This window comes from Triplophysa rosa, linkage group LG4, assembly GCF_024868665.1.
Source record: "Triplophysa rosa linkage group LG4, Trosa_1v2, whole genome shotgun sequence".
Taxonomy (NCBI): domain Eukaryota; kingdom Metazoa; phylum Chordata; class Actinopteri; order Cypriniformes; family Nemacheilidae; genus Triplophysa; species Triplophysa rosa.
The window spans coordinates 5,361,434-5,500,930 of NC_079893.1; the positions used below are offsets into that span (position 1 = coordinate 5,361,434).

The window sequence follows — 139,497 nt, forward strand, 5'->3', positions numbered from 1 at the left end:
AGTGCTTGTGAACGCTTCAATAAAAGCCTCACAAGCGCATGGTTTTCGAATCTGTATAAAACTGTTTACTCTGGGCCAAATAACATGTAGGCTACTCCACCCTAATCTATAAATACTTCCGACTGGTGCAACATGAAATTGGTTACTTACGTCGATCCATTTACGTCTTTGCAACACCTGTAGCGTATCAAGCACTAATGTTCGCATATAAATATACATAGTAAGATAACAAAACAAACACCCATACTCGGCATACAGGAACTACACAGCATTTACTAGCGCGTTTTGAGTGAAAGTAAGCGTACGTTTTTAAGTTATTTCGTTGGAGCGCCACGCTCGTGGTGGATTGTGGGTAGTGGCGAAGCGCGAGCAGGAGTGATGTGATGTTTGACACCGAGGCTTCGAAGGTGTCAAACGTAGTAAATAATAAAGAAATATCCTTGCACTGTTGAACACGTCCTGTTTCTTAACATAAATCTTTAGATTTTTCTATTACCCACAAACACAATGTAAAGTCCCCACTTCACAATCACGTCACAGTTATACACATTTTTGTCTTGTATGTCTACATGAGCCTCGCCTATATGAACCTACAGGACTAAGACAAAACTGTAAATAACTGCATATATTTTGATCGAAGCACATTCATAAAAATGTTGTTTTGTTCCATTTACTGATTCTTTTTAAATTCAGCCATAGACACAATTAATATCAGACAGTATAGCCTAGGCCTAAGTGCTACATTAACACTAACACGTGAAAAACTGTTTTTTTATTGACGTGAAGTGGCGTATTACATGAAACATTAAAAATATAAATTGACAAAAAGGCAGCTTGTCCACTCTTTGATCAAAAGATGGCGCTAGTGTGCACCGCTTTGAAAAGCTTCGAGTAACGAACCATTTTATGACACACTTGAGGAGAAAGCCTCAAAGCTTCGAAAAGCTTCATTTCACCCTCACTACCGAGCAGCGTCAAGCAATTACATTTGACGCAAAACAAAACTACAATCCGCAGAAATACGCGCTTTTTAGTTGACCTTTTAAAGTAGCATTCCGCCAAACCAGACATCCGTCTGGACATATCTGTATACGATTCGATCATTTATCTTGATGGGTCGATTAAACGTCCTGATCATTCACACGTATCGTTCTTGACGTAAAGTTAAATTGCGGATGCTTGGTTTTGAGCGATATTTGAGATGTGTGCAATGTTCTTTAATGTATGATACATAGGCCTTCTTAAACTATTTTACATTTGCGAATTATTAATGACATGGATGCCTGATGTCTGTGCCATTGCTAATAACTGGAACCACTTATTTTTCATATAATTATATATTTAATTTTCATATAATTTTATATATTTAGTTGTCGACTTAGGCAGAACTCATTGAAGTCATGCTGTTAATAGTTTTCTTTTTATTTTCATACCGTTTTGTGCTCTTGGTGTTGGCTAATATAGGCTACAATCACTTTCATGTAGTGATATGTAGATTAGCCTACTGATTCCATTTTAGTATGAAACATACTGCAATACATTTAAGTGACCCTGGCACATTGTTTGTTTTTCACTTTTTGTATTATCCTCTTTTCAAGAGGGTGATGTTGAAGTTAGGCCTACTTGGTGCAGAACAGTCAAGAGTTTGTTTTCCTTGTCTGACACATCTGTATTATACATGCTTTGTTAAAAATATGGAATCAAACGATGTTAATTGAGTACGATTTTAATTGTTTAGAATTTTTATTAAAAAGTATTTAATCTGAAACCAGTAAATCTTGACTATATTGCTTAATAGTCAGCCTGAAGATTCACAAATTGAATTCCTTGTTATGAACCTTTCAAGACTTTATGAGAACCATTATGTTTGCACAGAACGTGAATGAATGAATGGCATAAGAAAAATACAATCTGGCTGAATAGTTCATGTAAAAAAAAATTTAAAAGTTTTTTCACACTGCAAATGTAAAAACATCAAATATAATAACATACAGCACACAAATATACAATAATCAGAAAGTACACTTGGAACACATCAGAAAAATCAGACATGCTTTTTTATCAATTTGATCTACATGGGACCATCCTTCGATCACCAAGACTAAATAAAACAACAGACCTTGATAGATGTGTTTTAGTGCATTGATGTTTTAGTGGCTTTCAATAAAAAAGTTACAATAGCTTTAAATGTTTTGTCTGCTGATTATTGTTATTTTCTTAATTCGTGGATGGGCTGACTGATACCCTTCCATAGTTTCAGGTACTTCCACTAGATGAGGCTATTTCTTTGAATCAAGTACCTTTGTAGTATTCCTAGTTGGGTCAGATTACAATCAACGCTTTAGTGGTTAATGCTAAGTGAAAGAAAAACAGAGATAGAGATTACAGTAAATTAAATCGACCGCAACTGTAAATCGTTAAATCAATGTAATAAATAAAGTTTATTGTACAACCGCAAAATATCACCAATGTACACCAAACTAGTGAAATGCCTTAAATGTCTGCATGGCAGACACTGCCATAAAATACAAAATACAGATTACACAAACTACCTCATGTAAATGTACCAAAAGTTCCATACTGATATTTGATACTCCCAGTCTTGTGTGTTAAATAGTTTTACATTCACTTATAAAGACATACAACACTTTGTAAAAGTAACAAATTTAGCAATGAACCATTAACTGCCAATTTGGAGGTTTTCGCATGCCGCATTTCAAATAAAACTGTTTTGTACTGCATGTAGTCCAAACTATCTTCACACACATAAATACACTATGTTCATATAGCCAAACTTCAGAATCCAATGAAATGACAAAAACACGTTTTCTTAAAGACAATGTCAACATCCGTAACATGTCAACAGCACATAGCCTACTCATATACTAAAAGGGTACAACCATAGAAATTCTTTATGATTCCTGCTTAAAGGAAGCTGTTGAATGTGTTCTTTCCCACAGCTACGCATTACAGCCCTTCTTGCCAGTTCTTGCAGTCTCTGTGGCGCATCTCCGCGATAAGGCCTACTCAAACTCTTTTTGGGGGACGCAATGTAGTAGGCTAAAAGGGCAAAAAGGCACAGGAACGCGTGTTTACTTCCTGCTAAACTGAATGCCCCATCCTTAAGGAGCACTCGCACGCTAGTCGGGCCTTCTGGGGCCTGATAGCTCAGAGTGAAAAACACATTCGTCTGCATGCTGTCCCGGAGCAGAAATGTCCCGAGGGGGAGTTTAGCCAGTTGTGCGTGTGCCTCATCCACTTCCAGAGGACCCCAGTAAAATCCACTTTGGGTCAAGTAATGCATGGTCTCGGTGATGAGGTCACAGTCCTGCTGGTGGCGAAAGGGGCGAAAGTGTGTTGGTACCACTGGGCCGGGCGCGGAGAGCTCGGCTGCATTGGATGGACCCTGTGGCTCAGCTGTGAGGTCAGTGTCATTGTGCTGGACCATTCTGGACTGGCTCCCACTCATCACATTCCTCCATTGTCTGGATGCATAAACGATTGATTCTGTGCAGCCTGTTGAAGAAAAACCAAAGTCATGCTTGAGCACATTTGAGAAAGACAAGGGGTGATAAAAACAAAAAAACGTGACCTTTTATATAAGGATGATGCTCAAGTCCCTACAAGCAAATGCGCAAAAGAAAGTGTTATTTTATTACAGTGCTTGTTATCTTAGATTTGTTTGTTTTACGGCAATAAAGCTTTCCTTAACTGCAGGAGGGAAATTAAACAAAACTGTTCTCCAAACGCCTAACCTGAACGACGAAACAAAAGACTTTATACGAGACGTAAAAAAAGTTACAAAGTTCACCGTTTATACATTATTTTAGTTGCACATTTACACAGACCACGGAACGATTGTAGGTAGTTCGATATCATTTTAGACAAAAACCCACTTGGAAAACACTCTAGAAAAACGTTCCTCAAAAAACTCTCGTAAAAATCTATACAATTGCATAGAGTATTTGCAGATGTAAAAAAACGTTTGTAACTTTAAATTCAAATGTTGTTTTTATATTATCATCGTGTCGCCAGTTAACCGAGAAAAAAAACAGGCTTTTATGGATCTTTGCAAACCAGAAGGTAGAAAAATCTTTCATTACATGTTCTCGTTTGGTAAGCTTGAAAACAAACAAACAAAAAAAAAACATTTTAACTTTTTATTATCAACTGACAAGACTTTTCTCAGACCGGACTGTCACCTTAACATTTTAAGAAAACCATTACGGCCATACTGGATTTCTCACAAAAACGATGGCTATAAATACAAAGCGTACCCCTCAAATGAAGAGTGGACAAAGCGCATTGACTCCAGCTAACAAAAACCACCAGTAACTTACCGCAATAATATTGTAGTGTGATGTTGACTAACCCAACTTCTCCACAACTGTGTGAAATCCTTCTGCGATTCTCAATTGTCACTGCATTCTTACAAAAGGCAGAGCAAAGAATAACCGAAACCGAAAGATTTGCAGCAAAATACGTCGCGCCTCTGACACATCAGTTACTAGAATATTTTCTTCGTGCGTATCTCGTATCTCTATACATCCCGTATATAACCAGGATGAAAAAAGCAATGTTATGTGCTAAACTGAATCCGAGATTTAAGAATTTTTGGAAATACTGAGTATTGTATGACCCCCCTCTCTCTCTCCCCTTTTATGCCTCCTAAAATGGCCAAGATATTGGGGATACGGGAGAATAAATGAATGTTGCATACAAAGACGCCTGTTTTAAGTCTAAAGTTTACGTTGACAATTCCTTAAACGAGTGTGTATGCAAATTTATTTTAAATTAGATCTTTAGCCCTTATATATAGTGCGCGCTTTGCTTTCACTTTCACTTTGGTCGATTTATTTTAAATCACGTGATCATTGACTGATCTCCGCTTACAATTGGTTAATGATTGACGGGTTTAGGTTAGACATATATTTGTTTTCATTGTTTGGTGCTGTAAAACATGCCATGTGAAGTGAATTTAACAGCTATCCACACGTTTGAGTTATATACAAAAGCTACAAAAACAACATATATTGATATAGATATATTCCATCAAAGTTGGTGTTTTATAGGCTACCATTTATTTTATGGTATTGTTAATAGCCAAGGATGCAATTAATTTAGTCTAATACAATTTTTTAACCAGACACTAAGCAAAGTCATGAATGGTTGCATTCACTTGGAACTAAGTACATTTTGCCATATCTAAGATCTCCTCTGACTCATCTGGTTTTAATTCAAGACATTTGCTAAACATTGCTGACAGTAAAGAAAGCAGGTATGCCTTTTGTAAAATAACTCATAGTATGCTTTTTCATGTCTTGGCACACACTCTCAAATTCAATCCCTGATATAAAATTACAATTAATTTTGCTTGTTTGTATTGTTTATATTTGCTTGTTTTTATATTAATATTTATATTATTATCATTTTTTATTTTTTATCTGTTTTTGCATTAGACTGTTTAGTTTGCAGATTTCAGGTGATAAAAATACCTTGCACTGTACTCCAGATAAATCCAAAGACTGACACCATGAGTGGATTCCTCTTCCCCAAAAATACAAGAAAAAAAATGTGCAAACTTCAAGTAGATCAGCTTCTATGCCAATGTTATCAACCTTCCCGGCATATCTCACTACCGTCACATTTACCTGACAGAGATTTGTTTCTACAGATGGGTGTAATGCCCTGTCTTTTAGAGGCAAATGCTCACCACATCCCATCAAAGACTTGAATAAAGGTGCTCTTCCATTTCAGTTTCACTTTGGCATAATTGTATGGAGACTGTAGCTCTTTCACAACAAGCCAATATTCCAAAGACTATGCGTAAACTGTATTATTTAAGTTAGAGAGAAATAACGTCTAAATGAGGAAAACAATGAAATAATCGCAACAGTCCAACCTCTTAAAATATCGAGGAAGTTTTTAATCACACGCTGAATCATAAATGATAACTATAAAATGCAATGGAACTTGAAGGACACTTCACTTTCAGAATGACTCTAAATCAAGATTCAAACAATTAATCATTCTGAAACAAAAAATGAGAAATTAATATTACGTCAGCGATGCTATTTCTAAATCCTAAACTTTACAGAACACTTTATCAAAAAGGAAAAAGGTGTGTTTAAGTCTAGGTATGAAACAAAAATACACCATCGCACATGATAGAAGTTTTTCATTTAGTCTATCTATACCCCTCTGCATCAGCAGTTTCACTTATCTACAAGCAACAGCTGTAAAACAAAAATCCAGTTTGTCTTTATCAGAAATTACAAAGGAAAGCGCCTCTAAAACCAGCACTTTACAAGCTTACACTGCACTCTGCTGGCAAATCGCGAAAACATTGAAAACGGCAGAGATTACGACACTCAAATAAGAAAGATTAAATTAGTGTGTATGATAAAGAAATGAAACTGTTACCAGTGACAAAACATTACTCATGGTTCCCTCATTTGGCAATCATAAATAATTTATTGTAGTTTTTAACCCCCCCAAAACCCCAAACTTTCCATTGTTGTTCATGTGGCTGCAGATGTTGTTTCATGTTCCTCCTTCTTGTGTCGCCTCAGCGTGTAGACACCAGCTGCGAGTGCAAGAACGCTATATGTGGCTAGAACAAACTAGAACAGAAAATAAACAAATTAAATACAACATCATGTGTATGGTCTCTGAGCAAGGACAATAAGGTCAGCTAGCACCCTGTTTTTATTGTATTCATTTGTATTAAATTACAGTCTCTTGACATTCTTACAAAATTCTAAAAATGCTGTTGTTGTCTCTTTAACAATAGCACATTGTGACATACTTGAGCCATATATCTGTTCTGTAAGTTAAAAAAAACACCGAGCTTACATTTCTGCGTCCTTTTAATGTGTAGCTGTTGAAATATGTTCTCCATCCTGTCAGTTCAGTTGGGGGTGTCGCATCATTCTTAAAGAGCTGTCTCTGTTAAGACACATACAGTACACACAAGAAACACACAATTTAATGTTAGAAACCAAACCACATGTGACATATGAACACATGCCAAAATATTTACAGAAAAGCACTATGAAGGGATCGTGATACAATGGATGTGCACACACACGTTATAGAATGCCATATTCATATGCTTATTTGCATGGCCCTTTAAAAAAATATCTTTCAAGTACCACTTTATTAAGTATCTTCGTCAATTATGATGATAGAAAATAAATTTTACTACATGCAAATGTACAATTTAAAGATATTAGGGTTTATGACATCCAGTGTTGTAATGTATCGAAGTAAAAATACTTAAGGAACTATCCTTTTATAAAGTTATAATTTATAAAGTAAAGTTATAAAGATGTGGTTTCTGAACTTGTATTTAGTTCATTTAGTTTCTATGTAAGCACCATTTTTGATCTTTATTAACGTTTGCTTCAACTTTACTTTAAATATTTAAGTAGATTTAATATAAAAAGTACTTTTGATACTTAAGTACAATATTTATCTGCTACTTTTACTTAAGTATTGCTTTTAGGTACTTTATACATCACTGATGTGATGACATCTAACTTACCTTGACCTCGGTTATGAGATGACCAAAGCTTGTCAGCGGAATGCGCGTCTTCACGGGGGAGGTCGGCATGTTTCAGCCTAAAACATTAAAACACGTAAACTGCAGCAAATTAAATTCATACAATGAGATCAAAAATATGAGAGGCTGTAAAATGACATACAACAGACATACGTTGTCGTTCAGGACTTAAGTTACTGTATTACATAAACATCCCTGTGTACAACGACACGCTTCAGGTGTTTACTTCCGGAAGTTTTTAACATGACAGGACAGCATCCAATTAAAACTTAGTGACGTAAATACTGATCCAATAGTATGTGACCTAGAGGCGGGACTTAAATTTAGTTAACGCCAGTGTCTGGTGCGTCTAAACAGTATATATCGCCCTCCGAAGGGTACTTCGGGAAGGGGACACCACATGAAACATCGCTCCAAATAAAGAAAACGACGTTGTTTTTATTGTTGCTTTGGCCAAGTGAATTTTAAACGGACACATTACGAGATACAATTGCGTTTTTCCCTCTAGAGTTTACACATCAACCAGTTTTATTCTTCGAAGTGAGTAGGGCATAGGGACGGTCACTTCGGAATGGTACGCAAACGTGACGGTCAGCAGTGTAGAAGTTTAGAGGAAGCTATAAAGGCTTAATACAATTTTGATTCGCTTCGTCCTAAGTGGCTTTAGCGAAGCAGCTAGTAGAATAAATCATATTATAATTGCTTAAAGCAGTTAAATGCAAACAATTTCTCTGTTGATTTCCTTGGTGGAAATTCAGCTTGTAGTGTTTGTGAAAATTTAAAGATAAAATAGCAAAACATACTGAAATGGTTAGTCAGGTTTAAAATTATGTTTCTGTTTTTTTCTGCTTTAGCTAAATTGGATTTTATGTATGCAGACATGCAACCTAACGTTTAATCTCGTTTACAGTTATTCCTGCTGTGTCTGTTACCTTAGAGACACTGTGGACAAAATAAATACAAAATTAAAAACAACTTATACTTTCTCTTATTTAATTTGTCTACTAACAGTCCAACAGTGGCCAAGCATGCATGAAAAATATTTCTATCATTGTTTTCCCAGTAATTCAATTTTACAACAATTTCAGCACATCTGAAATGATGTACATGTAGTATAATACAGACATAATAAGCGCTATTTAAAAAAAGATAAATTATTTCCACACAATTTTTTTCTGTTAATTTAGCTAATTATAGTTTGTAGTGTAATTATACATATTTGATAAAAATACATATTCAAATATAAATAAATAAAAATATTCTAACATTTAAATGACATAAACACGTTTCACATTCAAGAGTGAAGGTCTGGGGCAAACAAGTAAAAAGGCTATGAGCATTTGAAAAAGCGTTAAAAATAAATAATGAAGGCATGACAAGACAGTTTTATGTGACCTTCATAATACAAAAGGAAAATAATATACATGTTCTATTTTTATTTTATTACAAGGATATTAATGTTTACTGAAAATCTGCATTATGTATAATGTACAGTATTTAGATTTAAAAATGAAACAACGGGAGAACACACAACAGAGTCAGAATTAAATTTGGGTTTAGGCAACAAATGGCCCTGGAAATCAATATAGCCTATCTACAGTATATCTCTTTATGACCTCTATAAATAAAACAAGCCTATTGTTTTTAATCTTATCAGTACTTTGCATGTTATGAATTGAAGGAGAGTGCAACCACAGAAGAGCTGAAGTGCTGCTTTGGTTTGGCAGAGTTGCTTTCTTGTGTGACATGCCGCCTAGTTCCTCTTTTCAAATCTCTAATTCTGAAGCAGAGCTTAGTGAAGCAGAAGAAAAAAGATGTCTAAAATAGATTTACAAAAATGTATTTGCATAAATCTTATGCAACACCTTTAAGGCATCTCCAAACTACATGTACAGTGCAGAACATATACGGAAAACGTATTCATCGTTAATCTTTCGTGATGGTTCCCTAAAATCTAGGAAGCAAATAAAAGACATGATTTAGTGAGTTTCTATCAGGCTTTGCAGTTCCTCTTACAACTCACACTATATTTGCGTGTTTATTCTGTTGTCTACCATAACTGCCAAACTGTTTGTGTACTGAAGGGAGAAGTACGATAACGCCTGCCAGGTAACCCAGTTTTAGTCATTCTGTCCTGGAATAAGCAGGAGTGATAATACTGTAGCATTTTACATGTTTAAATAAATTTGGTTTATTTATATTACATTTAAACAATAGTGAACATTAATAATTAGACAAACACAAATTTATCAAAAGTATTATTAAATTAAAAGTATTTTTCTGATTTAAAAGTAATTTTTATTAATGACTAATAAATATTTTATCATCTGTAGATTTGTCAGTAAGACTGTTTATTATTCAAACAAATGTGAAGTTGTTTTTCTCTCTTTGCAGGATGAGACTCTTGAGAGAAAAAGAGCCCATAATTCTACTATTTGTATTTATGGTTCACGGTTTTGAATACTCCAAGACGAAATGTAACAACTGTGATGAGCAACTTTTTTGCAACTGTTCCTTCAAACATCTACAACACGTCCCAGATGTTCCATTGAATGCTCGGGGTCTCGACCTGTCTTTCAATCAAATCGAGTCGATCCGCATGACAGACCTCAGGCTATATACCGAGCTAAAAACCCTCAACTTACACAAGAACAAGCTCACGTTTATTCACAAGGAGGCATTCAAGTCTCAAGCGAAGTTAGAAGTCCTCGATCTGTCTTTAAACAAGCTGGAAAATCTATCTTCATGTTGGTTCCAAGAGCTAAAATCTCTTCAACAACTAAACCTTTTAGGAAACCCATACACCACTCTGGGACCTTCCCCTCTCTTTCGGTTTCTGGTAAACCTGAGGACATTGCAAATTGGAAGTCATTCACTGAAGGAGGTATACAAGAATGGCTTGGATGAGCTCGCTCATCTAGATGAGATGACAGTCGTTGGCAGTAGCCTGAAGTCATATGAGAACGGAAGCTTCCAAGCGGCCCGACCCATCGGTTTAGTCTCCTTGAGCCTTCAAAGTCTATTCGAGAAGGACCCAGAACTTGTCTCTAAAATCCTTCAAGACGTCTCTCATTCTGAAACTGTGCTGATTATTAGAGATAGCATTATTCGATCCAATACTTCGACGGAACCCTTCAAAGCATCGAAAGAAGGGGGGATTAGAAGTCTGACGTTTTTAAACACCACCACGACAGATGAAGCCATCACCACTTTATTGTTGAATTTGGACGGCTCCCCTCTGTCTTACATTGGTCTTGAAGATGTACATCTTGTTGGTCAAGGGTGGTGGCAGAAAGCTGAGTTCACGCATTATGAAAACTTGCATACGGTCTACATACGTAATCTTGACATACAAGGGTTTATTAAATTTAGCAGCATGATTCAATTGGCATTTCTTCTCAAGAATTTTCACAAGGTCTCTGTAATAAACAGCATGCTTTTTGTGATTCCTCGACAAACTACTTTCTTCTTGCTGCATATCGAATATCTTGACTTTAGCCAAAATCTTCTGACAGATTTGACAATTCAGGAGACCTTGTTTACTGGATTTGGTCAACTTCAAAACCTCAACACACTCAACGTGAGCCAAAACTCTTTAAAATCTTTCGAGGTGTTGTCCAGTCTCGCGGCTAATCTTAAGAAACTTATTCATTTAGATGTAAGTCACAATCGTTTCGTTTCCATGCCAGAGAAATGCCATTGGCCAGTGACTCTCAGGTTTTTAAACCTTTCGAATACAAAGCTTCTTCGGTTGACCCCTTGCCTGCCTTCGAGCTTAACTGTACTGGATCTGAGTGAAAATGATCTTAAATCGTTCCACCAAAGGTTACCTAAACTCACCACGCTTATACTGACGGGCAACAGATTTTTGAATCTACCACAGGGGGGATTATTTCCAAATTTAGGGACGTTGCTCATTCAAAGGAATGCCTTGAGGATGTTTACCCGGAAGGATTTGAGTAGGTTCAAAAACTTGCGATTCTTAGAGGCGGGCACAAACAACTTTTTGTGCTCCTGCGAGTTTGTGTCTTTCTTCAGAAATCACGTTGACGATCTTGTCACTCTAAGGGACGGTCGTCGTAACTATGCGTGCGACACCCCGTTCTCTCTCAGGGGTGATGCTATTGACAGTGTAAGATTGTCAGTGTTCGAATGTTATATGATTCCGGCTGTTTCGACCCTTTGTGCTGCGATTATTTTGGTCCTTATAGGTATGGTTGTCACCTGTCATAAACTTCACATCATCTGGTACCTGCAGATGACTAAAGCATGGATACAAGCGAAACGAAAGCCAGCCGTTAGCCGGTCCCCTGACGAACTTCGCTATGATGCTTTTGTGTCGTACAGTCAACATGATGCTGAGTGGGTCGAGGAGATCCTAGTTCCAAATCTAGAGAACGCTCAGCCACCTGTTGCTCTATGTCTGCACCAACGGGACTTCCGGCCGGGTCGTTGGATCGTGGATAACATCATTGACTCGATTGAGAAGAGCCATCGGACTCTGTTTGTTCTGTCCGAGCACTTTGTGACCAGTGAATGGTGCCGCTACGAACTGGACTTCTCACATTTTCGCATAGTTGACGAACACAACGATTCTGCCGTCCTGATACTGCTGGAGCCAATCGAGAAAGAGACGATACCCAAGCGTTTCTGCAAACTGAGGAAGATTATGAACTCAAGAACATATCTGGAGTGGCCTGAGGATGAAGATAATAGATCGGAGTTCTGGAGCAATCTGAAAGCTGCGCTGAGTAGAGAGCAATGTTAAAGTTTTGGTTTCGGGCTGGGTTTTAGAAACGCCATATTATTCTTAAAGTGATAGTTCAGGCAACATCGAAAATTCTGTCATTATTTACTCACCCTCGTGTCATTTCAAACCTGTTTGATTTTCTTTCTTCGCAAAGCATAGAAGAAGATATTTTGTTGCAAATGTTGTTAACTGGCACCCGTTCTTCTCAACTTGCATTGGTTTTGTGTCCATACAATAGAACTGAATGGGTGCAGTGCTGTTCGGTTACCAGCTTTCTTCGAAATATCTTCTTTAGTGTTCTTTGGAAGAAAGAAAGTCATACAGGTTTGAAATGACAAGAGGGTGAATAAATGATAACAGAATTCTCATTTTTGGGTGAACTAACACTTTAACGTTCGAAAGAGAATGATAAAAAGTGACATTTTACATTTTTACATTACATTTTGAGTGTTTACTGTGTAAATTAGGCTATGTGATTTTTTTAACCCCTAGTATTCTGTGACTAATATTTGGCATACATCTCTGTGTTTTGTGATTAAGGTATCAACAGCACAACAAATATTGACATTCAGGTCGCGTGTTATTGTCAGATTGTGCGTGATTGCAAGACCTAACAATAGGCCATTCTACTATCAAGAATATTAGTATTACTCAATGTTTAAAAGCTTTTTTGAGTAATAAATGACAAGAATTGTATCATAATATAGAACTAAACGTTAAATAAAATCATGTAGGCTTTGTGGAACAAAAGCATTAAACGAGTGTTTTAATGATTTTACACATATTTACTGCGTTTTAAAAACAATATGTGTTTAGATAGTGACTGCTTTTGACTTGCAACACCGTGAGGGAGAACTTTTAAGGTGAACAATATTTTATGCACTTGGCGCCATCTATTGGATATTTTATAACTTCTTAAATTGTATTTTTCTTACCGTGAAACTATTAGAAATCCTTCTTTGTAAGTCTCATTGGCTAAAAGCTGCTCAATGCATAAATGCAATTTTTTAATTTCTGATTTATTGTGACTGAATTTATGAATTGCCATATGCCATTGGTGAAGGTACAGTTCGTACAGAACGTACAGTTTATATATAATCACATCTGAGGGCTCTTATGTTAATTTGTTTCCTTATTGTATAAATGTTTTTAAAGATTTAATGTACCCTTTGACTGCTGCAAAATATATAAATCAGACTACTCCAGTGAATATATTTCAGTGTATAGTTTTTTTCGAAATTCATTTTCTGTGAAGGCACATTCACATTCAAGTTTTGCACACAGTTAAACACATGTCATCTGCCAACCTGCCCCAACCTGAAATGTATGAAAGATATCCTTGTCTTTAGAGCACAGTCTCTAATATCTGCCTCTAGTTGATCCTTGCCTTAACATGTGTGGTTTCATTAAATTCATGCTGTTTAACCAACCAACCAATATTTTTGATACTTTAAAGGAGGAGTTATCAATCCTGAAGGACCCTAATGCGCATTTTGTATCTCTCCCTCATCTCATACACCTGACCCAACTCACCAGCTCCTTTGTAGAGACTGCAAGTCTTGAATTTGAAGTGTCAGATAATGGGGGCATACAAAATATGCAGTACTAGGGGTTTTCAGGACAGGTTTGAAAACCCCTGCTTTGGAGAACAGAATTCACCCAAGTGTATCAAATGTAATACCCCCAGTTTTGAACTGGTGGTCTAAAACTAGGATTGCAAAACCACTGCTAGAATACAAACATTTATACAGTTGGCATCAAAAATGTATACTGTAGATACTGGTATAAAACTGTGGAAAGATCCCTGGTCTCCCTAGGTATTTGCTGATTTAGGTCCATGTGTGCTGCTGGGTCCTTCTGACATTCTTTGTTTCAGACTTGTCTCTATTGGATTAGTCACTTATGTTGTTGCATGCCTTTGGCAGAGGCTTCAAATATAAACGTCTGCTAAATAAGTAAATGAATGTCACTCAGTAAGAGGAGGAATTGCCATATGGGAAGAACCATTTGTTAAGGTCATAAATGTTTCTCATACGGCCATTCTTTAGAGTCTGTGTGGAACAAAACACTGCAAATTTGTGGCACGCTAATATTTTTGGCACATGCTGCTACCAAATGCACAACACTACTTACTGACTATTTTGTATCTATTTTGATGAATGTGCCATTTCCTTTATAATTCACTTTTAAACACTTCGTAATCATTTCGTTAAAAGCCAAATTAATCTTTTTTTTGTACTTATACTTATGTTATTAGTTGGTCTTAAAGGGAACCATCTTCCATGAAAAGAGAGGATGTAACACTCTCTTTTTGATTTGCATATAATGGCACACACAGTTTAGGGCTATTTGAATTACTGCAAACAGATATTACTGGTTTCAAGCCAAGGTTACGCTAAACAATTTATCAACACAACAATAAGAAGATATCTGAGGTACTTACAGTGGCAGAACAAACGGATCTTTCCAAAAAGAAAAGTGCTTCGAATAACTTAATACCAGAGCTGTAAAGCTGAAACGAAGTGATAAAAGACACCCATGAGACTGTCAACAGTTTCTTCAGTAACCTATAATTTAGGTCAAGGCAAAAGATATTTTGGCTGGCATATATTTGTTAAAAACTAATATAAAACATTGTTAAGAACATGAGCTGTAATAAAATGCATTGAATGTCAAATGTGAAAGTGGCACCATTTTACCTAAAAGTTGGTTTCCCATGTTATCTACCACGCAAAGGTAAAAGTAGCCGCCACACATAATTGCATTTTCTTTGTAAATGAAGTTTATTTTATATAGAATAATACATACACATTACCTTTTAATAAATGCATAATTTTGATTTCTGTTTTTACAAGCTACGTCATCTGTCACTAATGCGTTTATTAGTTCAGCTATTTGTAAACATGCGTTTAGACAAGTTTCATAATAAAGACATTGAATCAAAATATGCCTCTCACCACAATACTTACAAGCATACAGTTATGCAAATCGCCCGTATGACAGGGGGCGTGGCCACAGTGTCGCTGGAAGCGCCACTGCTGCGCGTCAGCTGTGGAGAGGCAGGCGTGTGCTCGCGCGTGCCGACCAACCGGGAAGCGAAGTGCAAACCGAGCAAGACCCTGTACAAGCAAGCTAGGAGTCGACAACGGAAAGCGATTTTTTTTCCTCAGAACCATTCGACGCACGGATTTCTAACACTTCCGTCCTCACCATGGCCGACCCAGCGAGCAACGCTGCGGATGGCGAGGGGGTAGCGCGAGGTTTCGCCAGGCAGGGCGCGTTGAGGCAGAAAAACGTGCACGAAGTGAAGAACCACAAGTTCACCGCGCGCTTCTTCAAGCAACCGACCTTCTGCAGCCACTGCACCGACTTCATCTGGTGAGTCAGCGGGCGTTCGCGTTGTCGGGCATTAATGTGGCGCTTCGTTTCGTATATAAGACACAGGTTACACACTTGACGTTCGTGACAGGAAAAGCCCCCCTGTCACAAACACACCGAAGCGTTTGAACGCACTCAAACATCCGCAGTGGTGTCAAACGCTAAACAAAGACGCGGAGCGTTGACGGAAACAGAAAGAGGCTCGCGCGACCAACTGCTGCCCTGCAGTTCGTATCTTTAAGCAAAACACACATTCTTGCACTACTGTCCTTTGGGTAAACTCTCCCTATTTTTTTTGTAAGCGTAAACATAAGGTGTCTATTATGAGAAATTAGACTAAACCATCATCCCCTCAGGAAAAGATTTGGCGATTTTTGCAGAATATGTCGCGCGTGCGCGTGTCTCAGTACTGTGCGCAGAGGAATGCGTCTAGATTTGGTGTCTGCCCTGTTGTTTTATCTCTGTCATCTTACACACTTTGCCTCTTTTGCAGGGGTTTCGGCAAACAAGGCTTTCAGTGTCAAGGTAAGACTGCGCTCTGTTTCCACACGGAAAAATTCAAGCTGCGCCTTTTCATTGGGCGAAACTGCTTGTATTTGGTTACGTTGCGACTGTGTCTGTTGCTCTCGTTCTGACCGTAGACAGTCTTGCACAACGAGGGGTTTTTTTTTAGCGGAAAAGAGAAAGGAGACTTTGGTTTTCGGGTGGTGGGTTGAAAAAAATGCCTGCTGACAGTTCTTCTTCTGTGGCTGCACAAAGACCCGGTCCTCTTTCACTTTAGTGCATGTTAAAAAGTGCACTGGAGTTATCAGATGAATGAAATTGATCAGTCCTGCATTATAGCACTGTGTTATATTAAAATATCTTTTTTGATGGCTTTTGCCAATTGTGTTACACCCGGTTAAGGGACCATGCAACACCTCTGTAACTCTTGCTCAGTGAAGTTACAGTACAGTTGAACTCTTAAAGCATGCTCTTTATATATAAGAACACATCAAAGTGATGTTTGCAATTTGAAAGTCAGTTACAATATCTGCCATTGCCGTTACATAATGACTCAAACACAAATTCACAAGTATTGTTGTCATAAAGCTGTCAGAGCCTGAACTGTCATCATACAAGTGGTTTGGCTACATGATTGTGGATGCATTACCTACCACCCACTCAGACCCTTAATGGGCATTTAAAAGCAAATCATCATATGCGATGATTACATCACAGTTCCAATCACTAACACGGTACAAACCTGTGTGTAACTTCCGATAAAAAAAATCTGCGCTGCAGTCTCATAAAACATGCAGTTGCTGTAGGATTTTATCAGGCAATCATGGTTATATGATGGTTGCTCCCCCATTCACCACCCTTTTATCTATGAACAACTGCTTCTTAAGTACAGCTTTTAAAAAATTGAGAATGTATACGTTATTTTGTAATACAATAAGTGATGAATGATATGTCAATATGGACGTCAAAAGGAATAACTACCATAAAATGAAAGTTCAGCTAAAATGTACTCGCTGTCATGTTGTTGCAAACCCATGTTGCTTTCTTCCAAGAGCTCAAAAGTGATTTTAGGTTCCCATTTTCGTGATATAATGAAAGTGAACTGGGACCGCCATGCTCCAAAATGACCACTTACGTATAATGAAAGTGAGCCAGATGACTTGTACGTTACATTTGAAGTCCTGTGACCCATGTTGCTTTCTTCCAAGAGCTCAAAAGTGATTTTAGGTTCCCATTTTCGTGATTAATGAAAGTGAATGTGAACTGGGACCGCCATGCTCCAAAATGACCATTAACGTATAATGAAAGTGGGCCAGATGGCTTGTACGTTACATTTGAAGTCATATGACAGCTTTTTGTGAGGGTCTCTTTAATTGAAAGGGTCCCGAACCAGTCTTCATTTATGAATCAAACATCATAGACTCTTTCTTTAACTCTCATGAAGGCATCATGAGAGCTGGGGAGGACGTTAACGTTTTTAACAAATTACATTTCGGTCCGTTCCAAATAACAAAACTGTCGTATGGCTTCAAATCACTCAGAATTGTACTTAAACAAATTGACACCCAAAGTCTTAATTACTTTAAGCCATTCGAGTTGGAAACAGCATGAACATTTTCATTTTTGGCTTTGTGTTTTTTTGTATCTTTTTTGGATCACACAACAATCATCAGATTGAAGTATTCATCTGTGATGAAAGATGTACACGATGCGTTCTGGACAAATAGACCTGCTTGGTTTGTGTGCGGAAACTGTATTTACTACCTTAACATAGTCTCCCACAAATCCTAAATTTATGGAATCGATTAGTATATTTTATCACTGTTATAAAAGCATCTCTCTCTAATATTGTGCAAGGGATCACAAACTGGCTTCCTTTATTATAACAGTTTTAAGGTCTGATAATTCATCAATCTGACATCATGCATATTTACATTTATGCATTTGGCAGACGTTTGTATCCAAAGCGACTTACATTGCATTGTACTATACATTTGTTTCTGAGTATGTGCAATCCCTGGGATCGAACCCATGACCTTTGCATTGCTAGCACCACGCTCTAACCACTGAGCTAGCAGCAAAGCTATGACATTTTCCCAGTGCTAATCCTGAATTTTTGATTTCTAATTTATTTTAAGCAATGAATCACAACATATTTACAGGGTTTAAATTAAAGTATAGAAGAAGGGGGACATACTTACTGTGTTTACAGTATGTTGAAAAGGCCAGTCAAAACAATTGAAAATGCTGCAGTGTTAGCATTCAGTGTTAATCATTTACTCTGTGAGCAAACACACACACCCAATTGTTAGCTTACAAGATAAATAGATAAATAAAACAAAGTGTAAATGTAGACCTCAGTCTTGTTAATATTTGTTCTTTTCTTTTCTCAAATACATATTATTGTTATCCACCACGTGTCGCTTAGAACATGTCTGTTGACGTCTCCTTTATCCTGTATCCTTTATCCTTAAAAGTTTACAAAAATAACAAATATACATCAAGAAGGTCCTCTCGCTAATCGGTCTTGCATTAGCAAGTAGCAAATATTTGTTCATGGTTGTAAATAAAACTAAGGTTAGTGGCTATTTAATAAAAGGGAGGAGCCCTTCCATATGTGCCTCATAGGCATGTAACTATATCAAAATCTCACTGTACGATAATACCTCGGTATAAAGTCCATGCCTGGTCGATATTTTTTGCAATATTTAGAATGACAAATGATGACTTGGAAACGTGCCATAAGCATCCACTTTTCTTCATGCTCTAATCATAACTTTTGTTTAAAGGTATGAGTTATAGAACGAGATCGGCCAAATGACTTAAAAATTTGCACCAGATGGACCTTTGCCAAAGGTAACATCTATTATTTTTTCTAACATTCTCTATGTTAGGCCGGGAAGACCTATTGTTTCCTACAGTCATGTGACCACGATAATATTGAGACAATTTTGCTATTGCGATAACACGATATCGATAATATTGTTACATCCCTAGTGCCTCATTAAAAAAACGCATCAGCAATGTAAAGCAATTGAATAGTGTCTATAAATCAACTTGATAAGACTCACAATGAAGATCAATAAATCTAATTTGTCCTACATATAGCTAGAGTCTTCATTTTGTCCATCTTTAACTGTTGCTTGTTTGTTTTGTGAAAGGGTTAAAGTGGAAAAATAGAGGAAGAATAGAGGAGGTCAGAGCCCCGGCCTGGTTCAGGTAACAAAGGGATGTGTTTTATAAAGGCACAATAGCTATTTTTACCATTTCATTTTACTGTCAAATACTCGTAGGCCGAGACAGAGGTGGTGGTGAAATGGAGAGGGCAAGATGCAAACAAGAGGTTGAGGTAGAAGCCACTGTTTACTTAGAACATACTAGAGAACATACTACACACAGAGAACAATTTTTGTGATTGACACAAAACAATGTACTATGACAGACAGCCAATCATAAGGCTTTTTCATTATGCCAGATCATTTAAGTTCATCGAGTCATATACATGTCAAAACATGAAGCATGTTCATATGAAAACCAAAAGCATGTTTGTATCAAATGACAGAGACCTAACGGTGCCAAAAAGCGTTGTTCATTCAGAATTTCAGTAGAATTCTAAGCTTTCTATGTAAATGTATGGTTGAAAAAAGCATGTGCCTAACTGACTGCTATTTAAATAAATGAACGATGAGCAAAAATGAGTCGAATCCGAGCTGAATCTGTGGTCAGCTATAGCTATATATTTTATTTACACTCAGGCACTTAACTTGAATAGAACATTTTCCCTTTAAATGTGGTAATAAAGCAAATAGTAATAAATAACTATAATAAATAAAGTGCTGCTTGGCTGTGCAGAACTCAGCGCCAAGATGCTAGTGTGCTGTGAGTGGTTGCCAAGGCATTGCTATGTGGTTACCAGGGTGCTCTGAGTATGTTCAGTGTATTTCTTTCTAGCTGCTTACTGGCCCAAATGTAGAAAGCCCCTCTTTGCTTGTCCTTAAATGTGGCTTGGGTCCCTTTTTAAGTCTACGGGGTTTTAAAAAAAAAACAAGTGTTTAAAAAAACAGTCATTTATTATATAACTGCATATGTAACTTAAGAGGAATAGTTCACCCAAAAATGAAAATTCTATCTTCATTTACTCGCCGTCAAATTTCTTTGTTCTGATGAACACAAAAGAAGATGTTGTGAAGAATGTAGGAAAGTAAACAGTTCTGGGGCACTTTTGACTACCACTGCAATTTTTCCTACTACGATAGTCAATGGTGGCCAAGAACTGTTTGGATACAAGTATTCGTCCAAATATCTTACTGTGTGTTTAACCAAACAACGAAATTTATACAGATTTGGAACAACTCGATGGTGAATAAATTATGACAGAATTGTCTGTCTCTTTAAGCGTTTATTTCGTTTACAGTAAAAGTAAATGGCTCTGGCAGTTAAATGGGTTAGACGAAGTATTTGGTAATGTTATGAGGTGTTTATAGCTTGAATGAGGTAACACGGTCATGGGTTCAAAACCCATCAGCATGCATTTCCAATTTGCTTAAACTGGTTGCCAAAAGCGTAAATAAAAAAAATTGAGGCTGTTTTTAGAGTTTTAACAGGGCAAAGTTAAACATCAGGCATGAACCAGTCCACTGCAAGAACTTTATAGTCACACATCTGTAAAATCCGGAGGGCTATAATTAAATGGAAAGATGTAATTTATGAGAAACTTGACTCTAATTAAGATGCATGTAGTCGAGGGATCTCAGACATTTCATAATGAATGCGAATACAGGCTTATTTTCGCATACATTGTAATTGCTTTTATTAGCCGTGCTTTCAAAGACAAGCATTACAATAATTGCTCATGGGTGGGCTCTGCATAGGTTTTTGAATGGGCCATAAATAAGGTACCATGTATAAAAAGTCTGTTGGGGAAGGTCTTAAATATTAAAATCCTTATTTGTGTAAGTTTGTCGCTTTATGTTAAATATCAAAACAACATTTATGTAAAAACTGCCAAAAACTAGTCCCATTTGTTGTTTATGAACTATAAGGACAGGTTCGGTCATGTTCCTCGAAATCCTGAAAATTGGCAGCTGGTTCCAGCAGTTTTAAGTAGTGTAGTTTATGATGTTCTAGATAAGTCTCACGCCCACCGCAGCTTTTCAATCTACAATGTAAAAAACAACCATAGGATTTATTTCGTTTTTTTGTGTTAATTTGCGCAAATTTTGTGTACAGATTTTTTAAGTCAATTTTACTTATTTTTACTTAATTTGCTTGCACAAAAAGACACAAAAAATTAAATCTCACTAATTGTTTTTTACAGTGTATACTGGATCATATTTTATACGCGAGAAGTTGAACTTGGAATCAAACAGGTTCACACTTGCTAAAGGACGGAAGATGATCTCCTATCAAAACAATAAACATACGTGCATGTTATCTGTGATGTTGTCGAGAGTTAATCTGAGGCCGACTAGTAAATTGACATTTAGCGTAGAGAACCGTTCCACTCTCTTTAACCCATAGGTCTTGTTGCTAGGCAACAACCGACAGATTACGGAGGGAATGTCCTGGAATGTTTCTTTGGAAAAGGGGCAGGGTGAGCCGAATGGAAAAGACTGTTTACACAGAAAGGGAGATCCTTTTGCCTCAACGTGTCTCCTGTAACTCGACCGTCTGCCTCCTTTCTGTGCATTCTTGTGGCTGGAATGTATTGCAATGTTTGGCTGTGTACTTTACTGTATGGGTTTGTGTGTGGTTACTCCCTAACCTCTGCTCTTGTCTTTGTGTTTACCTTGCCTGTCAGGTCCAACAAGCTATTCAGAAAAGCAGAAGTTAAATATGTATGTGTGAGATTGATCAATAGAAACCGATAGATAATTGGAGTAGAATCTGATTGCTCAAAGGTCGCTCTCATATCTTAGAAGACGCAGTTGAGTTCTTGGCTCTGCTTTATTAGAATCAATATTGTCTGAAATGTTTCTCCTAAACCTTCCTAAAAAAGAATCTAATAGGATTAGTATTAACATGCAGTAAGAAAACTATGCAACCAAAATATTATGAATTGTGTTTCGCAGATAATCTCGGAAGAATCAAATTGGAAATGTTTGCTCATGAAAATCATTAACTTTTGATCGTAGACTTGGCAAATCTGAGCACAATGTGAGACACTGTTGTATAGGATATTCTCATTTGCGATTTTTCTCCTTTTTGGATAGATACAGAGAGAGCGCGTTCGAGTTGACATTAAACAGGCGTGCAGTAAAATCACAGATCGCACCAGTTGCCATCGAGTTGTCAACCTCATCAATAATTTGTTAAACAATGCATATTTAATAGTCTGGTTAATATTGAATGCTCGAGAGCTCCTGTGATTAAAGTCCAAAGGTCTGTCATGTCTTGCACTGTATTGTGTGGATGTGTTTGGATTAGGGATGTGCACTACGACTAATTTGACAGTCGTTTAAATGAAAGTTTTGTAACCGTGTCGTCGTTTAGTCTTAAAATAATAATGGCCCAGAAGGCGGTCCAAAAACTTTGCGTAGGGCCTATGTAATACATTTTAAAGACTAAAGAATGTAGGCTATCAATCAAACTGTTCATATCCAATATCTAATGTAGCTAAAACAGGCATATGTGTTCCACTTTCCTTATGTTATGATCATTAATATTTCTGCATTTGCTGACACGCTAACCCTGACTGGATCGTTTTAGCGGCTGCAAGTTACACGATGAGCATTTGTTTGCTTTGGCTGTTCTGTGCCTGGGCTTAAAATATGTAGCCTATACAAAATCCATTTTATTTGATTATTTTTAAGTCTGTTTTTTCGGATTCTAAAAGTTCAATTAAATGTTAGTAATCAAATTAAATTAAATTTTAAAAGTACATAACAAGCTACAGAACGCAATTGTATCTCGCGCCGTTAATAAAGCATACTGCCCATATTTGCTCATTTGTAGAACATACATGATAGGCTAAACACTCAAGTCCACATGTGATTAGTGAAATTATTATGCCACTTTGTTATGACGGGTAAAACCTACCCGTTTTCCTCCTTCAAAACACCCCAACAACTTGTCTTTCAAGGGGTCATTTCTGAGCCTGCTGCAATTGGCACAATGGAAACCCATGCTAGATCTGACCTAAAATTAAAACATTTCGTTCCTGTTACACTTTTATTTTTTCAAACATATTGTTTTAGTATGTCATTTAAAAGGTTTTTAAATGAAACATTAAAATGAAAGTCATTTCAATTATAACATTTCGTGTTATAATCGACTGTTCTTTTCAATGTCGACTACGACTAGTAGGAGCTTACCGTTTAAACGACTAGTCGATTAGTCTGGTACATTTTGGACACACTCTGTCATCGAGGAGAATTCAAGTGGGACTTAAATATGCCTTGGAGTGATATATAAACGATTATAACACTATATAATCATCAAATAAATATGGTGGATAACAAATTTAATTTGGAAGCGAGGGTTTACAGATCACAATGCAAGCAGGAGAAGCCTCATGTTATGGTCCTCACGATCGCCGATGACAACATCTAGGATCAACTGTTCATGTGCCGCAGGGTAAGATTAAATTAATTTACATTTAACCAGTTTAATATGAAACGTAGACCTTCGTTTATGACCTACAATGCACATGCTGTGAGAACAGTTAGCTATTTAGGTTTGTACGTTAGCATGGACTTACTAACTTGAAGAGATACTTTACTACCAAATCAAAATTTCCCCATGTTTTACTCTCCCTCAAGGCATCCTAACTGAATATGGTTTTCTAAATGAAGAATAATGCAGTCTGAGTTATAATACCATGTCATTTAACCTCCAAGCGGTAGAATGGGTGTTGACTTTTTGAAGCTCCAAAAAGTGCATCCATGGATTAAAGAACTGCTCAACACGGCTCCGTGGTCTTAACAAAGGTCTTCTGAAGCAAATCGATGCATATGTTTAAGAGAAATATCCATATTGACAGCGCTATTAACGTTGACGTCTGTGTGTGTGTGTGTGTGAACCAGAGAAAAAAGTCTCTGGTTCACACGCATTCGAGAGATGACGGAAGCTAGACATCAACGTTAATAGCGCTTTGTTAAGACCTCCTTTTTCTCTCTGGTGCTGAAACCTAAAGTTGTCCGAGTTCTGGTCCCCGTGCTCATATTCAAATTGCATTAAGGGGAAAAATGAAAATTCTTTCATCATTTACTCATCCTCTTGTCATTTCCAACCTATATGACTTTTTTTCCTCTGCAGAACACAAAAGAAGATGTTTTGAAAAATTTTGGTAAACGGACAATGGCAGTACCCATTTACTTACTTTGGTTTTGTGTCTGTACAGTAGAATTGAATGGATCACGAAATCAGGAAGTGTCAAGAGACAAAGTACACAGAAACAATGTCGTTGTCACATTCAGTGCTGAAATAATCTGTTAAATGTGTTTAAGATCATTTTTTGATCAACCTACAGTGAGGGAAATAATTATTAGATCCCCTGGTGATTTTGTAAGTTTTCCTGCTTACAAAGAAATGAAGGGTCTATAATTTTTATGGTAGGTTTATTTTAACTGATAAGGGACATATCTTATCAAAATCAGCAGGGGATCAAAAAATCTATTTTTGGCACTGGTAAACCACACTATAAACCGTACGTGCAATGATTTTAAAGTTTACATCTGAGTATTTATGACAGTATAGAGATTTTTATGATCTGCAAAGCTTTTTGCAACTGTTTGCTTGAGCTACACTTCAAAATGTCATGTTTGTAGTTTCTCATGTTTTTTTATTTCTGCCTAATCAAACATAGTTGATTAAACTCATTAGTAAAATACTAAATGTGTGAGATAAGGGACATATCTTAATTGCAGCTAAAGGTCCATATTTGAACCCTAAAAATACATTTAATGGCATAGAAACAAAATTTGAAACCAAGTGTCACCTGTAAACAAATGATGCGCAAGCTTTATTCAGAATTAACTTCACTTTTCCTAGCCATTTATTGAAATGACTTATTTTTAACCACCTGGCCCAGGGTGATATCTAGTGGATGTATGATGTCAGTTCCTCTCCAGTTCACGCAGGTGTTACAGCAGCAGGGTTGCCAGAAATAAGTAATAAAACTAGCCCAATGACCCAAATACCAACATTCTTAATGTCACTCCCATACCTCAAATACATATTTCAATCAATCATTGAAATATGTTTGTTAATCATTAGAGGTGCACCGATTGACCGGCCAGAGATCGGAATCGGTCGGTTTTTCGTATGATCGGCCCGTCCGGTGACCGGCCGGTCAGTCTCCTGTCTCGCCGATTCCAAGCCGATCTTCTGTTGCCCGTGATGCGGGCAAGAACATCACAGCCGTCAGTACACTCAAAGCCGCAAGTAAACATGTAAACGTGCGCGCGCACAGCCTGTCTTTAACGGCTCGTTTATACTCGCATGTGGGTCCACCGGACCGCGAGTCTCTGCTGACTGACGCGCATATCTCATATCCGCTTACTGCACGCGCATCATGTACTTTACAGACAAAAGAGTGCACTGTAGTCATCTCTCGCTGCTCCATCTACATGGGGTATATATGCTAACAGTGATGCTAAACTCTGACACATGCTAAATGTGTCAGACACAAGATAAAGACAATTTATTTTACATTTCAGAAAAAATGAAATAAAGCAATGTTAGTTTCATAAACGGCAACAGACGAGAATAAAGTTGAAGTATTTTATTGTTATCTTAGACTTTTGTGAGATGAGTACAAAAATGATAAAGGTAAATTAAGTGACATGTTTAGTTATATTTTATTATTTGCACTTCTTTTCAGTCACAGAGTTCTTCAATTTAAGAGTTGTTTGGGAAAGAGAAGATTCTGTAATTTAATGCAGCTTGGAGAACTGCATTTATGGAAATTGTAATGTTCAATCATTTATTCAATGACAATAAAAAAAATGTGTATTGAAGAAAAGTTAATATGGTTTTATATACAGTATACTGTCAATTATAGTTTGTGGATAGAAAATCGGAATCGGCAGGTTTCACTTGTAATAAAATCGGAATCGGCAAAGAAAATTGCAATTGGTGCATCTCTATTAATCATAAACACGCTCACCTTTCATAAATAACTTCCCTTAAGAACGCTCTTAATTTTTTTTTTATATTTACACACTGTTATGCTATTTAACACATTATGGCCCGGTTTCATAGACAAGGCTTAAGACTTTAAATGAATGTTTCAACTGTCTTAACTGAAAATAACTTGCCCTGACATATTTTAAAATAGATCAGTGCCATTGTTTTGACTAAAAAAACTCACAGCAACCGTTTAAAGTAAACAGTTCCATGGAAAAAAACACAGATCTGGCAACCCTGTACAGCAGAGAAACCACACACAGTATTTATTTATGTTTTATTTATAATTTATTATCTCTTTAATGTTTTTGAAAAGTGCTTGAAAATTGCTGCATTTCTTTAAAATAAGCCATCTATTTTCTTCATGAATGTAGTACATTTTGTGTTGAAAGTGGTGAAATGGCGTCTTGTCTCTAATAATTCTCTTAATGTCTCTCGCTTTCTCACCTAGTGTGCGCTTTTGTGGTCCACAAACGCTGCCATGAGTTTGTTACATTCTCCTGCCCGGGGGCGGACAAAGGCCCTGCATCAGATGTAAGTAGACAATGCGAACTCTGCCCCACCCCTGTCTCTCCCCACCTCTCTTCTGCACTCTTGCGCCATCTTTTCCTATAGTGAAACACACTTCCTTTTGAGTTGAAAAAATCTTCCTGTGACTAAGCAATACACACACTCGTGCAAAATTGTGCTTGGCGAGCAGTTTACATATTTATTCTGTGGTAACCTATTGAGTAGCCTTTTAATAAAGCTTAACATTAATCTTGTTTATGCCCTCGGCGTACATTCACATGTCGTCCACCCAACATGCATGCAGTGATGTCGATTTTCTATTCGCTAATGTCGATTTTTATAAGCGCGCTTCCTCCTAATATGTGTAAGAGCAGGCGCACACATGCACTTCCTGTGTGGCGCTTTATCTCTGCATTGCAGACAATTATATTTCGCTTTAGTAAATTATTCACCAAGGGATCGGTTTAAAAGGTCGATCGGTTCAGATGAAAAGATCCCTTGCATATTATTGTAAAACCAAAGTAGCTTTAACAGTAGTAATAACTGTTAATATTCATGTAGGATACTGTAATGCTGAGGTAACAAGTTCTGACTCGACCCTTACGTTGGGTCAATTGCATGAGGAAATAATTTTAAACAGTACTTGCTGACATCAGTTGGAAAAAAACAATAAGGGAAGTGCAAAGGAAAAGCAATTATTCTGCTTTTTCATGACAGCTATACTGTTATTTTACAATTTGGCTATTGCTTAAGTCTCTGAAGTAACGCCCCCTAGTGTCAGAAATGAAGATAGTGTTTCTGGCATTCCTTTATATTACATCACATTACCAATGTCTTATTGTAGTTAAAGGCGGGATGTCCGATTTTTCTTAGCCGTTGTTGATGTTCAAATCACCAAAACAAACACAACCCTACCCCCATCTTTCGTCAGCGCTCGGCTCGGCTAATGTCCGTCCTGTGCACTGTGCACCTTACTGCTGATTGGCTACAAGGTTGTTTTGGTACTCGGCCCGACTCGGTTGTCTAAAGCGTAATTCGGAAATCGGTTACCCCGCTTTACTTTAAGCCATGGTTCCTGTAGTGAGGCCATGATACATTTGCGGTTACTTTGGTTTTACTAACAATAACAAAAACTACAGTTCAACCATAGGTAAGTTTCATAAGGGAAGCTCCAGTAATTGGATAAAATGAATTTAGATCTTTTCAGAATCAATATTATCACTAAAATCTATCACTATATACTCTAAAATGTCGTGAGGAACTCCAGCAGTAAATGTTTTGGATGTCTGCCTAGTAAAACACACTTGATGAATAAACTCTTTATAGAAGTTTTCAACACCTATAGGCGTGTCAGATAAGAAGAGCTACAGTATGTTTCAGCTATAGTGTGCTTGCATTATATTTGCTTTTGCTTTGTCGTTCTTAGGGCAACTGTGGTAATAGTTTCATAATATTACTTTAGTAATAGTAGCATACTCAATATCATGTCCTTCCTGTAACTGACATACAGTATCTGAAGGTGCCCTGGTAAGAAAGTGTTGTGTTTTGTGTCACAGGACCCCCGTAGTAAACATAAGTTTAAGGTACACACGTATTCCAGCCCCACGTTCTGTGACCACTGTGGATCTCTGCTGTACGGACTCATGCACCAAGGGATGAAATGTGACAGTAAGTATATAAACGGTCATGTTTATCCAGCATACCCCAGAGCTCTTGCCTCGTTTTTTCACTTACCTTTGAGGTCCGATGTATGAAATTTAGCGGCTTCTAGCTGTAAGGTTGCGAATTGCAACCAACGGCTAACTCCCCCCTCCTTTTCAAAGCACTACGGCGGCTGACACAGGACTAGGATGTCGTCACATTTTCAGGGCTGCCAACCCTCACACATTCGCCGTGAGACTCACGCAATTGACTGTTTTCTCACGCTCTCACGCCACACATCCATTTTCTCACGCAGGATCGCACCCGCCATTTTGTCTGTGGTGTGTAATACATTTTTTTTATAGAAATTCCTAAAAGCCTATCTGTAGTTTTTGGTGCTGCAAGCTTTTTTCTTCAGTGGTCTAGCAGTGGACCTCAATGTTAAAATAAGGTGGCCATTGGCCAATCAAATGTAAGAAGGCGGGAGTTACTGTTTACAGAGCCGGTGTGGTGACCAATCAAATCAAAGAAGGCAGCTAAAGTTCGAGTGCAACGACGTTAGAGTCTAAACATTCAATATTTTAATATTTTTTAACAATAGAAATGTTTAGCGGTTGTATCCACTGATGCAAACTACAAATCGCCATTTTAAATGGAAAATATGTAATTTACGTGATTCATGTAATGTACACATACGTCATGTAGGCAACCGTTATATTTCAAGGTAAGAATAAAATTACAATGATTACATCTTAAGATAAATAAATGTTAATTTTATAATGTTTTAACTAAAATTAGACAACCTCGATGACGGATGCTGTAGACAAATGTGACCTCCAGAGGGCGCAGCTCTTGTGTGGTCCGTGCTCAAAATTTAAAGTGACAGTTCACGTTAAATTAATGAAAGTGATGAAATTGTTATCACAAGACTTCTAATGCAACTTTCCGCCATCCCATGCCCTCTGCAGTTCCTCCACAACATAACCCATAAAGTAACACAACATAATGTATTACACACCGAAGGGATGACCCAAAAAATAAAAGCTGTCATCATTTATTCACCCCCACATTGTTCAAAACCTGTACATGACTCTTTCTTATGTGGAACACAAAAGATATTTTGAGTTCATACAATGGAAGTTGATAGTATCGAATGTTGTCTGGTTACCAGAACGAACGTCATGCAGGTTGAAAATTACACGAGGGTGAATAAATGATGAAAGAGTTTTTGGTCAACTATCCCTTTAAGGATGTCTTCATATTTTATATAATAAACTTTTTTTTTTCAATAGGTTTTTATCAGATTTAGCGCATTTGTAGGCACAATTTTGGCACCAAAGTGAAGTATAGCGGAGTAAACCCACTCACACAGATCCAAAAGTGTGACTGCACAAGGCAAGCCCTCCTGCCATGCCCTCTACTGGTCATGCTGATGCATTACACAGTCTAACCCATGAAAAAAGATACATTTTCATTTCAAAATGATTTAATTGCAGCTTAAACACCGAGTTATGAAACAATACCTGTTTATATTTTTTCTAATAGCTAGTTAGAAAAACATATATAGGTCATGCTTGTACAGATATTCTATAGTGAAATAAATACCAGTTTGTGTGTGTTATTAAATCATTCGATTGCATAAAATGCAATGCAAAAAATATGTCTTATACATAAAGCTACTATAACCACATCTATTTATTGTTCCAAGTGTGTTGTACATGGTTTGGCAAGTGTGGATGTGGGTGTGTTTGTGTGTGTTTTTCATGGGTGTGTGTACATTTATGTGTCTGTGGTGTTTGCGTGGGTGTGTCCTTGTACGACACCAGAGAGCGTGAAGCAAACGCCGCATGTATGATGCTGTCAATCTAACGCCGTGTGGTTTTTCTGCAGACTGCATGATGAATATTCATAAGCGATGTGTGGAGAATGTTCCCAGTCTGTGTGGAACGGACCATACAGAGAGGAGAGGCCGTCTGCATCTCACTGCCACTATCAAAGATCTCGTACTTACCGTGACCAGTGAGTTCACACACAAACACCTACACACATTTATTTTATATAACGGAGGGGAGGTCCCATTAACTGCCGGGGTTGCCAGATTGAACTATTTAGGGGATTGTTGCTAGATTTTCAAACAATCGATGAAATGAGCAGAAAATCCTATAAAAAGTGATAAACATGGCCTTGCCAAAGATATTTTGAAGAATGTTGGTAACCAGACAACACTGGTCACTGTTGACTTCCATTGTATGGACACAAACCACCGAGACATTTCTCATAATATCTTCTTTTGTGTTCCACAGCGATAAGAGGCATATACAGGTTTTGAATGACACGAGGGAGAATAAGTGATGACAGAATTTTTTTTCCGGGTGAACTATCCCCTAATTTACCTAAAGTGAGTTTGTTGAAAACAGAAACTAGCAACACCGAGCACAGCGTTCGATTCCCAGGGTACTGATAGCCTGAACGCACTGTTAAGACGCTTTGTATAAAAGCCTCACCCAAATGTAAACATAACCTGCAAATGAAGTTAAATCGTCTTCACGGTAGCGCTTTTAGTAGTGTGATTAAAAAACAAACCGTTCTAAACGGGTCTGCTTTTCTCAGCTCTGTTTTGCCTCGGGCTGAAACAGCATCCTCTGGAAAGATGAGATCAATCCGCCAACGATCGCCCCACATCCCGTTCGCGCACACGCTCGCCCATCAATCAGCTGTGCAGAGCCACGTGTGGAGGCGCTGTGTGTAATGATAGTGGAAATGTTGTACACGTTACAGTTCATTTATAACATGACGGATTCTTTAGTGTGAAAATGAGCGCTGTAGATATCCATCAGCTTTTAACCAAAGCGCATTTAATGTATACATTTCATCAGTGTGTGTGAGTACCTTTAAACCAATTTCCTTTGTGCTGCTGTACCAAGTGAGCTACAGGAACAAAATGATGTAAGATCACCTAGCAACCACCCAAATTAGCTTAGCAGAGACTTAGCAACCACAAAGAAGGTCAGAAAAACACCAACAAAACCTTAGAAATGGCTACTAGCACCCTTGACAACCCGGCTAACAATGCAGAACACCTTGGCAATGGCCTCGCAATACCCTAACAACCATCCAGATCATCCTGCAGTACACTTAGCAACAAGCTAGCAACATCCTAGCAACTACCCAGAATGCTTTGCATAACTCGCGTTCAAACACGAAATATAAATATAAACATTACAAATTTTGTAAAGTTTCGAAATAATGCACAATGTACCACGTACAAATACAGCAAAGTTTTTATATGTGTCACGTTTATGATTCTGTTTCCATTTACAGTCACGGAGGCTCGTAACTTGGTCCCGATGGATCCCAACGGCCTGTCAGATCCATACGTGAAGCTCAAATTAATTCCAGACCCAAAGAATGAAAGTAAACAAAAGACCAAAACCATCAAGTGCTCCCTAAATCCCACCTGGAACGAGACTTTTAGCTTGTAAGTATTCAAATCAAATGAATACGTTGTATTTATGAGGTGGTGTAATAAATGCTGTTTTCGTTGTCACAGTAACCTTAAAGAGACTGACGTAGACAGGCGTCTGTCAGTGGAAATCTGGGATTGGGATTTGACCAGCAGGAATGACTTCATGGGTTCCATGTCTTTTGGCATCTCTGAGCTGCAAAAGCAAGGTGTCATCGGATGGTAAGAGCTACTGTGAAGATGTAGCGCTTTAGACAAAACGCATGCACATCTTGAGCTCTGTGCACGGGTTTGGATTGTAGGTTTAAGATGCTGGGTCAAGAGGAAGGGGAATATTTTAATGTCCCAGTTCCACCGGAGGGAGAAGAAGGCAATGAAGAACTGAGGCAGAAGTTTGAGGTGCCATCTCATTCACCCTTTCTTACATCTACATGTTAGCATTTTATGACTGAAACGCGAGTATTTGTCACCTTAGAGAGCCAAGATCGGCCCGGGCACTAAGAACACCGACGGATCGTCGAAGAACGACATCTCGAAATATGATGCCAATGGCAACCAGGACCGCATGAAACTCTGCGACTTCAACTTCATCATGGTCCTGGGGAAAGGCAGCTTCGGCAAGGTAGCCCACACCATCTGTTCACTTTCTGAAACACATGCTCAGTTGTGTTTATTTGTATATTTATTTACTCCTCTTTTTCTGTTCAGGTCATGCTGGCTGAGCGTAAAGGCTCAGATGAGCTATACGCTGTGAAGATCTTAAAGAAGGATGTGGTGATTCAGGATGATGATGTTGAGTGCACTATGGTGGAGAAGAGAGTCCTGGCTCTCTCCGGCAAACCGCTCTTCCTCACTCAACTGCACTCCTGCTTTCAAACCATGGTACGAATCACTTTCACACTCCGTAAAACGGATTCAAGAAACACTGAAAACCACCAGCTCTTATGTTGTGATGGTGCTTGTCTTTTGTAGGACCGTCTTTACTTCGTGATGGAGTATATCAATGGTGGAGATTTGATGTATCAAATACAACAAGTTGGAAAATTCAAAGAGCCCCATGCAGTGTATGTAATGAATCGCTTAAATCTAAAAACTGATGTTTGCAATCTTATATCTAGTTTTAAAGTATCGGTTTGTATAATAAAGTTAGCGACCGTACCAGTGTTTTAACTCTTGTGTTTATCATCAGGTTTTATGCGGCGGAGATCGCCATTGGTCTGTTCTTCCTCCATTCAAAAGGCATTATTTACAGGTGAGCTGTTGCTGTTGCAGTGCTAATATCAGAATGTTGTCTTTCATTCATAAAATGATGTTGTTAAAGAAATCTCTGGTTTCTACATTAATTTGGAAATTAAATGTAAATGTATATTTAAAAACATTCATGTTATGCGCGATTAATCGTGATTAATCACAGAAAAAATGTGCGTTTAATCCGATTCATTTTTTATTGATTGACAGCACTAATTTTAATATAAATTTATTTTAGATTAAAATGCTGTTTTGTATATAAAGAATGTAAAACCTGGTTATGGTTCATTTTAGGGCTGTTCAACGATTCATCGCGATGTTTTCATAATATATGTGCATACTTTATGCACTGTGCGTATTTATTTTGTATTTATAAACACACACGTACACATACAGGAAATATTTTCATACAGATATTTTTATATTTAACTTAAATTATTTATACATTATTTATTTAATTTATTCGGTTTTGTATTTTTCTTAAATATATGTATGTATGTGTATGTTTATGAATACAAAATTAATATGCACAGTCCACAGACATACAGTATATTATGTAAATACAAACTTTTATTCTGGATTCGATTAATTGCGTTTAATCGTTGAACAGCTCTAGTGTATTTATTATCAAGATTCAATAACAGTGAAAATTGTTCCTCATTTTGTGTTTTAGCATATACATTTTTTAGCATATTAAACATTTTAAAATAATTATAAAGCATACAATAAATAATCTGTATTAAATCAAATGATGATGTTTCGATTAAGTTGATATAATGTTTAGATTTGTACTGTATCATTAAATATGCCTTTATTAACTAACTTCATTACATGAACTTTTCCAACAATTACATGAAATGATCAGTGCTCGATATGGTCTTCTTACCTTATCTGGTTTGCCACGATAGGCTTATAATAATGATTTAAAAATTGAGCTGGGTTTGACTTCAACCCACATTAAGTAACCTGTCATTTTGGTGAGGCAAAAGTTACAGATTGCAGCTTTAAATAAAGAACCGTCATTGAACCAGATGGTTATCTTAGCAAATGTTTGCTAAGATAATTTACATACATAACATGTAAAACATATTTTATATTTCTGCAGAGATCTGAAGCTAGATAATGTGATGTTGGATGCTGAGGGCCACATAAAAATCGCAGATTTCGGCATGTGCAAAGAGAACATGTTTGATGGTTCCACAACTAAAACCTTCTGTGGCACTCCAGACTACATTGCGCCTGAGGTTGGTTTGCGTGTTGTGTGGATTCGTTTTTACTGTATGTGATAGGTGGACAACTCACACACGTCAAAAACTTTGGTCCCCAGATCATTGCTTATCAACCGTATGGGAAGTCTGTGGATTGGTGGGCTTATGGAGTTCTCCTGTATGAAATGCTCGCAGGACAGGTAAGCTATAGAGCTACATTATACATTTGTTAATAAATAATATTAAATAAAGACAATAGTTTATTTAGTTTTAAGCAGGAAGCAACTCGCATGAGTGCCTCTATTTTTAACCTTTGTTGATGTAAGAACCTAACTTAAAACGACTGTAATGGTTATTACTTTTTAACACATAATTGAACATGTGACCAGTTCAGGTTGATTGTAGTGTACTGATTTTAATGTAAGTGTGATTAGATACAGTAGTGTCGACACATTTGCTTCTGTATCTTTAGCCCCCTTTTGACGGTGAGGACGAAGATGAGCTTTTCCAGTCCATCATGGAGCATCACGTGTCTTACCCGAAATCCATGTCCAAAGAAGCAGTGGCCATATGCAAAGGGGTAGGTACCTGTACACACAAACACCCCATACGTCCTATGTCTGTATACACTAACCGGCCCTGTTATGCATTTCTAGCTGATGACCAAACATCCTGGGAAACGCCTGGGCTGCGGACCAGAGGGAGAGAGAGATATCAAGGAGCACGCGTTCTTCCGCTACATGGATTGGGAAAAGTTGCAAAACAAGGAAGTTCAACCCCCCTTCAAACCCAAAGCAGTAAGTACTGTGTATTTTTTAACAGATGGGCGTATGAAAGCACGACGGTTTTCTTTCGTACGCTTCCTTTCTCCTGGGACGCTGTGTCTTTAATTCCAAATGCTGAGAGTTGCCGTGTTAGAGAACTGAATGAGCTCGTGAGTGGAGCATTAGAGCTTAATCTCCATTTATTTAAGTGCCTTGGGGTGATTTTCTGAGAACACGGCTGGTTTTGTGCATGCGGTTGATTTACTGAGGCTCAAGTGTGTTCTACACAGGAAGTAATGCGTCTCTTTATTTTCTGCTGTAAAGCCACAAGGTTGGTGAAAAAAACATGTGAGGTGAGGCAGTGAGGGTTTGGTTTTAAATGTGTTACTGAAATGGCAATACGGAGTTGCGGTGGAGAAATAGAATGGCGATTTCGAGCACTTTTACTATGTAGATTTTGCAAATTGCAGTTTTTTGATGTGATTGGATTTATATCTCTCTTAAACAGGGTTAAAATGACTGAACCTCAATATAAAACGCATACATAATTTTATTTTTTTCATAATTTTAATATCATGTTTCACATCATTGTTTAAACCAATTTTTTTACTTTTATGACCAAAATGCCAAAGTGGCTGACGTTTAGTTCAGATTTGTTTTGTATACATGTGTTCATGTCAACAAGGAGTTTAAAACGGTTAGATTGACAGAAGATGAGTTTTATAATATATTTTTATATATATTTATGTTTTCATATTTTTCCTAAGCTCTCGCTGTTTTGTTTTGCATTAAAACAGCAAAGCAAAAAACTGACTTGGAAAGAAGGATTGCATTTTCACATGTCTATTTGTATTGACAGTATTATGTAATTTATAGCTTGTTTTGTATTCACACAACAGTACAGGAAGCTTAACAGCTAGGGTTTTGAATTCTGTGTGATGTTGCTTCATGCGTATAGATGCCATTGACCGTAAAATAGTCCTACCTGAGTCAAGTTACGGTTAGATTGTCCTTTTGTTGTCGCTTGTTGGCCTAATTGGCCAGGGTCAGTAAGCCCCGCCCCCTGTATGATGTGTCAATAACACTGTAATCTTAAATTGTTATGATTTCACCCATTTCCAGGTTGTTTGGATGTATATGATCCCTCTTATTTTCTCACAATCGCTCCATTTCATTTCTGCTTTCTCAATGCTGCACTTGCCTGATGTCCAAATGCTTCCCTAACATTTTGTGATTTTTATTCTTTTATGTAAAAATGTTTTATTTTAGCATCAAATGCAGCATTGAAAAAATGTGCACGAAATGCATCACTCAAACCCTCAGATGGAAGCAGGATGTTTGTTATAATTTGCTTACATAGTACACCTTGTTTATTGGCCTAATGTAGTTTCATATATTCTAGATTATGCAATGAAGATATGTTTATTGTTTTCTGTCGTTACACAATCATAATGTTTCGTTACTGTACATCAATTGTTCGCAATTAAGTTGCTATAAAAGAAGCAGATAATTCATTTTGATTAGTGGTTTGTAGGCTATTTGATTAACCTGAAAAATATTAAAGGAATGTTTTAGGTTCAATATACTTGGTTTCTCGAAAACTTTTGTGATATTTCGCAGATAATTTGGATCGAAAACTAGTCAAAATTGCATTTATAGTAATGAATGTGCCTTGGAGATATGAAAAGCACCTTTTCAAGACCTATAGAAAAACCTGTGAAATAAATGTAACGTGCTGGATGTATTGCAACAAAATCTACCCACACATTTTTAATGAAAAAATTTTTTTAAAGCACTTTAACATGCCTTTTTCCAAAGGTTTTGATAATAATGCAAGTGCATATTTTGTTCTGTTAAGACTGACTTAATTTGACATGTAATTCATTAAGATCTTTGGAGAATACCAACAAAAATTAACCTTAAAATTGTTTTTCTGCCCAGAGGTTTTTCCTTTCACCTCAGAAACAGTTTGACAGATATTAAAACATCAATTGAATCTGGAACATTTCTTTAATTTCTTTGAGATGATCCTTTAATTGATCTTTTATTATTTGTATTTATTTTGTATAGTTGTTTTTTCACATTTAATTCAGTTTTCTTTGTTTGCTCATTCCACATCACCATCTTCCCATCCCACACCTCTCTTCTCTCGTCTTCTCCACAGTGCGGTCGAGACGCAGAGAACTTTGATCGTTTTTTCACCCGCCATCCTCCTGTCCTGACCCCACCTGACCAGGAAGTGATTCAAAACCTGGACCAAGAAGAGTTTCAAGGGTTCTCTTACATTAATACTCGATTCTCATCTGTAAGATCCAAGTAGCCCAATTTAGCCAAGCACGTTGTAGGGACCAATCAGATTGCAGATACACAGAGGTCGGTTAAGCCAATGAGAGTAGTCAGCCAGTTTAGTGGAATGGAGGTCTTTCTATACACATTGTTCTTTATACTTTCAATTCATTATGCCTAAACCTTATTATCTCGGGAAGTATGGAGGGAAATTATTGACTTAACTTTTTAAATTAGTTCATTAAAAGGAGATTCTCTAATGCTTGTATATCTTAACGTACTGTAATCTTACACAATTTAATAACTTAAAAGTATCATGGTGGATTTCACAAAATTTGAACAAGTCCAAGTCACATTTCACCCCAAAAGTAAAAGAAAGAAAATAAATTGCGTAGAAAATAAAACCTAATTCCATAAACAATCCTTCTGCATGAAATGAAAAGAAAAACACAGTATCATAGAATTTACACTTTGAAGTATTTATGCATTACATTAAGTATTTGTTTTACTGTTATTTTTGTTGACTTAAAAAACTATTGTATGACAATATTTTACTGTATCACAGTAATTATAATAGAATGAAATTCACTTTTGAGGATAATGGAAATGACAAAAAAAAAACTAAAAAGTGAGAATATATAAATTCACAATGCCAAACAATTATTTTGCAAAGCATGCACATATTTTCAAAATTTTGGAGTGAAATATGAATTGAATACGTTCGTCAAGGTTTTGTGAGCCTCGCCCATTTAAAAAGCATATCCCTAAAATATAGCTGCCAAACCTGTTAGTGTCCCCGAATACATAAACACAAACCACACAGTTCAGCCAAAGCATTTAGCGCACATTGATCGGGACGTTTTAGTGGGTCACCCCATTTTTAGTGCTTTTCAGATGGGTGTTTGTACACGTGTTTGTGTAAAACTGTGCCAAGTCCGAGATTCAAGTTTAGCAACTGATTATACGGTACATCATGTTGTTTTCCAACCAGTGCTGCTTGGATACTCATAACTCACATTATTAAATACAACTTGATAGATGAAACAACTGGAAATATGATATATACAGCAACAACTTTGCGACTTCATTACAGACATTTTATTGTTGTAACTACTTACTGAAGATAAAACATATCTTGTTGTCATCTTTTGTCATTATTCTGCCAAATTTGTGATGTATGATTCTTTTTGACTTGTTACCTGTGCCTGGCAGTGTTTGGATAAAATTACTGTGAAACTGTGGACAGACTGTTTCTATAGAGGAAAATTATATAAATATGTATTTGGAATATATTAATGGTCTCTGTCTGTATATTTTCTTAAATATTTTCCTGGCAAAGCGCCTTGAATTAGCAGTGGTATTTTGCACAAGGCTAAAAACAAAAAATAAGGATTTTTCCCAAACCATGTGCATGCTGGCTTGTTATACTGAAGAGAATGATTATACTGTATATTTGGAAAGTAATTTGTGCATTTACAAAAAAATACCATTTAAAAAAAACTATAAATTAAATAACAATCAAACCTACAATCTGAAATATGCAAAAATAGTGTACTTGGACATCTTGGTTTGGTGTAGACATGATGATGCAGTTGATGAGTAGGTAACAGAGACCAGGCCCTCAAGAGGTTCTGTACTTCTCTCCAAGGGCCCTTAGAGTTGGGCTGGGGCCCCGGCAGAAGGTGAGAACTTGTCTTGATCGTCCTCTGAAGGACATTTGGTAGCCATTTGTGTCTCTCCGTTCCTGGTTTTTGTGTTTATCAGAACTTCTTAAACTGTTTTGTCCTTGTTGTTGGAGGCTGGACTTGAATGTCCAAATGTGTGTCTCATGGTTGAGTTTCTGGTCCAGTCTACTTTCTTATCTACTGTCCTTGAGTTCTTGATTCTGATGTTTCTTCCAGCTGTGGGTCTTCATCCATTCTTTTCTGCTCTCTTTTTTGTGCTTCGTCTGACTTCTAGCATCTGTATTTGTGTCGAAACGTTCTGACGTTCTCTATGATGTTTTATTTGTTGTGTTGTCATCTCGATATGCGCATATAATGTATGAATATTACATTTAAAGTCAACGTGAAATATTCTTGAAATAAAGTGCTCGACTTTAGGACATTATTTCAGGAGAAGTAGTTTTCCATCAAAATGTAAAAACTTGGAAAATGTCCAAAACAATTGTACGTTTCTGCTAATGTCACCCAAGCTAAAATAGCTATTGAGGCGTTTATTTAGAGAATGTGCACTTTCAAAAATAATGATGATAAATTAAATAATTAATTACGAATAAATTAAAAGACGCATTGTAAATTTTGTTTTCTTGGTTGAAAACCATGTTTTTCTGCCAAGTGTCATTTCATGTTGACTTTAAAACCAGATTTAAATTGTATTTATGTTAGAATAATTTATGGTGTTTTTTGTATGGAAATTTGAATTAATCCTGGATTTTTATTGCCATGAATCATTTGCGTTGTCCTCTCCTACTTTGTTGCAAAAGTTTTATCTCTATCTACATTACGATAAGAATAATTGAAATATATTTTTAGTCATTTAATCTGTAAAACATTTGCATTTCTATCACTTTATTTGATGAGGACGTTGAAGTAGATTGCAGGATATTTTTAACCGAAAGTTATGCACATTATGAATAAAACCCTCAACTTCTCTCTCTCCTTGTAGAAAAATCGTCGCGACACTGGGAATTTCGACAAGGAATTCACCAAGATGGTGGTTGAGCTGACCCCAACAGATAAACTCTTCATAATGAATTTGGACCAAAACGAATTCCAAGGCTTCTCCTACACCAACCCCGAGTTTGTCATTCAAGTTTAATCCCAAACTCTGATTGACTGCTCCGAGCGATTATACGTGTGAGAGAAGACCTTTTTACCCAGAATGCATTGTTTTGTCCTTGTGCATCTTGATTGTCCTCTCTCTTCATTTTACAAAGGCCCAGACCCTGCAGGATCATACAGAACCAAACCAGGACTACTCGGTCCAAACCAAGAGCTCAGAAACTCAGAATCCAATTGAGCCGAGGGAGCGGTCATGAAAGAGTGTATTCATAGTCTCCATGAGAATACCACGTGTTTTCATCTCCATGAGAATTAACCTACCTCTTTTCTTTATACATTCTCCTTGTCCCTATAATTCGGCTTTTCCGCAAGCCTCAAACAAGTTGGCCTGCAATAGACATCATGGCTAAATCCGTCTTTTGGTTTAAAATGACAACGTTTTAGTATAACTTAAAAGCCCAAAGATTCAGTGCTTTATCAAAATTGTATTAACAACTGATCATTAACTTGAACCACGCATATACAAACTTTGTTTATACAATCACTGGAAATGTCATTCCGGTCTGTCTGAGATTTCCGGCATAAGCACATTAATGAAGTCAAATAATGGCATTTACATGGTCTTTAGTTTCCCACAGGCGTAACTGCTATTGTTCATAAGATGATCATAAAATTTAAATATTTATGTGATGATATCTTGTGGAATTCCAGCCTGTAAAGATTTACATAAAATGCAAAAGTACATAAATGAAGCTTTAAAAAAGTGAACACTTGTTGACAGTAATTTTACAAACATTTGTGTCAAGGTCTGTCACTCACCAGAACACTGATATTAAAATAGTCGCACATCCATTAATAAGCTAATTATTTGTTTTGAGGCAAAGTACAATCCCCAATTTAATGTCATATTCTCTGGAAAAATGTATAATTTTATATTTATGTCAAATAAGAATATATTTATTAAAAATAATATTTACTTAATGCCCATTTCAAATCTGCATTAGGACAAACAAAAATGATTAAATTTACACTACATGTAGAGAAACAGCCGCAGAAAAAAATGAAGAATGCATTCACAAATTTTTATTTCAAATCAGCATTTCTAGATGTATTGTTTCCAATCCAGTTCAGTGTTTGTTGAATTTCAACAAAATCAAACCTCAGGAGTGACAAAGTCATCCAACAGCAATGTGGAAAAACTGACAGCATGACAAGACACATGAAAACTGATAGAAATTCAGGTTATTACATAAAAAATGCATTTTGAGCTTTTCCTAAATACATATACAAGTATTACTGTTGGATTGCTTAAAGGTGAATACGAACTTGTTTTCTTTGCAGTATTTGAGGTCTGAAAAAATACAGAACATCTTTTCTGTTATTTTGACCTGTTTCTCCAGTTTTCGTTTATTAGAAACCGTTTTCGCAATTAGAAACAATATTATTATTTGAAATTTGGGAGAATTATTGTTAGTCGTTCACATGACGAAACAGAAAGGATCATTTTACCTAAACGCATACCTACACAGCAAAATCGCCAGTGTTAAAAAAAGGTCAAATTAACTAACACTGGAAATTTTGCTGTGTATAAATAGTCAATTCAGAAAAACTGAAAATGATCTCTTAATTTTTCGTGGCTGTATGTAACATTATTGCGTAGACGATACATTTTCAATCACTAAACCCCACAGAACTGAAAAGCTGCGCATTTAACCTTCATTGTGTTTTAGAAAATACTTCAACATAAGATACATGCATATGATGAGAGAATGTGATTCATACGAGCTAAACAAAACTATGTCCTGACTGAAACCCTAATGTGCCATATCTGTGTGTGGGTGTCTGTGCCGTTTCCGGGGAACTCGTTGTGTCGTGTCTGTGTTAAACAGACTCCATAAGGAGTTTTAGTCTACCCTATGCATGCCTGGTAAAGCCCTTGCTCTTTAACTCTGTGTTTACATATTAACCATGTGTGTCGGTAATGGGTGGATCTGTAGTAGTATAGATCCTTGTAAGGGTCATGGTGTGTGACATTTCTGTTTGTTTTCTTTTGTAATTAGATATGAATTAGAAATGTAAGTATTCTAGTCTTCCAAATGATTATGTGTACACTGATTGTATAGGGACATTCTGCTTTTCTTGGTGTCGTGACCGGAAAAGTGTGGATATGTTCTATAATATTTGTTGTATAGAATAAACGGAAGGATGGACATTTGGGAACCAACGAACAATGGGTGATATTTAGCCTGAAATGTAATAACTGTGTGAAAGGGTTGAAGTTATAATCTTATCTGAATTTATCATGAGTAAAGAATCAAAAAGTACAACACGAGTAGCTGACAGCCTTGCTATCGTTTTTGTCCAGAACTATTAAACCTCTCCAGCATGCGCACAACTATAAATGGATAATCTGGACTTTACAATCACTGAAAACAACATGCACATTTTAACATTTGTATCTTGTGGCCCTGTGTTAGTTTGGAGCTGATATTTTCGTTTTTTGATCATGTTTTAATGATGAAAGCTTCAAAGGGCTTCCTGTTCAAGAATCAACCACCCCAAACCAGATTTTATACTATGCAAGACAGGTGCATGTCAACAATAACACATTGACATTAACAGACAGCAGCTGTGTTTGGCTATACAGTGGAATGTTATTGCTGGTATTTGTGGAGATGTTTTGCATGTTATTTACTCATGTTATGTGGCCATTAAAACTGAAAAATTTAAATGGCAATCTGTGTGTCCGTATTGCGCGTCCACAGTGAAATGGGTCTTAGTTAGCAGATGTGGAAATCATTACTTGACCAGTAAATTGTGCGTGAAAATATTAAGATGACAATTTGAAGAGTTTGTTTCCAAAATGAGATAACTATTCTTTGTTATTATGGCTTAAATCCAATCAAACCAACTGCAGTTTGATTGATATCGATTTAAATGCACAATAAAAAACTGAATTTTTGAACATTTTTAAAAATGGAGTTATCTCATTTTGGAACCAAACTCTTCATTTATATATTTTTTTCTTCTAAAAAATACTTAAAAGTGTGATGGGGACATGGGGATACTGTTGTAAAGTAATGGAAATACACAGGGCACTTGTCTTCAAATGAGAATGTTATAAAAACCAGCCACTGCAGAACATGTGGCCACAGTTGGCATTCATGATCACGTTTCAATTTTCCTGCAGAACACAAAAGAAGAGTTGAAAAGCACGTTGGTAACCAAACATCATTGTGCCCCATTGACTTCCATTGTACGGACACAAACCCACTGAGACATTTCCCAAAATATCTTCTTTTGTGTTGCACAGAAGGAAGAGTCATAAACAGGTTTTAAATAGAATGAGGGTGAAAAATGATGACATCATTTTTACTTTTAGGTGAACTATCCCCTTATGTCACTTTGGAAAAGAGCGTTGACCAAATGTATAAATGTAAAAAGTTATTTATTATTAAAATGTTTACTTTTTTTAACTATTGGTATAGCTCTTTACTATTGTTTTTTTTCCACATGTTTTCATCAAATAAAATGTATAAAATAAAAGTACAAATACCAAAAATACCATTAGTTGCTATAATTGATTGTCAGGTAGTCCACTTTAACGCTAAAGTGTTGCTCTAAAAACTTTTTTAAGGTTTTTGACGACGAAACAAAAAATGTCAAAAAGCTCTCCTTGTTATTTTATGTATATATATATTTATAGCTATTCTGTTGCATTGCGTAACTTGGTAACATGGACATTCTGTGTCCTGTCTACTATCGAGCGCAAAAAAAGAGGCGGTGCTTTATAGCCACAGATGTCAGAGGTCTAACAAAAGACACAACCAAAAGAGGTCTGGACGTGCCACTGGGTGCACAGCGACCAGTCATGGACGAACTGGTTTTAACTAAAGAACCACGGAGAGGAACTTTTATCATCACAATGACTTTTGAAGGAAGGTTTTCTTGGACCTGGACAAAGCAAGACAAGTTTTGATGTGTCAGGTAAGTTATTGAAGAACTGGAGCATTTGAATAAGGATTGATTTGAATGCAGCTTGAATAGATGGAATTAACCCCAGTTATCTATCTTGAGGAAACTCGTTCAACTTTGCGCGTAAAAGTCTGGAGCGCACGGCACGAGGGACCCGTGCCAAAACCTCACGGGAAAAATCTATTGATTTTATGGTCATTTTTAGGTGAAAGCTGAAAAAACATCAATGAATCTTCATGTGGATAAACTTCTTTTCGTTACTGGTGTTCACGAATGACACACACCCTGCTCTCGAGCGAAGGATGAAGGTGTGTAACCGTGGAGCGCAAATGCTCGTCACCACGGCCGGGGCTTTCGCAGCCTTCAGTCTGATGACCATCGCCGTGGGTACGGACTACTGGTTATACTCGCGTGGGGTTTGCAGGACTAAGAGCGCGAGTGACAATGACACGAACCGAAAGAATGAAGAGGTGCTCACGCATTCAGGACTTTGGCGACAGTGCTGCATGGAAGGTAACGAATGTGTGTATGAAATGACTAAAGTAGTCAAATATCCGTGGCAAATAATAAGTATTTATGGATTTATTTATTTTTACTTGTGAAATAGTTCTGTAGTTTCGACCCACCTCTCATACTCTCTGACCTATAGTTCAACGTCGATAAATTGAATGGAACGTGTCGCGTTCACGTTACGCGTTGAAATGTACAAGAACAACAAAGATTTTAGGTTATTAGAAGACAAACAGACATGATAGAGGGTTTTCACAAACACTCTCCCGACTATGTACTCTAAGGAAACACATCCACAGATAGAACAGGTACGTTTACTTTACGCGGCAACTTTGCGCACATATGACAGCATAGAACAGATACGTTTACTTTACGCGGCAACTTTACGCACACATATGAGCATGCAGCAATGTAATCTGCATCATAATAAAAATAAAGAGATCCTTGTGTTTTGTTTTGAGACCTTTAGGTTAGATTCAACTTTATTGTCATTGTGCAGAGTACAAGCACACAGCCAATTAAATGAAATTTCCAGAAGTGGAAATAGAAATGCGTACAGAATAAAAATAACGTGTTTATATACACAATAAAGATTTTTACAGAGTAAAAGGTTATACAGCTCAAGTCAAATTACAACGAATAAAAATAGATGCGAATATACAGAAATTGTGCATATGGCCTGTAATAACTACTGAATCACTTAATGCCATGCAGAGAGAAACAAATAGTCATATCTTAAAGATATAACCCAGCTTCAATCCAAATTGAAAAGTAGTCCGTGTGTATTGAGAATGCGTAATTAAATGGGAGTATATTGATATTGTTAATTATGATTTGATAGCATTAGTCCAACCATGTGGAAAATGGCATTGGTCATTAACTGACCGTGTGTGTGACTGGGGACGTTTCTGGATGTCTGTGTGTGTCCTACAGGCGTATTCAAAGGGGGTTGTAAGAACATTGATCATTTCCCAGAGGATGCCGATTATGAACAAGATGCTGCTGAATATCTATTGCGTAAGTATCTATAGATATCTAACATTATACCAAGGCATACACAAACATTCACATTGCCATCATAGCACACACTTTACTACACACTATACTTGTCCAAATTGTGGGAAAATATATATTTTAAAGACATATACTGGAGGAACACGCCTATGTAATCTGTATTTGTAAAAACACTATAAAAACAGGTTAAAGTAAATGCAGAAAGTTTTCTTTTAGGGTTGGGTTAGTGTATACAAGAAGCTGTTTGAATTCTGTGGAATGTCCTCATTTAGATAGATTTGTAAACCTGAGTGTGGGTGCGTTTAACAGGTGCTGTGCGCGCCTCTAGTCTTTTCCCTATCTTGAGTGTTGGACTGCTGTTCATTGGTGGAGTTTGTGTAGCTGCTAGTGAATTCTACAAGGGCCGACACAACGTCATCCTGAGCGCGGGCATCTTTTTCGTCTCAGCTGGTTCGTACACACACTTACACGCGTTTTTAACACCATATATAAATCAAATGTATTCTTTCAGTGAATCCTGCACAGCCTTGAGCGAGCTCGTGCTCACACGCGTTGTCAGTGGTTTGACCCACATTAGGGGTAGTCGAATCGAAAGTGAAAAAAGGATTTTACTATTAAAAACTAGGCGTATTATTAAATTATAAATCACAGCCAATGCTTTGTTTTGATGTCTTACGGGAAAATTTAGATTTTTTAAATGGAAGTCCCCCCCAAAAAATCGCAACCTGCTGTTATTTATAAAATAAAATGTTACTCAGATTGGCTTTATCTAACCACTCCCAGGTACGATTTAAAAAATCGGGAAAATTAGTGTTTTCAGTTTTATACTTTTAACCAGTAGGTGGCGTTGTAACCAAATATATGTAGCCTACTATTCTTATGCCAACGCAATGAGCGAGGTGATGCGAGTTGTGTTTCTGTTGCCGTTTGTGTCACAAACACGCATTAACTACATTTATTTGCATTCATAGAACAATATATGTGTTTTTGTTTCTAGGTCTAAGTAACATAATTGTCATTATCGTGTACATTTCGTCCAACGCTGGCGACCCCAACCAGAGCGATTCCAAGCGCAGTCACTGGTACGGCTGGAGCTTCTACTGCGGCGCGCTTTCCTTCATCATAGCGGAGACAGTTGGCGTCCTCACCGTGCACCTGTTCATCGATACGCACCGCGTGCTGAGAGCGCGTTCACGTCGCTCTCTCCATCCCAGCACACACCCCTTGCAGCCTCGGCGCAGTACCAGCTACAGGTCTCGTTACCGCTGGAGACAGGGTCAAAATCGCTCATCTGACTCCCGATCGCGCGAGCCTTCTCCTGCTCGCCACGGGAACGACCTCGGACTGTACGCGCTGGGACGCGGGCTACCACCAACAGTGACCCAAGCGCTAGACCACAGCTTAATTAATAGCAGTCGCGGGTTTGCGCATTTCCATAACTCTGTCATCGCCAACAATACTTTTGTGAAGCCTCATATTTTTTCCGCGCAAAGCTCTGCGAAATCAGAAGCAGGAATTCCAATACAAAACTCTTTGAGTTCCGAAAAGGGGTTTGGGTTTTCAAATGCACACGGACCAAATTCAGCCAAGTCAGAAAACGGAGTAACACTGTCACAGAATTATAAACAAGGCTCGGCAAATCACAGTAAAACCGCGGTCCGCGCACAGATGGTCGGGAATAATATCGCGCACACACTGTCAGGATATGGCAGAAGAACCCAATAGCAGGCAGGCAGTGAAGGGGTTAACAGATATATTTATTAAATAATACGACAAAACAGAAACAAAACACCCACAATGGGGAAAACGGAACTCAGAAATATATATATAAAACAAAAGACTTCCCACGAGGGGGCAAAACGAAAACAAGACAAATAACTAAACTCAAAGACACGACCAAACGTCTTAAATCATAAAAGGCACAAAACTCACAAAACACGAACAGAAACAGGAACAGGAACACGGGCAAGACCACGATACAGAAACACACAGTACAGGCACCAAACACATACAATGCACGAGCACAAGACAAAGAAACAAGAGGGTATTTATAGGAAACACAAACGAGGGATAACGACATGGGGCAGGTGTGAGACATTAAACACTCAGGGAAAGATTACGAGGAAACGAGATGGCGGGAACAGAGACGAGACACTGGAAAAACACATGAGAGGCATAAACATCTCATGGTCTTCCCACATAAAACCCAAGAACTCTGTCCCGATCCCACCACACGACTAGAATTTCATAAACGAGATCGGATGGGGCCGGGTGGACAAGAGGCCCCCCGCCGGTTAAAATGATGGAAGGGGGCTCCGGGTGTTGCAGACAGGAGGGGGCAAAGGGGTGACTAACAAGACCTGACAGACTGGACCAAAGACAAAAACCAGACAAACATGGTGAACAAGACAAGGGGCAGACAGACAACAAGACTAAGGATTGGGGTGACTAAAAAAATAACAAACATGGAGGGGGGGGTGGGGCAAAACAAGAGTTCAAGGGGGCAAACCAAAAGGTTGGGGGAAGAAAGTCATCCCCGGCTGCGCTCGAGGGCGCGGAGTCCTGGGGGACTTAGGAAAGTCCTGGGGGGAACAGTCTTTGACCCTGGGAGTTTCCCAGGGCCGGCTGGCGGGACTGACCGGCTGGAAGGCCGGCTGGACAGGGCTTGACGCCGGCTGGAAGGCCGGCTGGACAGGGCTTGACGCCGGCTGGAAGGCCGGCTGGACAGGCTTGACGCCGGCTGGAAGGCCGGCTGGACAGGCTTGACGCCGGCTGGAAGGCCGGCTGGACAGGCTTGACGCCGGCTGGAAGGCCGGCTGGACATGGCTTGACGCCGGCTGGAAGGCCGGCTGGACAGGGCTTGACGCCGGCTGGAAGGCCGGCTGGACATGGCTTGACGCCGGCTGGAAGGCCGGCTGGACATGGCTTGACGCCGGCTGGAAGGCCGGCTGGACATGGCTTGACGCCGGCTGGAAGGCCGGCTGGACATGGCTGGTAGCCGGATGGACCACTGGACGATCTGGCGGCACTGGATCACGGCTGGACGCCGGCTGGACGCCGGCTGGATGACGCTGAACCGACGTGACCCGGCTGGAGACTGGACACAGACACGGACATGCGACACAAGACGCTAGACCAGGACTGGACACAAGCACGGTGGCAACACAAGTGGACGCCCTATTGCCGCTGCGCCGCTGCGCTCTCCCTCCTTCTCCGCACCACCGGATCCATAGCCGATCTTGGCGAATCCGTGGGGACCGGAGGGAGTTCCGCATCGGAGGAGACCGCAGACGTCATCCCCGGGTCACACCTCCCCCACTCGCCACAGGCGCCGCCAGGAGAACCGGGGACCGTGGAGCTCCAGCCGAAGGGTACTGAGTCCCCCCGGGCAGCGGCAGCCAGGACGAGGCCCTCCGGAGTAGTCGACCGTGGGGCGAGGGCTCCGAGTGGAACCTCACCCTCGGGACCGTCCCGGTTGGCCACGAACCTCACCATGTCCGCGAACCCAAGGGGAGCCAGCAGCCTCTTCTCCGACGGGGCGAGGCGCTGAGTGAGGCAGCAGTTGAAGATCGCCTTCAACTCTGCCTCGCCAAACTCAGACGCCCTCGCCACCGTCGAGAATGCCCCGGCGAACTCCCGGTTCCCGTAACTCCCCTGACGGAACCCCAGCAGCAAGTGGGCTTGGGCGGCCCGCGAGGACGACGCCGTGCCGTCCATATTCCTGCCCGCTGGGTTCTGTGAGGGCTCGTGCATTCTGTCAGGATATGGCAGAAGAACCCAATAGCAGGCAGGCAGTGAAGGGGTTAACAGATATATTTATTAAATAATACGACAAAACAGAAACAAAACACCCACAATGGGGAAAACGGAACTCAGAAATATATATATAAAACAAAAGACTTCCCACGAGGGGGCAAAACGAAAACAAGACAAATAACTAAACTCAAAGACACGACCAAACGTCTTAAATCATAAAAGGCACAAAACTCACAAAACTCACAAAACACGAACAGAAACAGGAACAGGAACACGGGCAAGACCACGATACAGAAACACACAGTACAGGCACCAAACACATACAATGCACGAGCACAAGACAAAGAAACAAGAGGGTATTTATAGGAAACACAAACGAGGGATAACGACATGGGGCAGGTGTGAGACATTAAACACTCAGGGAAAGATTACGAGGAAACGAGATGGCGGGAACAGAGACGAGACACTGGAAAAACACATGAGAGGCATAAACATCTCATGGTCTTCCCACATAAAACCCAAGAACTCTGTCCCGATCCCACCACACGACTAGAATTTCATAAACAAGACGGTGGGACCGTGACACACACAAAGCGCTGTGAAGGAGGCCTCGTATGGCACTGCAACAAGGAGAACTACTCCAGTATAAAAACAAAAAAATGCTTAAAGTCTCTGCTGCTATATGAATATGCAACATAATGCAATTTTTTCATTTATTAAATATTATTAATGGACTAAATGAAGTGGATTGACACTGGTGCTGTTTACTGTGCCTTCTGCTATTATCTAGATGCAGAAGTGAATGCTTATAAGTTCTTAGTCAATAGATAACACACGAGGACCACAAAAAAAGAAAACTGTATTCATCTTTCATTTAAAAATCCATATGGATAATAAAATCAGGAATTTATATTTTGATATTTCATCAGTATGCCAGAAAACCAAATGTACGATGCACACATTAATAAATGTGTATTACCTTTTTGTGGTTGACAGTATACAGTCTATCTTGATGTAATGGTGTGATTTAAAAATGAACAGTATATTCCTGACTTATTGTCGTTCTTATTGTGTAACAACTGAAGTAATAAATTGAGTATAGCCATTTAAATTCACACTTAATAAGCACTGATATGTTTTTATAATTTACCATTTAGCAGGCAATTTTACTCAGAGCTGATGCGTTCATTGATAAAACTGACTTCCCGGGAGCAAGCCTGGGGTTAAGTGGATTGATTTTGGACACAATGAGAACAGAACATGATAGTGACATTAGTGACTCTCCAGTGTCTGGGTCACTATTTCCTATACAGATCATGAAGCTTTGTGTTGGCAGTCTCGTTCATTGAAAGCATGCCATAAAATGAAGAGTTTGTCCAAATGTTTTTATTTTTCAAAAATCATGTTTTTTTATTGTGCATTCCAATTAATATCAATTAAACTGCAGTTGGTTTGTTTTGATTTAAGACATAATAACTCACAGTAAAAACATGTTAACATAATAAAAACATGATTTTTGAATTTTTTTAAAAACAGAGGTATCTCATTTTGGAACCAAACTCTTCAAATATCCTGATTACCTGACAGATAATACAGAACCGTGTTTGTTCTAAAATCACACTTTGTCCAGCAAAAAAAGGTTTAGATTTAGGTCTTTTATTATGAAAAACAAAGTATTATCTCTTTTAGAACAATCACCATATTTTATTTGTGACTGCTCTAAGCAAATGGCAACAGTAATCAAGCATGAATTATTTTAAAATCATGGGACTCTTACTTTTTTTTGCCTTACAGCTGCCCACGATGTCCTTTTGTTGTTAGTGTGTGTGGTATTACCAACAACCAGCAGAAAAAATACAGTTATGATGACTGACCATTACGCAGATATTCCAGTTATCCAACTCCATGAGCATTGTGCAGCATTGTCCTAGGACGCTGAGAGCAGATCCCAATAAAAGTATTTTATCATTAAATGAGATTTTTTGACAGTGTCTCTTCATGAATTGTCAATATGGCAAATCCACCCCAAAATCCCCCAAACACATGATGATTGGCAAGAGCGTATTGCAGGGCCATTTTTAGAGTCTCCATTAGGATGTCCAACTCCTCTCCAAATCCACCAGCTCCATGCCTTCACAGTAAGAGCGAGGACGAGATACTTTCCCCTGGACATAAACAACAGTTCTTTGTCGTTACCTGCAATTACATCAATATATATGTATGTGTGTGTTTGTGTTCCACTTACAGCTGTGGTATTTCTATCGAGCTGCTGTAATAATGGAAACGGTGTCCACTGAATCGGCTCAATCGGCCAGCTACAGACTGACAGGTCGCTAGCCTTCCCGGAATCCACCACACCGTCTGCTAAACTGCAGTTGCTGAGATCCCAGCCATACTGAGAACTGTACAACCAGATATACAGAAAGATAAGTTTATAAAAGTAAACTTAATAATAATTATACTGTGATTTCATAACACAGAGAACTAATTCATCCTTAAAGACTTCAATTAAAAGCAATTTTAACTAAAATGTTGTTTCGGGAAAGAACTGATATGATAGGATTCATTAAAAAATATGTTTTTTTTACCTACAATAAAGCAAGATTATTATAGTTTACTAAAACTATTAAAATAATTTAAAAATGAAATCAATTAAAATATTGACCTAAATATTACTTGAAAAACTAAATTTTAAGTTTCAGTTGAGGCACTAAAACTATTAACTGGAAAAATGACAACTTGATTAAAATGAAAACAAATAAAATTAAAATAAATGTAGCACATTAAACTAAAATTAACACGAAAACATACAAATAAAAGCTAATTTAAAATATCAATAAAGCTGTAATAAAACAGAAAACAAGCTCTGGTTTAGAATTTAATAAACTTTCAATTAAATTTAGCATCAAAACATATAACAGCATTCAGAAGAAATGCATTTTTTTAACAGTCTTTACATTTTTATTTTCAGATTATCTTATAAAATTTTAAGAGATGATTCTGATATATTATGCATCCATAAAATATTACACAAACCAATAAAACATACATGCATTTTATTTACCCGTGGTAGCATACAAATACTCTTATAGTACCTGTGAGGATATATAGTGTTGAGGTGTGTTCCACTTCCATGGTATGTGGAGACAACAGAAAGCGTGTCGTCATGGTAACAGCAGGTACGATCAAGGGCTCTTAGGTGTAATATTTCATCAGAACGGGTGAAGGCAGGGTTATCCAAAGAATCTTCCGAGCCCGGCCAGGACCTTCCCCAAAACCGAGCCGAAAGCTCGTCGAAATGATTAAATCGGCGATAACTGAACACACACGCGTAAAAGAATGAATGAAAATGAATCAAAGTGTTTATGTGGTCTTATTCAGCACACAGGACGCTTTGTCTCTTTGAATAGCGCTATCCAAACCCATGGTTTGTTTTGATTGGCCGGCAAACTATTTCCATTAACACAATCAGAGCTACAAGCTCATAAATGACTGCATGGGTGTGTGTTTAGACAGAGATTGTTTTGACTCTGTGTGCATGATACCTGCTGCGTGTTTGTTCCACTTTGGCCTGCATAAGCATGCTTTTAAAACGCCGCACTGCAAGATAGGACAGGAGGGCCATGACTGCTGCCACGGCGATCAGCACCCCAAAGCACACGCCCACCAAGCGGGGCCGGGTCATCCGGAGGTCACAGCGCTGACCCATGAACCAATAATCCTCTCCGACGGGACACCTTCAAAATGTGCATTCATTAAACATATAGAGAAACACATACGTATGTGATATGTAAATGTAACTTACTGGCAGAGAGGCTGCTGATCGGGGCGATGCACACAGATGCCCTGATGTTTACAGTAGTCAAAGTGGCACACAGATGTGCAGCTGGCATTGATCTTTGGAAAGAGACACTGAAAGCCAGATGGGCATTCAAACAGCCAATCACAAACATCGGTCTGCAAACCTAAAAGAAAGACGACAAAGTTTCAGTATGGATTATGATTATGTGGCATGATATGTTGACATACAAATGAATGTTATCCAAGACAGATATAATTAGTTAAAGAGACATTATTTCATTTAGTTATTTTAAATCTAATATTTATTATATTTCGATTGTATGTTTATACATTTATTTTTATTTTTTTTGTAAACATGCTTTCCTGTGCATTAATACACAATGATGGATATGTTAAAAATAACGTCTGTGGTACTCGACAGCAAGCCGCTAATGTTGTGCAACGACATAAGATTTGTAATTTGTTTAACATCTCAATGTCACTCACTTCCCACTGTAATGTTTTTCACTCTAACTCCACCCACAAATAGCCTTGGCAATGGATTTAATCCCGCCTCCTGTAACAGAGACTCCGCCCTCCCCAACCAGGGGACTGCCTTTACTGTCTGGAACTTGACCACCGTTTGCAGGACTGGACCACTGGTGACCAAACAAATAAAAATGTACAAAATAAAACCGAAACCACACATTTTTAGACCAGAAGTTTTTTTCAGCTAAATCCCTTTTAATAATGACTTGCATAAACTCGAAGTGGTATATTTTCAGAGTAATATATTTATAATAATGCTACAATTTTTATTTAGTATAACTTAACATTGATAATATTTCAAACACAATGTCATGAAGTCCCTGCGAGTCTTTTGAGAATTCCTGGGAATTTACAAACTTGAGGTTGGAAAACCCATGTTATACAGTCAGAAAAAGTCATGCAATTACTTTGTACATTAAACGTCTTAAATACTGTTTAACTTTTTCCGTAACAACAAAAAGCAAGTTATGTTCAATCTACCATATCTGTTACACATTTAATGGCTTTGATTTATGTATTTAAGCAGCTTGTAACAAATATATTTACTTGCGCCAGGTGAAATGTTGACTCTGGTACCCAGGGACTCTCTGCAGAAATGGTTCCATCTGTAGGATTGAATATAATTATAACAACTACTGATAATGTATAAAGTAAAAGGCAAAGATTTTACCTCAAGCAGCCTCACGCTAGCGTGAAAGTTTTCTTCCAAGGTGATTTGTAAGAGCACTTGAAATGTCTCCTCTGGAAAAACAGCAGATTTTTAATGGAAAAAAATGTGATCCAATTTTAAAAATGGTCATCTGCTGTGTGGAAAAGTGTGAATCAGTCTAAATTGGAAGTCTGACGTAAGTTAATTATCTAATTTAGCAGAATCATGAATCATCTCAGTTTTTCCAAACTGCGCTTAGCTAAAGCTAGTTTAGAACAGCGTGAATTTTCATGCCGCTCTAGGCCGGTTAGGTTCTGGTCTAGATGGTGAAAGCTGGTTGACCAATTTTTTTGTGGGGGGGAACTATCCCTTCAAGCTTATTAAAATGCCTGATAGGGACACCAGCATGCGTCATGATAGTAAACAATCATATGTTACTCACCCTTGATGATCGCCGGCTGGTCTTCCACTATGAAATAACGCCTTCCGTGCGTCCACTTTCTGTCAGAGGTGGATGGAGTAGACTGGATCAGAGATGTCTGAGTGACTGCGTGTGTAGATATTGCGTGTTCATTGGTCCGAGTAACATGAACGCCCTTGGTCGTATGTTTTGGAGGTAGGATGGTGCTGGGCTGTGTCACTGGAAAATGTGAATGGATTTGGACTGAAGGATTTTCTGTGGACGTAGGATGCGGAATCATCTTGGACTGTTTCGTAGTTAGTGTTTGAGGATAAACAGCACTTGAAGTGGTTATGCTAACAGGCGTACTGAGCGCGGAGGTTTGTGTAGATGTGATGTCAACAGATGATGGGCTCAGTGTGGACGCTGTAGTGCGAGTAGTGATGCTTCTCGTATTTTCTATCGATCCAGTATGAACGTCACTGCCATGTGTCGTCTTGAAATTTGTTGTCAGACTTCTCTGAGTTGGACTGTTTGTGTGGGTCATAACAGAAAAGTCAACATTAGTCTGTGTGTTTTCCAAAGGCGAAGGAGACCAATACTGAGGGGTGGATGTGTAAACAGAGATACTTGGTGTATTTGAAAGAGTTTGCGGAGAATTTGTGCGAGTGTTGGTATTCCGGACCTGTGAGGGGGAAATATCAAGTTCCTTTAAATCTGTGCGGCTCTCAGATCTCACCGTAGTGATGTGTTCAACAGTGAGGTCAGAGGTCACGTTAGGATTCATCCGAGGACTGACAGAACCTGATGAAGGGATTGATGGAGGGGTTGTGCTTTCCTCATTCCTCAGTCTTCCTTCATCTTGTTGGACTGTAGACGGGGTGCACGTGAGGTTGCGACAAGCGCTTTCATATGGAAGTGGTTTTGTGTCCCCCTCTGGCGTACTAGAACCAGCAAGGGTCATTTCTGGAGATGTAGGTGATGTGAAGGAGATGCTGCTTTCATTATTGTGTGATGTTAAGTCGGAGATTTCGGTTTCAGAGATGGATGCGGATGCCGAGCTGGTTTGTTGGGTACTTGTATCGTCATGACTTTGGATGGTGTGTGAAGTGTGGACGGTTGACTCTTTAGAAGACGTTAAAGGCTGCACGGTTTGTGATCTTTGTAACGGGTGCTTTGTAGAAAACAAGCTTTGGGTTGAGCTTAAGGTTAACGGCTTATTCTCAGTTGTAGAAAGGAAGGAAACGTTCATCTGAGGTTCGGTCATTCTACTTGTAGAATCAAGAGACTCTGAGTGGTTGGTGGTGTTGCTTTTAAGGAACACCAACGGGTTGCTTTGATTGACATCTGGAAACTTTGAAAGCACAGGCGTGGTGCTAACAGTTATTGAATCATTGTATATTGCTGTATATGAATGAGTAATATTGACATTTGGATGAGAAATCGCCGGAAGGCGATCTGTTCGGTCCGTCTCTGATCTTATAGGTCGGTTTTCACGTGTGATCGCTGGAGCCTCCGAATCAAATTGACTCGTTCCAATACTTTCTGAAAATGGAAGCACAATTTTATGAGGATGCATCGATGTGGTTGCTTCAGCTTTGGTGGTGGGAAATTCTTGTTTTGGTTTTGTATTGAACAGATTTGTGTGTCCAACATGTGGAATGACCGAAAGAAAGCTGTCTGTTGGAAACATTGGATCACCTCGCTTGGCTCCAAGTGTATTCGACAGAATTTCTGTGTCCATGCGCCGTGAACCTTCTGTATGTTGTGTCACAGTATTTGTGTCCAGACGTGACGGTGTGCTTGTTTTAACATCACTTGACTGTTTGAGTGTAGTGCGTAAAGGCAGCGACGATGAGTGGACAACAGCGGAAGACCGGGCTATAAAAGGTTCATAGGTGTTAGAGGCAGAGTTTGAGTCTGTCCCGCTGTGTGTATCAGAATAAGAATTTGTGCCAACGAGGGAGAGGTCAGAGATCCATTTTCCAGCTGTTTCCTGCTCATTGTTCGTGTTTTCCTGCGGAAAGAGAGGTCTGCTCTTATCGGCCAGGTCAGACACGCCTCGGCTCTGCTGTACACTCTCACCTCTGGGAGTGTTTGTTTTGGGAATGTGTGTTCTCTGTGGAATGTCTGGGGTATAGGTTACCCCGTTTGAGCCGCTCGGAGAGGGAGATACCGGGTTGGCATCAGAATGTGTGTAAGGAATCAAAGCGGGATCATGACTGGTGTCTGACGTATTCCATCCTGTGAAACACACACACGCAAATAGACAAATGACTGGAAACAGGAATTGCTAGATTATTCAAGACACAGAATTCCAACACTAAAGGAAATAGGCTACCCTTCACACTTTCCATTATAACTTTCATCTAAATAGAAATGTTTACTTGATGAACCCTGACTACATATGTACATGATTATATAATATTTAACTTATTCCTCCCGTAGTATTTACGATAGTAAACTGTAGTAAATTGTAGTATACATGGATGTAAATATTGTAGTACTGAAGTAATGTCCTAAATATTCTGGAATCACATATATAAAAATGTTAAGATCTCTTTACAATAGTTTAACTATGTTGTTTTTTAAGTGACTGAAGTCAATACACTTACTCAGATATAATGCACCTGAAGTTTCGACAGTCCTCCATTGAACGATGGTTCTTCCAGACCCGGAGAAGAGCGCGCGCTCATCTCTTTCGTAGGTCTGTTCAACCTCGTTTCCAAATTTAATCCCAAGAGAACCATTGCCAAGAGAAATGACCTCTATCCAAACTGTCTGATTAACACAAGAATCAATCATCCAAGTGCAAGAGCTGTTATCCGTACTTTGTTTAAATACAGAGCGATCTGGATGTGAAGGGTACCGGATAGAGCCGCTCTTGTCCCGACAAACATTGACTTTACCTCCACACTCTATGATCTTTAACAGCGCATTACCTGCAGAGAAACATCAAAATCACTCAGTAAATCTAATGTTTTAGCTGCGTTTTTTTCTATAAGGAAAGCCTATTATCTAACTCATATAAAACTGGTAACATCCCCATGTTGCAAAACTAAACAAAATGACAAAACGTCGAATTCAAATGTTAGTTTAGTCATTTCTTCTAGCCTATCTTATACCATGGTGCCATAGAACTTCATTATAATTTTACTGTAGTAACAGTCTTACCTGGCGAGAAAATAAATAGAAAAAGAAACACAAAACGACGCATGTTGCAAGACGAAACATCCCAGGAAAGAATCCGTCCTCACGGTTAATTCCATAAAGAATATTTAACACTACTAAAATAAAGTGTATTTTGATCTCACGCTGGTCAAAAAGTCCGCCACGACTATTAACCGACTATTTTAGCAGTTTAGAAGAAGAGTGAAGTTCATCCCTGTTGACGAGCTGACTACAGGCTTGGTAAATGAAACGCGCGTGAGCGTGCGCGCTCACTGGGGTGTAGACAGCAAGGTCAACATATGAATGCGATTAGGCATCTCTTAAGAGGAAAAACACGGAACGGAAGCTGTTAACGGGACAGAGGGGGTTTTGCGATTAGTTTAATTAGCCAGGTTGTATATGTATGTGTACTGAAGTTATAGTATTAGGGTAAATCTAACAGAACCCTCATGGGGACATCCTGGGAAAATGTAGGCATATAGCTTTTAATTTTATTACTTTTTTAAAAATACAAAACCTTTCTTTTAAGTTAATAGGGTTTGTTTATATGATAAAATGTTACCGTTATACTTACAAGTGCAGCTGAACTCTGCTGGAAAAAAACAATAGAAACCATTAAAGAAGTTACAATGGTTTTAAAGGGATTAAATGGAAACTGTAATGGTTCTACTGGTATGTGGTGGCTTCTATTGGTGGGATGTCAAATCCTACTGGAATAATGCCCAAAGCACACTATACAAAAAGGAATTTTGTGATGGTTTTAATGGAAAAAGCTAATGGATTGTACGGGTTTTTTTAATGGAAACCATTCGAATTTCTGTGATGGTTTTTATTGGGTTTCTTTAGTTTTCAGCAAGGAACACAAACCTTCACAGAAACTGTACAGATTTAATGGTTATAATGAGAATTGTACTGGTTTTAATGGAAACAAAAATGACCTTTGTGGGTCTTGGCTGGAAATGTGTTGGGTTCTATTGGTGGGATGCTATGTGGCAGATGGGAACCAGTATAAATCCTACTGGAATAAGGCCCAAAACACACTACATAAAATAACCCTACTGAAAAATACAATAGAAACCCAACAGACTCAGAAAACATCAAAGATATTCTAAAGGTTTCCATTAGAATAGCATTACAACCCAGTAGCTTTTTCCGGTAAAACCATTACAAAATTCCTTTTTGTTATGTGTTTTGGGCATTATTCCAGTAGGACTTAACCCACCAATAGAATTCATACCAGTAGACACCATTACAGCTTCCATTAAAACCAATACAAATCCCTTTAAAACCATCAAAACCATTACATCTTTAATGGTTTCTATTGTTTTTTTTTTCCGCAGGGAATTTTATAATGTTTAATAGTCCTGGAAACCATTAGAATTCATAGTACAGTAGGGTATGGCATGCCCTCATTTAGATGATTACAAGTAAACATGTTCAAGAAAGAAAACAGTGTTTGTTTGTGCTCCCTGACAAGCTTGTGCTCCCAATTTTAACTAGAAAACAGATTAACATGCAGCACTCAGGAATCATTATCTACACAGTGGAAGTGTACCTAGACTGCTGAGGTTGGGGTTTGAAGCCTGGGTTAATACCCTGTATATAAAGTCCTTAAAATAATGAGGGTATTTACATGTTCATATGCACATAAATGCCCCAACGCTCAAAGACTGAAGAGGAAATGCCTGCAGCGTCCCGCCCTGGCTTCTCATCATCACAGTGAGAGGTAGATTCAGAGACATCCACTGACATACTAACACACACATAAACACAGAGGGAGGGACAGGGATTTATGACACCAAAAGGGAAACCCAGGCTTACTGAAGTCCATTAGAGAAAGCCAAGATCTGCGGGTAAATCTAACTTCTGGTAAACTTAAAACATCGACCAAGATTTTAGTTCACAGATTTCGTCAATGTCTCTTGTTTGTTTTAACAATTCATCTGTTATTTGACATCAAATTTTTCATAGTCTACAGTACATATTGGTATAAATGTTAAAGGGATAGTTCAATTAAAAATAATAGTCATCATGTCGTTCAAAACCTGCATATGACTAATACATTTTTGTGTACATACAATGGTAGTCAATTGGAATTAATTTAGTTTCTTTTATGTTCTGCAGTAGAAAGTTATTCATGTTTGGAATAACAAAAAAATAAAATGTACATTTTCCTTTTATTAAAATACAAAGATTTAGATTAATGCATAAAACCATTAAATATATACCAAAATGTGCACTTGGCATTTAAGGAATATATTTATGTGGAATTTTTAAATCTATTACAAGGGAATGTAGAAGTATCATTAACTTCAGCCACATGACAATAATTGTTGATCTATGGCGTGTGAAAATTTGTAGTGGGAGATTTTACTAGCTTTATAAGTGTTAACTTTAGGGGGTACTGGACAAAAAATGTTTTGGCACCAACTCTGGAAAAAGCTCAGCTAAAAGCCTGGCTAGTATTTCCAGTAGGTGGTGCTATATCCTGGCAGATGCAGTAAAATGCCATTTAAGTGTGGCTGATGTTTCCTAATGCATTGTGGTTCTTAAAAACTGAAATAAATTAAGCCCTTTAAAAGAGATTTGAACTCTTTATTACTGTAGTTTTCATATGATTTATTCACATTATTTGCACACTCTTATTGTATGAATGAGGAACTTGTGCATGTAGAACAGAAAAAAAACAGCCCAAATCAAAATTTCTAACAAAGATTTAAACATTTATCTAAATACAAAAAAGGCATAAACATAAACAGTTTGTGACAAACATTCATGATCTTTGACATTTGACAGGTTTCTTAAATGTGGATGAAAGAACGATGTTCACGTTCAGCATAATATATTTTCATTTGGGTTTTGGACATTTGGATTGTCACCAAACTTACAGTGAATATTTATGCTTATTCATAGACATCCTTCTTGTCTGCGATGTACTGAACGATCTCTTGGGGTGTCATCAACTTCTCTGCTTCTGCATCAGGAATCTCAAAACCTGAGCACATGGTATCAATTGCATAAATACTCGCAAGTCTTGGTTGTTAAAGAATACTGTTTTGTGCAAACATCTATTCTATAGGCTACACATTTTTTGTGTATAATGGTGTATTAGATTTTTTTCCAAAACAGAGCAATTTTTATTTATTTATAACCCCATCAGTAAGGATATAATATTGACAAATTACAGCTGAAGTGAATAATCTTGGGTATTACTGTCACACGGTCAATTGTTGTTTGTACAAGAAAAAAGACACATCTGTGAAATTATAAATCATAAGAAACTACATTTTATATAGGTACAAACCAAATTCATCTTCCATGGCCATGATGATTTCCACCTGGTCTAAACTGTCCAGTCCCAAATCCTTCATGAAGTGAGAAGTAGCCTGAAGCTGTAAAATAAAATGAAACAAAGCTCATTGAACATTGTGTCTACCTAGTACTACCGCGTACAAGTACAAAATATTGAGGACTAAAAATACTGGATTGATGGAGTATCTACCTTGTCAGGGTTGATCTTGTCATAAAGCTTCAGGACATAGAGGACACGGTCACGAATCGTTTCTAGTGTTAAGGGAGGCAAATCACCGTACTGCCTCCACTGACAGACTTGAGGCAAACTGCCAGAGATCTACAAAAAAAAGATACAGGACACATTAAAACAATTAAACACTATACGATGTGCATATGCATGTGTGTGTATGCAATTGTATTTTTTATGTGTCAACTAAAAAAGGAGAGAAGATATACCTTGAGGGAACTACTCAATCCATCAAAGAAATTAAAATGGATTTAATGGCTATAATGGGAATTGTATTGGTTTTAATGGAATCTATGTAAGATGCTATCTGACAAACGGGAATCAATAGAACCATTAAATCCTCCTGAAATAATGCCTAAAAGACACTACATAACGGGCTTTTGTAATGGTTTTAATGTTAAACAGCTGATGGTTCATAATGGTAACCATTAGAAAGGGTTCAGCAGGGCAGTTACTAAACATAATGTCAACACGTCACTCGGATTGCACTGTAAGGTTGGTAATATAATTCAAATTTATTCTGTTTGTGTAAAACAGAAACTGAAATAAAGTCACTCTTGTGAAATAAGGTTCTTTGCTAATGAGTAAAGTCGTGATAGTCGTGAGAAGTAAAGACACTGGTAGGTCATTGGATGTCATCAGTCATTTCCTCTCACTTACCTGCGCTAGTGAAGACTTGTGCCCGTTACTCAGATGTGAAAATGCTCGTCCGTGAGAGAACGGTGTTGCTGTTAATGTAACGGCAGTATTTAAACGGTTAATATACAATGAACGATAGTTCAGTGATCGGACACACCGGGCAATGATGCACGCCGCCATGTTTCACACTCCGCTCCCACAATGCACGGGACGGGACTGACACGCATGCGCAACTCGCTCGTACAAAATAAAAGTTCTCACATAATTTAACATTGTCACGGTTAATTTACTATCTTTTTCTCTCAGCATTTAATACAATTATAAGTGCTTAAACCACTTTCACAGAAATACATTTATTTTGTAAAATTTAAACGTCATATCCAAACCAGTTCTGTAAATATGTGATATTCACATGTAACAATCAACAACAACAAAGAGTTTGTGTGGGACTGTGCCAGTAAACTGAGGTGTTAGAAATGCAATATCTGTATCTCAAATATTTTTCAATTGAAACAATGTTATGACTGAACAACAATTTACCAATATAATTGAATTGGGAACATCGTGACAAAACAAAGTATGTTAATGCACATCATTTAATGCTTATTTATACAGTGTTGTATTGAAACACACTAACATCCCCATTCAGATAGCCAGTCAGCAGTGTGTCTGGCCCCGCCCACCGAGCCAGTCGGCACAACTCATCAAGCACCCCAACAACTTTCGCCACCCTTCCTCTGAGATCCCAAACAGCAATGTGACCAGACTGGAAAACGCCAACAAGCCCAGATCCAAAGACATCACCATCTATCAACCTAAGAGAGAGAGACGTTTATTAAATCAACAAAATGCTAACAATGGATTTCACATGAATCATTTCACAGAACATCTGATGTCTTACTGTTGTATGTGTTGAGCGGGGTTGCTGATGGAAGTCAGTGTGATGTGTTTGCCAGTGAGGGGATTCGTAGCAATCAGAGCAAAAAGAGTTGTGTTACTCTTTTCCTCACATACATTCCCAGTATTCTGAAGTAATAAACAAAGCACACCCTACAGAAAAGGAAACATACGGTTATACAATAACACATACCTAGAATTGCGCAAAGGCAATACTTACTCTGTATGAGTATCCCCTCATGCAGTTTGTCATTGGTAAAGTCTTTTCCAGGTATATAGTCTGAAGCAGATGGCCTGATTTCATACTCCTGAAAAACAAAAAGTTGAGATTTATATAAAGAAAAACATATTTGGTTCAATTGCTGCAGGCATAAAAATGTATCGGATTCAAATAACTTATAGAAAGGGCATTACTTTCAGAGGTATAAAGTTAAAGAGGTATAAAGTATTTCAAGTATAAAATGTATTTAGTAACTAAATGTAATTCACTTTTTTGCAATGCAATCTCTGCTTAAAGAGATGCAGAATAAAAGTATATAAAATACTGTGAATTTTCAAAAGTAAATGCATTACTTAAAGGAGTTTGTTCACCTTCGAAATGAAAATTCAGTCATCATTTACACGCCCTCTTGTCATTTCAAACCTGTGTGACTTTATTTCTTCAGCAGAACACGAAAGAAGATATTCTGAAAAATTGTTGGTGACAGAACAGCACAGCCCCCCCATTCACTTCTATTGTAACCAATGCAACATTAACAACATTCTTCAAAATATCTTCTTTTGTGAACTGCGGAAAGAAAGTCATACAGGTTTGAAATGACAAGAGGGTGAGTAAATGATGACGGAATTTCCAATTTGAAGGTGAACTACTCCTTTAATCCGATCCTCACCATATGAGGAGGGTTTTACATTCTGTCCAACCAATCAGAGCATCTTTTTCCCCTTCTACGGCTGCCAGTGTCCGAATGTTCTGCTTCGCTGAGACCAGGAGAAGAGTTTTCACTAACCTGAAATGAAAAAGATGTGTAAGAAAATATATACAGTTCATTTTTCTATCCTTTATAAACTTCTATACATATCTATCGACAGACAGACTGGTTACCTTCCCTCCTTGGTTAACGTTATGACAGTGACTTTCTGCTGATCTCCAGGGGTGGTGCAACACACAAGTCGACAGTCAGACACGCCCACCACTGCTTGTAGTGCATCTTTGCACAGAACATTCTGAGTGAACGGCCCATCCATACTTGGACAACAAAGAACTCTGTTATAAACACAGAAAATGTGTTTTAACTGTATATCTTTAGGCATTTTAAATGGTTTCAGACTACAGTGTAAACAACTGCTTATGGTTATATGATTTTATAGCACTCGTTAAGTTCCATTAGTAGTATAAAATTAAGATAAATAAGAATTTTTGTTATATTGTATATTTCATTACCTTGCTTCTGTGATTTTTAAGTCACCCAATGTTACACAAAGCAAACCTGAAGAGTCTGGAATCGCTTGCAAGGACATGACAGTCTACAAAAACAAGCACAGAAGAGTCAATTTAGAGACAGCGCTTTTTATATACTTTTAAACTTTTGCATATATGCTGTTAAATGCAACTGTTTGATTCACCTGTGCAAATGTCCAGGTGTGTATAAGACTCCAAGGCTGAACTCCCTTCTTTTGAGTCCAAAGGCACACACTCCATTCTCCCACCACACATATGCACAAGTCCTCCGCCATCCATCGTACGAAACACAAATCCAACACGCATCCACCCTCCAGGGCCTAACAAAGAGAACAAATGTATGTATCCTTTAATTATGAAGCTGATAAATTGTATAAATTATGTTCATAAATATATTAAATTTTCTGTACCTTGAAAGTGTGCGTCTCCCGAAGCAACGAGGAACGATGTCCTGCCTTGGGAAGGGTTGTAGAAGGTACAGGGGATGAATTGGACAAATCAGTTCCATGTTCCTTTGCTTCATCCGCGTTAGTGGTGCACAGCATCTTGTCTTCCGTTTGCTGATTGGTGGAGGTATCAAATGAGATCGCCTCATCGTGACCTGCACAGCCAGATGCATCTACACGCCGAGACTGATTCATAACCATATCTTTGTGAGTTTCAGTCTTGAGGTCAGTGTGTTTACAGGTCTGAACCTCTGCTTTTGGACTGCTCTGGGTTTTCTGGATGTCAGGGTTGTGTTGAGCTGCAGATTCAGAAAGATTGTGAGGTTGAACTTCGATCTCAGATGTGCAATTCATTTTACTTCTACATTCTGGATTGTTTCCTGTATCAAAACTGCATTTCTGTTCACTTTCCATAATGCATAAAGCCTGCATTTCAGTTTCTGGCACGACTGAGTTCTCGTGTCCTGTTGCACTGTGGTTTGCATTATTTTGAGCTCCCATAATAATTTCTTGACTGACTTCACTTTGATTCTGTGTCTCAGTATCTCCCTCTACTTTGGTTGGATCCGAACTTTTCATAGAGGTGTTGGCTTTGACTTTTCCAAATGTTTTGCATGCGACTAAATCTGGAGACACAAAACCTGTAGGCGTGTTTGAAGTGGGAGACCTACGGCTGTCAGCAGGAGAGAGGAGATGACGTTGAAGATCTGTGGGTGAACCTGGACTTAGAAAATGTGGGGTCAATCCCAAAGATGGCAGGGAAGGGTCTTGACCTCTCTGGGTGTGTGAGGTCAATGAAGGACTAAAATCTAGTAACGCTGGACACAACGGGCTGTTTTCAGAGAGGGTGGGAGAATCCGTTTGCTTGTGTATTCGCGATTCTACTTCAGGATCTACTTTAAGCACATTTTCGTTTCCTGAGGTTTGTGTCTTTACCGTGTGTTCGTCATTTGCCGTCTTCTCTGTTTTGACTATTGTGCCGGTTTGTTCCTTTCCACTGTCTATCCGATCTGAGGATCTGCTGTTTGGTTTGTTTACATGGTCAGCGTGTTTTTCCGATTGGTCAGTGTTTTGTGTCTCAATCTGTGATTGGTCAACAGGGTCTGACTGACACAGAGGTAAACTATCTTCAAGGGCAAAGCTAGTTGGAGGTTCTGGAGTAAATAGTTCTCCACCGAGTACTTCAGAGTTACCCTTTCTGCCCCGTGCTGTCTGGCACCTGTTGCTCCGTCGTGCGTTGTATACACGATAGACAAAGGGTTCCACGAGTGAAGAGGACATACGCAGTTTCTCCAACTTCAGTTGACCAAAATCCTCATCTGGTAAGTGGAAATCCTGGATGTCAACAGATGCCAGCAGTCCATTTTTGGTGTCTTGTAGAGTTTGAATGAGTGAAGATAATGATGGCAGGAGAGGTGATTGATCTAAAAATGCAAAACACATTCACAAACATGTTTTCAAACAATAATCATAGAGGTGAAAATAATTTGCTTTGATATGAAATCTTACCATCTTTACTCATACATGTCTGAGGCTGAGATGAGTATCCTCCAGTTTGGAGGCCACACCCCCTCCTGAATATAGGATACAAATTTGAATCTGGGTGGAGCTTTGACTCAAAGTAAAGCTGAGAATCTGGTAGGTGCTTAAAATCTTGTGTGACCTCTTCCTCTTTACTTGGATTCAAATTTGCTGTAGGCACAGATGACGGGATTGGCTGAGAATCCCCATGTGGCCTTTCCTCCAATTCTGACTGAGCTGTAGATTGAGGGGTGGATTTTAAGTCTATAACAACCGAACTGTCCAATTGTGAATCACTTGCAGGAAGTGACATTGTACAATCTGAAGCAGCGTTGGAACAAGGACTCCTAACTACAGTCGTTCTACGACGCCCTCTTCTCCTCTGACCTTTCCCTCGACATCCGGCCTGGTTGGTTGACCTGCGTACTGATTCTGGAAGTTCTGAGCTCACGTGACCTCTACCACGCATTTGCGATTGGCTGGGCTTGCGTCTGCCCCACCCCCCAGTGAGCTGGCTCTGAATGACAGCCTCGAGATTGACAGAACTTTGAGATGCAGCCATGCGACGTGTTGTTCTAATATAATATTCCACAGGAAAAGTTAAACCTTCGACCAGCGTACAAGAGTCTAGAGCTCCAGACATAACTGAAGAGTGTTTAATATCTTTATTTGAATCTGGTGGAAGCATCCGGTCTGATTTGTCTGAATCAGATGATGGAGGTAAAGATGAGGATTGGATGGGGTCCAAATACGCAGCTGTTCTTGACTGTAACTTCTCTTTAGAACGACCGACAGGAGGCAACTGTTTCTGGCAAATGTTAAGAGTTTGAAAGGCCATATTATTCTCGTCAGTTAAAACCAGTGGCTTGTTTGCAGATTCACAGTTCACTTCAGTTTTTTCAATCATTTTTAGCTTCCGTGTTTTCTTTGCAATCGTATCATCTGTTTTTCCCTTTTTTGGCAAGTCCTGGTTCTTCTCCACCTTACATGGCAACATCTCAATATCACTTTCTCTTTTCAGTTTAGCCTTTTCCTCCGTGCTACCACTTTTTTTTCCAGGCACGAGACGGTCTTTCTCTTGGCTGTAGTCAGTGTCTGACTCTCGCTCTTTGTTCTGCAGTCGCAGCCGGCTGCGCTTAGAACGCAGACGGTGGGTGGGGCTTCGCATGCTTGCAGGGCATGCGGACGCAATCTCGGCAAGTTGAAATTGGATGGCAGGGATTTTCTCAACGGTGGAAAACACAGAGCTTCTTTTTTCAACTGAAACAACAAGAATAATTTTTGTTAATATCCTGTTAATCCTGTTTAAATAGACCTTAATATTATTGTGGATAGAAGAATTAAAAGTTTTGAATAGTGACAATTTGCAGTATCCAGAAGTATTCGAGAAACATAAAAATATAATTTTTACACAGGAAATATGGTTATTGTGAATGATAAAGCATGTAAATCTTTTTGAAATCCACTTTTGAATATTAGAATGAAGCTGGACTTTAATACTTACTAGTTCGTAACTGTTGAGCATCTTGGTTGTCAGAAAGTTCTGAAGCCAGCACAGAGGAAGATGTACAGAATAGTGATGATGATTCATTGTGTGTAAATCTGTTCTGGTGAGAGACGCTGCCCTGTCTGCGAACTGCATCCCGGTGTTCTGCCTTCTGAAAGAAAAGCATACAAACAATGATTAACAGCTTTGTACATGATGGAATAATATGATATTATAGTTCAATTACAAATCATTGTTTTCTGCGTACTTGTACATTCACAAATACATTAAGTTTACCTGCAATCTTCGTGCTGTCATCTCATACTCCTGCTTCAGTACTTCCAGTCTCCTTCTCAACTGTAAAATATTAATTTAATCACAAATAATTCAGACACTGTTCTGTGTGATATGCACAAATAAGATGAATTTTAATGCCTCACACAGTACTTAATAAACATACTTTAACCTAGAAAATACCCACAATGGTGGTTTAATTGGAATACATTCAAATACTACAAATAATTACTATGAAGGTAAAACCACAGTGATAATATCAAAGGGTAATCTACATGACACAGATACTCAAGGGTGCTTTAAATAATTTTACCATGGTAACGTTACATGTCTATAAGTTGTTTTCTCTGCAGGTTAATCCTCTACATGTTAAAATAACATGTCCAAAACAACATGGATGAGTTGTCAAATTTTAAATAAATCCTGATAGAAAAAGGTATAACTTACTGCTTCTTTGTCATCGTTAGGGTGAATATCTTCCTCCATTTCGTACTGTAAAGTATTTTGTGATTTATATTTACAGTGGTTTATACTGTATCATACATTATTAATAGTGCCGTCATCCGTAAACAACTGTCAAACACAAATTAATTTAACGTTAGATACAAATAAAACAAACAACCATTTGTTTCATTTACTTGAAACATTCATACCTTCAAGAGAAGTGGTGCCTCCAAGTGTATTTTTCGTTTTGTTTACGGACTCTCAAGAGCCTTTCCTACTCAATTCTCCCGCGACTTCCGACTGCAGACAGAATTGATCGATCACAGATCGTCTGATCCTTTGGGGTCTGACGCTGATACAGCAAATTTGTCTTGTTACGTGGTGATATTAAGGTCATAGACATATTTAATGTAATCAATATAAATTACATTACATCCTGTACAGAAGAATATAAATGTATCTGTATGTGAACGATGCTTCGGAATTCTTTTGGTAATGTCTACTGCCACTTTGCACATGGCAGAGGAGCCACAGATTGTATCTGGTGTGTTATTTTAAATTTTAACAACCGAATTACTTTCATTTTGCAACTGTAATGTGCAACGTGTAAATAATATAATTATTAGTGAAAAAATATAAACACTAGATAGTTAAAAAAAACTTTTTTTACGAATGATTTAGTTAAAATTGGCAGTTGTCAATATGCTTAACAATTTATTTTGACCATAACAGCAATCATCCAAACAAACTACGAATTTGAAAGAAAACGGAATTTTGATATACAGTGTCTTGATATAACTTGCCAAAAGATTGAACAGAAAAACCTGATAGTCTATATGAAGCATTACTCATACACATGCTTTTATAGCATGGCAAAATATTGGTTTGATAGGTGAGTATTCAACTCGTTATATTTAAACTCATTAGTAGACCTAGGTCTTGATGTTCTTGAAATTACTAATTTCTCTTGTAATTCAAATTCCATATCCTACGGCATGTTCATTTCATTCCCTGAAGGGGAGCCAGTTGATGCCCAACCCTGAGAGGACACAAGTTCTCCGGAAGGAAGGTGGACTGTGTGACATTTCCGTGTGGGATGTAGGAGGCCATTGGAACTCCAAAGCCATGTTTCCAGTGAGGTGATAGTGTTATTACAGTGTGCTTGTGCAGTGAATGGATGTCTCCCCAATATGTTAATCCAGGGGATTACACAGGAAAGGTCAACTATTGCTCTCTGACATTTCCTGTATGATGACGAAATGTGAGTCACACGCTTTTGGTACAGGCCCACGTTCAAAGACTACTCTAATAAATATACTCATAAGTTAGACAATAATACGCTGAAAGGGAGACCTGAAAGCCAAACTAATCTGCTGGATGGATAGATAGATGGATGGATAGATTAAATATGTTAAATATAAATACGAAGTGAGCCTTCAGGTTTCACTAAACGCAGCATGTTGTTTGTGTGAAAAATATTTGTGCTCTAGGGCTTCTGTGTATTGCCATGCCTACCATCTGATACCATCATATTGATATTCATCAAATGGAAAACCCAACGTGAAACAGTTGTTTGACGTACAATTGACCTCAGAGATGGGGATTCTGACCTGAATTCTGTCCAAAGTGGAGATGTGGTCATTATTATATGACACGTTATCACCAAACAAGGTACAAATTAGTGCTCTGATTCCTGGATTACAGTCACATTGTGGAAATAGAGAGATTATAATAATATTGATTGATTTAAAATTTTAATTAAACTTAAGTTTTCCAAGAGAGTAGCTGGTACTGCACAAATCTTGTTTTTTATCTGGAGACTTGTCTTGTCCTTTGTTTCAGGTCAGTGAAGAAAGGTGTAATTAAAAATAAAACAAGGAAACGTCTTCCAAAGGTCAGATAATACATAAACATTCATCTTTATTAAAAGTTAGAGCTCAGATAATAGGCTTGTTGACACACTAGTTTAATCATTAACCCAGTGTTATATAGACCTATTTAACCAGGCTAGTGTGAGGGAAAACACCTTGTTAGTTTGCCAACCCACAGCTTGAGAATTTAAGCTTTTTTAAGGGACAGTTCCCCCAAAAATGAAAATTCTGCTTCATTTACTCACCCTAATTTACATTTAGTCATTTAGCAGACGCTTTTATCCAAAGCGACTTACAGAGAGTTCAGGGAGCAATAAGCGATATATCATGCAGGAGCAATAATACAATAGGTGCTACAAAGTTACTAGTTTCAACAAAAGCTAGACCACTACCTGTTGAGAGAAAGAGAGAGGGTTAGTTAATCTGTATGAATTTCTATGTTGATGAACACAGAGAAATATATTTGGAAGAATGCTTGTAACCATGGAAAAATTACAGTGGTAGTCAAAAAGCCATTATAGATGGCTTATAAAGCCATTTTCCTGTCAGTGTCCTAGTACTGTTTGGTTTCAAGCATTCTTCCAAATATCTGTGTTCATCAAAACAAAGAAATGTATACAGATTTGGAACAACTCGAGGGTGTGTAAATGAAAACAGAATTTTAATTTTTGGGTGAACTATTCCTTTAAGTCATAAACTTCAGTCTGATAAAGGTACTACGAAAGGTTCACAGCAAAATAACTATTCAGTCAAAGGTTCTTAGAAATAACCATTTCTTTCTTTCTTTTCACATTTTAATAAAACACTTTCACCACAAAGACCCATTTTTTGTAAACCAGAAAAGCTTCTTTGAATGTTCAAGATTCTATGGAATCATACAGTCAAAAATGGTTCTTCTGTGACATTGTGTAGCACCTTTATTTAAGATGTTAAGAATGGCCTACTACTTTTACTATGTAGTAAAATGTTTTAAAATGGCATAATGCATTAAAACAATCAAGTAAAGACAAAGACAGCCTATCTCTTTTTGTAACGGGCAATATATTATGTATATTGTCGTTCTTGCATGTACCTGAAGTAGCCTATTCCATCCTGAAAATAGCAGTTGTTTTTCTGTAAAAGGCTCCAGCACCCACCCATCCTATCACTCGTTTTTCCATTGGTTACAGCTGAGTAGGTAATACAGGCGCTCAGCCAGGTGATATAAATGAGACAGTCTTGTCAATGCTCGCCTTATGTCCATGCGACAAGTGCCCTCAGGGAACAGATTGATGGCTTTATATTCCCTTCATCGGGAAACTTGTCTACAAATTATAACGCAGGCGCTTTAATTTGTTCAAGTGCAACGCATACTTAAACACACTTAAAGATAGGCCTATATAAATAAACGACTTTTATTAGAGGCATATATCACACTTGGAGGATGTCTCTGTCTGTGCGTGAGAATCGCACCGTGCGCTTCGTGTTTCTTGGCGCCGCCGGGGTCGGTAAAACCGCCCTGATCACCCGTTTCTTGCACGATCGTTTCGACTCAAAATACACTCGCACCGTGGAGGAGTTGCATGCACTCGAGTACGACACGGACGATGCCAGGGTGCGCATTGAGATTTTGGATACGAGCGGCAGTTACGCCTTTCCAGCGATGCGCGCTCTGTGTATGCGCACCGGAGACGCGTTTGCGCTCGTATATGCAGCCGACGAGCCTGGCTCTCTTGAAGAGGTGCAGCGACTCCGTGAGGAACTTCTGGAGGTGAAAGGGGAAAATTTCACGGGCATGACTGTGATCGAGAACAAGGGGGATCTGGGCTGTCGGAGTCGACAGGCTACCGCTGAAGTAATGCGCACGGTGGAGAAGGACTGGAGCGCGGGGTTCGTGGAAACTTCCGCGCGCACCGGCGAGAATGTCATTGGGCTGTTTCGGGACTTGCTGCAACATGTGAAGCTGCCGAGCCGTGTCAGTCCGGCACTTCACAGACGGACACAGACCATGACAATAGAAGCCACAGGAACGCAGAAAATTCCCCCCATGAAGAAAAACAACAGCTGTATCTTGTCTTAATGGACATGTCACGCGACTTTGTAGATACGCATCATGCTGATGCTGGATGGACTTGGATTAATATGGACAATGACAATTGTAGGCTGCTCTGTTGCCTTGGCAGAGTATTGCGTTAGCAACACAAAGGTCCTGGGTTCGATTCCCAAGGAACTGATAAAATGTATACGTTGAATACACTGTTGGTCGCTTTGGTTAAAAAGCGTATGCCAAATGCATACATGTAAATGTACTGTATGAATGGACTGTTTAAGTTGCTCTAAAATGGAGCAAGAAAAAGTATTTGATGAATCATCTGCATTACTGTTAAAATTGTGATTTTTTTAAAAGACTGAATAAATGCAGATTATGTTTACTAACCAATATGTGTTTCAACTATTAATTTCTTACATGTAGCAACAATTATTAACTTAAGTAGATTGCCAAGTTTTCTGTTTCATAGTCTACCAAGTACTCAGGATACAACATTATAAACACAATATGTGGACATGTAGTATAAATTACAAATACATATACACATACACCTAATGTACGAAGTATAAGCACAACACAAATACAATAGAATACATGTGAGGGGTGTGTAAAGGGTGTGGGGGGGAGAAAACAAAGTCAGCAGATTAGTGGAATTATCTTTTAAAAACAATTAATTGAATAAGTTTCATCCAAAGTGCATATTCCTAATACCACTATTTCACAAAATGTTGACCTGTAAGTAAAAATATATTAAAATGTAACAAATAACAATGTCCATGTCCACCATAATGAACACAAAATATTCCCTTATGACTATTTGTGAAGAAAAAATCTTGAGTCTATACATTTAAAAACAATATAAAAAGCATTTATGCTCAATAAATTGAAGCTGAATCTAAATCTCTTTTAGTTTGTTACATTGTTCTTTATACATTTTTTATATTAATGTTCCAGCATGTGCCAGCATCAACAGAATGGTAACAAAAGATAAATGCTTAACGCGTGGGTTGATGCTTTTGGAACTGTTTTAGTACATGATTAATTCATTCAGCTTTCTAGAAGCCTTTTACATGTTTTATGCAAAAATTAAGTCCTTCCTTTCTCACTGAGACCAATCAGCCCACTCTTTATGTTTGCTAAAATTATCTAACTGCCATGACAACCTATTATAAAGACAACTGTGGTGCTTTATTGAGGAAATGGTGCATTTGTGAATGATGAGAAAGAAGAAAATCGTGAGTACGGGAGTGGGAAGGCTATTTTCAAAATCAGTAAACAGCCTTATTTGGAAACATTTCACACGATTCACAGAATAAGCATACATACTCAAAAACACATGTAGGCCTACGTGTACAGCTACTACACAAAGTCATGTCCGCTATGAAATTTAAGGTGTCGCATAAATAAATAAAGTATTGTATGACACTAAAATAAATGTCAGTGATGTTCCAAAAATGACAGATTTTGAATGTGTGTTGTTTATTCCTGCCCACTTGGCCTTGTAACATTGTTTTGGTTTTGGGACACAAGGGCAGCCTTCCTGTTTATCTCACTTTTTCTTAACACCCATACACTTGTCCAAACATAAAAATGTGTGTCCAGATAGGCAACGTGGTGCCTGGTGCTATTTTTTCCACCCACAAACACTTATATCCCCATCCCCATTTGACCACTCGCACACACCTACACTCTCATGCAAACACGTGAGATAACATAAACTTAAGTCTGATATTGAAATGTACTTTCTAAGATCAGGTAAACAGACTCTAAGCACACATGAGTGAATGAATGTGGGTGTGCATATACAACACACACAAAAAAGCACATGTGGCCTACTTTAACAATCTGCACAATGGACGAAAAATATAGTGAATATTTTTATTCACAATAAAAAAAACATGAATGAATGAAAATTAAAGTTATTGTGGTACTGGGGAGACCAGGCTAGGCTATGCGATTCAATTAATATTAGGAACTATATTAATGTAATGAACTATATACATTTTAACTAAACTGTCTTCAAGATATGTGTATGATTGCAATGCGATTGCAAATATTTCTAAAATTTTTGCCAAAATATTCATTCAATTTTTCTTAACGGTTCACTTTTTACCCCCATACAGTGTAACAACATGCCCCACTATAATGTGTTAAGCAAGCTAACTGTATTTTTTCCTGGCCAGTAATATTACAAATAGCTCAAAAATAGTTAAAAATAAACCTGAATTGATAAATATTCACATAATGTTTTCTTCTATAGCTCCTGTATTCTATTCTATAAATCAACTTCAAAAATAAAACTGACTTGATAAATATTTGCTGGATAAAATAAATAAACATGTTGTTTTCTTCTATAGATTCTATATTCTTTTATACAGAATCAACTTAATGCTGCCCGGTACCCAATATTAATGTAAACAAATGAATAAGATGAAGATTCATATCTGTTGTTTACAATTAGCATGCCATACTTTATGCGTTTACATTTCTAATGTCAATGTTAATCTACTTATATTATTTTATACATTAACAACAAAAAAATACAACTTATATTAAATCGCATATGAAATGGGAAAAAATATGTTCCGGGCATTTAAAAACACTGTACACATAAAGTTTTTCGAAGCATCACGTGACGAGTCCCATGATGCTTCGCTGTGTTTGGTCAGAATTTAAATCGCGTCAGCCAATCAGAGGCGGCGATAACGAACCGAGCACAATTCAAAACGTAGCAGCGATTCACTTCATTCACGTTGTAGGAGCGCGTTAGCGTAACTTACTTCATTCATGCCCGTTTAATTTCCATTTTATCAGCGAAATACGACCGATCCATTGTTCAGGACGGCGAATCTACTGCATTTAGAGAATATACTAAGTATATTGTGTTTTTCTAGCGTGTTGAAGTTATTATTTGAATGTAGTTTCCGTGCGGATGGTCGGCGAGCTTCGTGGACTTTCAAGATAGGGCAACAGTGGTGTTTTAAACTTCTCATCGTTTATTTATTTCTAAAACTTTAGGGTGCATTTGAGTCGTTTGTAAAGTTTGCAAGGATGAGCGCTGGAATCGCAAAGGCGGCGAAGCCATCGACTCATGTCGATCCCAAATCTGCTCCTCTTAAAGAGATCCCGGATATTTTAGTGGATCCCAGAACCATGAAACGATACATGCGAGGTCGCTTTCTGGGAAAAGGAGGATTTGCAAAATGTTACGAAATTACGGATATGGACACGAAGGAGGTTTTCGCAGGGAAAGTCGTGCCCAAGTCGATGCTACTGAAGCCACACCAGAAAGAGAAGATGAGCACAGAAATCGCCATTCACAAAAGTCTCGATAACCAACACGTAGTGGGATTTCACGGCTTTTTCGAGGATGATGATTTCGTGTATGTGGTGTTGGAGATCTGTCGGAGACGGGTAAGAACAATACAGCACAACAGAGAGAAATTGTTTTAAAACAGACCGTCAACGGTCGGTATTTCTGTCACTACACCATAGACGCTTAATTCGTTTCTTTATTTACTTTAAGATACGCATAAACACTTTGCTTTTCACAGCATTGTTTACTCATTTAATGTCACGTTATATTGTTTTTATATCTGGAATTTAAACCGGTCATGTATTTCCCCACTCGACGCTACAAGTGGATTTTAAACGGGAGGAAGTGACGTCAGTTGACTTGTTTCCCGGAGACGTAGCAAAGAGCTGTTTTTATGAAACCTTTTAAATCACCTCATTGCTTTATTTTCATGTAATGTTAGTTGCTGTGCTTTTTAATAAAAAAGAAATAAAATAAAGCAAAGAACAAATTCATTCAAGCAAAATGTAAAAGTGATTCACATTCTCACTCTACATTTGATTCAAAGTCATTGCATAAAGTTCCATTGTCCGTCTTGGTAGGATAAATAAAAATGTCATTATCTGAATTATTAGATCCTTGTAAAAAACAGGCTTTTACTTTCTATTGCTTTATATACTAAAATCCCACTCGGCCCTTTATTTCTTCCCTTGAAGTCTCTCCTGGAGTTGCACAAGCGAAGAAAGGCCGTAACAGAGCCTGAGGCCAGATACTTCATGCGCCATACTATCCAGGGTTGCCAGTACTTGCACAACAACAGAGTCATCCATCGTGATCTCAAATTGGGGAATCTGTTCCTCAGCGATGACATGGAGGTCAAGATCGGTAAGCAAATGATAAAGGTTCCTTCCTTATCAGTAATACTTGGACAAGCCTGTACTTTTCTTCCAAATTGTGATGATACTAATGGATTCATTTTCTTCTCTCTCTAGGTGACTTCGGTTTGGCTACAAAGATCGAGTTTGATGGAGAACGGAAGAAGACCCTGTGTGGCACTCCGAACTACATTGCCCCAGAGGTGCTCTGCAAGAAGGGCCACAGCTTTGAGGTGGATGTTTGGTCACTGGGATGCATTCTGTAAGTCAGCACATTGACTTGGACCCATAATTTTGCATGTTATAATTGTGGGCTTACGTTAACATGGTTATTACATCTATCAGGTACACATTGCTGGTTGGAAAGCCTCCATTTGAGACGTCCTGTCTGAAGGAGACCTACATCAGAATCAAGAAGAATGAGTACTCCGTACCTAGAGTAAGTACCCCTGCTATTAGTCTACAAGGTGAATTTGACCGTTGACGTATCATGTATTTTATCGGCCACCAAGTAAAAATTTACTGAAGGATATCATAGTTTTAGGTGGTCTCTTTTTGATGGGTCGATAGGTGACCCTCTCAAGGACTTGTTAGTCATCACAAAATAATGCCATGGCAACTATTCACAACAATTTAAAAGCCAGCTGGTGTCAGGTTTTCTATAGAGAAGCTTTGTCTATGAAGTCTGTTTCGGTGTTCTTATTTTACTAAAGCTAAATGTGTGTCTTTGGCTTTATTTAGCATATTAATCCAGTTGCTGCTGCTCTGATTCGTCGTATGCTGCACGCCGACCCCACACTCAGACCTTCGATGTCCGAGCTGTTGGTGGATGAGTTTTTCACCTCCGGTTACGCTCCCGTGCGCCTGCCCACTTCCTGTCTCACTGTACCTCCCAGATTCTCCATCGCACCCTCCAGCATGGATCCTGCCCTCCTCCGCAAACCCCTCTCATCCCTTAATAAAGGTAAAGATGAACGAACCAAGTAGTGACATCATTACTGTCTCACCGAATATTGTTGTTCACTCGGAAATATTATGCATTACTAAAGTAGATCGCAAATGCTTTTTAATGTTGTCTTAATCTGTTTGTCTGTCTTTGTTTTACAGGAACAGACAGTCCGATAGAGAAAATGGGCAAAATGGAGCAGCCACAACGGGAAGATCTCCAGCAAAGGTCAGTGTGGTGCTTGCTTTAAATATATTGAGATCTAAGAACAATTGACAAGTTATTAAAATATATAAGGTGAATTTAGTCACAAAGGAGTTAGTTTTAGTCCATTTATACATAACTTGTGATTACGACAACACTGTCAGTTTGATGTACTGATGCCGATGAAACCTTGTCAATGTATGCTTGAATTGATCTGTATTGTACTGTTTGCAGAGATGGATCTGAACAACCTGACTGCCATTTGATTGACATGTTGCAGCAGCTGACCAGCGTTAACGCAGCAAGGCCATCTGAAAGAGACTTTGTTAGACAAGGTAAGGGAAGGGTTGGCCAACCCATGCTGTACTTTGAAAGTGTAGTGTTTGTTTATTAGACAAGTATATTTCAAATATGCAGAGATAATCGCAAATGCAAAAGCATTATTAAACGCATCTTTTTCCCCAATACAGAGGAAGCTGAGGATCCTGCTTGTATTCCTGTCTTCTGGATTAGTAAATGGGTTGACTACTCTGACAAATATGGCCTTGGTAAGATGCCACACTGATATTTATATACATTAGTTTAGGTCTGCTGTCCTATCTTGCATGTTAAATTTTAATTAAACATGTAAACATTCTTAATTCTAACCTTTATAAAATGTAACGCATTCCTTTCTTAGGTTATCAGCTGTGCGATAACAGTGTTGGAGTTCTGTTCAATGATTCCACGCGTTTGATCATGTACACCGACGGTGACAGTCTGCAGTACATTGACCGTAACACGGCAGAATCCTACCTCAGCGTGCGCTCCTACCCCTCAGCGCTCTCCAAAAAAGTGAGTTTTATTTGGGTGTGCGCACAATGAAGTTAAAATGTTTCTAGTCAAATTACATGATGCTGACGTTTCCCCCCAAAAATTTACCCATCAACTCAAATTATATAATATTAGAAGCTCACTGTTGAAAACTGGAGTAAGGAGACCTGAGCGGTTTTTTCTTGTACTTGTTTCAACCAAAAACTTACAGATTGCAGCTTTAAATGGATATAAAGTACAGTGCTGTTATAATTGTCCATATACCACATTTTTTTCTGCTTTGGTTTCCTGTTATTAAAGATCTCTTCGTGTCTCCTTAGATTACCCTCCTCAAGTATTTCAGGAATTACATGAGCGAGCACTTGCTGAAGGCCGGAGCAAACATCACTCCCCGGGACGGAGATGAGCTCACCCGACTGCCCTACCTTCGTCACTGGTTCCGCACAAAGAGCGCCATCGTGTTGCACCTTAGCAACGGAACTGTGCAGATCAACTTCTTCCAGGTGAGAAACAAGTGAAAAACATTTGCCCCTAAAATGATAGTGTTGTGGCTCGCTACTTGACCAGTCCAAAAATCATTATTGCGTTTCTCTACCCTTTACATTTTTGTCTTTGTGCTTTGCAGGACCACACTAAGCTTATCGTGTGTCCTCTGATGGGAGCTGTGACGTACATCAACGAGAAGCGTGAGTTCTGCACCTATAAAACGAGCCTGATCGAAGAGTTCGGCTGCTGTAAAGAGCTGGCCAGTCGCCTGCGCTACGCTCGCAACATGGTGGAAAAGCTCATGGCCTGCAAAAGCACTGCTGCAGTCACTACCTCCGCCCGCTGACCTTGTGACATCATAACTGAGTGCTAAAGCGTATGAACGTCGCAATCGACGTGCACATGATCTCCTTCGCTTGAGTCTGAGGGGCCCTTAAATGTTCCTGCAGCAAAACGTTTTGTACAGTTTTGCGGGTTCTACACTATCATTTCTTATTTTGGATGTGTTGTTTACTCTTGTTTTCAGGGGTGGACAGTTTGTCACCTTACAAGCTGTCTGTATCATGTGAATGCTCTTTGTACATGTTTTAATGTTTTAGAACTTGCCTGTCTTTTTGACTATTCTGTGTATAAATGCTTTTGGAAATTAATCTTAATGTGTATTTGAAATGACTTATTCCAGATGAATAAAGGTCTGTTTTTAGAGAAATTAAGATCTACTTAATGTAAAATAAATGTTAATGTTTTGAAATCCTGCTTTAACTAGGTGCTGTTATTTTTAGTCAAATTGAATCTATATTCAGGAACCCATTTTATTTTGCACTGGTAGTTCGAGTTATGATCTGTGTTTGGAGAAGAGTGATTAAAAATAAGGGATGCTAAACTGATAGTAGTATAATGGAAAAGGTAGTTATTACATCTTGAGAAATTAAAGACAATTATTCTTGTTTTTTGAGGGAATAATGTGAACTATAAGGTTAGGCAGGTATTAAAGTGCCTCAACTTTGATTGAAAGGTGACGTCAAACATTCAGACTCTTCGTCCAACTAAAATACAAGACCGTAAGATAAACAGCATAAAAATGGTACAAAAGGGCTCTTTAAAATCTATTGATGGTGTAATAAGTGGCTAATAAATACCGTAACATTTTTATTACTAATTTCTTTTATTGCGTCTCTTTTCCTCGGCGCAAAAACCATGCGAACGTTATAGGCACGTGCTTACGAGTGTTTTCTAAGCGGGCGCCAGCAACAAGCGCTTATGTTTTGTTACACCAAACGGCATTTTAAATGTCCTATTGTGTAGAAATGCACATTTACAACATTGACACAAAGTGGATAAGCAAATATTGTAGCAACGTTTTGGATGACAGCTGCTCCGACAACAAAGCAGCAAATATACAAGGTTTGTCTTGTGTATTACCAAGATCAAACGGCGCTTCTCTGCTCGAGCTCTGGTACGAGGCGGTGCTCTGCGGTTGTTTCTTGACGTTTAATTTTTAGCTTCAAATCATTAAAAGCTCATTTCAAAGTCGATCACATTCTTAAATATAGTTTGGGACTCTCGTTTAATGGACATCTGTCGGTGAAAACCTTGGTTCATGTCAGTAGCCCTAGAGACGAGTTGCTACAACAGCGGGGCCTTCTTGCGTTACCTTTTCGAATGACCATTACAAGACCAAAATCCCACATTAATGACGTAAGTAATATAGCAAATAATAACTTTGATAGCCTAATAGACGGCCAGTTTAGGTTAGGGTAACGCTAGTATGTGCAAGGCTACAGGTGAAATGCATGATGCAAGCAATACATCTAAAACAAAGCACCAGGTAACTTACTGAAGCTGCTCAATGTTATTTAATGTTAAACATAGATCTATATTTTTGTGAAAATTATCATGTATGTCTGTACTGTTCATTTGGTAGAAAAAACAAAGGCACTATTTTCAAACTTGTATTTTCCAGTGTCCCCAACAATTAATTTATAAAAGATACAAAAACATGCAGTATAAAATGACTGAGTGATGTTATATGCCTTAAAATGGCAATACAAGGTTAGGTAACAGGAATTTTCCTTGTGTACAGCAGGATTCATGGGAATACTTAGTGGGAAATGTATAGTTGTGTAACACCATATCTCTGTCTGTTCATATAATATGTAGCACTCGAAGATCAAGATGAGGGATGCGATGTTCTGTGAATAATATTTACTTAATTTATCAGATCCAAACATACTATGTACACTTGGTGTACGATATGATCAAGAGAACAAAATCTAATCATAAACGATTTCAAAGAATCAATGAAATATCAATATATCGATAGATGTTGCCCTGACTTTTATAATTCTTTAAGATCCTTATCGCCTCAAAATAAAAATATTTATGAAAAGTACCACATGGAATTCTACCAATTATGAATAAAGGTAGCCTGCAGTCAGTAACCGTTTCTAAGCGTAGTCACTCAGTACATTCCTCAAAATGCTCTTTTTGGTTTTCACCGTCAGTCATACAGGTTTGAAAACACGAGGATGAGTATATGATGACACGATTTTGGGTGCGCTAACACACTCAGTAGCCCCTAAAAAATGACCTAAGATCTGTCCTTGGTAAAAGCACAAACATAAAATTCTCTCAGCAAGTCCAGTGGGAACCTGGTTGTAAAAGAGTCCGATATTTCAAAGATTTTCTTTGTAAAACCAAGCATCGTCGATTTTTCTTCATTTCTTCTCTCCAATCCACTGTAAGAACAAACAAGAGTCTGTGGAGGACGTTTAGTGATGGTAGTATGGATGAAACAGTCTCTCTGGGGCACAGATGCTCAGAGCTGAGTGTGTGTGCAGCAGTAACCGCGGGAAACGGGAGGTAAAATACACCACAAAGCCATCGGGGACTTCACCGAGGGCTGACTGAACCTCAGGTGGGAGTTCATGATAATGATGTTTCTGTTGGAAAATACACAGGAGAGCAAAGATCAGGTGTGCTTCAGGATATTCATTATTAAAAATAGGGCTTATTTTAACCTAGGGGGTTGCTATGTGATGTGTATGATATTTTGGTCCCTATATATACAGTAACTGGGATTCATCCTTCAATGCAAGACAAATATATCATCAGAGAGGTAATAGCACACCCCTCCTTAAAAACTATAAATCATAACATGTCTGTAACAGTTTTTATTTTCTAAAATGTAAAACTTAAGGGCAGTGTTGGGTGTAACATTTACTTAGTAATTAGTTACTGTAATTTAATTACTTTCCCCTTGAAAAAGTAAAGTAAGGTATTACTCTTATTTTTTCTGTAATTTAATAACAGTTACTTCTGATGTAATTAAACTAAATACTTTGTGTAATACATGTGTGTGCAATAGTGGAATTGACATCAAAATTCAAAGTCTAACTTTAAAATCCGTGCTTTAATGTATAATTCTCACATTTGTAATACTTTGGTCAGTTAATAATAATTCTTTATGTAGCCTAGTTTATATTATTTATTTGAATGAATTAAAAGACACGTTTCATGTCTATCCTTGAATCACTTAACTAATCAAGGTTGATGTAGGATATAGAAAGTATTTAGTAATAAGTAATAAAATACTTTTTGGAGAGTTATTTGTACAGTAATCTAATTACACTATTGAATATGTAATTAGTAACTAGTAATTCATTACTTTTCCACAGTAACTTATACAACACTGCTTAAGGGTTAGTGGCTTAAAAATCATAATTAGTGGCTTAAAAATCATTATTTTGCATGCTTGCCCTGGCATCATACTGCATCTGTGAACTTGAAATACTTACTTTATTTCTCATTGCTCTGAGTAGATCTCTCACGGAATTCCCTTTATATGTGCGGAATTTTCTAAGATCTGTCAGAAGGGAACGAGTCTACATTAGGTACACAGAATTATAGACATACAGGTCATAAATTACACTATAACACACAGTTATTTCGGTACCTAAAAATCCACATTTCATCAAATAAAAAAAATTATTTCACAAAAACTAGTCATTTTATTTGTAAATAACAGTCCATACCAGCTTGAAGTGGTGCTGATATGTGCATCCTCCAGTTAGTTCTTACTACAGATCTGCCAGAGTTCTCCAGACGCGCCACTATGGCACTTTCTGATGGCTCTTTCTCTATTCTGTCACTGACATCCTACAGACAAAGAACTGATGTCACACTGCATTCAATTGCCCTCGAGCATTGCATGCTGCCAAGTGCACACACAGACCTGAAAGAACTGCAGCTGTTTCTCTGGACTCCAGAAGAAGGGATGTTTGAGAACGGATGCTGCTGAAGGGCGCATATGTGGTTCTGCACTGATCATCCGTTCAATCAGATCACGGCCAATCACGTCCTCTACAAACAAATACATTCACAGGTTTTTAACAAATTGTATTTTTTCTTTGTCTGTATTTCTGTTTTCTTTATGGCCGGGTTTCCCAGACACAGCTTAGCTAAAAGGGGTGGTGCAACGGTGTGTCATGCATTCTAACTTCTTTACAATGTTAAACGTGCTGTCTTTTCATGCTTAACATGGTCAACTTGTCAAAAAATGAGTTGGGCGTATTAGGTAGTATTTATGTGCTCGATACACTCCCCCAGCGATCATACAGGTTTCGGAAAGTTTTTTTCGAACATATAAAACTGTTTCTTAACAATTTTTCTTAGTCCCTTATTGGACAATTCTCCCGGAAAAGCACGCAGCAGCAAGGAGAGCAGGAGAAGGAGCATGCGCAGATGTCACTTTCACTTGTGTGCAGGAGAGAGAGAGCATACGTTCGCGAAGTTCAGGTGTTTGTTTGTTCACTGCATTTGGGTGATGAATGTTATATAAACGGTGGATATAACGCTGGATTTGGAGATTGTTTGAATTTTTTTTTTTGAGCCTTCCCAGCGCTAAAAGATGCCGGACATGAACCGCATGCGGTGAGTGAAACTGATGTCTGTGTTTTGTTGGCAATGGGTGCGCACGTGCTTTAGTTCAGCCTAGCCCTCCCCCCCCGCACCCGCCGTATGCTTTTGGAAATAATCGTACAGCTGTATATATCTTTTATAAATGTGATCAAACTAAATACTCTTCGAAGATACGAAGTATGCAATACTACTCTATAGGTACTCAAGATTAATATGAGATTGGCAGAAACTGCGTGTGTTAGGGCCGCTTTAAGCCAAGACTATGCCTTAGTTGAATTTAGATATTTATGTCGCTTTTATAAAAATGCCTTAGAAGAAAACATTATTGGTGTGCATCTCGAAACAAAACAATGGAACAGATATATTTTAAGATATTTCTGGGCAAGTTATATTCAGTTAAGACAGGTCACACATTCATTTTAGTCTGGGACTAGCCTTAAACCTTGTCTGTGAAACCGGGCCTATATGCGTCAAATCAGTGTTATTATAGTTTTGATGTAAGTTTTAGTTTTATTGATATCTTAAATTATCTTTTATTTGTAGCTTTTTGGTTTTATGTTAATTTTAGTTAAAGTTTTATCAATTTTGACATATGCTTTTGTCATTTTATAATTAATTTTTTATGTTGCTGTATAAAATTAATACATTTTTATTTAGTTCTTCTTCATTATTATAATTTTAGTTTATTTTTGAGGCAAGATTTTAATTTTTGATTTAGTTTAAGTTTTTCCAACAATTTTTAGGTCAATATTTTATTTTATTTCAACGAACAGAAACGTTTTCAAAGTTGTAATTTTATTTAATTAAAATAGCCTTGTATGAAATGATTCAACATCTATAAAAAAAAGACATTACATTTACTTGAGAATCAAAATACAGATATACAGTTATTTCATAATTGCTATTAATAATAATACATACTAATAAAATAATAGTATTTTATACAACAAATATAATACAATAATTAAATGTTTTATTTATTTTGTTTTCATTTACAAAGTTTATTTGTTGTAATTTAGTTTTTTGTGTGTAATCCATAACCTTTGCCTCTTTCTCTGTTTGAGTAAAACATACAATTCTAGATTAATACTATACGTATTAACTTTACATGGGTTGAAGTCAAATGATGTTAAACTGACATTTCCCGCAAAATATGACCCAGCAGCATAACTTTTAAATCATTATAATAAATTTACCGTTGTGAATTTGAGCAAGATAAGAAACACCTTTGAACTGAATTTTATGCTCTATTTTTTATGCAGCTGCTCAATAACTGATTTTTGTTTTTAACCTAAAAGTTTTTAACCTAAAAGTTACATATTGCAGATTCAACCAGAACTCTAAGCATATATAGTGAGGTTTTTGCTTAAAACATGAAAAAAAATTTTTGCAAGTGAGGTCACTTACATTATATTTGTCTAAACAAAAATAGTTTTTTTCTGACACAGAAAACAGGTACACATGCATCTATTCACACGTGCGCACACACACCGTGTAAATCCTCCATAAAGTGGTCGAGGTTATAGACTCCGGAGAGGATATTGGCTTGACGTCGTAGCGTATCACTGAATGGATGCTGTCCTTTGGACGTCACATAATAAAACACACATCCAGCCGAGAAGATATCCACAGCACTGGTCTATGGCAAAAAAAAAAAAAATTTACCATTTATGTTTAATTAAAATTCTTATGAGTTCAATGACGTGTTTATATGCATCTGGTTTTTTATGGTCGTACAGGGTTTCCTTTTGGAGCATTTATAAGTAATTCTGGTGCAATCCAGCCTTCAGTTCCTGGTATTCCAGAGCGTAGGCTAAAACTATGGCGTCCATCCGGGAGCTTCTTACACAAGCCGAAATCTGAGATCACTGCCCGGACTCGACCCAGCACACCCGGGAGAGAGAGCAAAATGTTGCGTGGCTTTAAATCCCTGTGAACTGATCGAGAGAGGATTGTGTAATTAGTATTAACAATGAGTCGGTCCACCTGCATGGCTCAATAGCAGTATATTAACATATATGCAATGCAATGTTAGCATGTGCAACTGTGACTATATTGTAATTAACCATATGTGCCATTGCCATGGCAACAGAACTTACCGATGTTGAGAGAGTGCAGATGATTGAGGCCACACATGGTCTGCTCCAGGAGTGACACCGGGTTCAGGTTCGAGTAAGGGCAGCTTGGGTCCTCCACATACTGCACACAAACAATGAATAAAGCAAAAAGTGTAGCACCATTTGAGGAGACAGTTCACCTGAAATCGAAAATTCTTTAATCATTTACTCACCCTCATGTCATTCCATACCTGTTTGACTTTCTTTCTTGTGCACAACACAAACAAAGATATTTTGAAGAATGTTGATAACCAAATAACATTTGTCCCCATTGACTTCCATTGTATGGACACAAAACCACTAAGACATTTATCGAAATATATTCTTTTGTGTTCCACAGAAAAAGAGTCTCATAGAGGTTTTGAATAAAATGAGGGCGAAATGATGACACAGTTTTAATTTTGGGGGAAATACCCCTTTAACATTACTATGATCTATGCATTTACGAACCTGTTGAAGCGTAACGGCACACAGTTCTATGGCGATGTACGTGAACTGTCTGTCCCTTTCCGTGCAAAAATATCGGATGACGTTGGGATGTTCGTCTGATTCCCGGAGGAGTTGAACTTCTCTCTCCGCAAACTCCACGCACTCGGGCAGGATGCGCTTTACCGCCACACGTCTGCCGTCAAAATGTCCCCTGTATGCACACACCAGTATACACATTTATTATTAGCACACCTATTCATTTCACGAGGCCTATGAACAATATAAACAGTTTTGCGTGCATTAATAATGTCACTTTATGAATCCACTCTACACACAATATTAGACAACGAAAGAATGTAAACGCGAACTCTTTTTCCAGTTTACAAAAACACACCGGAAAACAAACGTGCCCTCGGTTCCATGGCCCAGCACCTCAGCAGGACTGAAGGAGACTTTACCAACTTCCACTACATCTGGCTGGCCATCTGAAACAAGCGACCAGCACCAGATGCAGGACACAATGAGTTGATACACACAACAAACGAGTCTTCCGAAATGTCATATAACGGTCTGTAATTAAAATCAGTTGCTTATTTTGGATACAAAATGATAGTCGATTCAGAAGGGTCTACGCACTCTGCAACTGGCTGGCTGTCGTTATCGGAGCGGAGTCTTTCCTTGAGAATGGCTGGGTTTGATTGGACACAACAGAACTCGTCTTCTCTGAATGATTGTTATTGCTGTAGGATGATGATGATGAGGGTGGAGTGCTGGGTTCTGTTGAAGCAATCTGACTGGTCAGATGGTTGGAGTCCATTGGGTCCTCAGAACTCTGGGATTTTTTGACCGGCTGATAAAAAATGAAATTTTTAACTCTTATTTTTAAGATCAAGAATATTTAACATTTTTAAATAAACACTAACACACAATTTATGTAAAGGCACTGAAATCAGGTTATATTTGACCAAACACACACACACCACTCTCACTCACCCTTTTGTGTGTCAGCAGGAAAGCAATCCACGCTCCCAACAGCAGTGTCACCACCAGCACAGTCCTGGGGTCAGAGGTCAAGGAATCAGGGAACACGGGGGAAGAGCTCCGCTGTGTTACCGGTGGCAACTGTTAACAAAACAGGACAAGTTTGTGAATGCCGTTTTTGGGATTCTTGCAATTCAAGGGCCGACATGTGATTATCTCAATCACTTTAAATATGTGGAAAAGCGTCTGCATTTCACAAAAAAAAAAGATTACATTTTTTGTACTTCCATTTAGGAGAGTGTGTGTGTGTGTGTGTGTGTGTGTGCACGCGCGTGTGCATGTGTGTATTGGACTCACTGGGTGAGAAACAGGACGGTAAGAGGAACCAGAACCAGGTGGGATGACATCACCAGTGTGCCGCAGGTTCTCTGGGAAATCTCTCAACATGGTGGTGTGAACCAAAGGAGGAACCTCATGGTGACCTGTCCAAGCATACACAAACAAATAAAACAAACTGTTTCAGGACAACAATTTTCAGACAGGTGTTATTTTCTTTGCGCTTTAGTACACTTTTCTTGGCACAATACAAAACGATCAATTGTTTTATTATGTACAGTTTGGGTAGATTTAGGGTATTTTGTCATGTCCTATGCGTTCAATTTCCTTTTTAAAATAAAGTTATTTGGTAACTACACTTTTTATATTATACAAATAAAAAACACAACTGAATAGTAAGAAATCAACAAGTGTGTTGTTCATACTTAAAAAGGTAAATATGAGTGCAAGTGTGTGAATGGGTCATACCAATCAGCAGCCAGTTATTCTGCAGAGAGCTGGAGCTCCCTGGTGGATACTTCACATCAGTGCTGGGCGTGATCTCACACTCGGGCCGCCCGTTTCCCACCGTAACGCCAGCTGTGACCGGCCCCTCAATACGTGCAAGAGTAAGACCTTGTGGCTGCCATGGCAACAGGAGAAGGTTACTAAAAGGGAGGTGTAACTCAGTACTGGTGGTTATAAAAAAGGGGCAGGAGAATTTACCACTATTGCCACTCCCTGGTGCACAAGAGAGGAAGAAGCATAGAGATGAGAATCCGTCTTGCCAACATAGAGAGTGGGACTATTAAGACACACACACACAAACAAACAAATGTAATTACAAGTACAAGTAACCAGCAAGTATTCACTTGATTCAGCTTGTGATTATGTGCCTTAATATGTCAAATAAATTAATAAAACGTGTGTGTTCCATTTGTTAACTGTACTGTATATTATATATTATATTATATTACAAAATAGATTATTATTGTATTAATTGCTTTGTTTTAACAATATTTCAATTAGTTATATAAATTAAATATATGTATTTATTATTTATATAATTAAAAAATCTTACATTTTAATAATTATTTAGCACTTAGCACTGGCATTTCTATCACTAATCCCCTGCAATTCCCTCAAGAGACTCTAGGGGGTCGTGCACTGGACCACCTGCTTTAAAGGAGTAGTTCACCTTCAAAATGAAAATTCTGTCATCATTTACTCACCCTCTTGTCATTTCAAACCTGTATGACTTTCTTTCTTCTGCAGAACACAAAAGAAGATATTTTGAAGAATGTTGTTAACGGCCCCCCATTCACTTGCATTGGTTACAATAGAAGTGAATAAGGGTGCTGTGCTGTTCTGTTACCAACATTTTTCAAAATATCTTCTTTTGTGTTCTGCAGAAGAAAGAAAGTCATACAGGTTTGAGAAGACAAGAGGTCGTGTAAATGATGACAGAATTTTCATTTTGAAGGTGAACTACTCCTGTAAATAGGGGAGTTTAGGAAAAACTTTGCTTTTGAGATTAAAAGTGTGTTCCTGATTGTATCTTACACAAGCTGAGTCTTAGCGCTATGCTTCTCCTTTGTGAACTGGTAAGTCCACTTCATGGTGTGGGACTGTGTGTTTTCTGCAGTAAAGGTGAGATAACGGAGCGTTTCCGTGGCGACCGTCAGGTGTGGCGCCCTCCGCAGGCTGTCCTGACTCCAGAGGTAGAACCCAGCCACTGGAGAATCGAACTTCTGCATCCACAGGACCTCGCCAGAGTCCCGATCGACTGTGACCACCAGACCGTCTCCACTGGATGCAAAATGGGACATCTCTGTATGAAACACACAACAACATCCTCATACACTTCCAGTCTGGAACAAATTTAATATACATTTAATATACAAGTGCGTAAAATGCAGAACTTACTGTATTCATATTTTGTGTCATCATACAGAGGGGCGGAGTAGTCATTGTAGGTAGCGTTCCACCGAAGCTCCTGAGTCTTCGTATCATACATGGTGATCATATATTCTGCATGCATACACATGAAAACATAATATGGAGACTTTATAACTATTAAGAATAATAGTTATCATAAAAATAGGTTCTCTTTTAAGGTGTGTACCTGTGCGACCAATGTACAACAGAGGGGCTGATGGGCATATAGAATCCGAGGACGAGGTGCTCAGACTCGTCTGTTTTACACCCGTCTGAGGATCCACCACAAACCAAGTGTCCTGCTTTTTACCTGAGAATATACGTTACATAACACAAAAGGTAAAAAAGACCGAAATTGTTTTCAATATTCAACAATAAAACAAGTATGTTTATTGTTACCCGTGTAGAGCACTCCATCTGAACTCCTGCATGGAGACGACTGCACCAGCTCTGGAATAGTAAATGGGAGTTTCTGTACATAGAAGGAACCACATCAGTTACAGTTATCAGTTACTCGTCTTTGAAAAACACATTCAATCCTACCCACGATACTCACCATAAGACCCTCTTTGTGTTTGCCGCCTAAAACATACAGACTGCCATCATTTGGATCTGGTAGAAAGCCTGGCCTGTAAATGAAAGTAGACAACTTAAACACAAAGCACACATGAACACTGTGATAAAAATCGAGGTTATTACATAAAACATATTTTTCAACTTTTCCTAAATACTGTACATGGAGAAATATTACTGTTGTATTGCTTAAAAGTGAATATGAACTTGTTTTCTTTGCAGTATTTGATTTCTGAAAAAATACAGAGCATCTTATCTGTTATTTTGACCTGTTTCTCCAGTTTTCATTTTCTGCAAATAAATGCAAATAGAATGTATATATTTTTTATATTTGGGAGAAAATGTTTTAGCAGTTCACAGAATTAAACAAAAATGATCCTTTTACCTAAACACATATCTACAAATAGTCAATTCAGACAAACTGAAAATAATTTTGAAATGGTCTCTTAATTTTTTCCACGTCTCTCTCTCTCTCTATAAAGTATATTTATCCAGGGTTTGAAGTTATTAAAGACTTACTCTTGGAAATAGACAGGAACCTGAATGATGGGATCTAGAAAAGAGGTATAATAATATATATGAATAATATAGCTATACTAATCATACAAATAATTGGAATTGGATAAATTGGGTAATCTCACTTTTGTGACAATGACAAATTTACATTATAAAATAAATTGATGTGAACAGACAGACAGATACACACCTTCCTTTAGTGTCCATTTGATGTCTCCTGTTTGTTTACTAACAGCATGTAAACTTCCGTCCAGTGTGGAAACGAAGAGCAGAGATTCTGGAAGAGAAACTGAACTTCCACCATCACACTGAGAAAGAGTCAGTAAAACATCAAATCAGATATTTGTTCAAGCACCATGACAAGTTTATTCACTGTAACACCGTGTCTACACCGGACGCGACAGGCCGCATCCAGCGTGGACAACATTTTTAATTATAATGGGTTCTAATGCGTTTCTAATGTCTTTTTGTCATGTCGCGTTGCCCCGGTCGCGTCAGGTGTAAGACAAATATACACCAACACACAGCGCACTGTAGTGATATGACTATTTTAAAGTAATTGATACCTGATATGTAGCCTGAAATATTGTGTGTGTGTGTGTGTGTGTGTGTGTGTGTGCGTGCGTGTGTGTGTGTGTGTGTGTGTGTGTTCAGTTAACAGAAAATGGTTATTAACCAGGATATCCTGCTTCACACTCATAAACGCCACTCCTATATTTACCAAACCACCTGACATTATTCAGAGAGTATTTGTGAGTGTGTTAAGTAAACTATGGGTCAATATCACACAAGTGTATCATTCAACATTTTTACATTTAGTTTCAGATTTCAGATTTCTTTCGACCCTGCCTCTGAAGAACTTATTTTTTAACTTTCTGAAACTTCCCTGTTCCCTGTCCAATTCTTTGTCTTTTTTCCACTTTAGACTTACTTGCACGGGCTGGTAATAAATGATTTCAGAACGACATCTATTAAAAAGAGTTTACATATTTATTTTGCATTTGCTCCTAACATTCTACCATAAATATTAAATATGTAATGAAATGATAAACAAGAGTGCATATCAGAACATTAGTATCGGATATTCATAACAGCCTCACTGAGTGCACTGCAACCTGAAATGTCTAATAAAGTTGACTGGGTAGGACTTAAGGAATTTTTTGTTCCACTGAAATAAAACAAAACAAAACATATCACATTCCCTTGGAGGAGGAGGAGGTAATTACACCTCTTACCATGAAGACAACCAACAAACATAACTAAAAGGATACTACAGATTTGTTTTATAATGTGCAATAAATAAAACTTAAAGAATATGATAAAATAATACTGGAGAATTGAATATTTTCAGCTGTAAGTTAGTCGTAAATACATTTTTCTTTTAGAAGAATTATTTTTGCTTTCAAGCGCTTTTTTATTCAAAATTACATTCTAGCACATTTCAAAGAATTTGGTACCTTTATTATTTCAAATTAATTTTACTGCAATTTAAATAATTCACTCTTGGGACACAAAATACTTTAACTTATGTTGATCTCTGATTCACTCCGAAGCTCTGGAGTCATTAAAACTGTGGGACTCGGGTCACTCCTTTGACAAACACTTGAATGCACAAAAACTTATTTCCAAATATTTCCAGCTAAAAGCTCTTACCCCACCTTCCTGAAGCATGAAACGTAAGAGTGGCTGTCATATAGCAACAACTAACTTTTGCATCTCTTGCAGTAATGCACATGTGCACTTCATAAACAATGCATCAAGTCTTGGCCCATTCAGGTGAGGTCAAAGGTCATGCATGACACTATTTACGAATAATTTTGGATGTATTTTCATGAAAATCAAACAATTCCCACCTAAACAAGACTTTTTAATTCCTCTCTGACTTTCTCTCTCATCTCTCTCTCTTACACACACACACAAAATTCTGTCATGCACCCCAGGTCACCCCGCCTTCGTAGAGCCAAAAATAACCCAACACATATCACTGTCTTCATGACCAGCAACACGAAGTAAACAAACATCAAGTGCCCTCACTTTACCTGTGAGACGATCCCAATGAGGCAAAGCAAAGACAGCAACAGTTGTCTCCAGTGGACGATTCTCTCCATGATCTTGACAGATCTGTCAGCGGTTGAAGTTGCGGTTCGCTCTTGGTGCGTGTCAATAAATACAAACTAAGGTCGAACGGACTCTAAAGTCCTCCATGATCACGAACAGTCGGAAAAAAGACGTCACGACGTCATGCTTAGACACTTACAGCACTGCTAGGGTTCAGCAGATGTCTGTTACACGCCGGACAAGTGATCCTATAATATAAAAACAAATATTGAACATTTCCGCGTTGGGACGGAACTGGTGATGTCACTCGAACCAAAAATCCAACAGTAGAAACCGAGAAGGCTCGGCCATGTCTGTTTGATTGACAGCGCGTTTTACCAATGGCGTCTCGCTGCGTTCGTCGAGAGGCGGAGATTCGAGAAAACTGGTTGTCATTTTACAACACGTGGAACAATAATAGTGCGGCTCTGACAATTGATGACAACACGGCATGTTCTCCCCTTTTTGAACAGAGACTTTCTAAATTCAACACAGAATGTTCTCTCTGCTTATTGGGTGGGCAATATAAAGCATTGGTTGCTTTATTTTTGCAGTGTTTATGAGTCATTATGTAGCCTAAAGTAAACGTCGATTAATGAAAATAACACATTAAATAGATTACTGGAACATATAGCATCCTGTGTGAAGTTTCTGTCCCGTCTTTTTTCTCTGTGTTGTAAATAAGTATACAGGACATACATCAATAAAACATTCGTGTGGAAAAATGGAAACGATTTTAATTTCAGGCATGCATTTTATTAAATGTTTATTAAAGGTCTTAACCGTAACAGTTTTGATTTATCAAAACGAATATTTGTTGTTAAATGCCACGAATAACTTTGTGTAAAAGGTGATGCAGATGTATTCACTTTTGCCTAATATTGGTACCGGAAAAAAGAAAAATAGCGTGGTGAATGGCTTAATTGTTTTGTTTGGGCAGTTTGGTGTTTCTGATTTGTAACACAATATTGTATTTGTAATAGTGCTGGGCAACGATACATATTTTTTATCGCATTAATCACATGACTTTTCTGTGATTAATCTCGATTAATCGCATTGTTAAGCGTAACATTCAACAATGAATTCAAAAGTAGCGTATTGTGATAATTAAAAAGCATTAAATAAGCCTCTTACACCCGCGCATATTACGTATTTGTGGGGCGAGGCCACTGATAGATAAGCGCAAGGCTGATGGAGGGGAGACGCAATGGAGTGGTTTGTTCTATCAACTCCGCCGTTAGAAAGAGATTTAAAACGAAATGTCCATCCATACACTGTAAAAAATATTCCGTAAAATTTACGGTAAAAAACCGGCAGCTGTGGTTGCCAGAACTTTACCGTCAAAAGTACGGTTGCAACGTTATTGGTTTTACGGGATTGCACCCACTGTACCGTATATTTTACGGTTGATAATTTTCTTTTTTACGGTTCATAACTGTCTAATTTACTTGTTTATGCTGTTATAAAAACAGTTTATACCTGTCAAATTCCAGGATTTACATTGTATTAATTACGGTTCATAACCATCTTTTTTACAGTTCAGCACTTTCTAATTTAAAGGTTTACATTGTATTAATTACGGTTCATAACCATCTTTTTTACAGTTCAGCACTGTCTAATTTAAAGGTTTATGTTGTAATAATTACAGTTAAACTCTATAATTATTTGCTAAACATTCAGATTTAACCTTTAAGAAACTATTAAAATTACTGTTAAACTAATTGATAAATATCTTACATTTGCAAACCTAAATCAAATCATCAAAACCCATCAAAATCTATAAAAGACAAAGACATCAGTGAGGTCCCAAGTATCTTTAATAAAGACTGGCAGGCATTTAAGACAAAATATTAGTGCATTTTTCTGTTCTCGTGTTTCAACTGGTATACAGTGGTTTAATTAAAATCGTTCAGTCCAGTCTACATTTAAAGTGATGCTTCACCCAAAAATGAAAATTCTGTCATCATTTACTCACTCTCTTGTCATGTCAAACCTGTACTGTATATATTTCTTTGTTCTGCTAAACACCAAGGAATTTATTTGTAAGAATGTCATTTACCAAACAGATCTCATCCCCCATTGACTCCCATAGTATTTTTTTTCCCTACTATGGCAGTAAATGAGGGATAAGATCTGTTTGGTTACTGACATTCTTATAAATAGCTTCCTTTTTGTTTAACCGAACAAAAAATGTATACAGGTTTGGAAGAACCTGAGAGTGAGGAAATGACAGAATTTTCACTTTGGGGAGAACTATCCCTTTAAAGTGATACTTCATGCTTAAAATCAAAATTTCCCCATGTTTTACTTACCCTCACGGCATCCTAAGTGAATGTGACTTTCTTCTTGAAGAATAATGCAATCAAAGTAATAATACCACGTATTCTTTGACTTCCAAGCGGCAGAATGTGAGTGAATGGGGGGGATTTTTTGAAGCTCCAAAAAGTGCATCCATCGATGAAAGAAGAACGGCTCGACACGGCTCCGTGGTCTTAACAAAGGTCTTCTGAAGCGAATCAATGCGTTTGTTTAAGAGAAATATGCATATTGACAACGCTATTAAGGATAATGTCTAACAGCCGCTGCAGGCGAAAGAGAGGCTTGTTTTTCCGTTAAATGATGGCGACGAAAGCTCCCGCCCAGAAGAGGCGGTGTTTATATTGGCGAAAACGAAAAATGCTGTGTTCGTCACAGGAACTTACTTAGGGTGAAGACTCTGCGTCATTTGCCGGAGAAACAAGCCTCTCGCTCGCCTGCAGCGGATGTTGGACATTATCCTTTATAGCGTTGTCAATATGTATATTTCTATTAAACAAACGCATGGATTCGCTTCAGAAGACCTTTGTTAAGACCACGGAGCCGTGTCGAGCCGCTCTTTGATCAATGGATGCACTTTTTGGAGATTTAAAAAATTGCCCCCCATTCACTCCCATTCTACTGCTTGGAAGTAAAAGGATACGTGGTATTATTACTCTGACTCCATTATTCCTCAAGAAGAAAGTTACATTCACTTAGGATGCCTTGAGGGTAAGTAAAACATGGGGAAAATTTGATTCAAGCCTGAAATAACCCTTTAAGAGATTAAAACTTGGAAACAGTCTGTAGGCCACCTTTACAAAGTCTCTCACCCCGAGTATAAACTTGGAAACAGTCTGCAGACCACCTTTACAAAGTCTCTCGCCATTCATGATCAGAAAGGTCAGCGATTAGGGTGAAGACTGGGAGTAGCTTTTTGTTTTTCTTTTCCACCTCCTTTATTCCCTTTCTCCGGATTGAGGATGAAAAAAACACCTTGAAAAGAAAAAAAAAACATTTATAAGTCTGTAAATTAAGCTACACCGTAATGAATCTCCCCTCCTAAGTCTCTTTACATACCTTTGCAGGAATTCAAGCACTGACGCCAGTTCAGTAGGGTAGTTAATTTTGGAGCAGTAATAACTGCAGAACATTAGGCAAACAGCAGAGATGAAAGAAGTGATGTCATCATTCACAATCTTGCGGTCCACAGCTAGCATGAATCGGACAGCAGCATAGCAGGAGGGTCCTGTAGATACATTTCAATGCAATATACATAAATTTATGAACGTAAGATTATTGTGTATTTACATATACAGTATGGCAAGAATATTATACAAATTGCAGTTTATTTAGTACTGCCCTGAAATAACCATTTCACAAAATAGATTTTAGAAATAATAGAAATAAACCAGTTCTAAAGTTTAGATTTGTGTAAACCGAGTTATTAATCTGTGTTGTGGAATATATGTAAAAACATATATTATGTGGAACAGTTTGTTCTGTGCAGAACTAATTAAAAATTGCAATTTGTATGATTTGTATCTTATTTCTTAAATTGATAGTTCACCAAAAATTAAAATTGTCTCAGCATTTACCCTGTATGACTTTCTTCTGCAGAACACAATTTTGAAGAATGTTGTTAACTGGCCCCCATTGACTTGTGTTGGTTTCGTGTCCATACAATAGAAATGAATGGGTGCCACTGCTGTTCGGTTACCAGCATTTTTTTTAAATATCTTCTTTTGTGTTCTAGTTTAAAATGATAAGAGGGTGAGTAAATGATGACAGAATTTTCATTTGTGGGTGAACTATCACTTTAATCCCTATCATTTTGCATACTCTGCAAGGGGCATGTAAACTTATAAACTCAACTTTATAGTTAAACATTTAATCATTAAAGCTTTAGGGTTCTACTGTATATTAACAAAACGTTCACTTACCACACACACAATAATGCAAGGCGTCACAGGCAGGTTTTCTAACTCCACATCCTTTGCCAGGCTTGTCTCTTCTACATAATGGAGGAGCTCCTCTTTCTCATCAAAACAGGAGAGAGGTAGAAGAATCATGCCTTTCACATCCTCTGAGCAACCATTTCTGTACTCTCAAAACTTCTAGTTTTGTGACAGCAAGGGCATGTGGAGTAGCAACACGTGAATCTATTTTGTTTACGGTAAAAATGCACACTTGAACACGCACCGTGGTTTAAGGTGAAGTTTGTTATGTAAAACATGCTACCTAAGGATTTGCACTGATATCACACAGAACTGACAGCTAAACATTTAAACTACGTGAATAAATACACACTCTACTACGGTTTCAAACACATAAATTATATTTCACAAACTGGGCAGGACATCTAGAGCTTGCGAGTTTTACTACATCCGCTGCCAGGCATGTTTAAACAGTGTAGCCTACATGCTAACTTACTCGTATTTAAAACGATGCACTGCTTGATTCTATTTAGCAAAAGTACTTAACAAACATATATTTTACAGAATATTTCCACGGATCAAGAGCTCTCACGCTTTAGGACTTGCAAGTCTGCCTACATGCGCTGGCTAGTTAAATATGTTTATGCCCCGTGAAAACAGTGTACATTCTACTCGTGTTTAAAATCACACACTGCTAAAACCGTTAAATCCAACTTACCAATATGCCCAATGCCATATATATATATATATATATATATTCCACTGATTTGTAGTTCAGCTCCGACAGTGCTTCATCAGAATCGTCACTGTTGAAACGCGGGAACGCAAACTTTACGTTACTGTGTGCTCCGCGCCAATGAGTATTCAACCAATCACATCCTTTGTTCACGAAGCCAAGGCGCAACGTATATCTTGATTGGATGATGCTTAACGGTTATGTTTTAAATGCTTGTTGAGTTGATTGCTTTACCATAAAATACATTCTTGAGTTCAGAGACAAAAAATTTGTTTCACACAATCTAAAAATGTAAAAGCACTGCTAATTACATAAAAACAATATTTAAATTATCAAAAGTGACAAATGTCAAGGTGAAATTTTTTGGGGGGTTTAGGCAGACAATTTAAGCTAAACAATGTATAGAAGTCATTATATTACAACTTTACACAGAAAAAGATGATTTTATAACACATATTAAAACTGGTTTAAGTGCACACTGCACAGGGGAGTCAGATATGTTTATGTAGCCTATTTGTAATAAGAATATTTTTAAGACGTTCTTTTTTACGGCAAATAATACAGTGTACTGTAATGTTTACTCCAATAAACCGTATTTTCATATGTTTTTACCTGTTAAATGTACGGTCTTACTCCGTAAAACTAATTACAGCTTTCCACTGTAAATTCTACGGGTTTCGCATGTTTTATGAAATACGGTTTTATACTGTAGCATTTATACGGTATTTTACTGTTAAATCTACTGACATTTTTTACAGTGTACCTTTCTACTCAGCTCTGGTGTTCCTGGTTCATATGCGCGCGTCGGCAGTCTTAGGCCAACCCCAAATACTCTCATTGGTTGAGACGTGTGGTGACGCCATTCCCCAGCCAGTACCGATCAACATCCCACCCCTTCTGTGACACATGGTTTCAGAGCCAGTGAGCGACGGACTTTCGATAAAAACTAATACTTAAAAAACTGCGTTAATACACAATAAAATAATTGTCGGCGTAAATGAATTAATGCGCTGACACGATAATAACGCGTTACCTTTAAGTATGGTGCGTGTAGCTCTGCTGCCATCTAGTGGGGAAGAGCTTGCATAAGACGATGTTACAACTTTACGCATGATACAGTTCAAAACTATTAATACATATTTCATGGTGAGCATTCTCGTGACTCTATAAAGGTGTAGAACATTCACTTTATTAAACGAAAAAATTTGGATTCGCTCACCGATTAAGCGTGTCATCTTTGCGCAAGTGACCATGCTAATCTTCTCTGTATCGATCCAATTTTATCATATGTGCTATCTGTGACAGCACAATGTCCTAACTTCAAACACGAAAATAAATAGCCCGGACGTTGTCTGTCACTCACCGCGACGGTAGTAAAAAAAATCGACAATAGAAACACAATCTTATAATACGAAGGAAAATAACGCTCAATTCGAAGGGTATATTTTGTATGCGTTAAGCACAATTAGAGTGAAAAGAACATTTGTTGTTATTCCTGTGGTCAGTGTAGGTGAGGAACTATGGGTATATGCAAAATACTAACGTCATAAATAATTAATTTTGAAGATGTGCGGATGTGATTGGTCGCCTTCATTCTTCACGTAGCGCCTCCTTACGGCGTGTACAGATCGTAATGGCAACGCGTTTGCGAATTAAACGTTACATTTAAAACGGTCCTATTTCATGTTTTAAAAACAATCACATAATGTATTTGATTCAGTATTCAATTTAAAGGCTTTTACAACGCCGAAGAGTCGAAATACTGTCCGTTTAGGACTTTTATCGAGCAGGATGTACGTCTTTAAAAGAACCGGAAGTACATTTACATACACAAATATTTTGCGCGAAATTTTCTCTTGCTTTATTGTGTATGCCGCTAAAGTTACTTGTTTATTTATATGACGAAATAGTTATCGCGTTTGACTGTCAGCTGAAAAACAACCGCAAACATGGACGAATACGACGAAATGTACGGGATTGAAGATGACTTTGAGCAACAGTTTGCGGATGAGTTAGAAGTGATGGCTGAAATGGACTGTAAGTTAAACAGATGTTTAAATGTACATTAAATGATAAAATGATGACAGCTCACCTCTTTTAAAAGTGATTGTGACTAGTTTAGAGTGATATTAGGGTTCATTTCCTTCCATTTTACTTGCTGCTTCAATTCTTTAAGAGAATTGGAGAATAACGTTACTGTAAATATAATTAATGAATTTAGTGACATGACGTGACACATCAGACCCATTATATTACTACCATCTAGGGTCTTAAACATGTGTCCTCTAATTATTGTTTAAAATATTTTTTTGTAAATTAAAAAAGAATATTAAGCAAAAATCAAGTTATTGTATTTGTTTCAAATTTAATAGGTACACAAGATTTTATGCATAAATAATTGTATCCCATAAAATGAATCATAAAAGAGCAGGACATCGTTTGATCTGTTTCTTGCTGTTATACACATATTGTAATTGTATATAAATGTAAACTAGTACTTTATGTTAAATTAAATTATCATTATGAATTATTTTAAATGTGTTTAGCGGAGCCTCCACCACATGGGAAAGTGTGTGAGTTCCGCAACAAAAAGCCGATCTCGCAGACGTTTGACGAGGCCATTGCATCAGGTGACGTCCTATCAAGTAAAACTGTCAAAAACCAGCATCCTGGGAGCACCACAGCAAGCATCTCGCCCCCGGCATGGGTGGAGGAGGAATCCTTGAGTGAGTGCAGCACATTATGTTTTCCGCCACACAAAACAATATGTGTTATCATCATGTTGGCCAGTGGCCTCTGAAGGGACGGTGTGACACTCTTGTAAAGCATATGCATATATAAAGTGGTATGCAATGGCTTATTGGGTTTATGTTTCTTCTTAGCACCTAAACCCAAGAAACGCAGACAAGATGTGGTAAAAAAGCTCCAGTTTGGTGTTGATCCTGGTGATGACATCACACCTCCATCTTCCCCAGAGGTTTATGATGGAACAGCGAGAGATGGGTAAGTTTATCTCATTACAGAGCCTTTATAGCCTAAGTATTATTATATTATATCAACCCTTTTTCAATATATGCAGGGCTGGTCCTGACAGAACATCGACCATCAAGATTACAACTGATATGTTGGATATAAGTGGACTGGCAGCATTACAGGATTCGCCCAGAAGACTCACAGTAGCAAAACGTTTTGCACAGAAACGCCCCCCAGCCATCGGGGATTACATCACGGTCACAGACACCACAGGCAACAGAGTCTACCTCAACAAGAAAGAGGATGAGAATAAGGTTTCTGCCCTTTTATAAACAAACAAGCCACTTTTATTTCATCTTCTAGGTGCTTCATGTGATTGTTAAATGGATTTATTGTGCTTTCTTATTCATCACCTCAGGCTCCGGACCCCAGAGCCTTCCGTAACTCACAGAACGGTCTCGGGCTGCTTACACTTCCCATAGAAGTCATGAAAGAACAAATCGCAGAAAGAGTAAGAATTTGTGATCTCGCAGACAAACGAACCTTAAATACATTTTAGGGGAAAATCTGTCTGAATCGGTTGCTTTCTCATCCCAGCGTCATCGACAAGTGGTTGAAGAATCCCAAAGACTGACAGAACTTTTGAACAGGTTTGTGATGTTTTATGAGTTTGTTTTGTACAATATTTTTGACTTTTAAGAGTACTGTGTTGTGATAATCCTTAAGCCTTATTATTATTGGCAAAAATTGATTGTATTCATGTGATTTTTTTAGTGGTTTAAACCCGGAGCTTCTTGCAGAAGGTCAGACAGACTCCGGTGTGGATGGTGATAGTGGAGAAGATGAAGGTTCGTCCTCTCGACTCTGGGTGGATCAGTTCTCACCGCGGCACTACACTGAACTTCTGAGCGATGACGTGAGGGATTAACGTACTTGACATGCAAGTGTATGTCAATGCACATTGCTTTATAATTATTTACATTGTCTTTTTCTCCACAGTTCACTAATCGCTGTCTGCTCAAGTGGCTGAAGCTATGGGACACTGTGGTCTTCGGTAGAGAAAGGAAAACCCGTCCGACCCACACAGACGTTAGGTCGAATTTGACCAATGCTCAGAATCAAAACCAGTCCCAGCGTTTTAAAACCAAGAGTCAAATCACAGAAGAAATACTGGATGCTGAACTAGATCAGTACAAAAGACCCAAATTTAAGGTGACACTTAATTTTGCAACTTACATTTTTATACTTTCATTCAGAAGAAAGTCTGGTTTAATTTTCACTACGAATATTGTTGGCTTTTTACAAATTGCTTGTAAGAAAACGATGTGCTGTACACTTTTGGTCTCAAATGATTAACTGTGTTTATCGCATTACACAGGTGGCACTGTTGTCAGGACCTCCTGGACTGGGGAAAACAACGTTAGCTCACATTATTGCTAAACACGCTGGATACAACGTGGTAGAAATCAATGCTAGGTAACACGATGCAAGCTATAATGGCGTACAAACCTTTTCATCAGTCTTTAAAACTACGTGCACAAATGCAGACACACAAACTTATAGTGTTGTATATCTCTTGTCAGTGACGATCGCAGTGCTGAGCTCTTCCAGAAACGTATCGATACCGCCACACAGATGAAGTCAGTCTTGGGAGCCAATGAGAAGCCCAACTGCCTCATTATAGATGAAATTGATGGAGCTCCTGCAGTAAGAGACCATTCAGTCTCCCAATCTGATTGGTTATTGGAATCGAGCAACTGTCTCTAATTCTGTTTTCTGATTGGCTCAGGCTGCCATCAACATCCTTTTGGCCACCGTAAACAGGAAGGACAGCAGAGAGGGGGAAGAGACGGGGGTTAATGCTTTGAAAAAGAAAAAGAAGAAACAATCGGTGCTTCTTCGGCCAATCATTTGCATCTGCAATGACCTGTAAGCCGCACCTCCTGTTCCACTGTTTACTTGAAAGTTTATATCTTGGCATAAGGTATAAAGGGACGGTTCACCCAAAAATGATAATTTTGTCATCATTTTCTGATCTGTTTGACTTGATTAACAGCATCAGTCACCATATACTTAAATGTGGGGAAAAAGACCAACATCTTTAAAATGTGACCCTTTTACTATATTCAGTTTTGCCTGCTTAACTTTTAAACTTGCACTTTTTACTTTTTGTAGTTCATTTTACGTGTATTATTTTTTATGCAACAACAGGGATTGTTAGTACAAAAGTTTTAAAATATAACAAAATCTATTGGTTTATTGGTATGCAAAATGGTAGATTTTTACATGGCAAAGTTTTTGTTACTTTTCCTAATTGTCTGCTGTTTTTATGTCAGTTATGTTCCAGCTCTGAGGCCGCTGAGACAGCAAGCCTTCCTGTTAACCTTTCCACAGACACTGCCCTCCCGCTTAACTCAAAGACTGGCAGAGGTTAGGCATGTTTATTGTATACACTATATATATATAAAATAATGTATAGATGAGCATTAAGATGACTTTGCAGTCATACAAACTTGTGTATGTGTAGATCGCACGTCGACAGGGTATGAAGGCAGATACAGGCACGCTGATGGCCTTGTGTGAGAAAACAGACAATGACATCCGTTCATGTATCAATACATTACAGGTGAGATAAACAGACTCATCCAGAGTGATCTGAACGCTTGTCTGTAACATTTTTAACATGGCTTTGCTTGTGTGAAGTTTTTACACGGCCGCGGTCAGAAGCACTTGGATCAGCGCAGCGTTAGCTCTATGTGTGTTGGATTAAAAGACCAAAACAAAGGACTTTTCTCAGTCTGGCAGGAAATCTTTCAGCTTCCCCGACTGAAACGGTACACAGAAACATATCTAAAACTAGGAATATTAAAAAATCTACTTCAAAAGGTTGAACAGAGTAATTTTATTGGTAGACTGTTTTATCGTTTTGCTTCTATCTCTATTGTATTTTTACAATTTCTGTGATTTGGTTGGTTGGTGTTTGTCTTTAAGGAAGCGGATTGGTGGAGATCCTTTCGGGGGTTTCGATGAGGCAGGGCCAAAAGATGGTGGACAAAGACTTCAGAACATCTTACACCTGGTCTCATCTAATGGAGAGCATGAGAAACTTACTCAGGTAACTGAAGAAACTGTAAATATTGCTTCATTTAAAGGTGTTGTGTGTAATTTTTGAAAGATCTATTGACAGAAATTAGTTAGCCGTTGGTTGCAATTCACAACCTCACCACTAGATGCCGCTAAATTGAATACACTGGACCTTTAAAGCAGGCGTAATATATTTTAGATGTTTGTTCGTATATAAAGACATTTCTATATGTGATGAATTTGGTCTTTATAAAAGGAGTGATGATTCTAAGTTTAGTGAAGAATTCTGTCTCTTTTTGTTTCAGGGTCTTTATGATAATTTCCTTAGCATGAAGCTGAAAGATCCCGGGATGTTGGGTGTGTGCTCGGGGCTTGACTGGTTAAGTTTCTCAGATCTTCTGAACGAGTGTATCTTACACGGACAAAACTACTCACTCATGCGGTACTTACCTTTCCTGCCCGCCGCGTTCCACTATCTCTACGCTGCAAACTCCGTCCCCCGCATCAACTACCCACACAGCAACTACGAGGTGAGAAAGAGATTGAAAGCACATGCACTGATCTTTAATACCGTAATATCCTGCTGTTCTCTTCTCACCTCTCATCTAATGAAAGCTCTCTGGCCCAGTTACACAAATGTTTGGTCTCTATACAATATGACTGGATTTCTGGAAAGCAGCATCTGTTTAATTGGTAAAATTATTCATTTATAAAGACATTAATATCAGACAATATTTAAGTCTAATGACAGCTTTCCTTTATCTCAACTAGTAGAGCGTGGCACTTCCAAGGGTGTTGACCCAAGTCATGGGTTTGATTTCCAGTGAATGCTTGTAATCTTAAAACACACGTTTGCAAAAAAAGTGCATTACCTATCAATCTTGAATGCACTGCTTGGGATTAAAGTCCAAACTTATTTTATATACATACACACATTCATATATACTTTTCTTAACCGGGTTAGAAAATTATTTAACAGGTAACCATGTTTTCTGCTGTAACGTTTATAATGTCTTGATGTCTGGGAGATATAAAATGCAATTTGGTAAGCATTGCTTTTAGAGCTACAGACTATAACAATATATATCATTCACCACATCATTTTTTGGCCATAACAAAAATATTAATCAAAAGTCTTACATTTATTTCTAGGCTCTTATTAAAACCCAGCACACTAAGAACGCACTGCTGGCCATGTTGAATGATATCCCCCCGGCGGTACAGAGCCGGGTTTGCGTAAGCACACTCTGCTTGGACATCATCACCCTTTTGATGGAGCTCATCTCACCTAAACTGCGACCAGTAAGTGATTCTTTTCAAAATTCTGCAGTATTAGCATATACAATTTTTTCAATGAGTTTGATCAAATTGATGCCTGAATGCACTGCATATATCAATGTACAACTAGTGTGTTTTATGCATGTGTTTGTCAGGTCAACCCTCAGCTTTACAGCACAAGAGAAAAGCAGCAGCTCTGTGATTTGATCGACACCATGATCAACTACAACCTGACCTACAGACAGGACCGAACACCTGAGGGACAGTACACTTATGTGTTGGAGCCGTGAGTACAAACCCTGCATAACATCAACTTGATCTTATGATATTATATTCAGTATATAATATTAGTTATATTAGTTGTAAATCCTAACTCTAGTCAAAACAGATTATGCAACACATGCTTTAGAACAAACACACACACTCACATTTTCGAGGGATATTAGTTCACCTGTTCATCACAGTCCATGAGAGATTAAGCTGTAGCTCAGGATTATTCTTTTTCCTCCCTTTGTTTTAATTTGGCGATTCCGTCACGTGACAGCTCGGGTGTTTACTCATCTTTAAATAGTGTGCATGGATACACATTGAGATCACAGAGACCCAAAATCCTCTGTGTGTTGTAAATTCTTGGATTGATGCAGTTGAAGCTGAAAACTTTGGCAACCAAACATCTGACCGTCTAAGAGGAGAACCAGCAGCTAAACTTCGAAAATACTGCCTGATGCAACCAAAGGAGCATAAACACCAAGAATGAGAAGATAATAGAGAAACATTCAAGCTCTTGGATTGATTCAAGCTGGAACTGCGGAAGAGCATCTCTATATATCCTGTATGTTAATACTTTAATCAGGGAGCATTTTTGTGTGTTTTATTTATATACATGCATAGAATTTTATGTTTGTAATATAGAGAATTACTATAGACCATTTCGTAAGGTGTGAACACTGGTCCAGGAGCACTTCTGTTTCAGTGTTTATTTTTTATCTTACATATATAATAAAATCTTGAAGACGTTCATTTAACATTTTAATTAGGTTATAAATGTTCTGTTTGTTCAAACATTTGTGTAGTGTTAAAAAACTGAAACAGGAAGTTCTTCTGGACCATTGTTGGACCTGCTTTATTTACGTCTTTTGAAGTGGTCTATAGAAATTTAATGTAAATTTTGTTATTAAAGCCAGCAACCTTTTTAGTTGCGTCTTTGAGTTTATTTACGAAATTGATGGTATTGTCTTTGTGATTGGTGAGGTAAAAGAATGCAGCAGTCGTTCCTGCAAGCTCGATGTGAAGAGACGCTGGTCACTTCCGATTGGGGTTTTCCGCTGCTGGTCGCCCTTTTGCTTCTTCTACTTGTCTACGCCTTCCTGTATCTCCCGGCCATCTCTTATCGAGCCCTGTTGCAAGAAGCGCTGAGCAACCACACAGAAGGAACTATCGTCCCAGGCAAATAATGAAATGGACTGAGGATAGTAGGATACTGATAGCACAGTTTCCATGGCAACCATTGGATGAAATGGTTCAACTTGAAACTTTCGTTTCTATTACATTGCCCATGAGGAGGGGGAATAACTTGTCAAAACCGGAACTTCCATATCAATCTGAATTTCATGTTTGAAATAAACTTGCAGCTCTTCACTGCCTTCATATTCTTTGGACAGGAAGAATCCATTTTAAACAGATTTTAATTGCAACATGTGAACTGAATTTTTTCGCAGAACGTCCTCCAGATGTTCCAAAGAGATAGATTTGTGTACGTGGCTATAAATACCCTGCAGTGCTAATCCTTATTTTGGATTTGTTTGCGGAGTTTCGTCTGTTTGTGTGTATTACATATTTTTTGGAACTGTGTCCCTCCAAGTAAGGGATTATTAAACTCATCTCTCTCTACTCTTTAAAACATCACATCTTCATAGCCCTCTTCATGTGAATCCATTGTTTAGATTATCATTGGATTCGTTATTCTGAAATCTTATGTTTTTATTATTATATTATCCTGTTTTTACGTTTTTGGTTGCGCATGCAGCAATTTTGTGACATTGTGTACCTGTTGCCATAGCAACATAGAAGATGTGGTGCGTTTTCCGGGCTTGCCACCGCGGAGGCAGTTAACCTATCAGGTGAAGCAGCTGATCGCCAGGGAGACGGAGTTGGAGAAGATGAGGAGGATGGATAGGGCCCAGCAGAAACGAAACCCACAAAACGTAAGATCCATTAACAGACTTTAATAATGAACTGTAAAAAAACTGTGTTCACTTATATTTGTAACTTTGGTGTAAAGGTGTAAATTAAAATACCGAAGTGTTTTATTCTTTTTTATCCATTTAGTGATCTGATTTTGTAAAGTGCGTTTTGCCGATCACTGTATACCGCTATACAACGTACAATTTACACAACTATACCTTTAAATATCTTGGAGGCATCATAGTCATTTTCTTTTCTCTTTAGACGGAGACTGTGAATAAGAGTCAAGCTCAGAAGAAGGTGGAGGTGAAGAAACATACGAACCATCAACAGAGACTCGAGAACATCGTGAAACAGACAGTGGTGGAAAGCAAGGTAAAGCGTTAAAAGTAGTTATTTGCATTGTCCTAAATGACCTCAGCCGTATTTTAAATCCTATCTACATTGCTAAAAATAAAATTTTACTGTCTTAAATTTTACTATCTCCTCAAAACTACTGACTGAATTTAACAGCCAGTGATACGAAGGCATTGGATAACAAATTTGTTCCTTTAAATCTTAATATTCATTATAATGCTTTCTTAACATCGTTTTCACAATATGTACACTTAAATGTTACGACTGCCTTTTTAAATCCACAGTGTTGCTCTCTACATATTGTTGATTAAGGTCTGATAATAATCTGAGATTAATCAGGTTAACAGTGGATCACGGAAAAATGGTCATACTTGTTTTTTGTCCTCCCACATTTACAGCCTGAATTGGATTTCTTTGGACGAGCCATTGTACCCAAGGAGAAGCCTGTAGTCACCACTACAGGTTTGTTTTCTTACATCTTTACTGTACATATTACACTTCTTACATATTACACATGCACAATATTTGCCTCCGCATAAATAAACTGTGCTGTAAAACTACTAGTGGAAAGCATTTTATGACACTGCAGGCACACTTTAAAAAGTATTTAAGCTGCCGTATAAGATTTAAAACCAAAAACATCATTGTTAGAATAGTGACTTGCTAACATCTGACTTTATTGGAATTAGTTGTCGAATAGAGTACAATAGCTTGTACTTTCATTTCAGTTTGGAGGCAACCGACTATTTACTATAGTTGCTATTTACTATCTATATAGAAAGCTTACTATGTAAGAAATAACAAATTCTGTACATGCTTGTTTGTGATAGAGAAAGGTAAACATCACTAATCGGCTTATATCACTCTCGGCTTTCTCTTCAGGTGAAGATGGCAAAGGGGGCGTTGCCCTGCAGATCGGTAAAGCTGTGGGTAACAGCAACGTTTGGTTCCGCTTCAACGAGGGCGTGTCCAATGCCGTGCGCAGAAACGTTCACATTCGAGAGTTGCTTTAAAACTACCAGTGAGAATATGAGCCCATGTTTATTTACGACTACTTTATTAAATAACAAATGTTCTGAATCTTGTACTGTGTAATTACATAAATTTGAATATTTCTAAAAAAAAATGTAACATTTGAATTGAGTTGTTCATTTTTATTGTTTTCTAAAGTTATCTGACACTTTTATAAATACATGTTTTCACTGGTTAACATTAGTTTTTCGTCTTTCTTTGCCTGATAAAAGCAAACAACAAGCCAGATTAACAGACAACCAATTCATTTGCAAGTGCATTTATCCTAGTCAAAGTTAGGGGGTGTAACCGTCGCAGTAGGTGGAGCCATGTGTGTTGACATAGCAATGAGTAAAGGTTGATGCTAAAGCACAACACATTTGCTTGTCTCCACCCACGGGTTCTCCTTCACCACGTCAGGATTTAGAAATGCATCTTCGGTCATTTTCTCCTCAATCCATTTGACCAGCCTGAAAAGAACAGATAAGATGATAAAAAGAACTTCTGGTACACATTACACATACGCAAATAATAGACCGATTTCACTGCGTGACGTTTACAAACCGGAAGTAGGGTAAACGCTTGTCCGGTCAATGCTCTAGCTCCGGGCTCTCACTAAATCCTTGGTGTTTCGAGTCAGATCCGTGGGCGTGGCTTGTTGGTTTTGACTAAATCCTTGGTGTTTCAAGTCTTACAAAACCTTTACCCTAACCCACACCCTAACCTTACTCTAACCATCTAAACTACCTATGATTGTTAAAATCACCAAAAAATCACTGTTGCGTGATGACGTCAAACTCGAAACACCAAGGATTTAGGACCATCCGGGTATTTCTCGCCTACTGTTTTTTGCATACTGAGGTTTCGGACATACTATTCATGACTCATACTCATTTTCGCCTACTATATATTATGGAAGTAGGTGATTTCGGACACAGCCATAGAGTGCCTGTAGATTATTTTTCATAACAAGCAAAAGAAACCGAGAAGAACCGTTACTTCGCTAAACTTGCCTTTCCTAACTAACACAATAAAAAAAAAAAATTAAAAACATGATAACATAATAAAAAACATATGACTTTTTGATTTTTTAAAAACTCTTCATATATTCTATACAGAATCTAAAACGCTTATTGGAAACTTTTTTTACTATATTGTATTGCTATTTCACATTTTTATTTTATTCTCTGTATTACTGTTACTTATTAATTTAATTTTAAAATCTCAGTGCCCTATAGTTTATTTAGGAAACCCGGCTAATCCATTCAGGTGTGTAGGACTTACTCTGGAATAGAGACGGATGTCTTCTCTCTGTTATACTGTAGCTGCTGCTTCAGACTTTCTACATGATTGTTTAACTGAGTCTCATCCAGCTCATCCATCTGAAACAGCATCCAGCATGAGGAATGCACACTTTGAACATTAAACTCAATCGTTTTTTTCTTAAAGATCGACACCACGTACGTGCATAAATGTGGTACTACTTTGATTATCTGTTAAATATGTTATTAATTTATATAGCAAATATCATAAACATAATTTCTTCCATTTAAAGAAACATGGAAACAAAGTCAGAAAATGTATGCAAATATTTGTTTCTCTCTTGTTTAAAATAATTATTTAAATAAAAGATCTTAATTCTATATGACACAACAGTTGAACCTACCGCGATGAAGTTACAATTATGTTAGTTTAGAGGTGAGAAGTTATTTTCTCGTTCACAATCCTGGTTGAGAATGCTGTGTTCCGCGTCAGTTTGAGGGATCGTCTGTTTTGATTTCTTTGGCAAATCTCTGGGCGCGCTGTAGATTCATCCACACCTGCCACTGAGGTAAAGGCGCATTCAGAGTAGTTTGTTACTCAAATTTTCTCTGTGTATCCTGAGTGACGTTCAGCTCATTGGCCTCTGTAAAATCTATGTAAAGCACATGCAAAATTCGACCCATATTTTGCCCTCAGCTTTATTAGTCGCCGTAAGGAATCAAGTCAACTTTAATGACAAAACAGCATTATCCATATTACAAGCATTTCAGTTCTACTGCTTTCCGCTTGTATTGTATAACATTAACATATTTAAGTTTATTTAATTTGAATGGAAATGAGCGTGTATGTAACAGCCTTTGTGTGTTTGACACTAAACATTACGGCAGCGATCAACCGTGTTTTCTCGTTGGTTTGAGACCTGTCTGTAATGGGATCAGGATTAGTGTGCAATGTTTGTTTTAAGCCCGTCTATACCGTCTTGCAGAAATAGGCTTGTTCAACTTGATGTGGCGCCGCAAATTCCAACAGGTGGATGACATCACAGTATCGCGAGAGCGATTCGAAAAACCATAAAAAGTTTGCTTTCGAATCGCTCTCGCGGTACTTTGATGTCATCCGCCGGCTCTCACTAAATCCTTGGTGTTTCGAGTCAGACGTCATCACGCAACCGCAAGTTTAACAATAGGCTTGTTCGACTTGCGGCGCCACAGGATCCGACAGGCGGATGACATCAAAGTACCGCGAGAGCTATTCGAAAAACTAAAAAGTTTGGTTTCGAATCGATCTCGCGGTACTGTGATGTCATCCGCCTGTCGGATCTTGAGGCGCCGCATCAAGTCGAACAAGCCTAATCATAGGTAGTTTAGATGGTTAGAGTTAGGTTAGGGTGTGGGTTAGGGTAAAGGTTTCGTAAGACTTGAACCCAGCTAACACATGACGTACCGGTTACGTATTGGTCATTTTTGGTAATTTCATGATTTACTAGCTGGCATGTAATTTCATTACCATTAAATGACTAACTCATTACGTCGCCTGCACGAAATCCTGACGTTATAAGATAACCAAGGACGGTCCAGTTACGTACTATATTCGTACTATTTTGGTAATAACATACGGGTAACGTAAGTGGCAGGTAATTTCACTACCAATACAATTTTGATTAACATTAATGATACATGCCGCTAACTATTAAACTATGCGTGTTTAAAACGGTTTTAGTCAGGACATTGTAAATCTGTTGATTAAATAAGCCAAGAGATGGAGGCCGCTTAATGTAAAAACATTAGTATTGTGTTTAATTAAGAATATTACCTTGTTTTCTTTGCAGTATTCAACATCTGCAAGCACAGCATTTTTTTTTGTTTTAACCAGTTTTGTCTGGTTAAAAAACATTTAAATTGGTATTTAGGAGAAATGTTGTCACTAGTTCACAGAATGAAAGAAAACGTGTCATTTTATTGTAACAAATAATAATTATAAGTAGTAAATTCCGAAAAACTAAAAATAACTTATTCAAGTACAATGTTACTGTAAATGATGACAGAAACTGTTTTAAACTATTCAGTTCACCTTCAAAATTAAAAAAGATACATTTTAACATTCTTTATGTTTCTTAATAACTTATTTGTCTTTCTGAATCTTGTGTCTAAACATGTTATCGATGGTAAAAGCACGAAGCTGGAGAAAGATTTTAGAAATTGTGATTGTGAATTGTGATTAATTAAAGAATGAACCCGTTTCATTTTATATAACAAGGTGCTTGATTCCTCATGATGGCCACCCTTATCGTTTTTATGTTGTAAGGGGCCGCATTTTTCGCGTTTATAAGTTATTCTTACAAAAATGTTACGTCTTAGCCAGATCTGATGGAAAAAATATTCAACAGGGGTTACAATTATTTAATTCATTGGAGTTACTTAGTCATCTTGGTTGGTCTTCTGCATGGCACGTGTTTAAACATATAACCTACATTGATGATACAAAGGCAAAATAAAAGTGACAGTAAAAAACGTTTATGTTCTGCCCTTTGATTTCGTGCGAAGCGCAGTAATACATGGCTCAAAACAAACTGGTGGGGGATAGTTTTAAAGACAACCACGTGACTCCGAGGACGTGCAGTTTTGAGCTCCCAGGATGCATTGCACGCTTAACTTTTTCATCATCAGTATTATATAATGCTTCGTTTATATTATTCAAATATAAATCCCAACTGCTTTAACGTTACATGCGTGTTGTATTGTGCTGGTTTAGTTAACTTAATTTGAGAACGGATTTGTTAGTTACCGTCAATGGAGTTTGTGTTTTGGTTAGTGTGGTAGTCACTCTGCCCGTGTCAAATTCAGTACACTCATGTTTCACCTCATATCGCATAAATCTTTCGCCTTTTACTAAAGATTTCCGTGGGGAGGAACACAATGAGTATCCATTAATTTTTCGTCGTCCCACCACTGAGTGGGGCTTCTAGTCTGGTTAAAGGAAGAAACTTACCGATATTGCTCTGTATTCATGAACCTAGGGTTCACCAACCGCACGTGGCTCTTTAACAAAGCACGTGGTTCGTCAACGTCTTATCCCTTCACCAACATTTGTTATTTAAAAACATCGTAATATAATTGAATTTCAAGATACTTTGTAGGCATGATTGCGTGTTCTTACAATATGGCCAAGCATTGAACATATAACAAAAGACATAAGTACAAACATTAGAGTAAAATAAAAATAAGGTGCTGAGTAAGGCATAAATAATGAAATATAAAATAAAGTATATGTGAGTAAACAAATGAAATATGGAAATAAAATATCAATATCAAATGTAGATTTCAGGGAGAAACTTGAGAATGGAATAAAAGTAAACGGTGAATATTTCATGTTGTCCTGGCCAAACACGCACGCAGTGCTATGCGCAAGCCGCGTCACGACACTAATCAACGGCAAACAACGTTATATGATAACCTCTCGCGCCGGCAGCCCAGCATCATATCGAAAGCCAACAGGCTCCCAATTCGCGTGCTTTTTACCCAGAGCGCGAGGTCTTTAGAAGAGCTTTTATTGAAAGTTACGGCTCTCTGTGGCGTATGATACAGAACTGGTTGCCACGCTACGTAATCTCATGTAAAAAGGTTTAAAAACACATGGAAGCAGAGACGTAAACTGCGACGCGTCAGTATGGATGCGCTGTGTTTAGCTCCTCATTTCTGTGCGAGCAGTCTTTCTCGCATATCATACAGCTGTTAAGATTGACAGGGGAGTTGTAATGCCGGTATGTAAGTGTCTTGACCACATACGAACCGAACTAAAAAGCTACTAGCAAGACGCTAGTTATTTTCGCTTTTATGAGGTGTTGCGCAGGTTGCGCAGACCGTTCGGTGTATGACATCAAAGTGCCGCGAGAGCAGAGCTCCGTGTGCTTTCGAAACGCGGTACTCTGATGTCAGACATTCCCCGATCATGCAGCGTTTCAAGAAGTCGAACATTGCAATGCAAAGTCAGAAGACATGGTTATAAATGGTTATATATTAGATATAATGAAGTTTGATTGAATGGAGGCATAATGTAAACCTGTAAGTTGTTTATAAGTCATCAAAATAATTTTTTAGAGGCCCAGATGTACAGTATGCACTGTTTCGTTTGTTTCACTGTTTTTGCTTTGTCTGTGGACATGTTCTCTTATCAAAGGCAAAGAACAATTGATCCCCACAGGGACCTCAAGTGAGACTGTGGACATAAATCAAGTTAGTAGTATTGAAGACATTGAAAGATGTTATAGTTTTTGCAATGGCTCTTTTGCAAAAATAAATTAACCAAAACTAGAAAAATGGCTCTTTGGTTAAAAAAGGTTCCCGACCCCTGCTTTATCATACAAGTATGTTACAACCTACAAACGACGTAATATCGTACAGCTATAAACCTTATGTCACATACATGTTTGCATTTCTGAAACAGTCTTTGTGGGAAGGAATAAGCTTATAGTGAATAAGGAGTAGTTTTCTCTCTCCCGTTTAATTATGTGGTGTCTAAAATTGGTTAAAAAATAATGTTAAATATTGCTGACTTGTTTGACGAACTCGCGTTCAGCTCATGTTGGCGAAAAAAATAAGCATGAAGGCGAATTTACCATGTTGTTGACTACAGAGCAATCGGTAGCATTTTATTAATGAAGATTATCTGGGTGTTCAATGGCATGTTTTTCTTACATGTTAAATGTAGGTCTGTATTTGTATTTATTTCTTCAACCAAAATAAACAGTCAAAACACATTTATGTTTTGCATACATCATCAACTGGAAAAGCACAGAAGTACAAAGTGTTTGGATCTCACCATACTTCTCAAGCTTTTAACCTGCAGTCTTTTTGTCACAACTGCATGGGTAGGGTTGTATGATAAAGATTATCAGAGAAGGTAGAGAATGTCGGACAAAGGTGAGCTCAGATTCATTTGGCAAATAAAATACATGAACACACATTAGTAGACAGGAAATTAACACACTCTGTTTTCCTAACATATAATAGTTACTGTAACAGTGGTAAAAGATGCAAGTGTTAGAAGTAAAAAAAACATATAACATCTATCAAAATGTTGTCATGGTAAATTGGTGGAGGATTTGATCCAGCTATATTTCTTTAGTGGTCATTTTTGTGCCATGTTCAATCCACTCATCACTAATGAACACATTTCCCACCCAAAGACAAAAATACATATTTCTTTAGTTTTGTGCTTGTATGCCTGTAATATACCGGGCAAGCATGACATTGCATTTTGCATTGTGATTAAAATCACAAGGTGAACGGTTGTGGCTAGAAGGGATACAGCTACGGCCAGAAGTGATGCAAAATCTCGCCATAAAATTACAATAAATTACAATAGCTAATGCCTACACCTACACCTACCCCAACCCTAAACCTAACCTTACAATAAAAAATGCCCAGCGGAGGTAGCTGTATCCATTCTAGTCAAAACCAATGTGAATTCAACCCCTAAATCATTACTATATGTCATTCAAAGATGTGTTCTCTGATGTAATTGTAGGTAAGAAAATTGTAAAATGAATGAAAATCAAAAGGACAAGGATATTTAAGTCAAGTTTATTTAAAAAGAATATAACTAAATATTATATTTACACTAACGTTTTCCAATCTGTTGTAACAAAATTCAATACAGTGACACAATTGGTCCATGCAGCAATTATTGTGATATGAAAGCTGATACCATCATTTCTACCTCCAACCAAACGCTTGTATCAGAACGTGGCGTTAGACGGTCTTCTGGCAAATTTTTGCCCCCCTTCCCAGCGTTGTCGCTCCCGCAGCATTCTCCACCCCACGCAGCCATTCAGAACATTTTAGCAGTGTGTTCTGAACTACACGCTGTTCCACCTCTTCCTCATATTCCACATCATCGTATCTGTGACGGTCGTTAAGAAGAGAAATCTTCATGATAGGGATGTTGGATCGAGAACCTGACTTGTCAAAGGGGTCTTTGCGTTGATGTGCGGCGCCACTGCGGATGGCACGGAGCTGCTTCTCACGGCTGCGTTTCTGAAGGAGCAAGGTGGCCTCAGGAGTCAGGCTGACTGAGTTCATAGCTTCACTGTTATTCTGTCCACTGCCTGATCCTGAACATCTTGAAGAGGCCTGTGGAAGATTTTGGTTTGCAGGAAACATTTGTTTGCTGGAGGAGGCCGTTGCATCTTGAGAGTTGGTTGGAGAGACGCTAATGCCTGAACTACTTTTAGAGGACATGGCAGTCGAGGTGCTCGAAGGATCAGCAGGTCTTGGAGACGTAATCCAGGCGCTCTTACCTTCCAACCTCAAGCCGGCAGTGGCTCGACTGGTGGGCAGTTTGCTTTTGTGCGGCGTGGCTTTCTTGCTCAACTTCTTTTGGCGTTCCCTTACGTAACTCTTCTCCTCCACAATCTTGACCTGAAGAACGGATGAGGGAACTGGTGGTTTCTCTTTTCCGGAGCTGGGAAGACCCTGCGGTCGGGTTACAGGTGGGAAAGGCATCTTCACCAGGTAAAGCAGAACATAGGTCAAGAAGTCCGTCTTTGAGCTGTAGCGTGAGAGAAATGAAAGGGGATTCGATTGGACTTTCGCATGATCAGGAGAACTTGCTTCTGAAGGTTCCAACATCCACTTGTTACTTCACAGACAGCCACTGTGGAAACAGCACACGGCAATAGTTGTGCGTTTTATAGGGTGATGGTCAAGATATGGGTATCATCTGGAGTGGGTAAGCCTAACACGTGCAGCTTAGAGAGCTTTGGTTGCGTAACAGATCAAGATCGTGATGGTTTTACTCTCACAGACTAAATAAGAGTTTGTATACAAGCAATTGTAGGATTGAAATGGGTTGTGATGCATACACGCTATGAGTTTGATGGTTTACACACCTTTTCACAAACACTTCAAATGAAAAATGTAATTGTATAACTAAATGATAGTATTTCTTGATGTAATAGTTATATTATATATTTTTTGTAGAAACGTTAGTGCCTGTATGCTGCTTAAGATAAACAAAGCCTTGCTTGCTGTACAGGAGAAAGCTCTAAAAGTGAACTAATTGTATCATTATTTCTGGAAATAACTCATCAGGTGTTAGTGGTAAGCCCATTTTATCTGCACGTGTCAAAGAGGATTGCAGAGTTTACTGAAGTTAATCTTGTTTAGAGGTCACCTGATCTCTTTCTCAGACTGTTTTGTTTTGACCAATTTCTAGATAACGCCACAAAAAATGTAGAAAAAATATGAAACTATAAAACTAAAGCGAAATGCCCAGTACGGCCGCTCTAGCGAAAGAAAGTCCCGCCTTCCAGTAAAAAGAGCAAATCATCAGTCGTAAAGGATTGACAGACAGTTCTCTGGGGGAGGGGCTCTGTAAGGATTGCTGAGGTACTCGCCAGCTGGAGACTGGAGCAACCCGGAAAACTTTTAAGCACATTTTAAACTAAAAAAAGCTGTGGACAGTTATTGTCAGGTAAAAATGTAGAAGAATTGGTTAGAAATATGTTTTTTTTGTAAGCTTAGTCAGCGATGTAAGTGTCATTCAGTTAACAATTAGACAGGACTTGGTCTTACATGACTGACAGGCGATGCAAATATGCCTGCCAATTTTACTGCCATATTACTTTGGTATTACTGCTACAGGTCTTCATTTCCCCTTTTTTTTGCATGCCCCTTGTATTTTTATTGTCCGTTTAAAAGCACAGCGATTTGGGTAAACGACAGAACTGTGGAACAGAAGCTCCCTCTAGTGGAACTAAAAGGTATGTGACGATTGTGTGACGTGTGTCAATAATGTGTTAGCACATTGCTGTTTCTATGGATACTACGTATATTGCAAATAGCTGTAACTGTTACATTGAAAAAATGTTTATTGCGCTCATAACGTGGGCCAACCAGAAATAACTTGACTAACAGCGTTAAAAACATGCATGGTACTTCTTGAATACCATACATATACAGTACATGCACAGAATACCTTACATGTTAAGTGATGTATTGTCAGTATTTTATTTTCCATGTAATTAAGAACTGACGTGTCAGTCTTCACGATGTGTCCATAACCAGTCAAAAGTACAGAGCACATTAACCATGTAATTTTATTTTAACTTCAAACAGTGGCTTTAAACAACATCTACATTGAGACAATTATGTGATTTAGAGCTCCTCTTTCTCTGCCGCCTTATGATGGTTAATATATTGCTTCCTCAATTCCTCCTCCTGTGGAAGATATACATATACATGACATGTACTGTAAAGGATCTACAAGAAAACAAGACAGTCTATAATGTGTCAGAGAAAGTGTCTTACCTCAGCTCTGTCCCTTTTGGCTTTTTTAATTTCCTTTTCCATAAATTTAACTATAGCCTTCAACTTCTGTTTGCCAGAATATGGCACCACCTGGCACATATTACAGTACAATAACAAAATAAGAATACAGAAAGAGTACTGTTTAACACTTTAAACACTTAGTTTCAGGCTTAAAACTAGTCCCAGACTAAAATTAATTTTGAGTTGTCTCAACTGAATCTTAAAAATCTTAAAATATGTTGTTTTGTCTCAAGATGCACATCAGTAATGTTTTTTTTTTCTGAGGAATTGTAGTAAAAGCGACTTAAATATCCTAAATTAACTAGCCTTGTCTATGTGCCTTAAAGCACAGTTGCATTATTAAGCACATAAAAAGCACAAAAAAAGTTAAAAGTATGGTCCGTGGCTAAAACCATCATAGACATTCTAATGGTTTAATGGTTATAAAGGGAATTGTATTGGTTATAATGGAGACTATAATGGTCTCTGTGGGTCTCTACCCTGCTGAAAAAAACAATAGAAACCATTAAAGAAATTATAATGGTTTTAATGGGTTTAAAGGGATTTGTATTGGTTTGAATGGAAACTGTAATGGTTCTACTGGTATGTGATGGATTCTATTGGTGGGATGTAAAATCCTATTGGAATAATGCCCAAAACACACTACAAAAATACATTTTGTAATGGTTTTAATGGAAAAAGCTAATGGTTCATAATGGTATTTTAACGGAAACCATTAGAATTTCTGTTATGGTGTCTGATGGGTTTCTATTGTTTTTTTCAGCAGGGGTTTCTCTGGTGAATGGTAACCATTAAGAACATCTTTAAATCCTATTGGAAATATTCCCGAAGTACACTACATAAATGAATTTTTCAATGGTCTTTGCAATGGAAAAGCGTACATTAAAATGTAACTATATAAAAGGTAATGTAAACATTTATGTTGAGATTACATCTAGTTCTTACCCTCTCTGCATAAACTGCAGGAAAAAATTTGATTGATGGATATTTTTCCCCCAGATGAAGGTTTATATCATTGGCAGTGACGTCAATTTCAGCGACTACAATATCTTCATTTTCACTGAAGTGTTGGGCAAGCTCCTCCCACAATGGAAACAAAACACGACTCTCTCTGCTCCAAGGTGCGTCTGTCAACAGGTTCAAACATATCTTCAAAATGTTTGTATGTTTAGGCACAGATTTGAACTTTGATAAGGCTAATAGAGTAAAATAAAATGCCACGATTCAGACTTGTCCATAAAGACACATGAAGACATTGGAGTGTCAATCAGTTGCGGTACTTACAGAAAAGGATAATGACATTTTTGTCATAGTTGAAGGCCACTTTTTCAAAGTTCATCCCAACCAGTTCCTTCACTGGCTGTTTGTCCCAGTTTTCTGGAATTGGCTCACTTTGGAGTTTTGGCTACAAAATGCATTCAACAATATATACACAAATGAATTATAATGAACAGAATCATTATATAAACCATATATGGCTTTATAATTAATGTAGTAAATTGTTTTAATAAGGTATAATAAATTATACAAATAGTTATACAAATGATCTAGATATCTAGAACTTAAGACTTATTACATAAAATTATATCAACACACAATAAAATACATGATATATAATATATATAGAAAATGAAAGTGTAGCAGCATACAAATACACTATTTATGAATGAACTATGTACACTAACCTTAGCTTTTCCCTCCAGGTAATTCAAACAGAATTCTGAAAGACTGTGTTTATCGAACTGATCCGAGGCCAGCTGGAATTGTACATTATTTGATAAATTAACCATACGGACCACAGGTGCCTCTTCCACCCTCACACGGAAATACTCCATAATCCGTCCATTTCTTGTCTCGTTCACATCGACCATCACAAATAGAACCTAGAACAAACAAAACATTTTGTAGTGTGCATATATTGTGATTTAATATGTCCAGTGTGTGCGTATATGGTGAACACTAACCTTTCCTCTGAATTTTTCCGCTGTGGTCTCAAAAGTGCGGTTTATGTCTTTAAAGCCTTCCTCAGCCTTATTAATAAACAGAAGCAAGTGATTCTGCACCACAGAGTTCAGGATCTTAGATGCTGTCTGGAGAGAAGCAGAAAGAAAGTGTATGTTATTATATATAATGTGTGTGTATAATAGTATTGTATAAAAGTGTATATAAATTTACCATTCCATTGTACTCAGTCACAAGTTTCATCTCATGCTGTTTGATAAACTCAACAACATCTTCCTTTGTGCTTTTTTCCATTTCAAACCGCTCATCAGGTTTATGCTAAAGAAATGAATATGTTTACATAAATGAGACAAAATGTGCATCATGCAAAAACCATCAAGAACCAGTTTATTAATATCTTGTGTTCTGTTTGTCTTTTGTCTGTATTTGAGAAAGGTCGGGAAATGCAGATTTGAACTCTTATTTCTCATGAACCCCAACGCTCAATATATTGACAGATTCTCACCTTCCTGATGAGGAGAACAGTATCCGTGCTTATGTCATACTTGCTGAAGATCTCATGACTTCCTGTTACTCCGAATGGCAGGTCAGCAATGTCAATGGCTACTTCATAAAACACTTTCACAATGTCCCCTTCAAGATCCTGCAATGCACAACTGATTCTTAAACTGGTAATGATTGGGTTAAACCAACTATGTATTTTTTATGTATATTTTATGAATAGAGCATTTTATAATTGAAAATAAGTATCCCAGTAAACTGATTTGCTAAAAAAAAAATTCTTAGACTAGTCACCTTAAATAATCCAAGAACCACAAGCTCATCTTCATCCATAAATGTTTCCAGGTGGGTGAGATTATTTATGATGTCAGCACTCGGCCCATCTCTTCTTTTAAGCCATGTCAGGATGGAGGAGGAGCTCTTTAGAACTGGGGGCAGAGCCACACAAGAAACATTATGACATCATTTATAACCAATTACTTCAATTTGAGGTAAAGATGCTGTAAACAATATTAGTATTAGTCATTTTGCAGACTTCTGAATTAGAGACCCCATCCCTTTAGCCACACCCCTTTTTCTATCAGCCAATCCAATGTCAGCAAAGCTAACGATTCATTGTGATTAAGGAAAATTGCTAATTTTAATAGTTTTGCCATGCATTTACAAATGAATTCATGTACACCCAGGCTTTTGTCATTATCGGTGCATGCATTCCTTGAAAATCAAACCCATGATCTTGGTGTTTAGCTCCATAGTTGAGTTATTGAAAAGCATGTATAGGCGACATAAGCAAGACAGAAATTTTAGCTTTACCAGGACAGTACACCGGGTTGTGTTTGTCTCCAGACAGGTACAGTTGTAGCGACGGCACTGACGTGACATTCAGCGACGCAGCGAGCTGTTTTTCCTTATTGACGTCTATTTCTCCCAACCGCACAGCAGATTCTGCATCCTTCAGCGCACTCGCTGCCTTTCTGAACTCCAGAATAGCGCCAAGAGACTGACTAGAGAGAGGAGCATCTACAACAGGTACAAGAAAAAGATTGTGAACAGTCTTTTTTTTTTTTAAGTAAACAAGCAATTTTGTTTTAGTCCCAGATGTGCCAAGTAATTTGGCTCATACTTTCAATGCGTAATTCTGTTCTTCTAAACACTGTAGACGTATGTATCTTCATTAGTGAATAAAAAGTCAGGTAGCGGACACTTTTCTCCAAAGGCAACTTCATGTACGATAATTACGAGGCCCATTCCCGTGGAGCAACCTGAGGTTAGGTGCCCTGCTTGGAAGGCACGACCAGGACAGCACATAACTCATTACACGTAGGGATCGAAACTTTCCAGTTACCAGCCATGAGTTTTACACAAGCATAACCACTCCTATTAATTTGGCGAAGGCTAATTTCAGAGGAGTCTTAGTATTATTCATATTATTTATATTCATAATAAAATGTTCATTAAAGTCAACCGCAGGCCCACAAGCATTACATTAAAACAGTCTGCGTTACAGCAGCTTTAAGTCTCTTAATGTTAACGTTGTTGGAACTCCATAAAAAGACACACCCAGATATACAGGTATATATATACGTATACTCACAGAAGTGCACCAATAGCCGGTCATGCTGTTCAAGTGCTCGTCCGAAGTTGTTTTTCGTTAGAATTAGAATGGTGTTTTCCTCTGGGATTGATTCTCTTTCGTCCAGAGCTCCAATTAAATACACGCACACGCTCAAACACAGAACAACGTTTGTCTTCATGGCGACTTCACCACCTCGAGAGACCCACTAACCTTTGAGTCTGTGAGAATGTGTGAAAAGCTCGAAGGTAAAAGGCGTGTGCAGGCACCTTTGTTGTTTGGTGTTATCAGTGTGTACTTTGATAATGGACACTTTAGAGCCAAAAGCAGAAGAGATGCAGTAGATCAAGTCGTACAAGTCTCAAGGGTGCGAGAAAAGAATGGAGTTCTTCTGTAGATACCGCTGAACAATACCTTTTAATTTAAATCATCTGTGTGATGTTAAGCTTTTCCGCAGTAAAACTGAAAGCAAGCACAATTTTAACATCAGTGGTTGCATATTAAATCATTGTGCAGACTGATCAAATTTTGTGCCGAGAGAACTAATTGGTGTTAAAATGAGCAAAAACGCTGTTTGTGTGGACTTTTTTTTACAAACAGAAATGATTTGAGGTTAAAAATAAATATTGTTGCAAGTTTTGAATAGTGCTGCTGTCATGCGTTTCATATTAGTCTCCAAATACCCCATTAGTGATTGCTGGTGATTTTAAAATCCTTTACAGATTTTTGCATTGCTGCATATTTTGACTTAATGTTTTTTTTTTTAAGAAATATTCTCAATTAGATGTTCTGTTGGTTTGTAGTTTATCTCATATGGAATATATTGCTTATGCTTAGTGTATTATTTTCACCGCGTAAGTGAGTGAGTGAGTTCCTTATCTTATTCAGAGCGGCTCCCTTCATCAGGGGGCACACCCACTTCTATTGTAGGGTAACATAATATAACATAATAACCCCTTAGTAAGGGTTTCTTGCAACCGGGCCCTGAACAATAGCTTTGAAAGAAAGCATGGCAGCAAGAGTTCTACATATAACTTTTACCATAGTTAACAAAGAAAGAACCTGAAATAGTTTACAGTTTTTCTGCTGTATTTTTTTTGTTTGTTTTAGTTGGTTTTCATATGTCGTTACGTGGTGCCTGAGAACAACTATTGACAGACGTTCAGTGTTTCCAGATGAAAACAACCTTGCACAACAACATCTAATTATCATAATATCTGAACTATGCTTTTCTTCCATCTTAAAGCTGCGATCCATAACTTTTGAATTTCTATTGGCATCTACATTTGCAAAAATTGCAGGTTACACACATTTTTTTGGGTTGTCAAATGACATAACACTGACTTTTTTCCACAAAGTCTCATCAGACAGCTCAAATTATGAAAGATTATTGAAGCTTACCATTGTGAATTAGTTGATTCTCGTTTATTTAACAATAAAAGCTAGGGATTGCAGCTTTAATGGGGACTTAACATTAGCTAAGCGTGGTAAGCTAAGCTGTAGACCAATCTAATGTAAACTTTATTTTTGATATTTAGTCTTTGTTATTTTAAGCAATAATTGTATCCTTCCAATCAAAAGAGGAAAATTGAAAGCGTCAGTTTATTTATCCTAAGACACATGGATGGCTGTTGAAACGATATCAATATTTTAGGAAACTTTATTTTTCCATAATACCCTTTCAAATAATTATTTTCAAAAGTCACATATTAGCATGTCCAAAAACAAAAGCAAGTGCATGTTCTCACACACATTTTGCAGCATTTCTCCGTGGGAACCCAGCCATAATACCTAACCTAAACAGCCCTGAGATGATCACAGAGGCATAAATACTATTTCCCAGTCCAGTAAAAATAAACAAAGCCATCTTTGCCATCCATTAGCACGAACAATGCATTCACAGTTCATTTAGAGTACACAACAACACATAAATATATAAAGTTAATATTGAAGGTTTGTGGCCCACACCACCTGTCATAACTATTGTTCCGGTTTCATTTTATAAATAGATTAGGATTATAGATGTTTACTGTTAATTCACCTTTAGGAGAGAGAATCTGCGATTCAAAAGCATCATGAATAGGAATAGAGAATTCAGTCGAGTAAGTGCATTTCAATAAGTGCAAAGGCCTGAACTGAGGCCACATGGCTGATCATATCAAATTATATCTTAAACAAAAGTCATTACACCACCATTCCCAATTCTTGATCAGTGCATTCTGCTTACTGCAAATAAACATTCACTTTGAAGGAGTTTGCATTTGGTCATTTGGTCACTCGGTCTTCTGTTTCACTGTAATGGCTATTAATGTAGTTTTCGGCGTGCGTTAAGCCCATCTGCGTGGATCTGATTTCCATCTGCATGATATAAACAAACTTTTAATATTTAATATTATCTCTCAGAATAAACACTGATCTAATAGTTTATGAAGTCATCATTACAATGAAGATTAAAGTCAATGTTTCAAAATAAAAAAATAAACATTTTATTACATTAACAAAATGACAGTGTAATTTAGTTTAAGACTAGCAATCTGCAGCCCTATTCTAAACCAATTTACTTTCAATATAAATAGGCTTTGCTAGGTTAGAGATAAAGGCTTGGCATGCATTACTTTGATCAAACTTCAAAGTTTGAAATACAGAAAAGCATGCCAAGAGACAAATGCAATGCAAACATTAAGCTGCGCACAATGAACAATGTAGGCGTCTTTCTGTGGGTTTTCAAAAGGTGTGCAGTTACAGTACCTAAACCAAAGAGCCATGGTGTAATAGAATGAAGAGGAGCAGGAGAGGAAACAGGGACAGACACAAGATGAAGAGTGCTAGAGCACAGCATGGAGTTACCTGAAACAGGAAAGAAAATGAGGAAGAAAACACCACATGACACAGGCTCCCATTCACTATGGCCTGGTTTCACAGACACGGCTTAGTTTAAGCCAGGACTATGCCTTAGTTGAATTAAGATATTTACGTCGCTTTAATAAAAATGCCTTAGAAGATAACATTACTGTTGTGCATCTTGAGACAAAACAATGGCACTCATAAATTTTAAGTTATTTCTGGGCAAGTTATATTCAGTTAAGACGGTCACGCATTCACTTTAGTCTGGGACTAGCCTTAAACCTTGTCTGTGAAACCGGGCCTATAAGTGCGAATTCACGTAGATGGATAAAATCACTGTGCAATTGTTTCGGACCATTATATTTATGCCGAATATTGTCATAAACAGATAACGGATCTTACTATGTGTGCACACGAGCACAATATTTATTTAAAGGCTGAGTAAGAAAACGTTGGATTTAAAATTAGTCTGACACATCGGCATTAAAATGAGGCAAGGTTATTAGTTTAAGTAAACTATGACTATTCAAACATTTCTGTTTATTGACATAAAAAAATATTGGCCTAAATATTATTTTAAAAACTTAAAACAAGACAAAAATGAGAAATATTGACTGAGAAATAAAATGACATATGTTTAAGTTGAGGCGCTAAAACTATTAACTGAATATAAATAAAAACTAAACAAAAATTAATTTGATATATATACATAAAAAACAAATAATTACAAAGGCTTTTTTATTAAAAATAAAAAAGCTTTTTTCCTTAATTACTAAAGATTTAACAATAAAATAAACAAAAAATATAAAAAGCTAATTAATATCAATAATAGGGCTGGGCGATTTGGCCTAAAATCAAAATTTCGATTAATCGAACATTTTCTCTAGATTACGATTATTGAACGATTATTTTGTTTTTGTTTATTTTTCTTTGTTTTTTGCCAGTGTAGATCACTGACAAGGTTTGTAATGTAAATATGCCCAACTAAAGGTGGGGTATAAATCGAATATTTTAAGTCTCTTTTGCTCTGATAAGAAAAAAGTGAGGTATAGCGGCACGCATCGACATGGATATTAAAGGGAAAGTTATCGAAATAAGCGACGTCGGTTAGAGCTTCTTAATGTCGGTTTCGATTACTTTTCGATTAATCACCCATACCTAATCAATAATAATTAAATTGTTATTTAATTCTATATTAGTTAAAATATTAAATTTGTAATTAAACATTAAATATTGATAAAATTACAATAACACCGTGTCTACACCGAACGCATCCGGCGTGACGCAACATGACACACAGCCAATGGGACTATGGCGTTGCGCCGCATCCAGTGTGGACAAAATGTAAAATTATAATGGGTTCTAATGCGTTCTATTGTCTTTTGTCGCGCCGCGCCCGGTGTAACTATAGTATATGTGCAGTATGTTAGAACTGCCTGCTCCTATAAATGTAGGGAAACCTGTTTTGAAACCATTTGCTGCAGCTAGTACAGTAGAACATACACACAGGGTGATACGTTGGCCAAGTGTCCATGTATTAAGGATGATTATATGCTCACCATGTGTGAGACCATGCTGTAAGTTTCCTGATGCTGGACTTTTGCAGCCTAGTGGTTGTCTGGGGAGCTTTGTGCCAGGGCTTAACCCAGAGAACGGGAGACCATGCAGGGGGGCAAAGCTTGGTAAGATGCCTGGCTGTGCTGTGGTGGGATAGGTGGATGGAAGTAGAGACATTGAAGGGGTGGGAAGAGCTGGATTCCCACATGAGATCTCACCGGCTGCCTGAAACACAGTAGAAATGAAGGAGATTCACATGCATTACACAATTTAGATATACTGTATCTTGAAAGGATAGCTCATCCAAAAATAAAAATTCGGTCAACATGTCATTTATATCAGTCCAAAAAGAAACAGTGCCTCTACTCACTGCTGCCATGGATACAGGTGCATCATCCAATGATGTGGTAGTGAGCAGTCTGGCGACGCCCTGCACCATTGATGGGCAGTGGCCCTGAGCACCATCGGGGGGCGCCACCAGCGTCAGTTTTGGAATGGCCTTTTCGCCGCTCTGGAGTCGCTTTAAATCCGATTCCAAACCAGTCATGTTCCACATCATCTGACCTAATCCGTTTTCTGTAGCCACAGCTGTACCCTGTACCGCACACTCCACACTCATTTGACTTCTCTGAGTGCCGGCATGGTGGTTCACCAGCTGACTGCCACCTAGCGAGGGACGTACCACCCCTTCCATGTGATTGGCTGGATGGATAGAGAAGGTGGTAGATGTTTGTGTGTTTGAAGGAGTTTTGGCAGTTGTGCTCAGCGTGGCTCCAACTTCAGGCTGCATGCTCACGGGGACACTCAGACGCTTGCGTTTTAGTGCCGGCGGGCCTTGAATGTCCAGACTGTTCTTATTGTCCTCAGGGACAGCGCTGGCCTGTAGAGGTACCATTGAGAAGATGGTTTAAATCCAGTGGCATAATTATATTTTTCAACAGATGCTTACACCATTACGCTAAAACAGGATAGCTAAGTATATTGTACCTTTTTTAGTTTCGTTGTACCCATTGGTTTCTTCCTTGCCCTGTAAAAGACAGAAATGTCAATTTAGTAACAAACTCTGTGGTTTTAGTTTAAGCTTTTAAGAATAATTAGCTAAATATTAAAGCTGCAGTTCATTACTTCATAACTGCCTCTATATCACCTTTTCTGTTTGGAATAGAAACAGAAACAAAAAAGGTAATTTTATGTTTTTAGCAGATTATCAAATTATGTCAAACTGGCAATTCTTGTAAAATTGTACCAGCTCAGATTAAAAACCATTATAAACTTTTCATTGTGACTCTGTAAGGTAAGGGGATAGTTTTCAATATGGATTTTTTAATTTACGTAACTAATTTATATTCATTTTTAACTAAGTAAAGTCACATATCGCAGTTTTAAACAACATGGTGGACCTATAGAAATGTGTCTTAATCATACTTACACAACACCAGTAATGTGACCGTGTGCTTTTCGAGTTTCTATAAGCAGAATCCTGTTGAGAAAATGCTTTAATTATGTAACGGTTCTACACCTAGAACAAAGAAATATTGTGACAGGTTACTTTTAAATTTATAACCGTATTCCTCATTTTTTTGTTAACCTGGATTGCATCCATCCTTTAGGCCAAAGAGGTTTAACCTCAGCCTCCAAGAACATTTTGAGATACTCCTCCAAACTAGAACATGCAGGTGACTCCAAGTCATAGATGGTCATCTTCAAATTTACAATCTCACAGATTAACTCCCTGAAAGAAAAAGAGATGAGGTGAGATTTTATAAAATGTGCAAAGTTGCAATCATAACTTTTTTTGAAACCATGTTATGTTTCAAACAGAGATGGCGATAGAGAGGTAAACGTAACAGATTGATACCGCAGATATTTACCATCAGGTCTTAATATCTTTAGTCAAATAGATAGATTTATTCATGTATTATTTAAGCAAACCCAACCTGATTTCTTCGTTCCATCTAAATCTCTTCCGAGGTCCGAACACCCGTTTTCCACTCCTCTCCTCTTCTTCCTCATCAGAGCCATCGGCCACCCGTTGCTCCTTGTCGGCCTCAAGCCTTAAAACACGCAACCAAACCATTTTCTTATATTTTTATAGAAATTAAACAAATAAAAGTTGCCTCCATAACAGACATATTACAATGTGTTTGCCAGGCAGTCCTATTACTATTACTACTATAACTAAACGTGACTCATTACTTGGCAGCTCGAGCTTCAGAATGAGCTTGGCAGTGGCTCTGGAAACGGATGATTTGTTCTGGCATTGATCTGGCAACCGCATTCTCTAGCTTCTGCAGGAGCTCTTTCAACCGCCCATCCTGGCCAAAAACACGACAAGCACATTAGATTTTGTAAAGACGGTATTTGAAGAGTTTGTTTCCAAAATGAGATAAAAAAAATCAAAAATCGCTTTTTACCAAAGACGTAAAAAATGTTTTTTTAAGGGCTTTTCTGCAATACATCGGTGTTGTGCATTTGTGAGGTCACAGACCTGCTGTAGATTGTGAAGCTTTTTGGCTCTTTTAACTAGAGTTCCTTTGCTGCAAGACAGCTGCGATGCCAAGTAGGAGAAGATCCTGGAGCGTACTTTGCCACTAAGCTGTTTAGCGCTCACTTCCACACTGAACATAAAACAAGAGGAGAATGTTTGATGTTGATATTGTAGATATTGATGTAAAAAAGTCTGTTTCTAAAAAAGTGAGGAGAAGGATAAGGTAAACTCACTCTAGTAAAACATTGTTGAGCTCAGCAGACAAAACCTCCATCTTATTTTGTCCTTCAACTTTCTTGACGGCCTAAAGAACAAAATTATGACCAGAATAAATTAACACATTTCTAATCCTCTGATATATATTTATGTATTTTTATCCAAAGCTTGCCTGCATTAAAAGTATACATCACTCTACCTGAGTGAGTTCTTGAATGCGTTGCTCTAGCGTAGGAGGAAGACCCTCAGGAAGCGAAGCGGGGGGCTTCATGGTGACCTGCGCTACCAGAACCTCTCCATTTTCCTCCTTGCTTGGAGAGCAGATGTTCTGCGGCTCCCCCAAGAGCCCGTCCAAGTCAAAGTCCAGCTCAGCTGCCTTCACCGCTTGAAGGAGATCATCAGCACTGGCAGAACCAATGAGTGTGAGAAGAGGGTCAGCAGATATGGGCGGTTCTTGACCCTCCGCTTGCATGATGGCACAGCTGTGATTGAGAGCTTGATCTCTCTCTCTAGCATTAAACATTTGCAGCTGCTGAAGTTTTTCCTTATGGAACTTCTTCAGCATCTTATCGATGCTCAGAGGCTTTTTGCTTTTCTTCATTTTTTCTGGTGGCTCGTCTTGCTGGGCGCTGAAAAGAGGAGAATGAAAGGAAACAATGACACAACTCATCCAACTGTAAATATCTGAAGTAAATAATGTTTTTCTACAGTAAACTTTGTTTTCAACATACTGTACATCTCTGCAAAAGTCTAATTGTAAGAAAGAAAGAAAACAAACCTCTTTTTGACCACCTCGTCTTCATTCTGTTTCAGCATGTCATCTTTCTTTCTCTTACCCATCTTCTGGTCTTTTCCCTGCTTAATCTTACGTTTCTGTGAGGAGATTTGAATCAAATGAGACAATAATGCATGTTTTCCATGAATGAACAGCTTTCGACATATGTATAGTGCGATTTTGCATTAAACATTTTACCTCACACAAATTGCCACTGCATATTATAAGCTTATTCATATTGGATATGGCAGCCCGTGTGAATTAGTTCAGTGTTGGTCTGAACCATCGAGCTTCGATTAAATTGTCTTGAATTATTATTTACGCACCTTGGGTTTGAAATTGTTCTCAAAATCACTTGTCTCGTTCTTCTGACCCCCTTCAGATGCTGGCCGGAACTGCAGAGTTCCTGAGTTGATGTAGAAGCCGCCATATTTGGTGGTGAGGGAAGCTGGAACCAGCTCATCATACTGTCATGAAGCAGGTGAATAAATAAGTTGAGCGCAACATTCACGTAAAAAAATCTAAACCAGATGTTTTCTGTAACCAAAGGACTCACAGCTTCAGAATTATCAATGAATGAATCAGATTCATCGTAACCAAATCCTATATCCACCAGATCCTGGACTCTGTCTTTTTTCTTTTTGCAAGATCCACCCTAAAAAACAAGGATGGATATTCAAAGGCAGTTGAAATATTCTGATTTGCATGCATCTCTTTATCTTTATGTCACTATCTTTATAGTTAAAAACTGTCATTTCCTATCACTTGTGCATCTGCATTTACAGAGTTGTATTTTTTTACACATTTTTTTACTTTAGACCAAAAAATGAATACTCAACTTTAAGTATTTGGGTACTTACATATTTCCCTTCAAACTTTCTCGCAAGTGCCTCCAATTCATTTCGCTCTCTGTCTTCCACAACTTCATCTGCCGTCTGCAATTTCTTCTCAGGAGTTTGCTTCAAAAACATTCAAACAAGACCAGCTTTTTCATGACACAATACTTATTTAAACCCTTCGTTTACAGTAAACCACGTATGAAACAGACGTACACTCATCTCTACCTTTGAGCTGATCAGATCTGGGTAGCTGAACTCCGGGCAGCGTTGCTCGTCCGGCTCGAACAGTCTGAGCTCCAGTCTCGTTTCAGCTGGCGGTGATGTACGTTCAGACTCTGGCGTCGGTGCCAGTAAACCCAGCTTGACAGGTTGGTCATTGGTCTCAGATACGGGAGGGATGGTGGGAAGAGGGAAGTGTGCGTTGCTGGACAGTGCGGTCAGTTGAATTCGTCTCGGTGCGGCCATTGCGCAGGACGCACGCATGCCACCGGTCTACCCGAAACAGGTGCGATTAATTATAACCCTCCAATAGAGATCAGTGTCATTTTCCTCGCGTGAAAAGGAAGTCGGCGTTTTTGCGGGTTATGCAATGGGCATTCGTGCGTTTCGGAGAAGACAATAGCAACACGGTAGAAATGCAACGTAGCGCCGATTGATATTTATCCATGTCATGTAATGGTGGTGCGCTGTGTTGTACGCTTCTTCGCGAACGCCGAACGGTTTTATTCTATCTCTGAGGCCCCTTGAAGAGTCGTAAAGCCGACGTCACGCCGACAGTCAACATTCGCCATGAAGACTTCCATTTATCATCGCAGTCTAATATTATTGTTGTGAAATCCAGAGTAAAATTGGGATGTAGTCCGTTTAGATGCATCCAGTACGGGTTTGTAGGTGGTCAGTACGCGTTATCTAGCCTTGACTGTTTTTGTTGCGATACATTTTGACCTGAGATTCAGATTTTATCACTGAAATGGACACCCACAACGATATCTATGCCCACAACTATTTCCAAAATCACAAATGGGCGCTCTCATTGGACAGACCGCCGCCTAGTCAGTTCGGTCGTCATCATTCTGCGCCTGACTTACTTTAGTGTAGCAGTAGAAACCATAACAAAACATGTTCATGTACGTTGACATTGTTGTGGTTTTGCTGAGGTATGCTAACAGGTCAAATGTAAATATCAATTTTAAAGGTAGCCTAAATATCTTATGTCTGTTCGACTGGAGCGTTGGTGGTACAAGCTTATAAGCCATTACTGTCTTGGTCTACGTTCATAACGTAGTTGAATAGAATCATATAAAGTATACAGACTGAACCATTATTTATTATTATTTACTTGGAATACAGTTTTTACTGTCTAAAGTGCTTGCGTACCAAAGTAATTCCATGGTGCTGTCCGTGGTCCTGAATCGCTGAAAGAGAATGGACAGTAAGGTTTAGCCTCTTATTTGTATGTATTATCATCAGTAGTGCTGTGCGATATTGACGAAAATGCTAGGCCTATATGCGATATGATAATGCTTTGGGTCTGTAAAATATAGTTTAAATTAATCAAAATATATTTGGAAATAATACAACCAACATACATGTTTCACATTCCTTTTAGTTATTAATCATCTTCCACACACCAGGCACAGTCGCTCTGCTATCTGCATCAACTTGAAACTTTGATTAATCTTTTTTTTCCATATCATTAAGTTATTGCAAACCATAGCGACACACATATCGCGATATGCACATTCACAGTATTCCGATCATTTAAAAAATATATGTTGTGCCGCCCTAATTATCAGTGTTTCAGTGTGGTGCCCAAGCAATTTTTACTTACGCACACTTTCCATCAAAATTGTAGTATAAATTGTTTAAACACGGTTCCAGTCAAATTATAAGACTAAGAAAAAAAGAATAAACCAACGTGATAAATAATGCCTGGATAGGGACTTCTATTACGTGAAGCAAAAGGTTAGTATAATTTAGATCGAGTCAAGGAAAGAAGATGGAGACTTGACATGGCATAAATATTTCTTGGGAACACCTAAACGAGCCATAGTCTTTGTTCTGTGCTACCATAGGTGACCAATAGATGGCAGCAGAATTCCTAAAACTGAAGTAAATTTGATCGACCTACAAATATAGGGTGTCAGACCACATTTAGATGAAGTCTGTGCTAATGACACACAGGCGTTAAAGGGGTTGTTCTGCGTGTTATTTACATTTACGCATTTGGCAGACGCTTTTATCCAAAGCGACTTACATTGCATTGTACTATACATTTATTTCTGACTATGTGCAATCCCATGGGATCGAACCAATGTCCTTACGTTGCTAGCGCCATGCTTTAACCACTGAGCCACAGGAAAGCTCCTATGTTAGGCTCTTGTTCTTCTGTAAAAATACAGTGCAGAATGACGATATATTGGAGGAAGTGAAGTAATTTTGCAGTTAGTGTTTTACAATATTATTCAATAATATATCCTGAATATACTATATATGAATATATATATATGAAATAATTCATGTACTTCATATGATGTGTCACCATCATATGTAGAAAAAAAGCACATCCATTTTGATTAACGGCCTTTTGTTTGATTTAAATGATTACTTAATAATAATTATACCATGGTCTTTTTGAATACTCGATTCTGATTGGCTGGAAGGTGTGCATTAAAACCCTTTAACGCACAGGTAGCTCCAATAAGTTTGATTACATTTGAAATTTAACTGACAAAATCACTGTAATTTCACTGTAAACATCAATAAAATTGGCAAATGACCATGGTATAAGCGGGATAATCCACAGCTAGCCGTGCGTTAAAGGATTTTTACTTCCTCTGCTTCGCGTCGGTGTTCTTGGCCTCCACGTTGTGCATTAATATCCTTTAACGCACGGCTAGCTGTGGATTATCCCTTACTTAACATAGATATGTTCAGATATGTATTATTTATAAATGAAATAGAATCCAGTCGAAGTCAATAGATATTATATAATATATTCATATTAACACCTATGGAATTTTGTATTTGTATTAAACAAATACTATGTTTAATAGAACCCGGTGTTGATTGATTTAGTCAATCATAATCAAATATTGAGAGAGAGAGAGTGAGAGAGAGAGAGAGGGATAGTGGGTATCTGCCATATGGTTGCACACCTGCTACATCATCACCACTGTCTGTATCTCTAATAGGCCAATCTAATATGAATGACATAAAAGATCACCTTAAAGGGTCTGGCGATTTAGGATCACCCACCCACCTACCCTTCAGTATCTCCTCATTTCAGTGTTTATTTTGTTCTCCAAGTAAGTCCTTGACACGTGCGTCGTCAGAAAAACTCCTGGAAATACTGTTTGGCCATTTCTGTATTTTCCCGACTCTATTATTGCCGTTTAATATAGTTGTTTTATTTCGTAGAAAAAAAGCACACCATGCACATTTCGATTAACGGCCTTATTTTGATATTTTCTTCTATTGAAAATATCAAAGTCTTTCTTTAGCTGCATTAAGATTCACCTCAGCTTCTTTACTACCGGCGCTCACCGAGGCACGAGCCTCTTATGAATCGAATTTGACAGTCACAAAGGCGTCATAATTGCCGTCTGTCGCATTCCATTCCATGTTAACATATCACAAACTTATTCAAACGTAATTCGGGACGCATATGTTTTCGCTATCTCTCTCTCTCACTCACTCTCTCGCTTTCTTTCTCTCTAGCAATTATAAATGAATTTCACGGTGTAGGCTTTTAATGCTAATAAGATCCCCCTCCCTGCTGGCTCGCGAACGCACAGGCCAGTCTCGCTGACAAACAGGGCGCGAAAACCCGTGGTGTGCGAGAGAGACGTGTATGGCTTTTTGAGAGAGAGAGAGAGAGAGAGAGAGTACGGAGGATCAGATTGCATCCTTTTTGTTTAACCAGACTCCTGTTTCAATGAGCTAATGGAGCGGAAGAGATTGGCGCCCCGCGGCTAGAGAAGGCCGACAGAAGCGCCGAATTAAAAAAGGTGTCAATAAATGTGCGAAAGACAATGGGCTAAAATACACAAGCTTTATATGGGGGACAAAGGGGGACAGATGGAGGGTGGGGAGGGGGTTCCGACCACTGACAGGACTCCTCAGCGTTTCATCAGAGCGGAGAGAGAGTTACAATATTGTCCCGGGATGATTTAAAGCGCTCTGGGACGCAGGTCCCCAAAGTGAATAATTTAGTCCTTTATTAACTTGAGCAAACATGAGCTGTTTTTAATTAACTAGTTAGACCAGAGTAAGGCGGGCGCATTTATTCATCAATGGGTATAAGTAAAAAAACGGCTCCAACTTAGTAAAACATCATTTTGACTTGGGTGAAGAATTTGCAATAATACAAGACGTTCACAACAAGGAAAAGTTTAATATTGTAAAACTTTTAAAAATGAAGTTTGTGTCTATTTTCGACATCTTCAAAGATGTCGGGCATCTTTGCAGGGTTCATTTTTACTATCGATGAAGCAATGACTTTAATTACCACTAGGGTGCGCTTTGACGTCTATTCCTACAACTACAGCAGATTCGTCCATTGAGTGGCCTAATAAAGACTTTGTCCATAAACACAATTATGTATTTAGTCTTTATTAGATTTCCACTTTTATTCTAATTGTGTATAAACTTACCATGTACTAAAAAATATTGTTGCATATCAACATAACGAGTATACATTTACATGACCAATATTTATAGAAATGCTTGTTTAGGATATACAACTTTTAAGAGGGATGCACCTTCAAATTGACATTTGGGAGGAACTGTGAAAAATAAGTAAATCTCAGATAATATTGGATAAGTTTGAGATATTGAAGCTTGATGGAAGACGTTGATTGGATAAAACGTGACTATATGAAATAGAAGTCTATACAGCGTGGTTTACTGTGGGTGGGACAAGATATCTATTTTGGACATCAAGGGGAGGGCAATGAAGGCAATTCATTAAGAAGCTGAGTTAACCTGCCTCGTCTTAATTAAAACATCTTCGCTAGTTTACAGTGTGTATGCTGGCGCGTCTCTTGGGTGTTGGGTTTCCTGCGCGCAGCAGATGGCCGCGCCGGCCGAAATAATAGTTGACGCACCCCCCTTCATTGTACCAGATCTGAACAACGTGAGCCCGCAAATCACCGGGGGATTAGAACAGCGTGGATAACAAAGAAATATGAACAATTCAAGGCCTTCACCAACCACCACAGTCAGTGCATCAGGACCGTGATTGATATCCACGAGGATGACACGAGTCACATTATGTGTATCAGATGTATTTGTTGTGATTGAGAGAGAGAGAGAGAGATGCGTAATTCTAAATTGTCTGACAAACTTACATCTGCCAATTCTCCCTGCGCTCTGTCACCACCGATAACCAACCTGACATATATATTAAAAAACATAGGCCTATGTTTTACGATATTTATTATGCAAATAGCTGTTTTACAATTTTACATTTAGTTCCAAAGGTTAGACCAAGGCTAAACGTCACACCTTTTACCCCATAAATATTTTATTTTTTACAGTTATTGTATTGTTGACCATTCCTTAGGCCAGTGTGCTTTTATTGTGTCCACTTGCTATTACAAAAAAAGTTATGATCCGCTCGACCTGATTTTGCCAAGTGGTTGATGTCCTCAGGGCAACATATTTTGTTGACCTAAGGACAACATTTTTATAAATAAAACCTAAACCCACACCAAACCCCAACCCTAACCATAATTTACCCTAAAATCAGAGGGAAATGATAAGTGAAAAACAATGGTCTAGAAGCACCTAATCCTGGTTGTAAGATTAAATTTAAAATAAACTGTAAATTTATTTCTGAAATCTGATTGGTTGATTTAAATGTTGTCCCAGGGTCAACATGATGTTGTCCTTAGGACATCAACCACTTGGCAAAATCAGGATAGCCGTTATGATCCATAGGCGTTTGATACAAAACCAATAAACTGTCGAATAAAAAAAACTAATCAAATTTCCAACTGTGATCTCAGACTGTTTTATAAATTGAAATCTTCAAATATTATAAAGATCTGACAACGTACAGTTTACAAAATCACACACGTACAAGACTTCATCGCTGGGTGGCGATAAAGCAATGGTTTCTTTTTCACGTGCCAGTTTATTTGTAGTTCAAGTTTGTTGTGTCAGCTGATATGTCTGCTTCATCTTCTTCACTGAAGTCGAATGCAAGTTTGCATAGCCTACAGGTTTGTTTAGCTCAATCCCCGACTTGTTTTAGGAGTGGATACGCCCTCACCATGCACTTGCCAACACTTACACACTAATGTGCACATTGTTTTATATGATTAACCGATGAAAATGTGAAAATTGTGGGCTTTAAAAATATGCAAATGACTCTCACGAAGGCTCAGAAGAAAAACTGGCGTCACCATTCCTCAAGTGATATCATTACTATATTTTGAAAATGTTAATCTGTTCAATGGATTTCCCGCGGGAGGCAAGTAAATTACTTCTATTTCCGTGCGTGCCAGCGCGAGGCACAGGGAAGCGACAAGCACCTTCGATTCGATTATTACAATTTAACAATCCCTGCTCAGGGCCCGTCACGCATTGCAAATTTCTGGCATATTAAGCACGTTAGAACAGAGGGCGATAAGTCAGTTTTAATGCAAATGTATTATTATTAATAATAATAATAAATGCAGATCAGGCTATAATTCTGTATAGGGCATCATTTGTGGGGCATGCTTTTTACTTTAAGTTAGAAATTAAGTATTTAAAACTCTAAATCGATCTTTTTTTGCAGCCAGCTCAACAATTGCAGATAATTATTGCAAAGAAAAGTTTTAATTGCGTGATTAGCTGAGCGGGATTAGGGAAATGTGCCTGGTGGGATAACCTATTTTCCCACTAAAACACCCAACTCTGCTTGAGTCAAACACAAACACAGAAGGGAAAATCGTTTTACACTTTAATTGCTTCCGTTTGTGGATCAAATGACTTTCAACAATTAATTTACGTTTCACACTCTAATTATCGGTACATCGAATAATGTGCAGCTCAGTTTTGATATCTACAAATGAACTCATATAAAGTTAATTCAGTAATTAAAACCTTCAAAACTATATTGATTTTTATTTAAACCTCTCATTCTAAACTAATTGTTTTTATAATTATTTAACGTTTTAAAGCATTTTACGAGCTGTGAATCAGAAGTGTTGCACTGTTTTCCAGTAGGTCATGTTTTTTTTTTCTTAAATTTCGTTACTACGTATACATGGATATAAATCCAGAAAAATATGTTTTACAAACTTGCACATTTAATTTTTGACACATTTTTATGTTTTTTTATGGCTGTACAGATTAAGTAGTGAAAGTGTGATATGAGTGAGCAAAAAGCTCACACAACCCTTGGCTTGCGTGCGTCCTGTTATCAAGTTAATTAAAGATTGCGCATTTACTCTGTCACACGGCCGGATTATTCACAACTGGCGCCTTGTACAGCTTCATAGGGGCCGCGTGTCAAGGGCTGTCTGGGCAGGAGCAGCGTGCGTCTAGCGGCTCCAGCATGCTGAAAAGTGGAGGGGTGCCCTTTCAGGGACCGGTTTACAAAAAGCAAACGACAAGAAGCCAATTATGGGACTTAAATGTGGGGGAGGGACATATTGTAACGATTTCCATAATTCTGTGTGCGAGATGATAAAATGTTTAGGGATAAGAAGTGGAGGAGAGAGATACAAACCAAGCATCAAACAATCTCTCACGCAGGAAACACGCGCTTTGAAAACGAGAGAGGCCCCTTTTTGAAAGTGCTGATTTGAAATGAACACATTGAAATGCAGAGAGGCGGCCAGCCAACAGACTGCAGGGTCAAGTGACGAACGGATTATATGCTTCTTCTTAATAATATTAATTAAACAATTTGCATGCTAATAAGGTAACAATTATCGTGCCTCTCTGTTGAAAGATTTAGGTTATTACTACACGCCATGCGGGTGCCACTGAGGGTCAGCGCGAGCGAGCGAGTGGTGAGAAATTTCAACTCAAATTAACATTCTGGCAGCTGGAGAAATTGGATAAATAAAGTGGAATTAATTCCCGGTAATGGAGGAGGAGAGCAGGGGGAAAGAAAGGCTCGTGTCCTTTACAC

General features: G+C 38.0%; 16 protein-coding genes, 1 long non-coding RNA gene and 2 other non-coding genes across 29 annotated transcripts; 7 read left to right on the plus strand and 12 right to left on the minus strand.

The window, feature by feature from the left end:
• Positions 1-1,769: 1,769 nt before the first annotated feature.
• socs1b (suppressor of cytokine signaling 1b) lies at positions 1,770-5,710 on the minus strand. 2 transcript variants are annotated; one of them, XM_057331941.1, is made up of 2 exons: positions 5,496-5,710; positions 1,770-3,516 (listed from the first exon to the last, which is right to left on the minus strand). In XM_057331941.1, exons 1-2 carry the CDS (start codon positions 5,533-5,535, stop codon positions 2,879-2,881), a joined length of 678 nt encoding a protein of 225 aa, XP_057187924.1. In that variant the 5' UTR covers positions 5,536-5,710; the 3' UTR covers positions 1,770-2,878. The 2 variants fall into 2 exon arrangements, with proteins under 2 accessions (XP_057187924.1, XP_057187925.1); XM_057331942.1 differs by lacking the exon at positions 5,496-5,710 and adding an exon at positions 4,341-4,837.
• Positions 5,711-5,911: 201 nt separating this feature from the next.
• LOC130553450 (ATP synthase membrane subunit K, mitochondrial-like) lies at positions 5,912-7,805 on the minus strand. 3 transcript variants are annotated; one of them, XM_057332420.1, is made up of 4 exons: positions 7,718-7,805; positions 7,547-7,623; positions 6,856-6,948; positions 5,912-6,623 (listed from the first exon to the last, which is right to left on the minus strand). In XM_057332420.1, the coding sequence occupies exons 2-4, from the start codon at positions 7,613-7,615 to the stop codon at positions 6,522-6,524; spliced, it is 264 nt and encodes an 87-aa protein (XP_057188403.1). In that variant the 5' UTR covers positions 7,616-7,623; positions 7,718-7,805; the 3' UTR covers positions 5,912-6,521. The 3 variants fall into 3 exon arrangements, with proteins under 3 accessions (XP_057188403.1, XP_057188402.1, XP_057188404.1); XM_057332419.1 differs by having other exon boundaries at positions 7,707-7,796; XM_057332421.1 differs by having other exon boundaries at positions 7,547-7,645; positions 7,718-7,794.
• A 1,712-nt stretch (positions 7,806-9,517) lies between these two features.
• tlr2 (toll-like receptor 2) lies at positions 9,518-13,613 on the plus strand. Its single transcript, XM_057330800.1, has 2 exons — positions 9,518-9,673; positions 9,959-13,613. The coding sequence occupies exon 2, from the start codon at positions 9,960-9,962 to the stop codon at positions 12,330-12,332; it is 2,373 nt and encodes a 790-aa protein (XP_057186783.1). The 5' UTR covers positions 9,518-9,673; position 9,959; the 3' UTR covers positions 12,333-13,613.
• Positions 13,614-15,388: 1,775 nt separating this feature from the next.
• On the plus strand, positions 15,389-43,048 carry prkcba (protein kinase C, beta a). Of its 2 annotated transcripts, none has more exons than XM_057330802.1 (17): positions 15,389-15,692; positions 16,186-16,217; positions 26,776-26,858; positions 28,391-28,502; positions 30,366-30,494; positions 31,797-31,953; positions 32,026-32,160; positions 32,241-32,337; positions 32,414-32,560; positions 32,647-32,820; positions 32,911-33,002; positions 33,128-33,190; positions 34,292-34,430; positions 34,514-34,594; positions 34,867-34,974; positions 35,051-35,191; positions 40,112-43,048. In XM_057330802.1, the coding sequence occupies exons 1-17, from the start codon at positions 15,526-15,528 to the stop codon at positions 40,262-40,264; spliced, it is 2,010 nt and encodes a 669-aa protein (XP_057186785.1). In that variant the 5' UTR covers positions 15,389-15,525; the 3' UTR covers positions 40,265-43,048. The 2 variants fall into 2 exon arrangements, with proteins under 2 accessions (XP_057186785.1, XP_057186784.1); XM_057330801.1 differs by lacking the exon at positions 40,112-43,048 and adding an exon at positions 37,323-38,736 and having other exon boundaries at positions 15,394-15,692.
• Positions 43,049-44,079: 1,031 nt separating this feature from the next.
• cacng3a (calcium channel, voltage-dependent, gamma subunit 3a) lies at positions 44,080-47,451 on the plus strand. The gene is made up of 4 exons (XM_057330872.1): positions 44,080-44,715; positions 45,646-45,729; positions 46,036-46,176; positions 46,724-47,451. Exons 1-4 carry the CDS (start codon positions 44,439-44,441, stop codon positions 47,449-47,451), a joined length of 1,230 nt encoding a protein of 409 aa, XP_057186855.1. The 5' UTR covers positions 44,080-44,438.
• A 2,620-nt stretch (positions 47,452-50,071) lies between these two features.
• Positions 50,072-58,255, minus strand: si:ch211-14k19.8 (mucin-2). Its single transcript, XM_057332845.1, has 11 exons — positions 58,035-58,255; positions 57,476-57,802; positions 54,903-57,104; positions 54,482-54,552; positions 54,358-54,416; positions 53,770-53,921; positions 53,288-53,447; positions 53,028-53,219; positions 52,578-52,799; positions 51,728-51,884; positions 50,072-51,647 (listed from the first exon to the last, which is right to left on the minus strand). Exons 1-11 carry the CDS (start codon positions 58,075-58,077, stop codon positions 51,573-51,575), a joined length of 3,660 nt encoding a protein of 1,219 aa, XP_057188828.1. The 5' UTR covers positions 58,078-58,255; the 3' UTR covers positions 50,072-51,572.
• Positions 58,256-60,733: 2,478 nt separating this feature from the next.
• ndufab1a (NADH:ubiquinone oxidoreductase subunit AB1a) lies at positions 60,734-62,433 on the minus strand. Its single transcript, XM_057332860.1, has 4 exons — positions 62,233-62,433; positions 61,534-61,662; positions 61,336-61,423; positions 60,734-61,026 (listed from the first exon to the last, which is right to left on the minus strand). Exons 1-4 carry the CDS (start codon positions 62,389-62,391, stop codon positions 60,935-60,937), a joined length of 468 nt encoding a protein of 155 aa, XP_057188843.1. The 5' UTR covers positions 62,392-62,433; the 3' UTR covers positions 60,734-60,934.
• A 63-nt stretch (positions 62,434-62,496) lies between these two features.
• palb2 (partner and localizer of BRCA2) lies at positions 62,497-69,049 on the minus strand. Of its 5 annotated transcripts, none has more exons than XM_057332857.1 (13): positions 68,968-69,049; positions 68,762-68,887; positions 68,318-68,377; positions 68,039-68,192; positions 66,523-67,794; positions 64,978-66,437; positions 64,732-64,887; positions 64,550-64,632; positions 64,211-64,354; positions 63,999-64,115; positions 63,329-63,416; positions 63,113-63,261; positions 62,497-63,026 (listed from the first exon to the last, which is right to left on the minus strand). In XM_057332857.1, exons 2-13 carry the CDS (start codon positions 68,798-68,800, stop codon positions 62,819-62,821), a joined length of 3,930 nt encoding a protein of 1,309 aa, XP_057188840.1. In that variant the 5' UTR covers positions 68,801-68,887; positions 68,968-69,049; the 3' UTR covers positions 62,497-62,818. The 5 variants fall into 5 exon arrangements, with proteins under 5 accessions (XP_057188840.1, XP_057188841.1, XP_057188838.1 ...); XM_057332858.1 differs by having other exon boundaries at positions 63,113-63,237; positions 64,211-64,372; XM_057332855.1 differs by having other exon boundaries at positions 64,211-64,372.
• Positions 69,050-72,052: 3,003 nt separating this feature from the next.
• Positions 72,053-72,830, plus strand: rasd3 (RASD family member 3). Its single transcript, XM_057332670.1, has one exon. The coding sequence runs from the start codon at positions 72,053-72,055 to the stop codon at positions 72,686-72,688; it is 636 nt and encodes a 211-aa protein (XP_057188653.1). The 3' UTR covers positions 72,689-72,830.
• Positions 72,831-75,390: 2,560 nt separating this feature from the next.
• Positions 75,391-80,218, plus strand: plk1 (polo-like kinase 1 (Drosophila)). Its single transcript, XM_057332169.1, has 11 exons — positions 75,391-76,072; positions 76,670-76,838; positions 76,946-77,090; positions 77,174-77,267; positions 77,570-77,792; positions 77,936-78,002; positions 78,213-78,313; positions 78,449-78,526; positions 78,658-78,812; positions 79,112-79,294; positions 79,417-80,218. The coding sequence occupies exons 1-11, from the start codon at positions 75,710-75,712 to the stop codon at positions 79,621-79,623; spliced, it is 1,785 nt and encodes a 594-aa protein (XP_057188152.1). The 5' UTR covers positions 75,391-75,709; the 3' UTR covers positions 79,624-80,218.
• An 867-nt stretch (positions 80,219-81,085) lies between these two features.
• Positions 81,086-94,416, minus strand: ern2 (endoplasmic reticulum to nucleus signaling 2). Its single transcript, XM_057331929.1, has 22 exons — positions 93,106-94,416; positions 91,257-91,374; positions 91,070-91,103; positions 90,534-90,606; positions 90,377-90,449; positions 90,165-90,287; positions 89,966-90,070; positions 89,603-89,870; positions 88,766-88,844; positions 88,529-88,682; positions 88,082-88,206; positions 87,737-87,865; positions 87,380-87,593; positions 87,138-87,228; positions 86,765-86,954; positions 86,297-86,396; positions 85,935-86,134; positions 85,689-85,836; positions 83,512-83,639; positions 83,312-83,435; positions 83,075-83,142; positions 81,086-82,219 (listed from the first exon to the last, which is right to left on the minus strand). The coding sequence occupies exons 1-22, from the start codon at positions 93,172-93,174 to the stop codon at positions 82,049-82,051; spliced, it is 2,784 nt and encodes a 927-aa protein (XP_057187912.1). The 5' UTR covers positions 93,175-94,416; the 3' UTR covers positions 81,086-82,048.
• A 1,597-nt stretch (positions 94,417-96,013) lies between these two features.
• Positions 96,014-98,123, minus strand: LOC130553150 (uncharacterized). Its single transcript, XR_008962820.1, has 3 exons — positions 97,402-98,123; positions 96,539-96,707; positions 96,014-96,454 (listed from the first exon to the last, which is right to left on the minus strand). It is a non-coding gene; the product is annotated as an uncharacterized LOC130553150 (long non-coding RNA).
• A 1,207-nt stretch (positions 98,124-99,330) lies between these two features.
• On the minus strand, positions 99,331-99,439 carry LOC130553730 (U6 spliceosomal RNA). Its single transcript, XR_008962895.1, has one exon. It is a non-coding gene; the product is annotated as a U6 spliceosomal RNA (small nuclear RNA).
• A 591-nt stretch (positions 99,440-100,030) lies between these two features.
• On the plus strand, positions 100,031-109,021 carry chtf18 (CTF18, chromosome transmission fidelity factor 18 homolog (S. cerevisiae)). Its single transcript, XM_057331879.1, has 22 exons — positions 100,031-100,168; positions 100,678-100,857; positions 101,014-101,134; positions 101,211-101,418; positions 101,523-101,615; positions 101,702-101,754; positions 101,879-102,020; positions 102,104-102,316; positions 102,483-102,580; positions 102,688-102,811; positions 102,894-103,033; positions 103,441-103,534; positions 103,632-103,730; positions 103,808-103,938; positions 104,096-104,219; positions 104,494-104,718; positions 105,341-105,490; positions 105,622-105,752; positions 107,526-107,670; positions 107,915-108,025; positions 108,406-108,469; positions 108,890-109,021. Exons 1-22 carry the CDS (start codon positions 100,081-100,083, stop codon positions 109,018-109,020), a joined length of 2,865 nt encoding a protein of 954 aa, XP_057187862.1. The 5' UTR covers positions 100,031-100,080; the 3' UTR covers position 109,021.
• Positions 109,022-109,074: 53 nt separating this feature from the next.
• On the minus strand, positions 109,075-110,861 carry gng13a (guanine nucleotide binding protein (G protein), gamma 13a). Its single transcript, XM_057331880.1, has 3 exons — positions 110,685-110,861; positions 110,303-110,400; positions 109,075-109,488 (listed from the first exon to the last, which is right to left on the minus strand). Exons 2-3 carry the CDS (start codon positions 110,398-110,400, stop codon positions 109,383-109,385), a joined length of 204 nt encoding a protein of 67 aa, XP_057187863.1. The 5' UTR covers positions 110,685-110,861; the 3' UTR covers positions 109,075-109,382.
• A 2,264-nt stretch (positions 110,862-113,125) lies between these two features.
• Positions 113,126-113,241, plus strand: LOC130553729 (U5 spliceosomal RNA). Its single transcript, XR_008962894.1, has one exon. It is a non-coding gene; the product is annotated as a U5 spliceosomal RNA (small nuclear RNA).
• A 2,790-nt stretch (positions 113,242-116,031) lies between these two features.
• Positions 116,032-116,910, minus strand: LOC130552532 (proline-rich protein 18). Its single transcript, XM_057330873.1, has one exon. It carries the CDS (start codon positions 116,908-116,910, stop codon positions 116,032-116,034), a length of 879 nt encoding a protein of 292 aa, XP_057186856.1.
• A 1,312-nt stretch (positions 116,911-118,222) lies between these two features.
• On the minus strand, positions 118,223-122,990 carry zgc:136472 (uncharacterized protein LOC678514 homolog). The gene is made up of 11 exons (XM_057332414.1): positions 122,669-122,990; positions 121,888-122,094; positions 121,369-121,502; positions 121,079-121,216; positions 120,787-120,891; positions 120,576-120,701; positions 120,297-120,494; positions 119,896-120,016; positions 119,557-119,738; positions 118,591-118,680; positions 118,223-118,500 (listed from the first exon to the last, which is right to left on the minus strand). Exons 1-11 carry the CDS (start codon positions 122,826-122,828, stop codon positions 118,438-118,440), a joined length of 1,524 nt encoding a protein of 507 aa, XP_057188397.1. The 5' UTR covers positions 122,829-122,990; the 3' UTR covers positions 118,223-118,437.
• A 1,226-nt stretch (positions 122,991-124,216) lies between these two features.
• Positions 124,217-133,032, minus strand: ubn1 (ubinuclein 1). Of its 3 annotated transcripts, XM_057332809.1 has the most exons (18): positions 131,592-133,027; positions 131,388-131,486; positions 131,084-131,182; positions 130,854-130,994; positions 130,531-130,625; positions 129,952-130,381; positions 129,770-129,840; positions 129,537-129,666; positions 129,245-129,363; positions 128,986-129,102; positions 128,637-128,780; positions 128,478-128,528; positions 128,174-128,200; positions 128,036-128,075; positions 127,419-127,928; positions 127,051-127,273; positions 125,396-125,494; positions 124,217-125,005 (listed from the first exon to the last, which is right to left on the minus strand). In XM_057332809.1, the coding sequence occupies exons 1-18, from the start codon at positions 131,847-131,849 to the stop codon at positions 124,953-124,955; spliced, it is 2,706 nt and encodes a 901-aa protein (XP_057188792.1). In that variant the 5' UTR covers positions 131,850-133,027; the 3' UTR covers positions 124,217-124,952. The 3 variants fall into 3 exon arrangements, with proteins under 3 accessions (XP_057188792.1, XP_057188794.1, XP_057188793.1); XM_057332811.1 differs by lacking the exon at positions 125,396-125,494 and having other exon boundaries at positions 131,592-133,032; XM_057332810.1 differs by lacking the exon at positions 128,174-128,200 and having other exon boundaries at positions 124,218-125,005; positions 131,592-133,023.
• Between the last annotated feature and the right edge of the window lie 6,465 nt (positions 133,033-139,497).

Coding starts and splice junctions, on each gene's coding strand:
- tlr2 (XM_057330800.1), top strand. CDS start 9,960: ATGAGACTCTTGAGAGAAAAAGAGCCCATAATTCTACTATTTGTATTT.
- plk1 (XM_057332169.1), top strand. CDS start 75,710: ATGAGCGCTGGAATCGCAAAGGCGGCGAAGCCATCGACTCATGTCGAT. Junction 77,793..77,935: donor CCTCTCATCCCTTAATAAAG/GTAAAGATGAAC, acceptor TTTGTTTTACAG/GAACAGACAGTCCGATAGAG. Junction 78,003..78,212: donor CGGGAAGATCTCCAGCAAAG/GTCAGTGTGGTG, acceptor TACTGTTTGCAG/AGATGGATCTGAACAACCTG.
- ndufab1a (XM_057332860.1), bottom strand. CDS start 62,391: ATGGCGGCGTGCATCATTGCCCGGTGTGTCCGATCACTGAACTATCGT. Junction 61,663..62,232: donor ACAAGTCTTCACTAGCGCAG/GTAAGTGAGAGG, acceptor TTTTTTTTGTAG/ATCTCTGGCAGTTTGCCTCA. Junction 61,424..61,533: donor ACAAGATCAACCCTGACAAG/GTAGATACTCCA, acceptor TTTATTTTACAG/CTTCAGGCTACTTCTCACTT.
- zgc:136472 (XM_057332414.1), bottom strand. CDS start 122,828: ATGAAGACAAACGTTGTTCTGTGTTTGAGCGTGTGCGTGTATTTAATT. Junction 121,217..121,368: donor TGGTTCTTGGATTATTTAAG/GTGACTAGTCTA, acceptor TGTGCATTGCAG/GATCTTGAAGGGGACATTGT. Junction 119,739..119,895: donor AAATGTCATTATCCTTTTCT/GTAAGTACCGCA, acceptor ACCTGTTGACAG/ACGCACCTTGGAGCAGAGAG.
- gng13a (XM_057331880.1), bottom strand. CDS start 110,400: ATGGATGAGCTGGATGAGACTCAGTTAAACAATCATGTAGAAAGTCTG. Junction 109,489..110,302: donor ACATCCGTCTCTATTCCAGA/GTAAGTCCTACA, acceptor TGTTCTTTTCAG/GCTGGTCAAATGGATTGAGG.
- rasd3 (XM_057332670.1), top strand. CDS start 72,053: ATGTCTCTGTCTGTGCGTGAGAATCGCACCGTGCGCTTCGTGTTTCTT.
- cacng3a (XM_057330872.1), top strand. CDS start 44,439: ATGTGGATAAACTTCTTTTCGTTACTGGTGTTCACGAATGACACACAC. Junction 45,730..46,035: donor TGCTGCTGAATATCTATTGC/GTAAGTATCTAT, acceptor TGCGTTTAACAG/GTGCTGTGCGCGCCTCTAGT. Junction 46,177..46,723: donor CATCTTTTTCGTCTCAGCTG/GTTCGTACACAC, acceptor TTTTGTTTCTAG/GTCTAAGTAACATAATTGTC.
- si:ch211-14k19.8 (XM_057332845.1), bottom strand. CDS start 58,077: ATGCGTCGTTTTGTGTTTCTTTTTCTATTTATTTTCTCGCCAG. Junction 57,803..58,034: donor TCTATTTATTTTCTCGCCAG/GTAAGACTGTTA, acceptor GTTTCTCTGCAG/GTAATGCGCTGTTAAAGATC. Junction 57,105..57,475: donor TTCAGGTGCATTATATCTGA/GTAAGTGTATTG, acceptor TGTGTTTCACAG/GATGGAATACGTCAGACACC.
- LOC130552532 (XM_057330873.1), bottom strand. CDS start 116,910: ATGTTGGAACCTTCAGAAGCAAGTTCTCCTGATCATGCGAAAGTCCAA.
- palb2 (XM_057332855.1), bottom strand. CDS start 68,800: ATGGAGGAAGATATTCACCCTAACGATGACAAAGAAGCA. Junction 64,116..64,210: donor ACGTTAACCAAGGAGGGAAG/GTAACCAGTCTG, acceptor TTTTCATTTCAG/GTTAGTGAAAACTCTTCTCC. Junction 63,262..63,328: donor TGAGGGGATACTCATACAGA/GTAAGTATTGCC, acceptor CCTTTTCTGTAG/GGTGTGCTTTGTTTATTACT.
- ubn1 (XM_057332809.1), bottom strand. CDS start 131,849: ATGCGTGCGTCCTGCGCAATGGCCGCACCGAGACGAATTCAACTGACC. Junction 131,183..131,387: donor GAAAGTTTGAAGGGAAATAT/GTAAGTACCCAA, acceptor CTTGTTTTTTAG/GGTGGATCTTGCAAAAAGAA. Junction 125,006..125,395: donor ACCATGGCTCTTTGGTTTAG/GTACTGTAACTG, acceptor TATATCATGCAG/ATGGAAATCAGATCCACGCA.
- LOC130553450 (XM_057332420.1), bottom strand. CDS start 7,615: ATGCCGACCTCCCCCGTGAAGACGCGCATTCCGCTGACAAGCTTTGGT. Junction 6,949..7,546: donor ATCTCATAACCGAGGTCAAG/GTAAGTTAGATG, acceptor GTGTCTTAACAG/AGACAGCTCTTTAAGAATGA. Junction 6,624..6,855: donor CATTAAAAGGACGCAGAAAT/GTAAGCTCGGTG, acceptor TTTCTGTTCTAG/TTTGTTCTAGCCACATATAG.
- socs1b (XM_057331941.1), bottom strand. CDS start 5,535: ATGGTGTCAGTCTTTGGATTTATCTGGAGTACAGTGCAAG. Junction 3,517..5,495: donor TATCTGGAGTACAGTGCAAG/GTATTTTTATCA, acceptor TTTCTTCAACAG/GCTGCACAGAATCAATCGTT.
- chtf18 (XM_057331879.1), top strand. CDS start 100,081: ATGGACGAATACGACGAAATGTACGGGATTGAAGATGACTTTGAGCAA. Junction 103,034..103,440: donor ATTTGCATCTGCAATGACCT/GTAAGCCGCACC, acceptor TTTTTATGTCAG/TTATGTTCCAGCTCTGAGGC. Junction 105,491..105,621: donor TCTCACCTAAACTGCGACCA/GTAAGTGATTCT, acceptor TGTGTTTGTCAG/GTCAACCCTCAGCTTTACAG.
- ern2 (XM_057331929.1), bottom strand. CDS start 93,174: ATGGAGAGAATCGTCCACTGGAGACAACTGTTGCTGTCTTTGCTTTGC. Junction 87,594..87,736: donor TCCTGCTGACACACAAAAGG/GTGAGTGAGAGT, acceptor ATTTTTTATCAG/CCGGTCAAAAAATCCCAGAG. Junction 83,143..83,311: donor ATCAGCACCACTTCAAGCTG/GTATGGACTGTT, acceptor CCCTTCTGACAG/ATCTTAGAAAATTCCGCACA.
- prkcba (XM_057330801.1), top strand. CDS start 15,526: ATGGCCGACCCAGCGAGCAACGCTGCGGATGGCGAGGGGGTAGCGCGA. Junction 28,503..30,365: donor CCAAGGGATGAAATGTGACA/GTAAGTATATAA, acceptor GTTTTTCTGCAG/ACTGCATGATGAATATTCAT. Junction 34,431..34,513: donor CAGACTACATTGCGCCTGAG/GTTGGTTTGCGT, acceptor TTTGGTCCCCAG/ATCATTGCTTATCAACCGTA.